This window comes from Eretmochelys imbricata, chromosome 2 (genome assembly GCF_965152235.1).
Source record: "Eretmochelys imbricata isolate rEreImb1 chromosome 2, rEreImb1.hap1, whole genome shotgun sequence".
In the NCBI taxonomy this organism is placed as follows: Eukaryota; Metazoa; Chordata; order Testudines; family Cheloniidae; genus Eretmochelys; species Eretmochelys imbricata.
In genome coordinates, this window is record NC_135573.1 from 62,603,400 (window position 1) to 62,747,578 (window position 144,179).

Consider the following 144,179-nt stretch of genomic DNA (forward strand, 5'->3'; position numbering starts at 1 on the left):
CATTAACCCACAATCTGGGTCTCCCCACCCAGGGGAACCCCCAACCCTATAACCCCACCTTGCCTCAGTGACTACTGCCAGTCACCATCTAGCCCCCCGCTCACTGGGGCAGACTGCAGTCGCTAAACCACTCATCATCAGCAAGTGGGGTTGGACCAGCTGCCTCTGCCTATTCCGAGGCTACCCCTCTGTAGCCCCAGTACCTTTCCTGGCCTTTAGCAAGGCCTGCGGCCTGGGGTTTTACCAGCCTGGAGCTCCCCAGCTCCCTTTTTCTTTCCCCAGCACTGCTCCACTTAAGGTATCTTGCTCTCAGGCAGCTAGCCCTTCCTACTCCAGCGCTAGAGTGGGACTCCTTTCCTTCTGGCCCACAGCCCTCTTATAAGGGCCACCTGGGCCTTGATTGAGCTGGCCACACAATCAGCTTCCCCCAGCTTTTCTTAATCCCTTTCCCTGCTGCAGCCCTCTTGAGGGCTGCTTTTAACCCTTCAGAGCTGGAGCGGGTTAACCACCCCGCTACACCCCTCCACCCCCACCTCCAAAGAATTCCAGTACATTGGTGAGGCATGATTTCCTTTTACAAAAGCCCTGTTGACTCTTCTCTCAACATATTGTGTTCATCTACATGTCTGATCATTCTGTTCTGTACTATAGTTTCAACCAGTTTGCCTAGTACTGAAGTTAGGCTTATCAACCTGTAATTGCCAGGATCGCTTCCAGAGCCTTCTTTAAAAATTGGTATTACATTAACTATTCTCCAGTCGTCCGGTACAGAGCCTGATTTAAGTGATAGGTTACATAGCTCAGTTAATAGTTCTGCAGTTTCATATTTGAGTTCCTTCAGAACTCTTGGGTGAACGATATCTGGTCCTGGTGACTTATTACTGTTTAATTTATGCATTTGTTCCAACATCTTCTCTATTGACACCTCAATCTGGGACAGTTCCTCAGATTTGTCAACTAAAAACAATGTCTGTGGTGTGGGAATTTCTCTCACATCTTCTTCAGTGAAGGCCAGTACAAAGAATTAATTTAGCTTCTCCACAATGGCCACGTCTTGCTTCAGTGCTTCTTTAGCACCTTGATGGTCCAGTGGGCTCACTGATTGTTTGGCAGGCTGATGTTCTTGAACATTTTTAATGTTAGTTTTTGTGTCTGTTGCTTGTTGCTCTGCAATTTCTTTTTTGGCCTTCCTAATTATACATTTTACATTTGACTTGTCAGAATTTATGCTCTTTTCAGTTTTCCTCAGTAGAATTTGACTTCCAATTTTTAAAGGATGTCTTTTTGTCTCTTAACCAGCTCTCTTACTCTATTGTTTAGCCATGGTTTTGGTCCTCTTACTGTTTTTTTTTATTTGAGGTATACATTTAGCTTGCACCTCTATTATGGTGTTTTTTAAACATTTCCATACAGCTTGAAGGCATTTCACTCTTGTGACTGTTTCTTTTAATTTCCATTTAACTAGCTCCTAATTTTTTGGTTAGCTCCTCTTTTTGAAGTTAAATGCTACTGTGGTGGGTTTCTTTGGTATTTTCCCCACAAGGATGTTACATTTAATTACATTATGGTTGCTATTACTGGGGGGGTTCAACTATATTTACCTCTTGGATCAAATCCTGTGTGCCACTTAGGACTAAATCAAGAGTTGCCTCTCCCCTTGTGGATTTCAGAACTAACTGCTCCAAGAAGCACTCATTAATGGTGTCTAGAACTTTTACCCAGTCAATATGGGGATAATTGAAATCCTCCCTTATTACTGAGTTTTCTGTTTTTGTAGCCTCTCTATTCTCCCTGAGCATTTCTCAGTCAGCATCACCATTCTGCTTAGGTGGTCGATAATATATTCCTACCGCTATACTCTTATTATTCAGGCATGGAATTTCTATCCATAGAGATTCCATGGTACAGTTCGATTCATTTATGATTTTTATTATATTTGACTCTGTGCTTTCTTTGACATATCATGAAAGGCCTACTCTGTCATTCCTATATATTTTGTACCCTGGTATTACCGTGTCCCATTGATTATCATCACCAAGCTTCTGTGATACCTATTATATCAATATCCTCATTTAATACCAGGTACTTAAGTTTACCCATCTTAGTATTTAGACTTCTAGCATTTGCATACAAGCACTTCTAAAATTTGTCAATATTTAGTTGTCTGCCTTCATGTGATGCAATTGAATGGGACTCTTTTTCATTTGACTGTTTCTCTTCAGTTCCTACTGTACTTTATTGACTTCTATCCTCTCCTCTAGAATAGAGAATCCCCTTTAATAAATCCTCCCCTAAATGATGTCTCTGTCCAAACCCTGTGCTCCTCCTTACCTATTGGCTTTCCCCCAGCCCTTAGTTTAAAAATTGAACTTTTTAATTTTATACGCCAGCAATCTGGTTCCATTTTGGTTTAGATGGAGCCCATCCTTTCTGTATAGGCTCTTCCCAGTTCTTAATAAACCTAAATCCTGTCTCCGAACACCATCATTTGATCCACACATTGAGACCCTGCAGTTCTGGCTGTCTAACTAGTTATGTTTCCCCATCACCGGCACCGTGGAGTTGGAGGTATCCCCATCTCCAAGTGCTGGGAATGGGACTGCATCCACATCCCTCTGTCACTGCATCCCTCCACGTCCTGTCCCACCCCACGCCCCCCGTCCCCCTCACTGCATCCCAACAAAAGTTTCCTATCCCATCCTGCCCCACACGCATTACCCATCCCAGCCCTGTACCCCTTACAGCACTATCCCACCCATCCTCTCCACCTCCCAGAGTTGCCACCCCCATGTCCCTCATCCCCCACACTCCTGCACCCCATTCACCTCCATACACTGCTGCACTCCCATTATGTCCTTATACACCCTGGTGCCTCCCACATCCTCATGCGTCTGTAGCCTTCCGCCTCCCCCTGCATCCCCATCCACCCCACATACCCCCCCCTGCCCTCTCCTCTCTCCTTCACTGCCCCCTCTTATCTTCACCCTGCTCTCATCCTTGGCCTCTTTCCCTTCCTAGCTGGGTGATTTAGGCAGCCCCTGGAAAAGTGTATGAAAAAGTGTCTCTGTGTAGACAAGTGTGTGCATGCATTCATTGTATGTGTGTAAGAGACTGTGGTCTTTGTGTAGGGAGGTGCATGTATTGCCACATGTGTGTATACCTGTGTGAATAAAATTTGCAGCCTAACTCTTTGACTTTTATTCCTTTTTCTGGCTTGCGCACAAAAAAATTGATGACATAAAATGTGTGTGTGCATTTCATAACAAGTTCTTAAAAGAGAAGGGAACTCTAAAACAAATGTATTATTTCTTAAAAAGTGAATGTTGTTGACTAGTAATTGCAGAAGAGTCAATGTGTCCTACATTTCTCCCCACCTTTGTCTAGATACATTATAAACTCTTTGTTGCAGAGTCTCTCTGTTTATGTGTATGTCCAGCACCTACCACCCTGGAACCCTGATCTTAGTTGGGGTCTCCAGGCACTAAACAACAATTGTAATAATAAATAATGTTGAAGTATATGTGTTAGTGCATGCTAGATGTTTACACATGAGTACACGTAAGTATGAATACAGGTGTGGGAGTCAGTTTCTACAGATTTATTTATATAGGTATCTGGACAGATGTGCATTTCTGTGATTGTGCTCTATGGATTTGTATTTGGGCTTCGGGAGTGGGCCTTTAATGGACCCATTGTAGCTGTGATAATGTGTGGTCCAAACAGAGGGAGGGGAGATTGAGTGAGCGGGGGGTCGGAGCCTTGAGAAGGGGCGGGGGTGTTTGGTTTTCTGGAATTAGAAAGTTGACAACCCTATTCTGAAGGCATGCCAGGATCCCAATAGATAATATGAAATAATATTATCTGAGGGATTATGTTAGAAAACAAATAGCAAAACTGTCACATACTGCAATAAGGCCAAACATCATAGAACTCCAATGCTGGGCTCTGTCACCTAGCAGTTGAGTTCCAAAGAGAGAGCAGTGAGGGATATACAGTACTTTGTGGCGTGATGTGAATGTTAGTGAAATGAAAAGGAAAGCCACATGCCAGGAAATACTGCAACCCCTATTGCATTTTGTATAAGCAATTTTCCAGTCTGTTGTCTTCTGTCAAATGCGATGTTCTGAAACATTTAAATATAATAAATATTACTGTTGAGTTATATTTGGAGTTGTGTGAAATTTCCATAATGAAACTCCCAGTCAGACAAAACTTGCTTGTTTTCAGGTTTGTATACAATCTCATACTTAGTCCTGGTTTGCCAAACAGGTCATTTTGGTTCATGAACTTGTCAGTGAAACTGAGCTGAGTTCCAAACAAAGCTGATGATGACTTCAGGTGGAAAAAACACCCAACTCCTGTGATTTTGCAGGTATGCCATCCAAAATCAGGCAAAATTGAGTGGTTTGGGTGAGTTTCAATTTGAATTTGTGGATTTCTTTGAACCTGAAAATTAAACTGAAAATTATGTGAATATATGCAGGTGGAAACAGGAATAAAGGTCCCACAAACTCCCATGCATGGAAGTCACTAAGTTTTGCACAGATCTGCCTATACAGTATATTATAGGTGGATTACTTATTAAATGAGGAATGTTATCAATAAAATGAATCTCAACAGCCAGTGCAGACTGTTATGACACTGAGAGTAAGCAGGTGAAATAAATGTGTAAATGTGCATCAGAGTCAACTTATAGCAGCAGGTAGAGAATGCACTGTAGCATTCACACAGAATAATCAGTGCCAACCCTGACTACCGCGAGGAGCCTCCAGTGAAACATTTACATTCAGTCTTCATCCATCCAATGACCTCTGAAGTCAGCGGACAGACTCCCCGTGGATTGGGTCCTATATGAGTAGAGTGAATAAACCATTTAGTGGATTTATGCATCCCCCAGTTTCCCTCAGGGTGTATCAGTGGTATCCTGAGTGCTAGATTTTTGCATCTGGATCTTCTAGTTAGTTGATAGGTATGTAACATCTCATAGAACCAGGCAGCTGTCTATTGGCTACACATCCTGAGGAGGGTCATGAGTGGAATAACTTACACTCAAATATTGTGTTTCTGATACTTCCAGTTGACTTTGTGGGATATGAATAACTGGTGCATAGGAACCTCTGACGTGTGGTCAAACTAGGCCCCATTTTGAGGATCCTTGGGCACAGATGAGTTACACATGCACATCTATCCCCACCGTTTGTAGGCTGGCTGATTGCCAGCAGGGAAACTGTTTACCATGTAGGTTGCAGAGATTCCCACCAGTGCACATTATTCTACTTTTCCATGATATTATAGTTCAGGTGTAGGGTGGGATCAAACCATAAGTAAATTGCAGATGTGTTGGTAACAGTGATTACTGCTTTATGACTTTATTTCCATGTTTTATTTTTAGAATGCTTTTAAAATACTGTCATTTCTTGTAAAGATATATTAAGTTTTGGATTTTAAAAAAAGGAAACCAAAAAAGAAAATATATTAGTGAAAAAATGCACAGATTTGGTAATAACAGTAGTCGTCTAGTTGTGAAGGTTATGTTATAAAATAAGAGCATACACAGTTTATAAGCCATTGTATTATTTTTCCCAGTAGGAACCTTCTTTTGTTCTGGTAAAAGTTAACCTTGTTTGAAAATATATTGGGAAGGGGAGCAGAAACCTCTGTTCTCCAGAGGGTTGAATTCTGTTGTGAGAGATGATAGACAAAGCTGGCATCCTCTTTTACAAGATATGTAAAGCCTGTCTCCAGACATTGTGACATTGCTACAGACAGAGTTTGTCATCCATAAATTTACAGCTTATTCCCGTCTATTCATAAATTGACTAAAATTTTTTTGAAAGAAAAAAATATATATAGGTGTATAAAATACCCACTTACAGGTTGTGTTCTATTTAGCCCTTGATTGAAACGTATTGCTCCTCGGTATCTTTTAGTAATGAAAATTATAATATGGAACAGAGAGTAGAATGAAATTATCATGGCTAGAAGGCATTTACTCAGTGGTGGCAGCCACATAAACCTGGGCCCCGAGAATGATGATGATACATTAGGTTCTGCATGCCCGATATTATTGCTGTACATTATGTATGTTTCATTTATACTATTTCGCACACACCAGCAACGCTGACAGATAGGGAATTACTCTCTGCGCCAATGAACACTTATCAGCACTGCCGCTGTTTATTGCTGGAATGAAGTGCGCTCGTCAGTCAAGGTCACTTGTTTGTGTGTCCTTTTTAATAGTTCTTTCACAGTTGTTGAACTTTGCCTCCAGTTCTTATGGCAGGGTTTCTGGAGGTTATTTTACTACATAATGTGTTGCTTGTGTTATCAAAGTCACTTGTATTTATCACTTTAATTGATAAACAACCACGTTGCAGGAAGCAGAACTGAAGATGTGAAAAAGCATATTTTGCTAGTCAGCTGATCCCAGCAGGTATTCAGTAATGAATGACCTCAAGAAGAAGCATTCAATGGTAACCTTTTTAGATTGTGATATGCCGCAGTATAACCTAGTGAAATTTCTCGTTATAAAGATAAACCTTAATTTAATGGTGGTGGATACCAACACAATTTTCAAACTGTCATAGGGTTAACATTTGTGCTCTAGAGCAGAATATTTGCCATTTCTGAATGGGGCTTTTTTTGGTTTCCATCCTTAGTATGTTTATATGATAGACAAACCCACTTTATTTGACTTCAAATCAATAATGTTTGCTTTCTGGCTGTTAACTGTAAGAAACCCTCACAAAAACCTCATTATTCTGGGAAAGGGTATCATTTTTGTGCTACTTCAGCGATCCTTTTCTAAAATGAACATTTTGTTCTTTTGAATAAAAGTAGTATCAAAGCCGTTGTGGCAAACCTCTAATTTAATCAGTTACAAGGGAAAAGAAAATTCTCAAGCTTTTTTTTTCCAATGGAGCTTTACTAGAAAAAAACAGAATAACCTTTAGGATATAATAATTTATCCAGTCAAGATAACTGCAGCTATTTCCTTAAGCCTATAATCAGCCTGAGTTTGTGTGTTGTGAGATTTATACTGCAGTTGCTTATTACCAAAGAAACAGTTAAAAAGGATTTATGTAGTGCATGTTATGTGTGTGTCTAGAATTTTTGTATATTTGTTTAACTTCTCTGCTCTGGTATCTCTTTAGTCCTTTTTAGCAGAGGGCATTATTTTGAAGTGGAGACCGAACATGCACCTACAATTAAATGCAAATTTTATTCAGGCATTAAAGCAGAATCACATTCATTCATTAAACCAAACAATGCTTTTATTTAGAAAAATATATCAGCACATGGTAGCACCACATGCTGCTTATAAATAACTATGGTGATCTGGTTGTGCAAAAGTATATAATTTCATTATTAAAGGATTTAAACTACTGACAAGGTTCATGGTGTCCATGAATGTTTCAGCTAATTTGATTACATCCATAGAAAAAGAATTTCACTTACATTGGAGGCAGTGGGTCTCATTTCTTATGGTGCAGTTCTAATGCATTATGATCCTGAGCTCACTCTTGAAGGTGCTGACTTTGCTGGATGGGTTTAATATTTCTGATGAATGGATGCAGATTTGAGCAAATCGGTTAATTTCTGAATCTAGCTTACTGAGCTTCCCCATTTTCAAACCACTTCCTTTTCTTAGTTCTTAGTTACCAGTGTTACAAAGAAAGGGTTTTGATCTCATGTAGACAGCATAGCATTAATTACCCTGACACTAATTAAACTGCATCAAACAAATACCACCGTGTTCCTCAGGGGGACAACAGAAGGCAGTTTAAAATAATTACTGGAGCTTCATGCATGTGTGAAGTTTTCATTACTCTTAGGACCAAGCAAAAGAGATTTGATATCATTAAAATACCCCCCTCCCCCCGTTAGTGTTTGCAAAAAATTACTAAAATTTCCTTAGAGCGTATTGATGTCTGAATAGTAGTGATTTCAATTCTTGCAAATAGTAACTTTTCTTTAAAAATTGTAAGTCTGTGAAACAGGAACAGGTGTTCCAGTCCACATTCTGGTATGATTATGTATTAGCTTATGTTTGTCAGACCATTTCATTAACCACCCACTGCTATCACATATACATATACTTTGTTCTTTCTGAACCATGAAATGAAATGCATATATCTTCACTAATGCTTGCTATCAATGTAAATGAGAAAAGGAGGCTTATTACCAATCACTGCTGCTGTGAAGCACACACCTCTGTACAGTTACAGGTAATAAACATATTTTTGTAAGTAGGAAGCAAGATATATTGAGTTCTGCCTACAATAAGAAACAAAGATCCTTTCTACCATACTTCAGTGTTAATGGATTGTAATTCCCATGCATATTTACACATTCAACAGGACATCCTAAAGCATGTTTCTAATCTCTGAACCAGAAGGTGTTTAGTCCTTTTCATGCTCATTTATATCTTGCAAATGTTTTGACACTAACGCAACTTTTCTGGCCAACAGTTAATGGACCAGTTTCTCAGATGAAAATTAGAGCATATTTGCGCCATTGAGCAAGTGCTGATTTCTGGACCAGTGGCCACTATTGCCAGGGTCTACAGCCTGCAGCATCAGCTTTATGGTCTCTTTTAAGTAGTGGGTGTCAGAGTGGACTAGTGCAAAGAAGCCAAACATTGGCAAAAAAAAGATGGCTTCAGGGAAAATAAACAGGAAAACCTGGATCTACCAGAATTTATAAAATATATCAATACCATGTTTTGTTATTGTATATTTTGTTATGAGTGAAACATTGTTTTTACACCCCAAGATATTTTAAGTTTCCTAAAACTGCGTAAGCTACATAATTTATTTTACGAGGTTACTTATCATGTTTATTTCTGTGATATCTTCATAGTCTCAACAAACTGGCTTAGAGTTTAGCACCAATTTCAATCACCTACAATGAAAGGTATTCACGATAGAAAGCAGGGGGTCATTTCTAGATGTATACAGGTCATATTTTTCTATGTAGGTGAATTTTAGTAAATAATATGTAACATGTATGCAAAGCCATATATCATACGCCATTTATTTTACATCTTATTTGGAGTAACAATTTCGAAGAATTGTCCATACTGTTTCCAGTGTTGTCGTTGTTTGTTTTATTTTGTTTTTCAGTTACAATAATGCCTGATATTACTAAACTAGTCCAGAAATTTAGCTTTGAATTAGTATTGTGCAATTGACACACTAAGCAGAGATGGATCAAAACTGATTGTAAAGGAAATACAAAATTAATCCAGTTGTAGGGATTCTGCAAGTTCAACTAATATGCAGAGAAGAGTACTTTTATTCCTTTTGGAGCCAGATGGTTGGTCCTATTTTAAGCTGATAGAAACTTCATACATTTATTTTGGATGTCATTGGTTTTAACTGCCAGACAGTATCTACTGATAGAACTTTCCTTATTCCTAGATTATTTAAAGTGTATTTTTGGCACATTTGGAAGATCATACTGTACACCAACTTAATTTTTCCTTACACTTAGCTCATACTTGAAAAAATGTTTATATAATAATAAAAAATTCCAAACTCTCTAAAATGAACAGTTCTTTTTTTCCTTCTTGTGACATGATGTTGACAGAAGTCGCTTTGATGTAGTTTAGAGTCATGAATTTTCTATCTGTTCTGTTTTTCCTGGGGCTCCATCTATTCAGACATCCTGAACTGTCATTTTGCAACACTTTGTGAAGTGCTTGACAGATAGTGGTTTTGACAAGTGTTGGACATCAGCAGCAATTCAGAATAAGCAGTGTATATTTCTCCAGGTAAAGTGACAAAACGTCTAAAAGCGTAAGAAGAACTGTACAGTCTTCAATCACATTTAATGTTACAAAACAAGACTTTTTCTGCTTTCTGTATTTGTTCTAGCATTATGTAGTAGTTCATACTTGAATATCCATCAGAATTTTAGTTTCTGAATGCTTTTCCGTCTATATATCTTAATAAAGGATTTTTTTTACTGCAGCAAAAACTGAAAAGACTTGATGACACAGAGCTATCATCCAGAAATGTACAGTACAACTATTTTCATGTAATCATAATTTCTAGTGCCTTTCAGGAAAAGTGTTTGTTTGATTTAAGCAATGTGTATGTGATCAATTATCCTTGATTTTTAAAATGATATTTAATGTCACCAACTGATCATGCTAAAAGTATAATTTAGGGAAACCTCCATTGCTGGTAGATACCTACTGACTCGTCATTCTGTTTGCTACTGCATTTATCAATTTCTTTTCTAATCATAATCTGTGTTATGTCACATATATGCGCTATTAGAATCTATATTTACATTGTGTAGTATATTGAAAATGTAAAATATTTTGTATAATTATTTTGCATCTGTATTCACTCAAGAAACAGCTGTTGAAAGTTGAGGGGGATGCAAAATGGCACAGCCTGAAGATGTTCTTGTTCATTCAGCTAACTCCCTTTTGATGTGATACCTACTGGCAGGGTTGTGTGGTGAATTCAACTTCTTTGACAGCCATCAGCCCCACTGACCAGTAGTTTCAGGTTTTGTAGTTAGGGGAGAGATGAGAAAAAATATTTCCATAATTTAGATTTTTTTCAGCTGCTGGATCGAAAGCTCCTGCCAACAACTATCTAAATCAACACCATACCAACATGTTCTGTAGTCCGAAGGTCACTCAAACATCTGGCCCCACAGTCTTGTTCTTTAAGGTTTGTCACTGGGCAGCATCTGTTTATAGATTCTTTCTCAACCTCCCTTTGATCACTTTGACAGCAAAAAGAAGTTTCTATCACCCTTGATGTGTTAAGATAAAAATATCAGAAACATGGACCATTGTAAAACTGGTGTGATTTCATAGAATGTTATATCTGAACTTTTAGTTTCCCAACTTGTACATTTTTCTTGTCTGAGTAAGATAGTACTCTCTGCTGGTGAGATTAAAAAAAAATATATATATTGTCAAAGCTGATAAGTGCAGTGGGGATGTGAAAATGACTAAGCTAAGCAGGTCTTGCCCAGTTGAGCTTTGTCAGCATTTAAAAAAAAAAGTTTGGAAAGTGAGCAGATCATGCATGTTCAGCCTTTGTTTATTTTCAGTACCATGTTATCTAACTCTCTCTGTGTCTCTCTCATAACTGCATAAAGAGATACCAGGACTTCCTGATGGTTTGTTTCTGCTGTGACATATTTAGCCATTTCTCTTATTATGTATAAAGTGGAAATTGCACCACTGAAAGTTTATATATATCCTTTAGTAACTTCTGTAGACTTACCATGGGATCTACTGCCTGAAATGAATCAGGAATATTACCACTCCTTGTTTTAAAGCTCTTTTTAGTGTGAATAGGCCAGAATCAAAACCCTGCATGTGTACATCCCTGACCAGTGCCTTAATGGTACAATGTGTCACTGAATCTCAGAATTTATCAGATTTCTCAAAGTTCTTGTGGGCTAGACTACCATGAAAGCACACAACCAAAGTGGAGTGGTGAGAAGCTGCACTATCCCAGGTGTATTTCAGAGGCACAGTTGTATGGTCTTAGATCTCAGTGAGGACCACTGCCTTTTACTTGTTGAAAAAATGTGGTTTAGAACTAATCAAGTTACAGTATCAATGTGAAAAATCGCATAATGAATTTAGCACTACTTTTTTGTTATGCGTGTTTGGGGTTTATGAAAGGAGCTGAATTAACAGCTCCAGAGAAACCTTTTACTTATCCACAATGTAGGTACTGCATGGGCATCAGCCACTCACATTTCTTCATCTGCAAGCTAAGACTTGATTCCTTGGCCCCTCTTCTGGGACTGTTCACAAGGTTGCCAATTCTGGTGGTGGTTTTATGATATGAACACTCCTGTCCAGTAGGAGCTGGACTGATACCACCAACTCACTGCACATAGGCAGTTGAACAGCCAGTTGATGGCAAACACCTTTGACCATTATTATTGTCCTTAACTGGGTTTGACCCACTGAATAGATATTGAAGAGTATATTCAGCCACTGAGCTATCCAATTCCATCCATTAATGCTTTAACAATGTACTGTGATGTGTAGCTACAATATACCCAGAGGTGGTAGGTGTATTCTACACATGGAATCAGAATGCAAACAGGTTAAGATAGACCAGTCAGGTTTGGCTTAATTAGTTCCTCTTGAGCTGCTTGCACTACACTTTGCATGTCAAAAGCATTTTGACTGTGTTTATTTTTCGTTAATATCGGTGTTATAGTACAGGGCTTTTAATTTTAATAGTTAAGTCTTAGACTGGGAATTATTGTTGTTATAGCAGCACCTACTGACCTCAACCAGGGATTGAGGCCATATAGCAAGGATCGGCAACCTTCGGCACGCGGCCCATCAGGGTAATCCACTGGAGGGTCACGAGACATTTTGTTTATGTGGACCGTCCACAAGCATGGCCCCCTGCAGCTCCCAGTGGCTGAGAACGGAGAACCGTGGCTACCGAGAGCTGTGGGGGGCCATGCCTGCAGACAGTCCACATGAACAAAATGTCTCACGGCTCGCCAGTGGATTACCCTGATGGGCCGCGTGCCAAAGGTTGCTGACCCCTGCCCTATTGCGTTACGTATTTTACACACACATAACAAAAAAAAGTTTCCTGCCCCAGAGACATCACATTTTAAGTATACAATGACACAACAGGTGAATACTAAAAACAAATAGGCAGAGCACAAATTAACAATCAGATTATTGTGACTAGCATAATTAGCAGTTGTCACAGTGCACCAGCAGTGTAGACTTCACCTAGTGTGGAGGTGAGTTTTTAAGCAGGGACTTAAAAGAAGATAATGTAGTGGCTTTGCAGAGCTCCTCCCCTACAAAAGGTAGGGGGACATGGAAGAGGGTACAAATGGACTAAAAGGGTAATAAAGGTTGGTACTGTTGGCAGCATGGTGTCAGGAGTTGAAAGCTCAGTAGTCTGTAAGGGACGAAAGGTGCAGCGGGGCTAAGCCATAAAGAACGTTAGAAGTGAAAACAAGTAGGTTGTGCTTGATGGAAAAGGGGAAGCCAGTGGAGGGATACAGAAAAGGGCTGAAGGGTCAGAGTGAAGAACCCAGAAGATGATCTTTGCTGTAGCATTTTCAGTGGACTTAAGGGGGCCAAGATGACATTTGCCAGTGCCATACAGGAGGAGGATTCAGTAGTCAAGAAGTGAGGTACTGAGGTGAGTTTTGGCTGTGTGGACAGAGAGGAAAGGCCAGATTTCAGAGACATTGTGCAGGAAGATGTGGTAACATTTAGATACCACCTAGATGTATGGGTCTACAAAGAAGGCCATGTCCAAAGTGACACCTAAATTACAAGCCATATAGAGCAGCATTTCTCAAACTGTGGGTCGGGACCCCAAAGTGGGTCGCGACTCCATTTTAATGGGGTCGCCAGGGCTGCCATTAGACTTGCTAGGGCTGAAGCTCAAGCCCCCACCATCCAAGGCCAAATCCCAAGCCCCATCGCCTGTAGCCGAAGCCCAAGGGCTTTATCCCTGGGTGGTGAGGCTCAAGTTACAGCCCCCTCCCCACACACCTGGGGCTGAAGCCTTTGGACTTTGATTTCCCCCACCCCACCCCCCAAGCCTGGGGTGGCGGGGCTCGAGTGGGCTCAGGCTTCGGTCCACCCTCCTCGGGTCGTATAGTAATTTTTGTTGCCAGAAGGGGGTCACGGTGCAATAAAGCTTGAGAACCCCTGATATAGACGATGGTGGTGGTGGTGTCCTCCAGTGACTTGGAAAGAAAAAAGGGACTGAGGGGAATTAATCTGCACTTGTTCTAGATGTCCAGTGTGTCCATTAAATGTATTTTAAAATATTCTAATTAGAATTTATGCCCAATATTTTAATAAAAATATATTTTTATTCTTATAAAATTGAATGGTTTATGATATGCATGATCACTGTTGCACTGCACCTCCACTCCTCTATCCCATCTTGTTTTCTTTCTTCTATTCTTCCTCCATAATTTCTCACCGCTATTTAAATTGCATTTGACACTATCTGTACTCATTGTGCTGCTGCTCTAACCCTCCCTGTTCACTCCTCTTTCTTTTTTCCTCTCTCATTCAGTGCTGGTTTTCGGGCGTCTCTCTTTTCCCCTCTTGTACCTTCTCATTGCTGAATAGTGGCATAGAGACAGCCAATCGTGTTTCCCCTCAGTTAATTTGTATGTTGCAGAGCTATTGGTTGAATCAGCAAATGAATCAGTAGGGGGAGTAGGCAACATAGAAAGGCAAAGAAGCAGCTAGATAAGACATTTTAAAGACACTATTTTTAAAAAACTTATTTTTTGAAAATAGATCTTGTAGCACATCTATTATTGAAACACAGGATGGAAACTTTAGTCAGAAAACCTTTTACTGCTGTAGGCCGGAATTTCAGTTCTGCTTTGAGTGCTTGTTCATGTCCATTCCAATCAGGTGTGTGAGCGTGCATGTGCACAGTAGCCAGAAGATATTTCCCCTGGCAGCATCCATGGGGTCGGCCTGGGTGCCCCTTGGAGTCAAGCCTTCATGGCGGCCAATAAAGGTCCCTGCCAACCCGCAACCCCCTCAGTTCCTTCTTACCGGCAGTGACGGTAGTTAGAACTTCCCCTTGCTCTTGCTTCAGCAAGCAGCTTAGCAGTACTTTCAGTTTTCGCTGTAGTTAGTTAGTTATAGTTGGTTAGTATAGCATAGTTAGCTCACTTATGAGTTTCAGTTACGGGGGGTTCCCCTCTTATTTGTCACCGGGGCATGCCGCAATATCCAGGCTTCAAGACCTGCCAGGACTGCACAAAGCACATGCCTAAAAGTGACCCCACACCTCCTGTTTATGGTGTTTGGGTGAGGGTCACCAAAAGGACTGCTGCAAGATCTGTCAGGAATTCCAACTGAGAAATCTTTAAGAGAGGGGGCAGTGGGTTAAAATCCTCCTCATGAGACTCTGAGGCTCAGGGTGGGGCTATGTCGAGTCCTGCCCAAGTGAGGCAGTCGAGTCCGGGCCCGTTGCGCTCTCTGAACCCTTTGGAGCACCTCCTGCTCCCATCCACCCAGGCGGCACAAGAACTGCCGAGACTCACAGTGCCATTCTTGCCCCCCAGGTAGGAGGATATGTCAGCACCGCAGGCTCCATCCCAGCACCCTGTTCAATCAAAGGGAAAGCTGGCGATGAGGTCAGGCCAATCCCCGTCACCTCAGCACCCGCTGATGCCAGTTCCTCCATCCAGGGAGCACAGTCAGTCCTCAGGCTCCCAACACTCTATGTTATGAGATGCACCACCGGCCTGGTCCCACTATTCTGAAACATCAGAGTCTGACTCATACCACTCTGACTATAGCAGGAGCAGAAGGTCCAAGGCACCATAGGAGGTCCTGCCTGCTGCAGTGGCCCTCACAATGGCAGAACTTGGCCCAGTGGCCCTTTTGGACTCTGTGGGCTGTCCATCAAGGCCAGGGTTGGAGCCAAGGATCCTACTCTGGGAGCTGCATCAGTGGCGTCTGCAATGTTTGTTCTGCCATGACCAGTGACTGAGCCATTACCTCCGGGATCAACAGCACAGCCGGCAGCCACAGCACTGACATCAGCACTGACCGTGGCACCACCCTTAACAACGCCTTTGGCACCGGAGGTGTCAGGGGCTCAGACTGCTGCTACAGTGCCGGCTGCGTCCAGGCACTGCTCCAGACTAGGGACCGAGCGGCTAGGCAGCAGTTCTGCAGAAAAGGACCTGGGGGTTACAGTGGACGAGAAGGTGTATGAGAGTCAGCAGTGTGCCCTTGTTGCCAAGAAGGCCAATGGCATTTTGTTCTGTATAAGTAGGAGCATCGCCAGCAGATCGAGGGATGTGATCATTCCCCTCTATTCAACATTAGTGAGGCCTCATCTGGAGTACTGTGTCCAGTTTTGGGCCCCACACTACAAGAAGGATGTGGAAAAATTGGAAAGAGTCCAGCGGAGGGCAACAAAAATAATTAGGGAGCTGGAGCACATGATTTATGAGGAGAGGCTGAGGGAACTGGGATTATTTAGTCTGCAGAAGAGACGAATGAGGGGGGATTTGATAGCTGCTTTCGACTACCTGAGAGGGGGTTCCAAAGAGGATGGATCTAGACTGTTCTCAGTGGTACCAGATGACAGAACAAGGAGTAATGGTCTCAAGTTGCAGTGGGGGAGGTTTAGGTTGGATATTAGGAAAAACTTTTTCATTAGGAGGGTGGTGAAGCACTGGAATGTGTTACCGAGGGAGGTGGTGGAATCTCCTTCCTTAGAGATTTTCAAGGTCAGGCTTAACAAAGCCCTGGTGGGATGTTTTAGTTGGGGTTGGTCCTGCTTTGAGCAGGGGGTGGGACTAGATGACCTCCTGAGGCCCCTTCCAACCCTGATAGTCTGTGATTCTATGATGGCATCGGCACCAGCACTGGCACCGACTTTGTCATCGACACTGGCTGCGACGGTGTCGATAAAGACCCCGGCGCAGATGCTACACTAGGTGTCTACAGCGGCACCGGCAAGGGACCTGACGTTGGCATCAATACCCACGCCCTTCACGGCACCAGGACCAGGCCCACGACCACAGTTCCCCCAGGGTTATGAGATCCCTCAGGTGGGGATGGTAGAGAGCAACCACCTCCTATGGTGGCCTCCTCCTCCTCCTTTTCACCAGATGAGGTGCTGGCAGGCACTTTCGTAGCCCCAGCTCTGGCAGAATCCAGGGTGTTGCAGGAGTTGCTGCGCCGGGTCACCCAGGATCTGGGCATTAAGGCGGAGGAAGTGGTACATGATGCACCTATGGTCGACATCCTGGCCCCCTCAGGCCCTTCCTGTATTGCCTTACCATTTATAAAGACAATTACAGATATGACTAAGACCCTGTGGCAGACCCTGACCTCGCTGCCACCCACCGCCAAGTGAAACGAGCGCCAGTACTTTGTGCCCTCCAGAGGTTATTCTCATCCCCACCCTGACTCTCTGGACACTGCTAACCAGTGGGAGAGGCAAAGCTTTCAGGGCCCTTCCCAGAAGAATAGGGACACTAAAAAACTAGAGTTATTCGGGCAAAACGTGTACTCAACAGGGGGACTACAACTCCGAATATCTAACAAGCAGGCCATCATCAACAGGTACTCTTACAATACCTACTTGGCGATGGCTAAATTCACGGAGTTGCTCTCCTCAGACTCCTGTTCTGAATTTTCGGCTTTGGTTGAGGAGGGGAGACTGATCTCCTGGGTGTCCCTGCAGGCGGCACTTGACGGGGCAGATGCTGCCACCACGGTTATGGTTACAGGAGTAGCCATGAGAAGAGGCTCATGGGTCCAGGTTTCTGGTCTCCCCTATGAGGTCCAGCAGACCATACAAGACCTGCCTTTTGAGGGTCTCTGGTCTCAGGTAGATCTGGCTCTCCACATCAACATCAGAGAGCTGAGAGCAGTGCGCCTTGCGTGTCAGATCTTCCGAGCATACTTAAAGGAACAATGTGCATCACTTTTGACGAACAACACCACGGCAGTGTTCTATATCCTATATCCCCATATCTATAGGGAGTGCAAGCTTCCCAGTGCCAGGAAGCCCCCAGGCTGTGGGACTTCTGTGTGGAACATTCAATACACCTACAAGCGTCGTACTTCTCCGGAGTACAGAACGAGCTGGTGGATGACCTCAGATGTCTGCATGTCCACTTGCCAGTTTTTAACTGCACATTTTTTCCTCTGCTGTCTCACGTAATTCAGCAAGCTTTTAAGCTCTATGTGGTATATTAAACAACTCAGTTCCAGACAACTTCCTTCATTGTGTCCTGCTGCAGTCAGGCTTTTTGGGCCACCTTGGCACTCTTCTCTTGATTTCTGCCTAGCTTACTGCTTCTTTAATGTCTCTTTTCAAGACTCCATCTGCTGATATCTTCTATGGTTTTGTTCTCAATCTCTTCCCTTTTCTTGCTCTCTTTTTTTCTTTCAGTGAAGATTTCTTATAGCTTCAGCTGCCACAACTATGCCAATGATTGCCAGATTTACTTCTTTATTTCCGTTTAGTCTTGCCTTTTTAGCTGCCTCTCTGGTACCTTTTCTTGGGTGTCTTTGTACTATCTCAATCTTAATCCCTTCAAAATTGAATTTCTCACCTTTTCTCCTGATCCCTCCTCCCTTTTCCTTTCTCTTTCTTTATTAATAGCTCTATCCTTCTTGCTTCCTTGGTCCATAATCTTAGAGATCAGTGTGTGGGAGGAAGATCAAAGATTACACTAAATCCTGTTCTATAGTCTGCCCTCATTAAACCCTGTCACCAGTTCTTCTTTGATATCTCCAAAATTTGCCTTTTTCCTCATTGTCTCCTGTGCTGAAATTCTTGCCTGCACTTTGGTCATCTCTTTTGGGTAACATTCCACACAAAGATGGACTACAAGCCGTCAGGAACACTATCCCCGATAATGTCACGGCTAACCTGGTGGCTGAACTTTGTGACTTTGTCCTTACCCATAACTATTTCACATTTGGGGACAATGTATACCTTCAGATCAGCGGCACTGCTATGGGTACCCGCATGGCCCCACAATATGCCAACATTTTTATGGCTGATTTAGAACAACGCTTCCTCAGCTCTCGTCCCCTAAAGCCCCTACTCTACTTGCGCTATATTGATGACATCTTCATCATCTGGACCCATGGAAAAGAAGCCCTTGAGGAATTCCACCATGATTTCAACAATTTCCATCCCACCATCAACCTCAGCCTGGTCCAGTCCACACAAGAGATCCACTTCCTGGACACTACAGTGCTAATAAACAATGGGCACATAAACACCACCCTATACCGGAAACCTACTGACCGCTATTCCTACCTGCATGCCTCCAGCTTTCACCCTGACCACACCACACGATCCATCGTCTACAGCCAAGCTCTGCGATACAACCGCATTTGCTCCAACCCCTCAGACAGAGACAAACACCTACAAGATCTCTGTCAAGCTTTCTTACAACTACAATACCCACCTGCGGAAGTAAAGAAACAGATTGATAGGGCCAGAAGAGTTCCCAGAAGTTACCTACTACAGGACAGGCCTAACAAAGAAAATAACAGAACGCCACTAGCCGTCACCTTCAGCCCCCAACTAAAACCCCTCCAACGCATTATTAAGGATCTACAACCTATCCTAAAGGATGACCCAACACTCTCACAAATCTTGGGAGACAGGCCAGTCCTTGCCTACAGACAGCCCCGCAACCTGAAGCAAATACTCACCAACAACCACATACCACACAACAGAACCACTAACCCAGGAACTTATCCTTGCAACAAAGCCCGTTGCCAATTGTGCCCACATATCTATTCAGGGGACACCATCACAGGGCCTAATAACATCAGCCACACTATCAGAGGCTCGTTCACCTGCACATCCACCAATGTGATTTATGCCATCATGTGCCAGCAATGCCCCTCTGCCATGTACATTGGTCAAACTGGACAGTCTCTACGTAAAAGAATAAATGGACACAAATCAGATGTCAAGAATTATAACATTCATAAACCAGTCGGAGAACACTTCAATCTCTCTGGTCACGCAATCACAGACATGAAGGTCGCTATCTTACAACAAAAAAACTTCAAATCCAGACTCCAGCGAGAAACTGCTGAATTGGAATTCATTTGCAAATTGGATACTATTAATTTAGGCTTAAATAGAGACTGGGAGTGGCTAAGTCATTATGCAAGGTAGCTTATTTCCTCTTGTTTTTTCCTACCCCCCCCCCGCCCCCCAGATGTTCTGGTTTAACTTGGATTTAAACTTGGAGAGTGGTCAGTTTGGACGAGCTATTACCAGCAGGAGAGTGAGTCTGTGTGTGTATGGGGGTGGTTTTTGGAGGGGGGTGAGGGAGTGAGAGAACCTGGATTTGTGCAGGAAATGGCCTAACTTCATTATCATGCACATTGTGTAAAGAGTTGTCACTTTGGATGGGCTATCACCAGCAGGAGAGTGAATTTGTGTGGGGGGGTGGAGGGTGAGAAAACCTGGATTTGTGCTGGAAATGGCCTAACCTGACGATTACTTTAGATAAGCTATTACCAGCAGGACAGTGGGGTGGGAGGAGGTATTGTTTCATATTCTCTGTGTATATATAAAGTCTGCTGCAGTTTCCACGGTATACATCTGATGAAGTGAGCTGTAGCTCACGAAAGCTCATGCTCCAATAAATTGGTTAGTCTCTAAGGTGCCACAAGTACTCCTTTTCTTTTTGCGAATACAGACTAACACGGCTGTTACTCTGAAACCTGTCTTTTGGGTATGGTAACCTTCACCTATCTGGTTTCATCTCCTCTCAACTCTCTCTCAGAGCCCCACCAGGCCTCTCCAAAATGCCACTGATAAATTTGTCTCCCTCCACTTCAGAGAGAGAGAGAAGCACACACACAGGCACGTCCCATCTCCCTCCACATAAAATTAAAGCTTCTTGTCCTCTCATCTATAAGACTAAATAATTGTCTCTTCACGTAAATCTCTTCTGTAATTTCTCCCTACAAATCCTTCTCATCCCTATGTTCTTCCCAAACCTCATTGCTTCCTTCCTTTTCCTTCTTCCATTCTCAGTTTCATGCCATCTGCTCCCCTCTACATATGTAATGGTCTCCGTCTCCTCACTTATATTGCCTGGTGATTGGCTAGGCATCACTGCAGAGGGAACTCCTGCAGAAATTGTAGTTGAATCAAAATCTTAGCTACAATTAGATTCAGCCAGAAATGCTGCTGGGGCTTTGGTGAAGTGCATGCTTGATAAGCACCCCCCACAACTCTTTAAAAGAATAGAGCCAAGTGTTGCTAGCTCTGAGGAGGAATTGGTGGGATTATGGCTACCCACTTTGTGAGGGCTAGTGGCAATGGTAATGCTCACCAACTATATCGAGATGGCCTCTGAATGGGAACAAGAAGGTTGGAGGCCTGCATCGTCTTCATGTCCACTTGGCTACCTCTGCAGGACTAACCATAAACTGGCAGTTTTTTATGTATAAAATCATGAGTTGTATAGAGAAAGTAAATAAGAAAGTGTTATTTACCCTTTCTCATAATACAAGAACGAGGGGCCACCACATGAAATTAATAGGTAGCAGGTTTAAAACAAACACAAGAAAGTATTTTTTCATGCAACGCACTGTCAACCTCTGGAACTCCTTGTCAGAGGGTGTTGTGAAGGCCAATATTATAACGGGGTTCAAAAGGGAGCTAGATAGATTCATGGAAGATAGGTCCATCAATGGCTATTAGCCAGGATGGGCAGGAATGGTGTCCCTAGCCTCTGTTTGCCAGAAGCTGGAATTGGATGACAGGGCATGGATCACTTGATGATAATGGTCTGTTCATTCCCTTTGGGGCATCTGCCATTGGCCACTGTCAGAGGACAGGATACTGGGCTTTTTGGACCTTTAGTCTGACCCCAGTATGGCCGTTCTTATGTACATTCACAATATTAACTGTTCACATTTGTGGTCTTTGAGGTAAAGCAATAACATCTGGCCTCCTAGAACATCAGCTGGCTCTTTATAACAAGGTACTGCTATTGCTGGGACTCTGAGTTGAGAAACCCCTTACAACAAATCTTTGACAGACTGTAGGACAGAGTTGAATTGACGATCATTGCTCTTTTTCAATGATGAAACATCTCACAGATGATCTTTTAGGATGAAGAGCCTGTTCAGAAGCGGGTTGGGATATTTTATGCAAATAAAATGACTGGACTGAATGTTGTATAAAATGGCATGTCTCTGGTTATTGAGGCTGCAAGTATTCTGTCACGTTCCTCATATAAAAAACCAACCCTGTAAACATTGGTGCCACATGTAGTTAAAAACGAGGTAATCTCAGCAATTTCTATTTGCTTTCTTAATTGTATTGCCAAATTTCTTAGTTTTTAAACATTTGCCTTTGATTCACAGAAGAGTGTTGTATTGTTTCTAAAAGCACCTTTTAAACTAATTATGTGAATATTACAACCAGCTAAACTAATTGGCGGAAAGTTGGTACCTTCAGACATTATTTCCCACACGTTAGACTGAAATTAATGAAAGTATTCTTTTCATCATTACAATCAAGGAAGTGACACGTCTTACAAAGTTTCTGAGGTTGAGATTTCCCAAGCAGTCTTGGAGATAATGAACACAAATTCTTCCATAGAAATTAATGGAAAATATATGTCTAAAATCTCCTAGACTGCATTTAAAGTTTGAGCTTTAGATTTTAGGTTTTCATTTTAAATTTTATTTTATATAGATTTTGTGACATGAATGATCCCAAATGAATTTTTAGCTAAAATAAATACATGTGCCTGTTGGTGAGTCCTTGCTGAAGATGTTCTTAAATAAGCCTACAGAAATTGGAATGAGAGATTAACATCACTCTGCTCATGTCTTTCATACTCACTCCTATAGATTTAGTACAATACCAATATGTTGTGCAACTTCAAATTGAACAATGTATCGAATAGGATTTTTATTAGTAGTAGACATATTTTTTGGATTTAGCATTATTTCAAAAAACAATTTTAACTGAGGAAATAATTAACATAATACACAAATAATTAATGTTAAAATGCAGCTTTACAAGCAAATAAATACAGAATATTGTTGCTAGTAATTGTAGAAATTGTACTCTGAATTACCTTAAGATGTAATCCTGTATATTCATGTGAAGAACTGTAAATTCTAACCAATTAAATATATGGCTATAATTTAGCTAAGGCATGTTACTAATGTTACAGATGGCAGTAGAAACTCAGAATTAAATGACTCATTTACTGTTCAGTTAGACTTCTCTGTGTTTATAATACAAAGAGAAAATAAACGTTTAAAATTGCATCATTTTAATGTAAAAATGATAATGTGCAAGGAGAAAGTTCATTGTACACATGACGTAGAGAGAGGGGTTCACTCTAGAGAAAATTGTGGGAGCTGAATTAACTCTGTGTGTGATAATGTGTATGCATCTCTGTCTAGTGTGCATATGCACATGATAGTATGCACATTCAAAAATAAAAGATTATAAAATAATCAGAAGCAAATTGAAGTATAATTAGAAGAGGAAAAGAAAAATGAGCTACATTTCACGTAAAAATGAAGATATTTTCAAATATATTTGTGATAGACGTTAAAGGGGAAAAAGCTGTGCCTAAAATATAGATGTGGAAGAGTACTAATCTAGCCCATATGGGTTTAAGTTTTGTTCATCAATGTAGTATCTGAGCACCGTCCACTAGTGCATTAAGGGTCCTTGGGCTGGCCCCATTGTAATAAGATGGCCTTGGTTCCCGTACCAGTCACCAGCAGAGTGGCATGAGCCTGGAGTTGGGGCCAAAGATTCTTGAGAGTATATTGGACTGTTTTATGTTGGACTTTTTGTTAACCCAGTGTCCTCCCAATCGAGCCCTGGCTGAGGGGCCAAGTTACGGGAAGAGCAACCACCACAGTGACAGAGTGACCACCAGCAAGGGGCACCAGACTGAAAGACAGCTGTTATGCCATGCCTGGCCCCGAGAAGGTACTCCTGCAGTGGGTGAACCCACGCCCACACAGATTAGCTTCACTTTATTATAGAATTCCAGTGTGCCAGAGGAATCATAGAATCATAGAATATCAGGGTTGGAAGGGACCTCAGGAGGTCATCTAGTCCAACCCCCTGCTCAAAAGCAGGACCCATCCCCAATTAAATCATCCCAGCCAGGGCTTTGTCAAGCCTGACCTTAAAAACTTCTAAGGAAGGAGATTCCACCACCTCCCTAGGCAACGCATTCCAGTGTTTCACCACCTTCCTAGTGAAAAAGTTTTTCCTAATATCCAACCTAAACCTCCCCCACTGCAACTTGAGACCATTACTCCTTGTCCTGTCCTCTTCCACCACTGAGAATAGTCTAGAACCATCCTCTCTGGAACCACCTCTCAGGTAGTTGAAAGCAGCCTTCAGATCCCCCCTCATTCTTCTCTTCCGCAGACTAAACAATCCCAGTTCCCTCAGCCTCTCCTCATAAGTCATGTGTTCCAGACCCCTAATCATTTTTGTTGCCCTTCGCTGGACTCTTTCAATTTATCCACATCCTTCTTGTAGTGTGGGGCCCAAAACTGGACACAGTACTCCAGATGAGGCCTCACCAATGTTGAATAGAGGGGGACGATCACGTCCCTCGATCTGCTCGCTATGCCCCTACTTATACATCCCAAAATGCCATTGGCCTTCTTGGCAACAGGGGCACGCTGCTGACTCATAGCCAGCTTCTCGTCCACTGTCACCCCTAGGTCCTTTTCCGCAGAACTGCTGCCTAGCCATTCGGTCCTTAGTCTGTAGCTGTGCATTGGGTTCTTCCGTCCTAAGTGCAGGACCCTGCACTTATCCTTATTGAACCTCATCAGATTTCTTTTGGCCCAATCCTCCAATTTGTCTAGGTCCCTCTGTATCCTATCCCTGCCCTCCAGCGTATCTACCACTCCTCCCAGTTTAGTATCATCCGCAAATTTGCTGGGAGTGCAATCCACACCATCCTCCAGATCATTTATGAAGATATTGAACAAAAGCGGCCCCAGGACCGACCCCTGGGGCACTCCACTTGACACCGGCTGCCAACTAGGAGTGGAGTTGTTGACCATAGTCTTCATCTCAGAGCGTTAGGCCATCTTTTAGATATCTCAGGTCCAGGCCATTGAGTGTCTTGAAGATAATGACTTGATATTTCATGGGAAGCCAGTGAAGGGAGCATAGGACAGGTTTCATTTGTTAGCAGTATCCCATATTTGCGAGATGTGCTGCTGTTGCAGCAGCATGGTACATAAGTACAAGGCAGTATAAAGAAATGGCAGATTTATTACTCAGCTGCTTTTCTATTTGAGGCTTGAATTTCATTTTTAATAGGCTTTTCTGTGATGCTCATCACCATAGTATTGGAGCATCTTGCCTACATTAATTAATTTGCTGTCACCACAGCTCTGTGAGGTAGGAAAGTATGTTGTTGGTAGTTTTGTTTTATCGTAGTGGCATTAGTAATAGTTGTTGTAAATACTGGGCAGTTTGAAATAGCTATCTAACTTAAAGTTCTTTTGGAGGAAAAACTGGGGCCTTGCCTCTTTCGGGCTCATTTGTTTTTCTAGAGACCACTGGCAATGCTGAAACTAAGCAAGAATCTCTCTATATTTTAATCACATGTAATTGCACTTCAGAATGATGCCTTAAGCCCTGATCCTGCATAAGATTCCACTTACTCTTACATCTCTTCCAATGGGACTCCACACAGCTGTTTTCCTTTTGAAGGGTTGAGGTCTTTAGTCTTCCAAATCTACCAATGGATTTGATTTAGAAAAATATTTAAAACAGCAGTGGATCAACAAATGAAACTAATTGACAAGACAGTGAATGAATACTACTGCTTTCTTATAAACTATAAACATAGGATCATAGAATCATAGAATATCAGGGTTGAAAGGGACCTCAGAAGGTCATCTAGTCCAACCCCCTGCTCAAAGCAGGACCAATCCCCAACTAAAACATCCCAGCCAGAGCTTTGTCAAGCCTGACCTTGAAAACCTCTAAGGAAGGAGATTCCTCCATCTCCTTAGATAACCCATTCCAGTGCTTCACCACCCTCCTAATGAAAAAGTTTTTCCTAATATCCAACCTAAACCTCCCCCACTGCAACTTGAGACCATTACTCCTTGTTCTGTCATCTGGTACCACTGAGAACAGTCTAGATCCATCCTCTTTGGAACGCCCCTTCAGGCAGTTGAAAGCAGCTATCAAATTTCCTCTCATTCTTGATGGTAGAGTCTGTTTCACAACAACTTAATAGACTTCAAGTGTGGGAAACTGACCTTGAATATAATCCCTTGGAATAATTAATTCTGTTTTTTTATAGGAATGAAAGATAATAAGGCACCAAGGAGTAAAGTTGTCAGAGTATAGCACTACAGTCTGGAACTTAAGCCTGCAGAACACTGGAAATGACAATCTGGCTGTCGCCTGGGTTTTGTTTTGATTTTTTAAATCCAACTGGCTATCTGAATTTTTGGCTTCCGCTATTTCTTCTAATTTGTTACCGATGGCCTCAGCATAGCACTTTTCCTGCCAAAATAGTTTGTGCCATTAGCAATTGTTTTAATGGTTCTTGTATTTTGCAGTACAATGGAAGTCAACAAAATACTAGATAAAGGAAAATGAGTAAATATAATATATTTAGACTTTCTAAAATCTTTAATATAATCCTGCCCAAAAGGCTGTTAAGGGGACTCAATAGTCACTGGGTGAAAGGTGATGTTCTTATGTCATGCAGAAGAAACTATTTATGAGATGGAAACCAATGAGGATTCAAAAGGATTTTTTTAAAGAAATTATTAAACATTTACACAAATAATAAGAACATTGTCCATAGCTACACTAGCTAGGGTACAAGTTAGCAACAGCTATCAAAGAGCAAATTGAAAATGGAGTACTAATGCAGTCCAGAAAGGCACTCTTTCTTTCATCATTTATACTGTCCTCTTGAGGCATTGTCTTTTCTAATCAGGTACTTATGTGACATCTCCCCCCATCATTCATCAGAGATTGTGAGTGTAACCTATGCTAATGAAGTGTGGCTCTTTGTTCTTTTCTAATGGCAGTAGACCACATATGAAGGTGTATGAATCTCTTACTGCCTTGGAGCAATTAGATCTGCAGCCAGATCCTAACTGTTCAACACACAATTGCTGGACTTCAATGAAGCTATGACAGTTTACACCAGCTAGCATCTGGCCCAAGTCCATTAGCTCCAAGGCAGTAGCAGACTCATGCTTTTTCAGTCCAGAGGTCCAGATTCACTTCTTGCGCATGACTTATCCAGGGGCATTGCTAAAAGTGGTGGCCTGAATGAGGATTTAACTCAGCCTCTCTGAAACAAAAAGCATGAGTTTCTACTGTTTGAACTAGTGGACCTGCAAGAGCAAACTCACAGTCCTCAGTTGGTGGCCTAACAGCTAGGCAAAAACAAAGCCACACTTTATTCACATGGGTTATTATGAACACTTAGTAAAAATCTCTATTAAACTTTTTTATCTCAATTAAAAAATACAATTGAGAGAGTTACATGTGATTACCTTCTCCCTACAAACATATTTACAGCCTAGTTAGTATGATAAGAGATTCCTAAACCTACCCAAAGTACAAAACAAAACCTGAAACATAAAAATACATCTTTTTAAATGTAGGCCCTGATCCTGACAATACTTACTTGTATGCTTAATTGTTTGCAGGAGTCCGGGCCTTAAATTGCACAGTACGTACATGTGTTTCTAGAATGTTAAAGACCATGTAAGTGCGCTGCATTATTTAATACCACTGAACACCCTTTCTAATTTTCTTAATACTGTGAGTCATTCAGCTTCTGGGCATTAGTCAGCTTGTTACATAGATGATTTCCTTCATAATTATGGACAATTTTGTTGCCTTGCTTTTCTCTTTTCCTTGGCAAACACTAGTACTTCACCAGTACTAATGAAGTTGCCTGTTGCTATTACAAGTTTAGCAAGCTTAGGCTGCAGTTTCATTTCTTACTGCCATGCATTCAGTTATGATATGCAGTCCATTAATTAGTTCACTAAAATAAGCTACTTATCCATGTAGTTACTGGGCCGGATCCATAGCAGTGCTGCACTCTTGCTGTTTGAAGTTGCATTGACTTTACTGTGAGTGGAGGGGATGTGTGTGCATATGTAGATAATTTTTCCCCTTTCTATTACAGCAGGAGGAGGCATATTCTTTCTAGATATTTCACTCCATATTTCTGAAAATGTTTGCTGAATTTGAGACTAAATTTAGGAATTGTCGTGACTTTTGGTCTCATTTATTTCTCATTTGAAGTTGTAGATAAGCATTCTGTGGGTCTTCTGGCTGGCATGTAAGGGATGGAAGTTATATATACAATTCTTCTGAATCATCAAGCAGCCATACACAATAATAGTTCATTTGTAAGTAGAAAAATATAAAGCTAATGTTTTTTGGGTATTTGAGCTTTAACCTCTCTAGATGAACAGGCCAATGTATTTCACATAATAGTTCCATCTTGACTTTTCCTTCAGATCTAATTTGTATTGCATCGGGATCATAGTGATGTTATGTATATTGTGGCAATTTTTATTTTCAAAATGAAACTGCTCCCAGATTCAAGAGGTCTGGTTTTACAATTTAAAAACAAAATAAAATCATTACAGACATACACTTCTTGTTTCCAAATCCGCTAGCTACCCCTGAAAGCTGTCACTGTCGCTCAGAGGGGTAGGAGGAAGAGCACTGTCAGCACTGAGTAACAGAGATAGTAAAAAGGAAATGGAAATAAAATACTCTTGAAAAGAGATACGTTGGTTAAGCTGAACAAAAACAAATTGCAAAAGGGAAAATAAAATGAAAGGTTAAGGCAAGAAACGATCTAATCAAACAGCAGTCAGAGAAGGTGGCATGTGAGCTACCGACAAGACAAATAATGTGAGGCCAGAAGAAAGATAGGGGAAACTTCTTCATTACAGTAGTCAGGAGACTGAATTATGTAGTTGGTGACCGACCCACAATCTCAGTTTCTCAACTACGGTGAGGAAAAAAAACAGCACACCTACATAGAGAGACGTGAAAAGATGGCTTTAAGCCAACTTTATGTTCCCCCCAGTCCTGGATCAGCTGTGTGCCAGCCCAGACCCTCAGTATAACTTAGAACAGCCTGAAGGTTGCTCTAAGTCCTGCTGGCTGTCTATGTCCCTAAGTGCCTGTTACAGCAGCCAGGACTTGCTGGGGCATATCGAAGGGTTGGCCATACCTCTTTTCCCTTGGCCATGTCCTTTAAACCAGCCAGAGGAAATGGGAGGTTGGGAATGGCATAGGAGTTACTATGGTGACTGTGTCACTGCGGGAGGCCCCGATCTTTTAAGTAAAATCCCCATAGTTGGCTTGCCAGCTTTTGGTGCTAGACAATCTAGCCCCAAATTCAGAGACAATATTTTACAAAGGTCAAAGATTCTGTGACTATGCAATGGCTGCCATTTTGGCCCACGATTTTGCTATGATTTTGAAGGTTTCATTCACAGTTCAGCTTCTCTAAGGCTTCCTTGAGAGTTCTTAGGCTTATATATGTAATTAGCATTTCTCTGATAATCTGAGTGCTGTAATGATAAGAGTGAAACCATCCCATCTAGTCTTATATCCCTTGAAGCTCTGTGAACGCTTGTACCTTGTGGTCCATTTAGTCTATCCTGTTAGTATAACAATTTGAGGTTGATGTTATAACTGGCCCAGATCCTCAGCTAGTGTAAATTGTCTTGGCTCCATTTACATTAATGCAGTAATAGTGATTAATACCAGTTGAGGATATGTTGTTGTAGTAGTAGTACATTCTAGAACTGGTTAAAATAGGAATTTCCATCCTGAAACAAATTCTGATACCTTGAAATTTTGTTTTTGTCCCAAATGGGAACCAAAAGTTGAAAAGTTGTTTGTTTTTGCAGGACAGAAAGTTCTTCAAGGAGCGTCCCTGTGGGTGCTCCACTTTAGGTGTCTTGGCACCCTGCGCCTGTAATCGGAGGTTTGTAATAGCAGTGCCCTGGTTGGCTGCGCATGTCTGGCAACCATCTCGCGCCACTCCAAATGGCTACCTAGCATGCGCAGCCAACTGCCTCCGGTTCCTTCTCTACCGCCCTCGGCTTAAGTCGGAGAATTAGCAGCGTCCCTTGAAATCCATAGATAGTTCGTATTCCTTCTTTTTTCCTTTATCCTCTCAATCTTAGTTAACTTCAGTTAACAGTCTTAATTTCTTCCATGTTTTTAAAAAAGATTGTGTACATTTCCCCCACCCTTTGCCACAACCCTGCGGGCCTCTGTCAATGACAACTGATTAAAAACGGGCTACCCCGTTTTTCTCCAGAGCTGGCCCTTCCTCAGGCATGCCTGGTTCCCCTGGATTTAGACGCTGCCTGACCTACAGGCTCTCAATACCATTTCAGACGGCCACACTCAATGCGTCCACTATCTGGGAAAGACCCATATTCCCCAAAAGTGTCCTCATAAAAAAACAACTACCAGGACACTGGAGGCCAGGGACCTCCAACTTAAGATACTAATGATGGAGAAATCCCTCAGGCCAGCCTCCGGAACCCAGAGTCCAGGATGCCTCCTAGCCACCGGTCGCCAGCAGCAGTCTCAGACAAGGGCTCCACTACCAAGACCGCTTCTAAGGACCATGTCCCTAAAAAGGTGACCAAACACTGGTCTCAGTCATTGCCACAGCGAGATCCACCTAAAAGAAAGCGAAAAATCTGCCCCAGTACCAACGGCACTGAGAGCCTCGGACTGGCAGGCACCGGGAACGTCCAGTACCGAGACTTCCCGAGGAGCCGAGGACCCGTCACGGGCAGGCTCTCAGTCAGCTGCGCGATCTAAAGCCAAGCTCCCTAACTTTGCACCAACCATGCCGAAAAACGTCCTGGCACTGACTAGTGTAATGGCACCACCTGCTGCACATACACAACTCAGCAAGACCTCGGCACCGACCATTCTGACTCTTTCTTCTCAAACTGTGCTGCCATGCCCAGCACTGAGCTTCCTGGTACAGCAACTTTTCACCAGACAGGCAGACCTAGCAGTCTCTTCTATGCCAGGGACCCCCTTATTCGGTACTGACAGATACCCCAGCGAGGTCCGGACCAAGCCGGATCATCACCCCAGGGGCTTCAGCGCCACCTCTCCGCAGTGATGATGAGGAGGACAACCCAGGACTGTATACCCCTCACCACTTCTCTCCTAAAGCTGGACCCTCATATCACCAGCCACTGGAAGACATGTGAGCCTGGCAGCCACAATCCTGGCTGCCACCTCCTATGGCCCTCCCACCCAACTGGCAATACTGGGACCCGTAGGCCATCTATAGGGCACAGAACATTAGACCACCGAGCCCACCAGTCTCCAGAGCACCCCGCTGTCCCTTGCCAATGAACCCAGCACCTCCAGAGGCCCAGGATGAGGAGATTGAAGAGCAGGAGGAGGCTCCTGAAGGAGACATCTTGCCGCCTACACACATTTCATTTTTGTCTCCAGATGAAACAGTCATGCCACCACCACACACATCGGGGGATGACTTCAAGTCCTGTCAGGACCTTTTAAGAGGGTAGAGGACTCCCTCGACATCTCCTTCTCTGAGCTCCCTGAGACCCAACATAAGCTCACTGACATTCTCCAGGCATCCCCATCAGCAAAAATAGCACTGACTATTAATGCTGCCATAATGGACTCTGCGAAAGCCATCTGGCAGACACCAACCCTTGGCCCCTCCTTCCTGCAAAAGGTTGGACAAAAAATATTATGTGCCAGCAAAAGGGGCTGAATTTCTCTTTACCCACCACACTCCTAGTTCACTGGTCATGGAGGCAGTAAATCAGAGGGGCAAACAGCAACAGTCTAGATCCATCCCTTACAACAAGAACTGGAAGAGGCGAGACCTCTTTGGGTGCAAAGCCTATTCTTTCGCCACCTTGCAATTCCACATCACAAATTACTCTGTACTACTCGCAAAATATACACACAACCTCTTTTCTACAATGTCATCTTTTATTGAACATCTCCCAGAGGACAGGAGAGAAGCATGTAAGTCCAACATTTCCGAAGGCGCTCTCATCACAAGGACATCCCTGCAAGCCTTTCTCGATTCCACGGACACAGCAGCATGCTCCAACATGACCTACGTGGTCATGCATCAGGCATCTTGTTTCCACCTATCGGGATTCCCGAGGTAGGTACAGTCTACAGTTAATGACCTACCCTTTGAGTGTCAGAAACTGTTTGCCGAATCCACCAATGTGTCCTTGCATACTTTAAAGGACTCCCAGGTCACCTTAAAGATTCTCAGTATCTATGTCCCTGGAAACAAAACCTGCCCTGCTTTTTCTTACAACCCAAAATTCCGGGCTGCACCATACTCCCAGCCCCAAAGACATTATACCCAATGCCGCAAAGAGAGGCAGATGGGACGAAGGCAGAATCAAGACCAGCCTTCCACCTCCAGACAATCATTTTGAAGATCTGGTCGAGGGCCCAAGACCTCTACACTCTCTAATTCTGGATCTCTAATAAGAATCACCCTATTACCCAGTCTGGAACAATATCACCGCAGACAGATGGGTCCTGGAAATTATCCAGGAGGGTTACGCCGTCCCATTTATTTCTATCCCAGCTACCCACTGCCCTTCCCCGTCCCTCTTCAGGGACCCCTCTCACGAGCCCCTGTTACAAGAGGAAATATACCACCTCCTGCAATTAGGGGCTGTGGAATCAGTACCAGTTCAACAAAGTGGAAGAGGATTTTATTCCCATTATTTCCTCGCTCAGAAAAAAAACGTTGGATGGAGACCCATCCTGGATTTATACAAACTCAACAAGTTTGTGAGAACTCAGCGATTCAAAATGGTGACCTATTAATGATAATTCCAGCATTAGAGAATGGAGATAGGCCCTTGTTCCTTGACCTATAAGATGATTACTTTCATGTCACCATTCACCTAGCGCTCAGAAGATTCTTGCGCTTCACCCTAAGATATCAACATTACAAATACAAAGTGCTACCCTTTTGCTACCCTTTGGACTGTAAACCCAATGGTCTTTTCCATGGTCTTCACTGTTGCTGCAGCTCAGCTTTGCAGACTATGGGTCATGATTTTTCCATACATGGATGACTGCCTATTTAAGCGCACCGACACAGCAGGCAGCACTAGAAGCCACACCAACCACAATGGCCCTCTTTACAAACCTTGGACTTAAAATAAATCTTCAGAAGTCCACTTTGGTCCCTGTCCAACAGTTGGAATTTATAGGGGCCTATCTTGACTGCCTCAAAGCAACAGCAAGGTTACCCCAACAGCGCTTCCTCAGCTTAACCACTCTGATTACTACAGTCACGGACAGCCCACAAACATCTGCCAGGACGTGCCTATGACTGTTGGGACACATGGCTGCTACAACTTTCATCGTCAAACATTCCAGACTACATATGAGATGCCTACAAGCTTGGCTTCATACCTGCTATATACACACAAGCACTCCTTCACCAGGTGGCTCACCATGTCCCGCAAGGTAAAGGATTCTCTCGAGTGGTGGATGCACCCACAAAACGTCTGCTCAGGTGTCCCTTTCCAACACAAAGCTCCTTCAGTTACAATCACCACAGATGTCTCCCTTGGTGACACCCTCCTCATGAAATGGGAGGCGCCGCTAATATATGCATTCCCTCCAATTCCACTTCTAAGTTGGGTTATACACAGGATCAGGCAAGACAAGACCAGGGTCATTCTCATTGCAGTTACATGGCCCAGATAAACATGGTTCCCATACCTGAGACTGGTGGCAGTGAAACCACCTTGAACCTTCCCTTTGATTCCTGTGTCAGGAGGTGAGGTATTAGTCACACCAATCTAGCCCTTCTCCATCTCAAGGCCTGGTTTCTCCATGGCTAACAGGTATTGACAAAGACTATTCCGATGAAGTTAAAGACATACTCTGGAACAGCCGCAGACTAAGCACATGAAAAACATATACACAGAAGTGGACATGATTTCACACCCGGTGCGAGGCTAACCATATTTCTCCACAATCAGCCCCACTGCCCAGGGTCCTCGAATATATACTGGGTCTTAAAAAATCGGGGCTATCCAACAGGTCCATCAGAGTACACCTTGCTGCAATCACCTGGTTACATGATAATGTGGATGGAGCCACTATCTTCGCTCATCCAATGACTAAGCATTTTCTAAACAGCACGATGAATACCTACCCAACCCTAAAAGAACCTACGCCATGTGGGACCTTAACCTCGTCCTCCGTAGCCTCATGGGGAAACCATTTGAACCCTTAGTGACTTGTTCTTTGCTACATCTATCGATGAAAGTGGCCTTCCTCATCACCATCACATCAGCAAGAAGTGTAGGAGAGCTAGGTGCCTTAATGACACCCCCCCCTTATAACACATTCTATAAAGACAAAGTGATCCTACGGCCACACCCCAAAGTCATACCCACGGTAGCCTCGCCCTTGCATCTAAATCAGCTGATATACTTACCTGTGTTTTTCCTGAAGCCACATGCCAACAACAGGGAGACTTCTCTTCACACACTTGACATCCACAGAGCACTAGCCCTTTACCTAGAAAGAACAAAAACATTTAGAGAATTGTCTAGTGTCTTTCTCCATTAACAGAACAATTGAAGGGTCAGACCATCTCTAAAAAGAGAGTATCTAAATGGATATTGTGCTGTATTCGTTTGTGTTACCAGCAGAACAACCTTCCTGCTCCACCAGGAGTTCGCAGACACTCCATCAGAGCATTATCAACATCAATAGCATTTCTCAATAACATACTGTCATAAATATAAAGGGAAGAGTAACCACCTTTAAATCTCTCCTGGTCAGAGGCAAAACCCTTTCACTTGTAGAGGGCTAAGAAGCTAAAGTAACCTCGCTGGCACCTGACCAAAATGATCAATGAGGAAACAAGATACTTTCAAAGCTGGGGGCGGGGAACAAAGGGTCTGTCTGTCTGTGTGATGCTTTTGCCGGGAACAGATCAGGAATGCAGCTCAGAACTCTTGTAAAAAGTGAGTAAGTAATCTAGCTAGAAATGTGTTAGATTTCCTTTTGTTCAATGGCTGGTAAAATAGGCTGTGCTGAATGGAATGTATATTCCTTGTTTTTGTGTCTTTTTGTAACTTAAGGTTTTGCCTAGAGGGATTCTCTATGTTTTGAATCTGATTACCCTGTAATCAGTAAGGTATGATATTTACCATCCTGATTTTACAGAGGTGATTCTTTTACTTTTTCTTTAATTAAAAGTCTTCTTTTAAGAACCTGATTGCTTTTTCATTGTTCTTAAGATCCAAGGGTTTGGGTCTGTGTTCACCTGTATAAATTGGTGAGGATTTTTATCAAGCCTTCCCCAGGAAAGGAGGTGTAGGGCTTGGGGGGATATTTTGGGGGGAAGACGTCTCCAAGTGGGCTCTTTCCCTGTTCTTTGTTTAACACACTTGGTGGTGGCAGCATAGGGTCCAAGGACAAGGCAAAGTTTGTACCTTGGGGAAGTTTTTAACCTAAGCTGGTAAGAAAAAGCTTAGGGGGTCTTTCATGCAGGTCCCCACATCTGTACCCTAAAGTTCAGAGTGGGGAAGGAACCTTGACACATACCTATCACAGACATTTGCAAAGCAGCTACCTGGGCCTCTGCCCACACTTTTACTAAACACTACACTCTCAAGCAACAATCAGCTACAGACGCACAGTTTGGATTCTCAGTGCTAGCCACTGTCAATAAACCAACTCCGAAGTCCCCCCTTCACTGCGGGGTACTGCTCCATAGTCACCTAAAGTGGAGCATCCACAGGGACGCTCCTTGAAGAAGAAGAGAAGGTTACTCACCCTGTGCAGTAACTGAGGTTCTTCGAGATGGTTGTCCCTGTGGATGCTCCACTACCCCCCCCACCACCCCTTTCCCGTCTACTTCAGAATTTCACGCTATCCTCTGGGGTAGAGAAGGAACTGAGGGTCGGTTGGCTTCGCATGCTAGGTAGCCACTCGGAGCGGTCAACCAGGTCACTGCTACTACAAATCTCTGATTACAGGTCGCAGGGCGCCAAGACACCCAAAGTGGAGCACCCACAGGGACAACCATCTCGAAGAACCTCAGTTATTGCACAGGGTGAGTAACCTTCTCTTCTGAAAAAATCAGATTTGGAATTTTCAAAGGAAAATATTCCAACATACCTGAAAGGAAATGATTAGTTGTGGCTTGTTTTGACATAAATCTTTGTCTCCCGGAGCTGCCCTGGTGCTCCATGGACATTGTCTTTTGGGTGTTTTGTGCCACCAATGTCCTCTGTCAGCCAGGCTCTCCAGCCACACTACTATATTATTTAGGCACAGTGCTGAATTAAAGAATTTTGTGGGCCTGTGCACTATGGCAGTTGGGGTCCCCCCACCTTCATTGCCCCGGGGGGTTCCTGCCCCTGTGGAGGGTGAACCAAACCCACACTCACTCCACAGTGGCTCCTGTCCCACAGGGCTGACCATGATCTCTGCTCTGCCCAGTTGGCTCTCACCACAGCATGCAGGCAGGCCTCCCCCCCGCCCCAACAAGGCCCTGTTTCTCTCCTGACCCTAGATGTGTACGTGTTTCTCCCCGCCAAGTGCACATTGGTTAATCCAGGCTTGCATATGCATAATTTATATGGTTTAGAGTAAGATCTAACACATTCTCCAAAACAAGGAACATGTATTCTGCCACATCATTCCCTTCCTCCCATCCATCACCAAACTAGCTAACCTTAAGAAAAAATGTCATAGAATGCTATAAAGGACTAAATTCCAGGTGATTCTAAAACGTGCAGTTAGAGAAGAGCCTGGACAAAAATTTGCATCTTAAATAGTATCCATAGAATGTCTTGGGTTCAAATGTCTGTCCAGCCAGAGTGAATTCCAGAGGCCCTGCTACTTCCCCTGGCTCTCATGAGCTTCACTTTTGGGGAAGTCAACTAAAGTATTCTATGATGTAGCATAGAAGTAGTGGTGGTGTCTTGGATAACAGGGATATAGACCATTTAGGGGTTTGTATGTAGCAAACAGCGTCTGGAATTCCACCTTGGAAATGAAATGGCACCCAATGCAAAGGATAGAGCACAGGTATAATACACTTTTCCAGACCTACATAAAAGGTGAACAGCTACATTCTCCACCAACTGATTCTTTGTGCAATCCAGGATAGCGTGCAAGTCTAGGTGGCTCTAACAGACCTCCAGGCAATCATAAGAAGGCCCACATCAGAGAGGAAAAGACACAATCTCTTAGTCAAAGATGAAAGAAAATATTTCTTGCCACTGTTGCTATATGGGAATGAGGGGGCATGGATAAATTTTCAGAGAGCCACAATGAAAAACTAAATATTCCCGCAGCTCCCATTGACTGGGAACAGCGAACCGCGGCCACCGGGAGCTGCGGGGGGGCTGTGCCTGTGGATGGTCAACGTCAGCAAAATGTCTCGCGGCCCACAATCAGATTACCCTGATGGGCTGCAGGTTGCCCACCACTGCTTTTAACCATTGAGACTGACACTGTTTTTTGTGGTAGTGAAGTTTAAAGCCTGACGACTGAGTGTCTAAAAATTGGACGTCATCTAATGCTGTTGAAGTTGGCTTGCCACCATCTTGTCCATGACGTTTTTAGTTAGAACAGGGTCTAGAGCATCGATGTGAACAAGTAAGAGTCTCCTAGGATGAACCGTTATTGCAAGTCCTCACTGTTGGGATTGCTGAGGAACCCTTACTTCAGGAGGAGATGGTGATCAGATCACAGGAGAGGCACGTTCATTAAATCCTCCTTAATATCTCAGCCAGTGCTGAAATCATATCCAGGGTGTGTTCATCTGCATACCAGAGTCTATTAAGCGGATATCTTTGATTAAATAGTGTAGAGAGGGACTCATGTCCTTACATGCAAGTATTTTGAGGTATTCAGCAGCTTAGTTTTTTCCCTGAGGATTTATTGTTCAGTGGATGCCATCTACTTGTTTGAGATTGTTTATGATCTGACACTCTCCTCATATATTTCAGTCAGACATATTAGAGATTATTCTTGCATTGTTTGTTTTCGATACTAGGAACTAATATTTCATGTATTATCTTCCTTTAACTCATTATATATGTACATGTGCCTTTTTTTATGAACAGTGTAAGCCTGTTTCAATTTATCCATGATATATTTTATCTTGGGTTTTTCAGTTAAAATTCCCATGTTTTTGTTTTAGCATAACAATAGTGGTGTTTATTGCCTTTTACGTTAGAACAAAAGCACTTGGATGTCAGTTGATAGATTGACATAACTAGCTTTCTCTCTTAATTAGAAGAGAATAAAACTGTGTAGGGATGTCAATAAAATGACAGATGTATCATTAACAGGAGGTTACATTGCATCAGTACTGTGCAAATGCTTGGAATAGAAATGTTAGCAATTGCTACTAATATCTTTACATTCTGATTTCCATTTTGTAGTGTACTTTTTTAAATTAAAAAAATGATAAAACTAAAGGTACACAGTATAACATATGAAAAGAATAGTTGTTAGTACCAGAGAACTCCAACATTATGAAGACAAGCTTATATGTGAAGTATTTTTAATGAGTTGGAAGGTATAAAAACTACGGCTATCAAGCGATTAAAAAGATTAATTGCAATTAATTGGGCTGTTTAAATAAATGGTATTGTATTATTGTTTAATATTTTTGGATGTTTTCTACATTTTCAAATATATTGATTTCAATTACAACACAGAATGCAAGTGTATAGTGCTCACTTTACATTTATTTTTAATACAAATATTTGCACTGTAAAAAACAAAAGAAATACTATTTTTCAGTTTACCTAATACAAATACTGTAGTGCAGTCTCTGTATCATGAAAATTGAACTTATAAATGTAGAATTATATACAAAAAATAACTTCATTGTTTTATTTTTGAATGTAAAACTTTAAGGCCTACAAGTCCACTCAGTCCTACTTCTTGTTCAGCCAATCGCTCAGACAAACAAGTTTTTTTACATTTGCAGGAGATAATGCTGCCTGCTTCTTGTTTACAGTGTCACCTGAAAGTGAGAACAGGCATTTGCATGGAATTGTTGTAGCAAGATATTTACGTGCCAGATGCACTAAAGATTCATATGTCCCTTCATGCTTCAACCATCATTCCAGAGGACATGCGTCCATGCTGATGACGGATTCTGCTCTTCTTAAACCTTGGGTCGAGTGCTGCAGCTATCTTTAGAAATCTGATATAGGAACCTTCTTTGTGTTTTGTCAGATCTGTAGTGAAAGTGTTCTTAAATCAAACAACATATGCTGGGTTGTCATACGAGAATACCATAACACAAAATTTATGGCAGAATGTGGGTAAAACCATGGAGCAGGAGACATACAATTCTCCTCCAAGGAGTTCAGTCACAAATTTAATTAACACATTTTTTTTAACAAGCATCATCAGCATGGAAGCATGTCCTCTGGAATGGTGGTCAAAGCATGAAGAGGCATATGAATGTTTAGCATATCTGGCACATAAATACCTTGCAATGCCGGCTACAAAAGTGCCATGCGAATGCCTGTTCTCCCTTTCAGGTGACACTGTAAACAAGAAGTTGGCAGCATTATCTCCCATAAATGTAAACAAACTTGTTTCTCTTAGCGATTGGCTGAACAAGAAGTAGGACTGAATGGACTTGTAGGCTCTAAAGTTTTACATTGTTTTGTTATGGAGTGCAGTTATGTAACAAAAAAAAAATCTACATTTGTAAGTTGCACTTTCACAATAAAAATATTGCACGACAGTACTTGTATGAGGTGAATTGAAAAATACTATTTCTTTTGTTTGTCATTTTTACAGTGCAAATATTTGTAATAAAAAGTAATATAAAGTGAGCACTGTACACTTTGTATTCTGTGTTGTAATAGAAATCAATATATTTGAAACCATAGAAAAACATCCAAAAATATTTTATAAATTTCAATTGGTATTTCATTGTTTAACAGTGTGATTAAAACTGCGATTAATTGTAATTAATTTTTAATCACGATTAATTTTTTTGAGTTAATCGTGCAAGTTAACTGTGATTAATTGACAGCCCTCGTAAAAGCCCATTATTCAAGATGTTTTTTCTCAATAAATCCTCAACATATAGATTGCACCAGCAAGCTGAGAACTTGGGTGCATCCACACCTTTGTACAAATGCAATATCAGTAATTGTGTAAATATCAAGATTTGTGTGCATAAAAATATGATTTGTAAATTAAGAGCAATGACCACACGGCACCTTTAAGCAGGGGTGAGGGGATTTGGCTGGCTGGTCGAATGAAGGGATCAGTGTTTTATGGCTGGGGAGGGGAAAGAAAGAGGTCAAACTGCTGTAAAAGGGGCAAGGGGTGACACTGCCTCATCCCCTGGATTTAAAAGGGGCAGCCCGTGTGGTGAAGCCCCCTTTCACGTGGAGCAGGCTGAGGCAGCACCTACCCTCCCTCCCCTTTAGGTGGTGAAATACCAGGTTTGGTCAAGACCTGCTGTGGGCCTTGCGCTAGCCACCCCTTTTTAGGGGTTTTGGGAAGGAATTTTTCCTTTACCACCAGATCAACCTAGGTGGATTTGGGATTTTTTTCACTTTCCCCACAGCAGGGTTGGGGAGGGCTTTGTTGATGTGTGGCATGAAGGGTGGTAGGCTGTATATCACAACTCATTATGTAAGTGTGGGGCGGATGTCCAGTGCAGGTACTTCATAGGGAAGGTTTACAGTGACCAGATGGCTTGGTAAAGGACTTTAACAGGAAGTGTTGGTTAAAGGAACAGAACAGGTGGGGGCAGGGGTTGGGGACTCCTATGATTGGTACAGCTGGGAGCCATCCTCCCCTTTCTTATAGCCCACCTTAACCCTCCTACAGGAGGGAAGCATGAATGTTAAGGGCCCAACAATGAGTTGGCTGGGGGGACCTGAATTTAAAAGGGGGGGGGCTAGTGGAAGTCCCCCAGGAAGTTATTGAATGAACATGGGGTTACCTGTACTGTATACTTTTATTTGCCAGGTAGTCCCAGACATCTAATAATAAAGTTGTGGCCTGATTAAAACCATATGAAATGTCTCCTGTCCTTTCAGTATAGCCGAACAATATAACCCACATGTTTATCTTGTCAGTACAACTTGGACACCCTGGGAGAAATCTTGGCCCCATTAAAGTGATTTGTAAACTGCCATTGACTCCAATGGGGCCAGGATTTCATCCTAAATTTTGAAAAATTCTCCATCAATATGTAGTATTGTTGGTATCTATCCTTTTGTCATGAATAAAATAAGTGGCATCTGCAATACATAGCACTTTTCGTCATCAAGGTACTTTCGAACCTGACAAAATTACCATGAGCTAGGTAAATATCGTTATTTGCATTATACAAATGATGAAATGGAGATGAAGAGAATTTAAATGCGCAAGAAGTCAGTGGTAGGACTTGAAAGAGAACCCAGGAGTCCTGGATCCCAGTCTCTTGCTCCTGCTTTATCCACTAGGGAACACTTCCTTTTCATTAAAGCCAATACTACTGTTATCTCAACAGTGGAAATGCTTAGGGGTTAACATTTTTATCATTATTATTATTTGATTTATAATGAAACTTTCACAAACTTAACACTTTTTAGTGGATTTCAAATTCTACATATAGACATCACTTCATCTACCTCTGGCATTCAGCCACTTATCATATGGAACATGGCAGCCACCTTAATGGTGCCCAGAGGAGCTGATTGAAAAATGTTGACTTTTTTCATTAAAATTTCAAATGTTCAGCCATATCAGTGCCCAGCAGCTTTAAACAATATGTTAGGGACAGGAAATAGAGGCTACTTTGCCCACTTAAAATGACGGAGGTAGACAAAATGTAATTACGAGATTTGGATCCGAGACAGAAAGTTTGCATTAGGAAATAGATCTGGTGTTTGAACGTGGTGTTCCATGTGATCCCAATATGGAGAGGCCCAACCTGCCTGCCCCTTTTCACCAGTGTCTAGCACTGTACTGCACTGTAGTCATTTACACTTGTGCAAAGTGAGCATGCAAATGCTACCTGCTCAAAATAGTAACGTTTTACACTCTGCATATGTGTAAACCACCTCACAAAGGAGTGAAGAATTAGGCCCAGGAAACTGACATCTAAATCTGAACTTCCCTAAAGTTTGGGTGGTTTGGATCTGCAGTTCAGTTTTAAACCAACTCTGGGATTTACCCAAGTTGGAATTATCAACTTGTTGAAAAATACCATAAAATATTTTAATTAACCTAAGACAATTATTTGACCATTCAGGAACACATATTTTACTCTAAGTTACTAATTTGTTCATTAAACAGTGTTCAAATTGGTCCTTTAAGGTTTGTGGATTTTTAAAAAGAATTTCTAGTTGTAGTCCCAAAACTAATGCACAATTAAATTTGTAAAATATTTCACCTTTCTATTAATGGAGGGTGAATGTATTTTTTTAACTTGATTAACAGTATCCTTTAGCTCCAGTTTTAGGATACGTTCCAGAGCATAAACATAATTAGCTCAGACAAATCTAAGACATAGAGGAGTTTCATTTGAATTTAACCCGTTTGCCTTTGTTTAGAATAGGGCCTATACTTAAGGACCTGAAAAAGGCAGACATAGACCAGCTAAAGGAATATATTTTCCAATTATCAAACCTATTTTTTTTTGGAAATACATTGAAGTTCTTTTAAATTAATACCTGTTAAGGGCCAAAGCATGACATTTAGGCACTGGCCTGAGTAGAGGACAAAGCATATCACACCACCCCAAGGGGAACAGTGTACTTCACTGCTCAGAGATGTGCCCTTCTGAGACATCATCTTTCCCAAGGTGTCTGCGCAGGCTGTACTGTCCTTTAGGACTGGTGCAGCGTGTTCCACAAATCAACTCAAGGAGAAAGGATGGACAAGTTCTCCTCAGCCAGTTTGGGACTCTATGTGCCTGTGTGGATGAGGGAAGGAAGCAGTGTCTGTGATCACCAAGTGTAAAGATTGCAAATATCACAGGCTGTAGTATTGCATGGGAATTTCCCATTGGAATGACTTTCCTGTGGAAAATTCACTTTCCATGGGAAAATTTCAACTTTGCCAGAAATTTAGATTTTGTGTTAGAAAATCATTCCCAGCTCCATGGTTTCCCCCTCTCCCTGGCAGATTGATGGAGAACCTGCATGTCCTGGCTCCCGGGCACTCTACCAGTTGCCTCCCAGGTTTCTTGAGTTGCCCATCTCCCCAAAATGTTGTTTTGACTTTTTCTAACTGAAATTTCAGAAATCCCATTGTGCAGGAAATTTTGCAATTTCCATTTGTGTTTTGGAATGGCCTTTTTTTAATTTTGGAATTTCATGCAGAAAGGAAATTCCAGTTTCTAGCCAGCGATACTGAGAAGTATTGGTAAGAGACTGGTTTTCAGCCTTGCACACCAGACCAGGGTTAGGGTTTGGGTTACAAAGGTGGTTGTTAAGCACCTCGCTTCCACCTGCCTTTAACATGAGGAAGCCTTGTGCATACCTGAACATAGATCAGCCCTCAACTCCACCAGCCATGGGCAACACATGGGCTCCCTTCTAGGCCTACACAGGACGCTCTCTCTTTCTACAGTCACACTCCAATCCCCGAGCCCTCTGAGCACTTCCCTGGAGTATCCAGCCCATTTCACCCTCAGTATTGACAGACTTGCTGCTCCCAAAGAAGCAATACACCCCAACTCACCAGTTACACCTCAGATCACCGCTCCGCTTAACACACAGCCCTTAAAAATATTTATAGTGAAAACAAATAAGAGTTTATTTAACAGAATACAGTAACTCCTCCCTTCAAGTTGTGCCAGTTAACGTTGTTTCATTGTTACGTTGCTGATCAATTAGGGAGGGGAACTTGCTTGTTTAAAGTTGTGCAGTGCTCCCTGATAATGTTGTTTGGCAACCTCCTGCTTTGTCCACTGCTTGAGGAAGAGCAGCCTGTTGCAGCTAGCTGGTGGGAGCTTGGAACCAGGGTGGACCGGCAGCCCCCCAGCAGCTCCCTGCTCCCCTAAGTTCCCTGTGCAGCAGCCACTCAGCAAGCTACCAGTTGCCGGCAGTTCAGCTGTCCCTCCCCTGCACTGCCATGTGCTGCTCCTGCCCTCTGCCTTGGAGCTGCTCTTGGGAGCCTCCTGCTTGCTGCGAAGGGGAGGGGGGAAGAGAGGGGCTAATGTCAGGGTGTCCCCCTCCCCCCTACTCCTGCCCCCTGTTTACCTCTTCTCCATATAGAGCAGGGTGGGGACAGGACAGAGCTCAGGACAGAGAGAGCTTGCTGGCCACAGCTGCTGTCTCAACTTCCTGATTTTTTTAAAGGCAATGTGCTTAGAATGGGGTCAGCATACTTAAAGGGGCAATGCACATCTCTCTCTCCCACACACAGGGTGTGTGTCTCTGTCTCTGTCTGCCATGCTGTCTCCCCTCCCTCCATTCGTGCTGCCTTGTAGAGTGTGAGGCTACATTAACAACAATGTGTTAACCCTTGAGGGCTCAGCCAAATGCTAGTTCATCATTTAGCAGTAAGGCATTCCCCCGGAAATATTCCACCCTCTGACTTCACCACCTCAACCAAGCTTCACAATCATCATTGCTGTGTACAGTATTATATGTTTTTTGTCTGGTGAAAAAAATGTCCCTGGAACCTAACCTCCCCTATTTACGTTAATTCTTATGGGGAAATTGGATTCACTTAACATCGTTTTGCTTAAAGTTGCATTTTTCAGGACCATAACCACAACATTATGCGAGGAGTTACTGTATAGAGATTTGAGTGATAGCAAGTAGAAGTATTGGAAACAAATGGTTACATATAACATGAAGTCATAAAACAGTTTAGAGACTAGACTTAATGAACAGGATACTCATGTCTCAGTAAGTGTTGCTCACAAGTGCTTTCCTAACAGGCAGGCTGTGATACCTTTTTCATGGGACAAGACACACTGTCAGCTTGTCTCCTTGGTGAAGAATAAAGTCTTGTCCCCTCTCCTCTTTTTGTATGTAGTTACAGAATATTGTCTCTTGCCCCAAGAGATCCCCTCTTCAGAGACATATCTTGGGCATCCTTTTTGTTTGTAAGTTTTCAGGCTCACACCTGGCGCAGACAGCCTGTCTCCATGGATGTTCATTGTTCAGGGGCTTGCTTTGACTCGGGTGACAAGCTTCACTTGTCTCTTGCACCAACAGAAGTTGGTCCAATAAAAGATATTACCTCACCCACCTTGTCTCTAAGCTTTACTTCAACAGTTTTGGAACCTAATATTTTACATATCTCTTAAACTATTTCCCATACAGACATCTTGTAACAATTAGGATCATCTGTGAACTACTTTTTCTTGGTAGGGACCTCACATGCTTCCCTTTGGACTATTATGGATATATCTGACCCAGGGAATACCTGTAAAACTTTGTGCATCCGCTGTGCCTTCTGCCATTTGGCATCAACATGTTCCTGGGTCACACATAGGTCTTTGTATGGACGCTCTAAGGGAGAGGTGCCACCATTAACACATCCTACATGAGAACCAGTCACAAACGGGCCCTACATAGATAAATACATTTTCTAAGTGGCCTTAATTGATTGGTCTGCAATCTACTTCAGTATTTTGTTAAGATAGAGATTGGATTTGGGAAATCAAAATTTGAACTGTCAGGCAGAAAGGCTGGCCTGGACTTTTTTAAACCTTATTATTATATATGTGTGTGTTGTGTTGCTGGTGGAGGATGTTATTTTTGGTGCTTTCCAGGGTTCACTGAGTGTATTTGGTTGGTTGATTTTATCCTGTGCAATAGGGAATAAAAAACCTGAGTAGGTGTGTGTTTGTGCTGGACAGCATTTGCTTCCTTATTCTTTCAAATTGTGTTTCTGTCTCTTTCCCGTAACAGAGCAGAAAGGGCTGTTTTAACCCAGGGAAATACCTCTACTGCTTAACTCCCACCAATTAGAGCCTCAGTGTTTAAATTGCTCTGCTAAGTCTCTGGCCTGACAGAAGTAGTGGCGAGTTTAGCCTTTTGACCATTGCAAACTTTGAGTTCTATTTGTTTGTCTCCTTAAAAGACATAAATAGCTTGGTTATATTTGATTGAAAAAAGAACAGGAGGACTTGTGGCACCTTAGAGACTAACAAACTTATTTGAGCATAAGCTTTCGTGAGCTACAGCTCACTTCATCAGATGCATTCAGTGGAAAATACAGTGGGGAGATTTATATACATAGAGAACATGAAACAATGGGTGTCACCATACACACTGTAAGGAGAGTGATCACTTAAGGTGAGCTATTACCAGCAGGAGAGCGGGGGGGAGGGGAGGAGAGGAGAAACCTTTTGTAGTGATAATCAAGGTGGGCCATTTCCAGCAGTTGACAAGAACGTCTGAGGAACAGTGGGGGGGGGGGAGGAGGATAAACATGGGGAAATAGTTTTACTTTGTGTAATGACCCATCCACTCCCAGTCTCTATTCAAGCCTAAGTTAGTTGTATCCAGTTTGCAAGTTAATTCCAATTCAGCTGATTGACAGAGCTAGAAGAGTTCCCAGAAGTCACCTACTACAGGACAGGCCCAACAAAGAAAATAACAGAACACCATTAGCCATCACCTTTAGCCCCCAACTGAAACCTCTCTAGCACATCATCAAGGCTCTACAACCTATCCTGAAGGACGACCCAGTATGTTGGCATACTGTGGGGCAATGCGGGTACCCAGAGCAGTGCCGCTGATTTGAAGGTATACATTGTCCCCAAATGTGAAATAGTTATGGGTGAGGACAAAGTCACAAAGTTCAGCCACCAGGTTTGCTGTGACATTATCGGGGATACTGTTCCTGACGGCTTGTAGTCCATCTTTGTGTGGAATGTTGGTGTAGAGGGCTTCTACATCCATAGTGGCCAGGATGGTGTTTTCAGGAAGATCACCAATGGATTGTAGTTTTCTCAGGAAGTCAGTGGTGTCTCGAAGATAGCTGGGAGTGCTGGTAGCATAGGGCCTGAGGAGGGAGTCTACATAGTCAGACAATCCTGCTATCAGGTTGCCAATGCCTGAGATAATGGGGCGTCCAGGATTTCCAGGTTTATGGATCTTGGGTAGCAGATAGAATGCCCCAGGTCGGGGATCCAGGGGTGCGTCTGTGCGGAATTGTTCTTGTGCTTTTTCAGGGAGTTTCTTGAGCAAATGGCATAGTTTCTTTTGGTAACCCTCAGTGGGATCAGAGGGTAATGGCTTGTAGAAAGCCTAGCAGCCTCTTGTTCATATTCCGACCTATTCATGATGACGACAGCACCTCCTTTGTCAGCCTTTTTGATTATGATGTCAGAGTTGTTTCTGAGACTGTGGATGGCAGTGTGTTCTGCACGGCTGAGGTTATGGGGCAAGTGATGCTGCTTTTCCACAATTTCGCCCGTGCACGTCGGCGGAAGCACTCTATGTAGAAGTCCAGTCTGTTGTCTCGACCTTCAGGAGGAGTCCACCCAGAATGTTGGCCCCAAAGCATGCCAACATTTTTATGGCTGACTTAGAACAACGCTTCCTCAGCTCTCATCCCCTAATGCCCCTACTCTACTTGCACTACACTGATGACATCTTCATCATCTGGACCCATGGAAAAGAAGCCCTTGAGGAATTCCACCATGATTTCAACAATTTCCATGCCACCATCTACCTCAGCCTGGACCAGTCCACACAAGAGATCCACTTCCTGGACACAGTGGTGCTAATAAGCTATGGTCACATAAACACCACCCTATACCGGAAACCTACTGACCGGTATTCCTACCTACATGCCTCCAGCTTTCATCCAGACCACACGATCCATTGTCTACAGCCAAGCTCTATGATCCAACCACATTTGCTCCAACCCCTCAGACAGAGACAAACACCTACAAGATCTCTATCAAACATTCTTACAACTACAGTACCCACCTGCTGAGGTGAAGAAACAGATTGACAGAGCCCGAAGAGTATCCAGAAGTCACCTACTACAGGACAGGCCCAACAAAGAAAATAACAGAAACCACTAGCCATCTCCTTCAGCCCCCAACTAAAACCTCTCCAACGTATCATCAAGGATCTACAGCCTATTCTGAAGGACGACCCATCACTCTCACAGATCTTGGGAGACAGGCCAGTCCTTGCTTACAGACAGCCTCCCAACCTGAAGCAAATACTCACCAGCAACCACATACCACGCAACAGAACCACTAACCCAGGAACCTATCCTTGCAACAAAGCCCGTTGCCAACTGTGTCCACATATCTAATCAGGGGACACCATCATAGGGCCTAATCACATCAGCCACACTATCAGAGGCTCGTTCATCTGCACATCTACCAATGTGATATATGCCATCCTGTGCCAGCAATGCCCCTCTGCCATGTACATTGGTCAGACTGGACAGTCTCTACATAAAAGAATAAATGGACCCAAATCAGACATCAAGAATTATAACATCCAAAAACCAGTTGGAGAACACTTCAATCTCTTTGGTCACTTGATTACAGATCTAAAAGTTGCATTTCTTCAGCTAAAAAACTTCAAAAACAGACTCTAATGAGAGACTGCTGAACTGGAATTAATTTATAAAGTGGATACAATTAACTTAGGCTTGAATAGAGACTGGGAGTGGATGTGTCATTACACAAAGTAAAACTATTTCCCCATGTTTATTCCCCCCCCCCCCCCCCGCACTGTTCCTCAGACGTTCTTGTCAACTGCTGGAAATGGCCCACCTTGATTATCACTACAAAAGGTTTCTCTACCCCCCCTCCCCCCCACCGCTCTCCTGCTGGTAATAGCTCACCTTAAGTGATCACTCTCCTTACAGTGTGTATGGTAACACCCATTGTTTCATGTTCTCTGTGTATATAAATCTCCCCACTGTATTTTCCACTGAATGCATCCGATGAAATGAGCTGTAGCTCACGAAAGCTTATGCTCAAATAAATTTGTTAGTCTCTAAGGTGCCACAAGCACTCCTTTTTTTTTGCGAATACAGACTAACATGGCTGCTACTCTGAAACCTGTCATTATGTTTAGTTGAAGACCATTGAAAAAGTGACTCAAAATTAATAAATATAAATGTTGTTCATTTGCAGTGCTATTGGGCTAGAGATGTAAGGGCAGATCATCAGATGGTGTAGATTGTCATGCTTCCACTGATTTCAACTAAAGATTCATCCCATAGAAATCAAAGTTGCCTGTGGTACTTCACTTTGGCACTGGTATGCAAACAACATAGTGTTAAGGCAGGGTGCTGAGAATAAATCAGAGGAAATCGTATTACAGGCCTAACTGGCACCAGTTTCCTCCATGGTGTCTGGGTCAGGAAAGCAATTAACAGTCATCTCTATATTTGTTTTATATGTATTCTGTTCCTCATCATTTTTACTTAGATTTCCTATAGTGAACTGAGTTTCTGAGTCCGAAAAGCTGCTAATTTTGCATGCTTGTACAGCCAAACCACATTACCAGTGTAAAATCAATCTCCTAATAGACTCAAAGCCTCATAAGCAAATTTTCCCCTTAATCAGAAAGAGCCTGAGGGTCCAGCAAGGGTCAGGAGGCGGAGGCAAGGTTGTAACAGGTCAGCAACAGGGCTAGAGCAAGCTCAGAGTAGGGCAAGAACAAGACTGGAACAGGGCTCAAGCAATGCTGGGGCAGGAACTGTGTAGGCCGGGTGTTTCAAGAGCCTGATACACCGCGAGGCTTCAGGACGATTCCTGACCTGATCGTCCTGTTGCACAGACTGATCTGCAGCTGTGGCAGGGTTGGAGAAATAGGTCATCTGACCTATTGTCTGCTCCAGGATAGGCTGCTGCCACAAGGCTGAAGGGTAAGTCACTGCAGGCTCTGTGGCAAGGATAAGTTAGTGCAGCTGGGCTCTTGCTGCATGCTTGAGTGGTGGCTCACCACAGCTTTGTTGGAAGGGCACCTTTTGAGGGTTTGGGGATGGGCAGGTGTTGGCCGTCCCACTATTAAAAGCCCTCTCCTGTAGCATAAGAGGGGGGCCACTGGACCCAGGCGTCAACTAATCACAGGGGACAACAGATGAAAAATAGGGATGAGAGTGAAGGTGACGGGGATAAAATCAGGGATCCAGAGGGGGAAGACGGGGACACTGAGAAGCCCGGACAGCGCGCACTGCTCCTCGAAGGTGTCCAGGAAGGCAGTGGACACAGCCCAGAAGATCTCTTCCCAGAGACGTGACTTGAGGAAGGATCAGAAATAAGCCCCATAGTCACAGACCACCCTCCTTCCTCCAGTCTAGGTTCCTCCTGCTGTTATGGTAGATGGCCTCTGCTGGAGAGTCAGCTGGGCAAGCAGCCATGGTTTGGCTGTGGGTTTACCTCACAGATATTAGCTTTTTTGCAATTGCATCAGATAGTTGACTTATATGTAATTTGTGATCTACTATAAACTCCAGGTCTTCTTCATCAGGGCTTCCACCTAGCCAGTTATTCCCTGTTCTGTAGTTGTACATTTGATTTTTCCTTCCTAAATTAAGTACTTTGCTCTTGTCCTTGTTGAAATTTCATCTTGTTGATATCAGATCAATTCTCTGATTTGTCAAGGTCCTTTTGAATTCTAATTCTGTCATCCAAAGTGCTTACAACCCCTCCCAGCTTGCTGTCATCTGCAAATTTTATAAGCATACTCTCCACTCCAATGGGACTTTGTCAAAAACCTTACTAAAATGTACACTCACCTGGAGTTGCATTAATGTCAGTTGGATTCACTTTGCAAAATCAGGGCTATAATGACCAGAAATACATTCACAGAAAACAATAACTTGAGATGTATTTAATGAGTTACTTAAAATTTTAATATTGCCAAGAATTACTGTTTTGAGGCTCATTTAGGCTGCAGCATTTTAAGGACTGTGAATCTGATTCCAAGACCATTGACTTCAATAGGTTTTAGATCAAATCCAGTGTTTGCTTGAGTCTGAACAGTTTTTTTTTTCCTCTGTGCTTTTATGAAATAACTTTACATTTTGAACACAAATGGAGATTTTGGGCTGACTTCTTTGATTTTGGTTGGTTGGTTCGGTTTTTGGTTTGTTTGTTTGTCTCCAGCTACGTAACAGCATACTAACAAACAATCTTCTGAAGTCTTCCAGGGATTGATTCTTGGACCTTTGCTTCTGCTTTATATGATATCATTGGTTTATGCTACCCAGCGACATAATGTATATGCTGGGAACATTTATCTTTACATTTCCATTACCAAAACTTTTCTAATTAAGTTACTGTATTATCTCATTTATCATCCATAAAATCTTACACTAAATTAGTCTTGATTTTTATGAACAAATATTCCTACTCCACGGAGTGTGTGCAACATTTTACAGGGTTGGGCCATCAACAGCACTAAAGCTAAATTCTTATGTAGTATTTAATATCACTCAAATTTGATTTTTGCTACAGTCTAATCTACCCTTGCCAGCTGTTATGGAACTTTTTGTAAACTCTGCAGAATCATTATGGGTATCTTCAGCTATCAATGAGGCTAAGCCAAGAGGTTTTTGGCAGTGCTATGTTGTTGTTTTTTTTAAAGCTGCCAAAATGACTTTCCCATGGTGCTGTTTGCCTGGAAGGTCAGGTACCACCAAACAGGTGGATAATGTCCTACCTGGGCATTCCAAATACAGAATTTGAAAGAGTCAACTCATGGACAGTTTCCACAGCTCACTCATGGACAATGTGAAAGAGAAAGAAGGGTGAAGTGTGGGATTATATGGATAACGTTATTTCTCTCTACCCAGCTGGTTATATAATACCTGAGGAGTTCTTAAAGGAGAGAGAGATGGTGTTTTGGGAGCTTACGGTTGGATTGCTGGGTCCTGAAGTTTCCTTCGTATTTTGGAATTACCTGTTGGGTTATTAGCAAAGAAAAGTAATCTGTGGAGAAAATGAGTAAGGAAGCTATTATGATGAATTCCTCCACCAATTAATACTTCTGCAACTTACAAAGTACTGGGGGAAAGATTCTCAACTGGTGTAACTCCATTTCAGTCAATAGAGCTATATCAATTTACTCCCACAGAGGATCTGGCCCTGTATGTACAATGTCAAATTCTTTCTTAGCTAGCAGTGACTGAATCAGGAGTACCAATGACTATAATTTCTAAGTGCTATTAGGTAGATACATCTACTAGGGCTGTTAGAGAAATTTCCATTAAAACTGTTTGTTTTTCAACAGAAAATTGAGGCAAAACCATTTTTTCCAGAAAGATTCTGCTTTCCATGGGAAATTTTGTCTTGGTGTCAAAAAAAACCCCAAAAATGCTTTAGCTGAAAATTTTCAGTTTTTGACGAAATGTCCAATATTTTCCATGGAAAATTTCAATGAAATGGATTTTTTTTTTCGTTTTGTCAACATTTTCCACTGAAGAAAGAAACATTTTTCCAACCAACTCTGTAATCTACTGCTATAAAATTTTCTTTGAGCGTATATAAACCATCCTCCATTTCGTGAACCATAAGGGTCTGTTCACTTCTCATTCCTGTGTCTGCTTATTGACTCTTGGATTGAAATGGGTATTGTACTTGTTATATAGCTAAGGCTAAGATTTTGTCATGGATATTTTTAGTAAAAGTCCTGGACAGGTCATGGGCAATAAACAAAAATTCACAGAAGCCTGTGACCTTATGTAGCCTTATGTATACCTAGAGTTTTAGAATTCCCTGGAGTTGCATTCCTTTGTCTAGTATCAAGAGGGAGTGCAGAGCAGAGACAGACACATCACTCAAGTGTTCCGGTAAACGAGATGAAGACTGTAAGTGCTAGAAACACCACATGCTAGATGCAGACCTCTGCCAGTACTGGGGACAGCTGAGGATTTCATTTTTCTTTTCACGTGTGTGGGGTTTTTTTAAAGTGCAATTAGTGCTAATGGAAGCAGGAAAGTTGACGACGGTGAAAAATGAAATCCCTACATCTAGACACCCAAGTACAGAATAGGCAGAAACAGTGCAACCTTCCACAAACTGCCTTATCATTATGCCTCAACCTGTTCTGGAGGGAAGACATCTATGGATGAGAAAGTTGAGTGGTTGCCATATCTGACCACTAAGAAATGAACTGTTGCAATCATTTCACTTCACATAAGCCATATAATCATTAGACAGAAACAACATGTGGTTATCACCACCCTAGGATGTATGTGAGCTGATGATTCAAAGTAAAGGTTGCTGTGACAGGGCAACTTCCTGAAATATCTTGGGGAGACCATATTGTATTAAGTGTCTGATATGCTAATGTAACATTGTGGGCCAGGGATGTACTTCGTATGAGGAAAGTTACCACAGCTCCTCCAGCAATTTGTAAGAGAATGATTAAAGCAAATCACTCGAGTTATAACATCTCCAGAGAGGTACTACCTCCAGAGGAGGCTTGCATATTCTGTTTCAAACTGGATTCTCTGGAGATCAACATACAAAGAAAGGACTTTTGGATAAATGGCCTGCATTTAAACTGACTCGGGACCTTCATACTGGTTCCTGATCTAAAGACTGATGTGAACTTGTAACCACAGGGAAAACCCAGTTGAGGGATTTGAAGGACTGACACCTAGCAGAACCCTAGGGTGGAGTTAGGGGTGACCTCTGCTAAGCTTTTTAGCATGTGTGCAGGTTCTTTTATTGTTTTATATGCTTTCTCAGTGATGCTTTTACCTTCAAAATAAAGGTGCTTGCTTAGAAAGAGCTCTGTGGTAACTTGTAACTGCTGGCAATACACTGGTTATAGCCCTCTGAGAGAAAACAAAGCACAGACGCTGGCCTTTTAGGCAGACTGGCTTGCTGGGAACAATACGGTATGGATTACGAAGCTTTACAGCCTTAAAGCCCCCAGTCAGAAGTGAGTGAGATGTTGGTCTCCTACCAGGAGAGGTGATGGCTGGGAGCTGGAAGCTTTTAAGTGAGTGCCCTCAAGGGACCACAGAGGAGGAAATACAGGTGCAGTTACCCTGAAACTGTGATAGTTGCATATTCCCATACTAGTTTCTCAGGGAATCATTTTTAATACAGTATCGGTTTAGCATGGGAAATTCATGGCTACAGGAAATTGTCAAGGTAAATAATTTAATAGGATATTTTAAAGGAATGGATAATTTTATGAGCATTAAGAACATTTGTGTTTTTGCATGCTATATCAGTGTTATAAAAAGAATCAAAACTCATGCTTCAGAGCAAAGTCTTATCTTTATGCATCTTGTATTTATACCAGTCACTTCAGGTAGCAAGTATCCTGAGTGCCTATGGGAGTCAAATGTTTGTCATGGTGCAATTGGACACGTGCATTACAGGTTGGCTTGGGGTTTAGCTGTTGTTGTTGTTAGTTTTGCCTTTTTCTAAAACCTCAAGTATCATCCCTAGTTAGAATAAGGTTACCAAACTAGATGTACCAGATATCTGTTACAGCACGGCAATTCTTTCTGTAATTTCTTATGTGAAATAAAGCCATCACTGGAAGTCAGAAAAATAACTGCTGGTGTTATAGACACTTTTGAGAAGTTTGAACAAATAATTAGAAGAAAATAATATTCTCTCTATCCATTTACATATAGAGCACCTAACACTATGGTATCCAGACATGAATATGGTAGGATTCTATAACTACTAAATCAAAAGAGGAGTCAGTTAAAATACATCGACTTGCTAGCCTCACACTGTCCTAAATGTCCTGTGTTCTCTTTTTCCTAATGCAATAAGACACTACAGGCACCACATTTCTGGGGATTACCTTTCTAGGGGATGAAGCCTGTGGCCTCATTCTTCACATCTCAGTCAAAGTGTTCATAGGCCCCCAGAAACACACTGCCTGTCATGTCTTGTTGTTTAAATATTATGATAGAACCTATGAATAACCAAAAACTGTGTTGACGTGTTCATAATAGCTTTTGTTCTACATCTGTACCGATACATTGCCTTTTCTAAAAATTCAGCATAGCTTGCTTTTTACTTTGTGGTTACATTTAATACTTTGATGAGAAGTACTAGAGCAGGGAATTAACTTCTCCACCAAGAAATCAAATCAAGCTTGAAATCAGTAGCTTTAAATTTTTGGCAATGATGTTTTGTAAAGTGAAAAGGTCCTTCTTCATGACAAGCAATATTTATTAGACCTTTATCAGCAACTTCAATGAAAGTTGGTTGGAAGTATTCAGCTGAATCACTGGTATCCGGCAGAATGACACTTTCATGTGGGGCTTTTTCAGTTGTTCTTTGTGCAACAAAGTTTGTGCTAACACCAGATGCCAATCGCACACCACCAGTGGATTTGCAAGATTATAGGACAGGAAAAAAGATGAAGGTTAAATACAGGGCACAATAGAGATTACTTATGGTAATGAATTGTATAATTTTTCTAGACAGATCTGGATTAATGTTTATCCCAGGCAAGAGATTACTATATGTCTGATTCTGGTTGTAAACACATATTATTAAACAGAAGGTTTATGTTCATGAAATACAACTATGAGTGTTAACGCACTTATGATTTATTATGTGCAAAGAGAAAAATTAACCTGTTCATCTGCTATACCAATAGATACACTATGGCTTTTGCATAAATTGGAGATGAATTATAGGCATCTGCTGTCTTTTAGAAAACAAATAACTCCTGAAATGGCAAAATTCTTCTCTCAGTTATAGCCAGACTACCCTGTAGACTTTGATGAAGTTACACCAGTGTAACTAAAAAAAGAATAGCCTTAAATATTTTTATATGGGGGAAAAAATAGCTTTTGTACTGCAGATATCTACTGGCAATATATAATAATGATACTTGCGAACTTTGGGATCTTTTTTTCTTTTTCAGTGAAAAAACAGTATGTTTACATCCACAGAATATAATGAACGGTGTCCCAAATTTGATTTCCCAAATTATTCAGTTATATTAACCGCCAAAAAAAAAAAGTATTTTGAGGACTTGGCACTTTCAATTTTTAAAAAATTAATTTGTATTTTTATTGATATTTAGCTGTACTTCACATCATTTGCTTTTCAAGTCCACTGTCGTCCTCTGTTTTAGAGACTCTCTGCTGGTGAGCATGACTGTGACATAGGTGTGATCTTCATATTTTTAAAATAATATGTTGTCTTAGTAGTTAAATAATCACAGCTCATTCAGTGATTTGATTTTTGGGTGACCAAAGGGGAAAAAACTCTTAAAAGACAATCAATCAACAAATTCCAAAACTTTGCTCCTTGCATTGAATAGATGCAATAAAAATCTTGTAACCTGGTAATGGGGAACAGTGTTGGCTTTCAGATGATAAAAAATGCAGTTTTTATAATCTGTGTTTGCTATTTACAAACAGTATATGATAGCTAAATGCCTTTGCATAATGCTGTTTTAAATTTCCTCTCCATTTAATAATTGTTGATAGTACTAATAGCATGGTTTTCACTGCCCATCTTAACTAGTCTGTCGAATTATAGGTTACAAGATAAATGTGTTTCTGATGTTTTATTTTTTAAACCCCACTTTCATATATGAGAAACTTGACTTGCCTGATTAGTGTCATTGACTTCAGTGAGACTACTCAGGTGAGTAAAGTTACCCAAGGACATAAGCAGAATGAGCCCTTAAAGCTGTAATAGGACTGTTGAAAAGGCCTGAGAATACTATAAATTACAAATTATGTTGACTGAATTAAACCATTATAACAGTTAGGCTAGATCTGACTTGCCTTGTGCACTGTAACACAGAAATCACATCAATGCTAGTAAGTAGCTCTGATATCTTGAATACAAACTTGGTTTTACTGATGAACTGCAAACTAAACAGTTCAGATTTGAATTTTTTGTTTTGTTTTTTTAAAAAGTCAGAGCAATATTTTTATTCTCTCAATGCTAAGAAGAAAATACTTAAAAAACATTTTTATTTCTTATATACGTATATTAACAGCCCATTTGGGACAACCTAACTTTGGCTTTTGTAATATTTTGTAAAGGCTGCAAAAAGTGAATTATGAATTAGGAGTTGAAAGAAATAATTAAACAAATATTAAATGTTTCTAGAGGCTTGTATTATGGCTCTTTCAAATAGTTTAAAACCAACCTATCATTTCTAGTCAATGTGTACTGTCAGATATATACCTGAAATCTTTATTACAGATGAGAATGGCTTAGGAAGCCCAAATCAGGTGTATTATACTGCTTAAAAGTTTGTGCAGCGAAGCATTATATTTTGGGAGCTTATAAAATATATATATATAGTGTTCTCTATTCCCTTTGCTATATGTCAGCAGACATCTATAAGTCATTAAGGTGACCTCCATCTTCCTAAGAGAAGTAAAGGTAAAAATGAAGACACATTTCTGTTATCAGTCTACTATGGGTCATAAGTTGAACTAACGTTATATTTTCCTTTGAAATACGCATAGCCTTGACATGGTGTTTAACAGTGTTAAGCTTATTGCTGCTGAGCTAAACATGTCTGAAGCAAACGATGACCCTCACGTCTTTGTGATAGCAAAATGTCTCCCTGATGTGATCCCACAGACTTGGAGCATTAAGTTAATTTTCCCCTGGATTTCTGAGCAGCATCTTTTTTACCCCGCGGAAACCTTGTGAGGAATACAGCTTTTGACCGACTGACAGAGCATGGAGGGTGAAATTAGATGCATTAAATTAAAATATGACAAAAAGCCTATCTAAATATTTGTCACAATGTTACTTGTGCGGTGTGGTGTCCACCCCAGGAAGTGAAAGCAGGCTATTGCTGGGACTTAATAACCTGGAAAAAAAAATTGGTAAACCATCCAGATTCCTTACAAGCTTTGAGAGGATAATTGAGGGTATGGTGTAAGATGTCATAGTTCCAGGTTTGGTGAGCCCTCTGTCTAATCTCAGATTAGTTCTTTTCCTGTTTTCATTTTAAATAGAATTAACCATTACAAAGTTTTCTTTGGTCCATGGCCATTTTTGTGCCACTTGAACAAATAATGCTGGTACTGGCCACTAGAGGTTGTATGATACGTTTGTTGGTTAAGTAAAGTATAAAAGAGAAATACCCCGTGCGCGCGCACACCGAAAAAGTCATAATATCCAATGCATATTTTTAGGCTACAAAAAATATTTTCAAATTGTAGTACAGCACTTGTGAAAGGAAAAAAAATATTATCCCAAGCTATTATATATATAATTATTAGAAAAATGAGTGTGTTCCGTTAGTATAAAATGTAGGAAGAGATCAAGTCATATGGCTTATTTCATTCATATGCATTCATCAAAACGAGGTTTTAATTTTTTTAAAGAGCTAAATATTGATATGGCACAAGTATGTGGTTTTTTTTAATTTCTGTTATAACAGTTTATGGAAAAATAGGAGACTATGATTGGGTTAACGCCGCTACACAAAAATCCATGCTGTGTGTGACAGTAGTAAAGCTTGTGATCCCTTGATCTTTGATGAGATTCAAGCTAGTAAATATCTTGTGATTAATCAGAATGGGTTGTTCTGCATGTAGTGTAAGTCACCTTCACAGATGGGTTGTAGAATCAGTTGTTCGTGAATATTTGTTTTAATCCTTTCTAAAACAGACTTGCTTTTTGTGCTCAAGTCATATTCAAGTAAATGTCAGTACTAAGGGAGGAAACTTGCTGTTATGAATAGGATGGTAGGTCAGCATTAAAAAAGGAAAAAACTAGTAACTTAAAATGTCACTCTACTATTGTTAAAATATAAGCGATACACAGTGTATGCTTCTCATAAGTTGGCATATATAATTATATGGAAAAGCAGTTATAAACCATTCACATAAATGTCTATCTTACAGGTAGAAGAAGAACTGTAGAGAGACACATACTAAAAACTGTGTTAAGAATTTGGTCATTATTATTCTGATTTTTAAAAATGCTTAGTTAGAATTATAGCATTTTGGGGTATAGGTAGAGTGTAAAAAATCTATACGGCTACCCTTTTCTATGGTCTGTCAGCCTCCTAATTACTTAAATCCATCATAATTGCCTTCTGATATAGTTTACATTGACATGCAAAATACTGTGTGAGAGAGCTTTTGCTATGACACTTTCATTACCACATATCTAAGGATTTTCTATAGAATGTAGATTTCCATAGATCATATATAACGTTATGAGATTGATAGGAAGACATTGTGCTGTGTAGTAAAAGCACCTCAATTTCTGTCTTATTTCTCATAATCGCTACAGTAAGCCTTTTGTGCACAGAGGTGTGATTAGATTTAACCTGCCAACATATATGAAGAACTTTCTCTACAATACATTTTATATTGAGAGTATATATATATATATATATATATATATATATATAGTGCATGTAATCAAGTGTATATGAGTTGCTATCATGCCAAAGTTAATACCCTTTTCTCTAATGTTTTTAACAGGAGGACCGGAGAACCCCCATTAATAAATGGTTGGATTCCTTTCATTGGGAAGGCCTTAACTTTTAGGAAAGATGTTTTCAAATTCTTGGTATCTCAGCAACGAAAATTCGGAGATGTTTTCACTGTATACGTTGTTGGTGAGAAGCATTTTACTATTTCTCTTGACTTTTGTGTCAATTAAATTAATTATTAACATTTTTATATTTTATTTATTGAAAAGCCTTTATCTGTACTTGTTACAGTTCTAAGTTTTAGCGCCATATGACCAATGAAAATTACTTTGGAAATGAAATATTTTAATGTGTATTATATATAATCACAACTATAATTGTGTGTGTGTATACATACACACATACACACACACACAGTGTGAGTTAGTATATGCACACATGTTATGCCAGCACATATAATATAGGTAGATAGAATATTTACTATAGATTGTGTTTTCTATAGAAGTGAGAACTAATGTAATCTTAACACTGCATAGGAAAACATTAGATCAAATTTAGAAAACACTCATAAAAAATTGTACAGAATATATTTTTTACCCACTTCTACATCTGGGTTGACATGAGCACTAGGAAGTGAGTGATACATTGACTCATTGATACAATCAGGATTAGAACATGGAAATTTCCTGCCTAACCATACGTCCTGACAATAGCATAATAATAGAGTCTGAGATAATGATCTGAAATACAGTAACTTCAGCACTTTATATTTTCTTAATTTTATGCCTAATCTTGCACTGGTTTACATTCAAAAAAATCACCTTGATTTCATTTGTAAACTTTGGGATATAGGAATGTAGGATGGCCCCTAATGCTTTCTTTATATCTTTTAAAATGTGTAGGTAGATAGGCTCAGTTATTTAATGGGTCTTTTTCTTCTCTAACTTTTGTGATCCTAGTTCAAATTAACAGTTTTACAGTAGCATGAATTAACACTGGTATAGTGGAGGCACTCTCATTTTTTCTACCATTCCCATATTTTTAGGGAGTTTCAGAACAAAATGTGAACTTAATGAAGTCTGCTCTATAATGTCCCAGCAGCAGGGAAAGGTTTTATTTTTAGATATTTAAATTTTTAAATAAAAAACCAAACCATTTTTCAACCAGTTTCAAGTTATCAGTTTACAAACAGGATGCTCATCTTTGAAACTCTTTCTCCGTGTAACCAAAAATTGCTTAATTTTTAGATGTGCAATTTTACAAGCTGCAAGTTTTGTTATCTTAATTCATTCCTTTGCTGTTTTGAAACTTAAAAGAAGTTCTTTCATTTATAAAGTGACTACAGCACATGCACAGAAACTACTTTTGGTAAAATACAGTCTTTACTATTGTTCATATACTTTCATAGTCTATAAAATATTGGCTCCTTCTGAATGCAAATTAATAATAATAATAACTCAAAGCAAGACAGCCCTAATGAATATACTAATAAAATTGGGTAGAGTTACACTTCAGAACTTGTGTGTCAATGGAACATTTCTTTCTCTCTCCCTTTTTCATATTTTAATATAAGAAAAGGGTTAGTGATTTAATTTGTTAAAGTAATTTGTGACTGAGACTTACATTAACAAATCCCATCTCAGTGTGATGGTAAAAATTCTGCCTTTAATCCATTTTCTCATCCCTAAATATTGTACAGAGGGATTCATTGATTAATGCAATATGTGTTTAAAATAGTGAAGCAAATAGAGTGAGTTACACAACTAAATTTGTCCTTACTTTGGAATATCCCGAGTTTTGTGAATTTATGTTACATCCGTGATATTACTTTAACGTCACTTTCTATAATTCTATATTGAAAACATTGAATTCTAAGCGTTCACTAAAGAAAAATAGTAGCAAACCCTCTTGTTTGTTTTTGCTTTGTTTCGTCTGGTTTGGTTCTTTTATTTAAAGCTTAGTTAGTACTTCATATCATAACCTTAGATACCAAGACACACTGGATTTCATGATGTTTTAGTGATTTGACAAAGATGATGTTTGTGTGTGCAGCAAACAGAACTTCCCCTGTTTTATATGTACTATCATTACTTTACCCCCTTGGTGGGTGAATAAAGGTCTTGTCAAAAAATTCTATCAATATATATTGTTCTAATTATCAATTCTCAAAGTAGTTCATTTGGAAAATGTGGAACGATGCTTGGAGTTTCTGGCATTGCCCCGTACCGGTAATGCGATTTCACTGATTGTACTTTCCCATGTGATGAGCAAATGATTGTCATTCCGAAAAGTCGCAAGGGACATGGATGTCATCTTAATAAAGAAATTAAAAAGCACATCTTTCTCTGAGAAACAATGTAAATTCCTGACCTGTCGCAGAAAATAGTTCTCTAATTGGTTTTGTGTGGTGGTGCAGCAGAATCGTTTTCCCCAAACGTCATACCGGCGAAGCACTACTGTACATCATTGTCAACAGTTCAGCAAAATCTTCCTAATAAGAGGACGATTACGTAAATGTGATAGTCTTTTTTTTTTAAAAGAGTTGTTTCTATATGATAGTACTTCTAAACCCAACCGTTTTACTTGATAAGGATCAAGAACAAATAGACAGCCAGCTAGGTAAGAACTTGAAGACCCTTGAAAAGTCTTTCAGTTGTTTTTCATGATAAGACTTTTTGTTTACTTTTACTGATATGTGATTAGGAACCATACTGGATGTTGTAGTAGTATATTTTTGACTAACCAATCTCAATTTTAAAGAAGATAATCTACATCTTATAGATATTATACTAAGTACGTTTAGCTTCTTCAAAAGCGCTCCTAGTACATTTTAAAAAATTTATATACATATATACCATTAAAAACTTTTCAATCCAAAAATAGAAGAAAAGTAATTTATCTTACCTATTTAAGCACTGAAGTCCGTTGCAAACATTATTTTAATAACTTACATCATTATTTATCATATGAAGTGCTTGTCATTCATAATTAGCATTAAAAAGGGCCCAGAGTGCATTATTATAATAATTTCTTAACTATCATACAAATACTGATTTATGTGCTAGGATTCACCAACAGTTGACAATTTTCATATCTTCTACATCAGTCTTTTGTTCTGAGGAGACTGTGTAAGCTGAACGGAGATATCTTAGACATTCTCAGTAGTGGCTGTAATAAAAGCTGAAGGATTGGGAAGAGAATAACAGACATGTCCACAGACGGATAAGGAGTCTGAAGGCTTTTACAGGAACAAGTTAAATATTCAGCTATTTTTACTTGTTTTTATGCTATTAAATAGAAGAGTTTACTCAGTTTACTAAGCTAGGAGGAATTTGCGCATAACTTTCCTGTACAGACACGTCTTCTCAAATGGTTGTGAAAAAGGATTTTAGTGTCCACAGACATTGCTGAACAGCTACAAAGGACTTTTAAATTGTTACAGTGGATTCTGTATAAATGGATTTAATATTTAAAGCCACTACTTGGAGAGCTCGTGATCTGTTATCCTGCACTTTTTAGCAGATTTGGGAATTGGCTCCTACAGCTAGTCAGATGGAAGCTGTGGTGAGCACCAAAATTTTGGTTTCTTTGTTGATGGCATGGGTTCACTTGTGAGAGGTAGCTCCTGAGGGTAACTGAAGTGGGAGGGCATTTGGGGGCCTATTAAAGTGCTGAATAATGACTCAAAAATGTAGGAAGACCTGCATTTGTTAGTGCCTGTTACAACCAGTATGTGGACACTACTCTGTAGAAGGGAAAACAGAGCCCAATGTGGGAAATAAAATGATGTAATTTTTTTATAAAAAAAGAGAGCGAGAGATGCTTAATTAGCCCATGCAAAAAAAAAGTTTATAATCCTAATATTATTTACAACTTAGTTGAAATCAGTGAAGTTTGTTGATTGGTTTTAGATCCCAAAATGCTGCTGAGGGGTTCTATGTAGATAGAGGAGATATTTTTACATTATTATACCAGATAATTGACAATATGTTACAGACACAAAGTGGGTGAGGTAATATCTTTTTACAGAAGTTGGTCCAGTTTAAGATATTACTTCACCCACTTTGTGTCTTGAATATCCTGGGACCAACACAGCCACAACACTGTACACAAATATGAATACACTGTTAAACAGGTATAGCTATGTAGTTCTTCTATTTGCAAGTAGGACAGAAATCACTAAAGGTTCCAGTTGCTAGTAACACTTCAACCGTTTTATAACCGCAACTAGTGACCTATAGGTTTTGGTCTTTATTGGAGGTACCTTAACAATTTGCACATTTTTTAAAAAAACCAGCAATTTTTGCCTTCTCTATGTGTGGGTTAAACATCCCTCATTAGAATTTTGTAAATACGGTAACAGAGTTCTTGTGTCATATATTTCTATACTTTGTTGACTTTTTGGCAGTGACGTGGCCTGGAAGCTGAATTTGACTTCTCAAAAAATGAATTATATTTTGGCACTTTTTTATCAGCTGGAAAATAAAACTAATAGAAATGTTCATCTGTGGCACACCCTTAATCATAGAAAATTCTGAGTGAAGTCTTTTCTTTATAAAAGTTTGTAATTACACTAACATTGAATAAACATTGTTTTAAGATTATTTATTAAAATGATGTTGTTTACTTGAAGAATCATTTGCTTAGAATCATGTTGCTTATTTTAAAAAAAATATCAGAATTGATGTGCATTTGTTAAATGTCTGATTAAAGATCACAAAGAAACTTGTATTTTGCATGTGATATAAGCAGATGGTGCACAGATGGTTTAAATTAATATTAATTAAAAAATCTTAACTTAAAATTGTTTACCCTGTAAACTCAAAGTTGGAAAGCTAGCTACCTTCTTTAGGGTTAATAGCGCTCCAGTATACTTATTAAAAATCACACCAAAGGTTTTTATTTTCAGCCCTTGATCAGAAAGATGATGGCCTCAGTAAAGGGCCTTGAAGAGAAAAGGTATAAGAGCTGGAGTGGGGAGAGTGCTGAAGGTTGGCAACACTCAGATCTCCAACAAAGATCTTGGGTATCCTGGAGTTACAAGGTTAAAGAAGCGCTTATTCTGAGTTTGAAAATACATTCATGTCCTGCAGTCTAGTAAGGGAGACCTCTTATCTAGTGACTTGAGCACGGTCAGGAAACCTCAGTTCTGCTCCTGACACTGCCACTAGCCTGCCATAATTATTTTTAGAAAAAGAAAGGTAGTAACTCTAAGACCCCAATGCCGCATTGTTTAATTAGTGAATTACATTATAGTAAAACAAACAAAGAGTAACTTAAAAACACTCAAAAGTGTTTCTTTGACAAAGACCTTGGATGGAATTCTGCGTTGATATGTGTTTTGTGCAACCCCATTGATTTCAACAGGAATGTAGAAATCCAATATGTACTCATAATTACCACACCATGGTATATGTATCCACAGTCAGAACAGGAAATAACTATGGAATCTCACATACCACTATATGTTACCGAGGGGTAATTGCTGACTTTTCAATAGTGGCTACTTTATGTACGCAGAGCCAAATTCTGTCCTCAGTTACACATGTGCAGCTCCCATTAAAGTCAAAAGGAGTTTTACCCATTTAGCAGGGCAGAATTAGGCCTCAAATCTTGGAAGGATTGTTCCTTTTCTTCTTTTATAGTGTGGATATTTCACTGAATATATGTACATTATAATGAGTACCTTTTTTTTCTAATGTATGCACAAGTTAAGACTCACAAACCTTTACTGTAAATTTAAACTTAGCATGGGCCCAGCTATAGTAAATTCAGAATTAATTTATTTTGGGGGCATTATTTCTTTTGATACCTGACAAATGACCAGCAGTTTGAATTACTCTTCACTAGTAATTGACCTTGGGGAAAGAAGCTACAAAATTAACCCTAAAACCATCTCACACAGAAAAATAAATGGAATATTTTTAAAGGAAGTAAAAATGATGTGAATTCTCTCTCCTAATGTTGCTATCAATTCAGCACTATCTCTTTTGATTACGAATGTAAGAAAGGGTGATACAGTATGTTGTTAGTGCATTCTGATACGATAATAATGGGTTCTCTTTCTTTGGGATTAGTTTAAAATCAAGATAGGATAGCATACTCTCCAAAATACTTTTCCATTGTTTTAAAACGATGGTATATTGCACAGCAAACTATTTTTTAAAATAAACCACAACGTTATAATTTGTTGATACTATAATAAAGCTGCATCATCCTGTTAAATTTTAAAAAGTCAGGAAAACGTGAAGAAGAAAACAAGACTGAAAAAGTATTTTACTTGTCATGTTTTCTTTGGGCAATGGGAAACCTCACGGGCCCTGATCCTACAATGCACCTTCATGTAGATGGTCCCCTGTGCTCATTCATGGTAACCCCCATTGATTTCAGTGGGCTTTATAGAATCATAGAAATGTAGGTTATCTAGTTCAGAAGCCATCTAGTTCAGCCTACTACACTGAGGCAGGACCAAGTGTATGCTGGAAGGTGTGCAGCGCTCATTGTAAAATTGTAGCCTTGGTTGTTAGGACTAACCTGGTCCACCTAATTTAATCTCTTCTGCTTGAAGAAAAGCAGCATGCTGATATGTTAGCATATTTTTCACTTCACCCCCCTCAAGCTATTGATATATTGCCCTTTCAGATGGAACTATTTGTTCACTTTTTGCCATTAAAAGATATCTAAAGATGTATAGTTTTCAAAGTGCTTTTGAAAAGCATAATAAAGCTATATTGTATTTTTCATGAGTTATGCCAATTTAGTAAATGATTCAGATGACTGCAAAGTACCATGATTATGTCGCCCTCTACTGTTCAAACAATAGTTCGTTCTACGCTTGACCTCCCTCATTTTAGTCTACTACAAAAATAAAGTCTCTGACTTTTTAAAAAAACAATTGTAATCTCTCTCTCTCTCTCTCTCTCTTTCTCTTTTTTACAAGTAACCTTTGAGGCTTTCTGTGTGCTTATCACTTGAAACACTGGGGGGAATGGCTTAAGTTAACATTGAATATTAGTAGTAGTAGTAGGATCACAAAAGTACTTATCTGTATATGTGGTTCTTTTTCTTCTGTTCAGGTAGATATATTACCTTTATCATGGACCCATTCCAGTATGTTTATGTGATCAGAAATAGCAAGCAACTTGAATTTTATGAATTTGCTGATAAAATGGCATCAAGAACTTTTGGCTATCCCTCTTTGTCAAATTTCCCAAAACTAAACGAAAATCTGCATCGAATATACCAATACCTGCAAGGCAAGCCTTTGGACATAATTTCTGACCACATGATGAAAAATCTCCAGCATATATTTGAATGGAAATGCTCACAAGCAACAGATTGGAAAACAGAAAAAATGTACAAGTTCTGCAGCTTTCTAATGTTTGAAGCCAGTTTTATAACACTATATGGAAGAGATCCTGCTGCAGATGGCCACAATGTTATTAGTGAAATCAGAGACAAATTTACCAAGTTTGATGCCAACTTTCCCTATTTAGTTGCAAACATACCAATTGAGTTGCTAGGAGTTACCAAGAAGGTTCGGCAGGAGCTTATACATCATTTTTTACTTCGGAACATGGCAAAATGGATGGGAGGGTCAGAAGTGATCCAAGCCAGAAAAGATATATTCGAGAAATATGAGCTGCTCCAAGATTATGACAAAGCAGGTAGGAAACTTATGAATGATTGCTTGTCTAAAATAAAATAATTTACTATAGACCTTTCAAATAAAAAGGCAAAATGGCGACCTTGAAATTTTTTATGTTCTTTCTAATTGGCTAATGATAAAATATTTTACTCTGAAACAACCATCTATGATAATTGATTTTTTTTTTTTTTTTGGCTGAGGTGGTAAAACAAGATACTTAATGGTGATAATGAGAGAGATTATAACTGAGCTGCATTTACTTCCCTTCTCTTCTCCCCCCACCCCCATTACATTTCAAACTATTCTCATTAAGCAGAAAATTAGACTTCAGAAGCCTATTGGTCCTCATTAGCATTCACTGATCCTTGGCTGGGTCTGTGTCCTAACATCTTTTAATTAGCACACTGCAAATCTAATCAGTGTAATAAACGCTATTAATCTTCCTTTTCACTTATTTTCTCCCAGCACATCATCTTGCCTTCCTGTGGGCCTCTGTGGGAAACACGATTCCAGCTACATTCTGGGCCATGTATTATCTTCTGTGGCACCCAGAAGCTCTTGCAGTGGTGCGTGACGAAATTGACCATTTGCTGCAGTCAACGGGTCAAAAGAAAGGGCCTGGATATTGCATCCACCTCACCAGAGAACAACTGGACAGCCTGGTCTACCTAGGTAATTTATTTTTATCTGTTGTGAAGAAAAGAGGGTATCTTTCTGCAAACTCACTTTATCACTCATTTCTGTTTACTGAGAAGGTGGAGGACACAGCTGCTTAATTGACATAATAACACCCATTTACATCAATTATAAATTATGTAGTTTATAGCTGTAGATACTCTCATTGCATGTAAACATTAAAGCCTAGGTAATTAACTATGCAAAGTATGCAAAAGGCTAAATCGATGCTTTGCAATTATTTGAAAAAAGTTTATTTGCCTATTAAGTTGTTTGATTCTGAGCATCTGCCGAAGTGCTAATGCATTTCGGATACTTCTGTAGTGTTTTGCCAAGAAAGGCCCTTTCCTGAACTGAATAAAAGTAGTTAGTAAAATCAATTTGTGCTCAAAATGTAGTTTACTATTTCCAAAACCAAATTTATCTTTAGATATTAAAAAAAGCTTGTTTTGTTTTGTGGCTGCCTCAGATGTGTGACTCCTAACCAAACACAAGCAGACACATCTTTGCAAATGAGAACCAATATTTTTAGTAATAAAAATGAATAAAACCTTGAAACAATATGGAGAGTCTTAAGGGATAGGCAAGAAATTAGTGTCTTCTAGGTCACTGATTCAAATGTGAACCATGTTAGTAGACATAGAAGGTTGTTTCCACCCAGTGACTGGACTGGCCTTTGTAATGAGTTGATGGTCTCTGTTCATTTCCTAATGCACAAACACCTACATCACAAAAGCTAATGGGTTTGACTTTCAGAGGGACAAATGGCAGTCAGGCACCTAACTCTTAGGCCACTGAAAATGTCTACCATATCCTTTGACATAATGCTCCATTGTCACCAATTGGTTATAGCATGGACAACCACTGAAGGAGAACATAGAGACTGAAGTTTCATTGAAGTTAATGGAACCACTTCTGTGCTTGAAATTGAGCATGTGCTTAACTGCCCTACTGGATCAGGGCCTGAATTGCTTTTGCACCCCTTGAAGAGATCCCTTCAGGTTAGTGTTGAGACACAATAGGCAGAACAAGATGGGAAGAGTTTTCATTCTTTTCCCACACTGTACTTGTTTTGCAAATAATAGAAGCCTCTATTCTCCAGGACTGTCTTATCTGGCAAGTGTCACAAACCTTACATTCGCTTCTTAAAACTGAGTTGATTATCATAGAACAAATGTAAAACTGAGTTTGTTTTTTCCCCACCTTTTTGGTACAGACTGATACTCTCATCATACTGTATATCAACTTAGAAAGTTGGCTTCATTATAGAGTCGCTGAAGTCTCGTGGTGAAGATTTACTTTTATAAATTGATAAAGAACATTTGAATGTCCATGAACCACATGACTTTTCCAAGCATGTAATGTATGTTGTTTGGGAACATGAGTAGAGCTACTTCATATCAAGGTTAGTAGGTGCATGGAAAAAGTTACCAGGGAAAGAAGGAGAAATTTTAAATGAGGTCAAAAGACAACTTATTGTGTGTTTGGAAGAGGAAACTGGGTGGTATGGTGAAAAAACAGGAAGACTGGATGAAGGAAAAGGAAAAGCATGTTGGGCCAGACAGGCTTATCCTGAACTTAAAATGTATGTCCTAATTGTATGGTTAGCTTTTTAGAAATTAAACAGTTTCATAAAATAACTGTTTCATCATTTGCACCCAGTGCCATTAAGTATCAAACCAATTTAAGTACCTCACTAAAACCATTTGATGCAAAATGTCTGAAGAACAGTTCAAAAACATTAAATATATCATCCAAACTGATGTTCCTTGAAACCTTACGGTACCTTAGTACCAGTCAATGTATATGTTTGGGTGGAAGTGAGGGCATCAGATTCCAACTCGGTCATTTTTGTAACAAGTTTGATAAATTTTCTGATCAGATGAAGCTGAATGTCCTATGAACAGAAGACAGCTTTCAGTTCTTCTTTCACTTTAGTCATAAAAGAACAGATACAGTCCCACAAAACAACAATAAAAAAAGAGAAAAATCCACATACAGCTAGGTGCATTAAATAAATGCTTTAATGAAAAGTGACTCTAGGCTAATAATACATATGGGAGGAATGTGGGGCTGATCCAGTATTGCTTGCACACCCAAAATTCCCAGCTGCTACACTGACAGTTTTGAGTACATAAATAAAGCAGGATCAAGCCCCATCTGTACATTTAGAGCATTCTAACCATAGCATCTGAGAACAAGCTTTTCCCTTTTCATCTCACCCTTTAACCCAGTGCATACAGAATTGGGAATTCATCCCTCTGTTCCAACATGAGTAAGAGAGACCAGGTGGGATTCTTGTATGTGTATCACCTTGTCATCTTGCGCTTGTTATTCTTTTCCTGTTCTAAATGTTCTGATTCCTGCACCCGTTTTGTCTTACTGTAGCTATAAGGATCTTTGATTCCTCATAGTCTGGAGAAGCATTGTCAAGGTCTGTCAAAAGAAACATCATCTTTGTTGTGGTCAAATTTTCTTGTCTAGGGAACAGTATGGCTTGACTGACTGCTGAATCCATCATTTAGATGTCTATAAAAACTAGGACCTGTCTCCAAATCAAAAGCCTTCCCCCCCCAGGTATTTCTGGAACAGCACAATTTCCTTTTTGTCCTGACTTCTCCAGGAACCAGAATGTGCTTATTTGTATGTGCAGAGTAATTATGTCATTATGACTCACAATGGAGCTCTAATATAGTAAACAATACACAGTAATGGTATTTAGTACACATTTTGTTCCAGCTATATTTTCCTTATTTAGTTTATTTTATAATTTTTACATTAATTCACATTGTGAAGTATTCTTGCCCCAGGACATTGCTGAATTCCAGATATTTGTTTCTAAAAGACAACTGCTTGAAAAATACTTGTATGTATATGAAAAGGTAGAAAAATTTAAAGTAGCTTAATACAGAGCCATGGCTGCAATGCAAGTGTTAAGCATGAAAAAAAGAGATTTGAAAAAATAAATATATTCCCTAGCGTGTGCTGGTCAGTACTGCTCAGTTCTTAGTAAGCCACAGATATACTTGTTTCAGACATTATCATTTATGTTGGCACACTGTATTGCATGATGTAAATTATCACCAAAAATATTTGCATACTCAATAGCTATTTTTCTATAATACACTCTAATAATTATAGTGCCCTATTACTTGCTAACTGTTAGTATAAAATTAACAATCCATTATGCACAATAAGTTTTATAAAACATTTACAGATAGAGATCATGTTTAATTAAAATTAACTTGCATATGAAAGCCAAATGCACTAATGATTCGCAATGACCTTTTATTACCTGCAGTCCCTTGTTTTGGCTGGATGATTGACAGCTTGCTGTTTGGCTACCATGTTGTATTTCAGCTGACAAGACTTTTCATTTTAACTCAATTTGCCTGCCTATCACAAGCTGGTGGCAGGCCAGGCTCAAGTCACCCAGCTTTGCCTCAGCAGCTTGCTCTATTTCTCATTAGTACGCATTTATTCAGTGGAAATTGGAAGACAAATGCTTGAAGGCATGTGAACTAAGTATAGCAAATTAGGTTTAAAGACTGAATATTTATAAGTATATTGAAACAGTTTTTTTAAAAAAAAATCTAGAATGAATTGAGAGCTGAGTGCTAGCTTTGGTATAAGAGAAATGAAGACAGAAGTGGGAGGGTTCTAAGAATAACAATACTATGAGATGTCTCTCTCTTTATAGAAAATATGTAAAATCGCTCTGACAACACCTTATCAACTAACAGCCTGGCTTCCCCTTTATGTAGCACTTGTACAATGAAGTTTAGCATCTCATGTGTATAAGAAGGGGAAAAAATGAGGGTCATGTTCATTTGCTGCTTGGTTATCCCTTGGTATGCTTTAAATTGCCTTGTTTGTTCAGCACCAGCACAGAAACAGATGTTGCTCTACCGTGCTGGATAATTTACTGTACCTCATGGTGCAAAATGGAAGGCCTCCCAAGCTACCCAGCTGGTCTGTCAGTAGCACTGGCTGGTGTCTGCTGAACTATGACAACTGCAAGTAAAGGCTGCAGTTTTATTGTGCAGTTGTCATTCTTCTCAATGTATAGCCCCGGCATTCATACGGGATTGTGGAAGGCTGAGTGTCTATTTTTTCATGTTAGACTGCAAACCCATCTAAGCTCCATTCTCCTTTGATGATCATAATGTGACTCATTACTTTTGTCATCTAATGATTATCGGCATGATCGCTCAGAGCTAGAGCCAAGCTCGCCTTCCACACATAACTGGTACTGGAAGGTAAAACAGATTTGTCATTTACGATCTGACCGCTAAGCCACACTTTGTGCTCCATTATTGTGATTAACTTCTGCATAAGATATGCTTGCCCAATTGTCATTTGTGATACTGCAATGGGCACAGACTGCCATGCTTCCTGGGAGAATGTCAGCCAATAGGATGTGACCGTGTAGCTCATGATGTTAAATGTAAACCTGCTATTTCACAGCAGCAGGTCCATAATTATTTTGCTTTTCTTCTCCTCCTCCGTATTTGATTTCTTGGGTGAACAGTGTTGCTGCATATGTCAGCTACCATTTTCAAATTGTAGACTAAAATGGTGTTATCAGTTTCATTTTTCCAAGGATGGAGACAGCACAAGAGTGGAGGCTGGACCTTTTCTTTGTACCATGTAAAGTTTTGTTGCCAGAGCACTGCCAGTTGAAATCTATCGTGTCAGGTGCCTTGTGGCTATCCGCAGTAGAGGCCATATTCTGGAACCAGAGTTCTTTTCTGGCTTCGTCACCAACAAGCCGATTTGACTCTGCCTGATTATAGTAACGAAGGCAGTCCAAAAGAATATGCACAGACTCACTGTGCGTCACATTGAATCACAGCGCTGGCCACACAAAGCTGACCGCAGCCTCATTTCTTTAGACAAATGCACGCTTAAGGAAAAACCTCCTGCGAGAAAGCATCCAAGGCCACTTTATTTGCTATGCACGCTACACCAGATTTAATTTTTAGTGAAAGAACGTTTGTTATTATCTTTTTCAGATGTATCTATGCTGTGTAGCTACTGTCTGTAATAAACTAACCTTTGGGTGCTGGGATTATGGTGCCATGCTAAACACTTAGAGGAGGTTTATTTTATAATACAGAACATTAATACAGTCATAAATGTATTATCATATGAAACTGAAACGCTATTTTAGGCTATTTTTCACACTGATGATTAGAAGGAATCAAGTCGCATATTACAGCACCCATACATGCTGGTGTATAAATAGTCAGTTTTGATTACAAAGTGAGAGATGCAGCCCTAGACAGGAGCTACATGCTGATATGCATGCTATCAGAATGATTTATGCAAATTATGCATATTATTCCCAAAGGAATTCCTCCTCAAACTGCCAGGATAAATTGCCGGAAATTAGCCATAAAATCTGTCGTGCTAGGAGCCAAAGGTGAAGGCCACTGGGAAAGCAAGGACATTCAGCTTCTGGAGCCTTCCAGGATATGATGATGTTAGAAATCTTGTTTGCCGTAATACTGAGAAGAATGTTTTTTCTCATGATTCAATAAAAGTATTTTCTCTTTTAAAATTGCCAGGCAAATTGTTTACATTCACTCTGAAAATAATCGAAATCATAATTTGGCAGCATATCTTGTTGGATATTAAAAAAAAACCCTCAAAATACCTCAAAATTACTACATTATTAACAAGTTAAATGATTTTTTTCACAGTTCTTCTATTACAACCAACAGCTTTTGAAAGGCAGGCTAAATAGTCTTTTCAGTGCTTTGACTGGTATTTGCTCCAAAGTATATGTAAATGCATAACTCATTCATCTCTTTCGATTGTGTTGTTTTCAGCATGATGCCTGAATAATGGCTTTCCACCCAAAATTCACTACTGCCTAAAGCCAACAAGATTCCTCAGAACCATCAGTGAGAATTACATCTAAAGGTTCAGAATTGCAGCTTTTCCCCCAACCCCTCCGGGATAGTTTATTACCTCCTCGTAGCGTTAAGCTTGGTCGGGGTTTTTTTTAGCCTGCCCTACTGAACTTGTACTGATCCAGCAGCTGTAGCCATGTATAACTTCCAATCATCTTCCATATTTTAATGCTTTTCCCCCCTCTTTGTTTAAATGCAGAGAGCGCTTTAAACGAGAGTTTACGAATGTGCTCATCTTCCATGAACATTCGGATCAGCCAAGAGGATTATATTCTCAAGCTTGGAGGAAATCAGGAAGTCGGTTTGAGGAAAGGAGACTGGATAGCTCTTTATCCTCAAATTTTGCACATGGACCCTGAGATCTATGAAGATCCTGAGGTAAAACATTCAGCTGGTGCTACTCATCATACTTCGGGCACATTGCAGCAGCCGTGCTTTTTGTGATAGTTTTTTACTGCTGTTCCTTCTTGTGGAACAAATCTTCCTACTTTCAGATGTATTTTCTAGCGCCCTGTAGGTCAAAGGATTCATGGCCTGAAGAGAGAAATATGGTGATGAGACTGACTGCTACTGCTTTCAAAGAAATTGACAATTGCACATTGACTACCATAAACTTTAGGTTAAATGTGGGTTTTGTTTGGCAGTGGATCATTTGATACCCAAGAAGGGCTGAATAATAGAAGGTGCTTTAGATAGCAAATAATGTGGACCATTTAGCTAAGTGCCCCCAAAGCATCATTGACTCTCCAAAGCCCTGTAATAGCAGTGTCTTACTTGAGCCATATGCTTTTTCACCTCTCTTCATAGGGATTCACCCCTTTTTGGTCAATTATTTTGATGTTGTGAACTTGAGATTGTAAAGCTGTTGCTCTGCGGTGAAGCTCTGAGGGTAATTGTGTCATCTCCTTATATTTTTTTCTGAAGCTAGAGTTAATGAATATCAAAGACTGGAAATTAATCCACCCTGGCTCAGCCTTAATATGACTTCAGAAGTTCACCACCTGCATGCAAATTGAATAGTCATACTCTTGCATAGATTTTACTGAGGGAAGGATTGTTGTTGCTAGTCCGGTGTGCTGTATAGGAAGTGAGATTTTACAAAGCGAGACCAGTCAATGCCAACTGCATCTTACAGAGGTGGCAGTTTATAACTAAATTATTTCTCCTCACCTACCCCTCATTTTCTAAGGCAAGTGGTTGTTTATCGATCCTTCTCCTTTAAACACTTGTTAAGACAGTTGCAGATATATTCCAAATCATAGTTCAGCTTCAGAAGGGAAATTAGATTTGTTTACATATTTTTAGAAGATGATCGCTTGGATAAAACACACAACCAGTTTTAGAAGCGCTGCTTTCAGAAGTTTTGCTTCTCGCAGAATTTAAGAATAAAAAAATGTTTATTAGGTTGCAGGAAAAGAGCCAGATTCTGATGTCCTTATTCACATTGAATAGTATTGTACTCTACAAGTAGTCCTATTGAAGTAAATGGGACTAGTTTTGAAGTGTAAGGTGCGACTCAACATAATTGAGGATGTTGGAAGGCTGGCCAGAAGAAGAAATTAGAAATGGAAGTACTGCTATAGATATGAACACGATATCTCATGTCTTAGTAAAAACCAACTATCTGTCCATATACAAAAAAGGAAAACTCTATGTATAAAATTAGTAGTTGAGCACTTTTTGAAGTCTCCCTTACTAAATAATTGTCAGAATGTGATACCATGTTTCCATAGATAGAGTATATTTTCTCAATATCAAATCTGCTCAGCTTTCACAGTATCACTTTAGTTTATGTACTTTATCATTTTGATGGCAAATGAGTTATCAGTACGTTGCAGAGTACATTGATTTCAACACAGAGACCCTCTCAAAAAGGGGGAAAATAACTTCTGTTGTGTTCTTGAATTTGTTTTGTGCACATCTGTTGAATGAGATGCAGACTGGATTTTATGAAAGAGCAGTCTTGGGATTGTCATATATTTGGGGAATATAATGGGTGAGGAAAGTTTTCTGGGAAAACAGGTAGCTTAGTGGATTAGTTCAGTATTAACAATTCACCTCTGCAGACTTTTATCTTAAATTCAGGCCGTTGATGAAATTAACATCTTATGGTTAGGTATCATATTACATAACTTTAACCATGTGTTGGTGACCTCTTTCTCCACTCCTCAAAGCCTAAGTAAATGAGCAGCAATATTAAGTCAGGTTTCTGTAATGTAGTCAAGTGACCCTATAATTCCTACATAAATGAGCCTAAGCTTCAGTAAATGATCGTGTGTAAATTCTGAACAATGGAAAATCAATATAGGAAATCCCATATAGTAACTTCCCAAACTGAGCCATATATCTTCTGTGATAAAAATGGATTTAAATTCAGACACATAAATTTGGTCAGTTTCCATGATGATTTAAATAAATGCTATAAAGTTTCATAGACCGTCAGCTGGAATTTTACCTCTTGTTTCCACTTCTCAATTTTTAGTTTTTTGTTTTTTTGTGGGGGGTTTTCTTCCTCCTCATGAAGAAAAAAATCGTACCCTATAAAAATGTCTTTCTTAAAAATGCAGCTCCTTGCTGGAAAACCCAACAAAAGCCAGTCCAAATTTCTGGGGACTGTGGATATCAGTACACATGTCACACCATTGTTTGCTCTCCTTGTTGGCTCCATTCTTGTTGTGTTAATAAGTTTCCTGTTTTCCTCAGTCCCTCAGACAACAAGTTTCTTGTCCAAGTTTCAGTCTTCAGCCTTCTCGCTAAGAAGGCATAGGGCTGGCACAGCACAGGACACCTCAATCTGTGATCCCAGCAAATCCAGAATCCTGTTTGTTGTGTTATCCAGTTGAGTTAAATGCTAAGGATAGTACAGCTCATGTTTCAGAGGGCTAATAGTTACTCCTGATCATTGGGACTTGCATTTAAAATGTGATACTTTTAGAGAAGAATCATATTTTGGGCTTTCAGTATTCACAGTATTACTTGAAATTGAAGTAACTTATAAGAAAAGTAGCACAGTTCTTTCTGAGTGGGATTTTCAAAGGGACTTCAGGGAGTTGATTTTTCATTGGAAGTTGAGCACCTAACTCCCTTAAGCCCCTTTGAAAATTCAAGCCACCTCCTGCCTTTTTTAAAAAATTATCTCCCAGTCTTCAGCATGTGAAGTCACATATCCTCCAGTATTGTATGTACTTGTTACCACTATGAAATGCTAGTCAGATCTTCTCATGGACCAGCCCAATACACCTCCACTGCTTGCTTCTCAAGATAGTGTACAGACAGCCAGGAGGCCCTGCTGATCACAGTTTAAGAACCTCTAATCTGATAGGAAGAACAGGGTTCTGGTAGTCAGAAGTCTAGGTTTCTCTACCATTGTTTCTTACTGATGTTCAAGAGCATTATGGAAACTGAGTCATTTTATTTTTCCATAGGACATGTATAGAACAGGCAATCAGAAAATGTACAGTATTATTATGTTAGTATTTTTATTAAAATTAATATATTGCAGTGTCTTTGGTCTTTCTGGCAAAGAGCTAATCAATCCACTTTTTCCTCCATGGTATGGCTTGACCAGGAACCTGCCTGGTAAACTTTCTATGACTTTTTTTTACTATCAGCTGATATGGTTTCTGTCTGAATTGCTTGTTCAAGTCTAACTTTCAAAAGCTTGCACTGTAGCAGATGTATGCTAACTGGCCAAGTGCTAATGAGTGACCATAAGCAGAAAGTGTTTTGTTATTTTCATTCAAAGCATACGTGACTATTTTTAAGAGGTTTAATTCACCATGGACTGAGCTAAGATTGCCACATCTCCTTCATTCACAAACTCAAGTTAGCCCTTAACAATGACCCTGATACTAAAGGTCTTCAGAAAGGTGTTAAATTTATGGGACCTAAGATACTAGCTAAATTTATTGGAGTAAATTCTAGAGTACTTACTCTAGAAAAACACTTCCTGCTATGTTCACTTATTAACATGTGGCCTGCTTTGCACGCATCTTCCATAGCAAGCTATTGAAAGTCAGGTGTGAACAAGTGAGACAGATGGAAACTATCTTCAACTGACAAGAACACTGATCGTAAGTTATCAGGGCTAGTTCCTGAACAATCCACACCATGAGAGGGAAGGTGGGAGTTGCAGTAGATCAATTTTCTCCTTCCAGAAAGAGCAAAACCGTTGTACCAATGGGATTTTGCCAAATTTTTCAAATTAGTAGTAGTAGTAATGTATGTAGCCTCCTGGATGTATAGGATGCTTCACAAACAGAAACTGTGCTCTTCCTGAGTGTCATTGTCCCTGCCTCAAAATGCCCATAATTAGAACAGAAGAAGGCTTTTCCTGCACTGGTTTGGACATAAATAGTCCCCTCTCTCTTCCGGTCACCTGGTGAGAATGGGTCCCCATGCTGATCAGCTATGAAGCTGCCATAGCAACTAACACACTCTCTAGCCCTTAAAGGGGCAGCACACCTTTCCCAACAACCCAGACAGTAGCCCCTGCCACTTAATGTGCAGTGAGGTCATTTGAAGATAGATAAAACTCAATTTAAGTGAACAGACTAAAAGGAGGAAGCTGTCAATTCCTTGTCTTAGCTCTTAACTTACATCAGGGTTTTAGAAGCACCCTCTGCACCCTCTTGCAAATGAAACCACTCATGTAACTGCTCTGTTAATTTTCACCGTCTCTCTTTTATTTTCAGGTGTATAAGTTTGATCGTTATATAGAGAATGGCAAGAAGAAAACCACCTTCTACAAGGGGGGAAGAAAGCTGAAATACTTTCTGATGCCTTTTGGCTCTGGAATCAGCATGTGTCCTGGCAGGTTCTTTGCAATGAATGAAATGAAGCTGTTTCTGGTTTTATTCCTGGCTTACTTTGACGTAGAACTAGTGGAAAAGAAGCCCATAGGGCTTGACAACAGTCGTATGGGCCTTGGTATCCTCTTGCCAGACTCTGATATTGCCTTTCGTTACAAGATAAAGTCTTTTTAGAAAAGCCAACTGCCTATTGCAGACTTCCCACTATTCTCACTTTTTTTGCTGTTTCCTGGCTGTGTATTTGCTTTTTCCTGTTCTGCTTTCATCTCTCTCCTTCTTGTGTATGTTTAAGTAAAGAGAGAGTAATGCTAAATGTCTTAGGGCTGGAGGATCACCTCCACAGACACGAGAGCAGGAGTGCCTGGAAATTGATAAGGGGGCATGGAAGAAAGCAACAACTCTGAGACATTCACCCTGCACAATACCCTGAGCCAATAGAAGTCATTAGTTGCCATTCCACACTACACTTTCTCTGCTGAGGGGGAAATATCGTAATCGGGGTGGCCGGTGGCTGCATGCCTTTGTAACCCACATTAACTCAATGTGGGCCTCTGTCCTCCTCTAGTGGCTGGACCACATGAGAGATTTTTGTCCCCTCTGCTGCCCTGGTGCTCAAATATTTGGTCCTTTAACTCAGTTCATAGAGGCTCAGCCTTTTAGATCTAAAGGTCTCGGGTTCAATCCACAGACAGTTGACCCATCTGGATGTGTCATTACACTTGCTCAAGGAAACCTGCTGCCCAAGGATAAAAGGGACCTGGAGAGCAGTGTGGTGCAGAAAGGGGACTTTTTTTATTCCCACCATTCCCAAGCACCTTTCCCTTCAGCAAAGCATTCACTAGAAACCACACAAAATCTGTCTTGCTGGTTTTCTGGGCCCACTTTCCTCTCTGATGGATTTTACTCTGGGAGGGTCCAGTGTGACCTTTGATGACCCCCAAAATTTATGATTTACAGTGAGTGTTCCATTGGCCCCTCTTCCATCTAGGCATCCTTGCACTACAGAAAAGCCTTGGAGAAAAATACTAGTGTTTTTGTTTAGAAGACCGACTTCAGTGAAGTGCTGGATTGGGCTCCTGGGAGCCCTTGCTTAAATTATACTGCCAAATGGAAAGGAGAGTGAATTGCTATCAATGGAGCTAACTTTTTTTTTTAATTCCCATGGAGAGTATCTCCTCAGATCCTTCTCATCTCTCCCCATCCCCCCCAAAAAAAGGTAAAGTAACCTGCACCCCATTTCAAATCACACTGTTCTACACTATCAGTGTATTCGGTATATTTTTCAGGAACAAAAATATAAACAATTCCATCAAATGCATTTACTGGTAAATTGTTCACCTAGTGGTGCTGCCCCTGTCTTGGTTATAACTATTTTCATGTAAACAGAAAAACGAATGAAGTGGTCCTACTGCCATCCCCTCCCTGAGAAATCCAACCTCTGGTAAATGGGGTTTATCACAGGCTAATGGGGATATGATTTGTAGGAGTATTTTGTTATTGTCCTGGCAGCATTTCACTGGCTTAGGAGTACTTTTTGAAATTCAACAGTTTGTTACTTATGCAACACGAATCAGTAATCTGAATCTACTACTGTTATAGGGCCTGATTCAAACTCTATTAAAGTCAGTGGGAAGTTTTTGTTGACTTTAATAGGGTTTGAATCAAGCCCATACTGTCTACTGATTTATCTGAGCCACAACACTACATTATTTCACATTTAATGTGAGCCTGTTTAAAATGACACCATCATCTTAAAAATGAGACTTCAGCCTACTAGCATTACCAGTAATATTTTGGATTGTTACAATTGAAATAGATTAGAGAAGAAAACAGAATTGTTTGGCTTGTTTACTTTGTGCGTTTGACAGCACTTTGTATTTGCCAGTTTCTCCTGTTGTCTTTCACACACACAAAAAAGAAGACATTTTTCAAACTCTAGAAAAATATGATTGCAAAACCACAAAAATTGGTATGGGAATTCCAGGACAAAAGTAACACCTAAAACTACTTTTAACTGGTTTTTAAAAAGATGACTAATTTTCAAGTTGATGGTGTCATTTAATCTGTGTTTAGAACTAGAATATTATACCTACAAACTGTGAAGTGGTCTGTATCACTGGCTCCTGTTTGAGATAACTTCCCCTACCTCCACATTCCTGATGGTTCAAAAGACAGTTAAAGTGCTAGGAATTTGAGTAAAACTCTGTGTGACTAAGACAATTTTAGAAATCTAAAAGCGGGATTTATTTACAGAGAGGTGACTTCTAATGAATGCCATTTTTCCCTAGTCTTTTACATATTTCAAAGCTGTGGCCTAAATAATGTTGTGCTACTTAAAGAATATTGCTAATTGTACAAGAAGCTAACAACTTCAGCCTCACGCATATCCTACAGCCTCTGGAAATTGTTCCCACATCAATTACACACAGTTTCTTACTGATTCTACATTCCTCCTTAATATACCTCCTCTGGGCCCAAATCTGAGCCTGCTTTTTGCCCTTAGCCTTTATGTGGTAACCCCATACAACCGTAGAAATGAGCTGTGGACTGATCTTAGGGAGAGCTGAGCTAGTTGTAAGTGGGACCCCAGGGTTCTGCTTCATAAATAAGCTCCTCATTCCTCAGTACTCATGCACATTGTAGGCCCCTCATTTCCCTTTTTTCTCTCCCAAGCTGGAGACAGGGCCAGAAAGCCAGAGGTCACTTCACGTGAGCAGTGCCTGCCCTGAGGATGTGTTCCACCATACAATTATCATTTATAGAAGTTAGACTGGAAAGAGGTTGGAGAGCCATGCCAGCACATAAATACTAGTTTAGGGAACCAACCTCTGCTCAGTCCCATGCCGGATTTGCATTGGTCTCTGTAGTTGCAAAGCTAATTTACTGCTGGGCTGTTTTAGCTACATGGATGTGAGCAGAGACACAACTTGTCCCATAAACATTCATAGACACTCTCCTGAGTTGTAATGAGTGACTCATGTGGAGTCAAAGAACACAAAAGGAATTGTGGGAAGTTATCTCAGTGTTTTTGGAAAAAGTCATTTAGAACTAAATTCCCAAGCGTTCATTCATTTTTAGTGCCTCCTTTTTAAGTGCCCTAAATTGACAGCACCCAAGGCTTAGTGTTCAGAGGTGCTGAGCACCCACAACTTCACTTGACCTCCATGGAAGCTGTAGATGCTCTGAAAAATAGGCCGAAGATGTCTCCCTCCAATTGAGCACCAAAGCTAGTGGACATTTTTTTTAAAAGTAAGCCTTAATTTCCTATGCCTCGGTCTTCCTCATCTTTAAAATGGGGGAAATCTTTCTTTGCTTTGCAAAGCACTTAAAGACCTATGGATGAAAAGCATTATGTAAATACTAAGAACTAGTATTATTTTGTTGTTTATGCCTGAGGCCATTTAATTATTCATGTAAACTATATCCCCAAAATCAGCATCACTAGAAAGACTTTCAAAGATTGGCACATCTAAGCTCCCAGGCCTCTGGGAAGAAAATTGTTTTTGTGAGATATATTGAATGAACATTTTCTCTTCATATATAATATCAATACTACCTATGGTATTGGAGTATACTTATATTAAATGGGCTTTGCAGTTGATTAAATGCCTTAAGTTTGCTTCAACATTTAATCAACTGCAAAAGCTGTTTATTGCTTGTATACTCCAGCTCAATAGAATAAAATTTATTTTTATATACAGCCTTTCATATTCAGGTTAGTTACTAGTGTAGTGACTCTGTAGGCAAACATCGCAGCTATTCTATATTCAGCCGTTGCTCACAATCCTCTTGGACGTAAGAACCTGTTTTATTGAGAGAGAGAAAATGCTGACATCATTACCATGTTGACTATAGACATTATTGCTTAAATGTAAGCTGTGAAATGTCTCATGCCACAATTATGATAAATCTTTCGTTGGCATTCCATTTTGAAACAAATGTGAAGCAACTGTGAAAATAAAAGTAGGTATTTGTTTTAAACCTAAGACCTTCTTTGACTCATACTGTGCTTTTAGGATTTTGAATTAGAGTATAACTCGCTGTAGCATAATTTAATAGGACATACTTGGACAGTGCCAAAAGTGAATGAAAAACATTACTAGTTTCAGATTAATCACTGATCAGTAGGTATAAATATCTATTCAGAAATAAAACAAGTATGTACAAACAAGCAAATAAAAATCTAGCTGTATCTTAAAGCATCAGGTCACAAGAAAGAAGTTGAGGCACAGCCCTGCAAGGTGCTGAGCACCCTCTCCATATTTACCCACTTTAATAGGAGTATAGGGTGTTCTGCATCTCACAGGATTGAACACTTGATTTGAGGTAAAATTGGCCTTAGCTTTTGCTAAATAACCAAACCTAAACCAGGCAGCGAGAGTCCCTGCTGAACAGACTCAGATCTACCCAGGCTGTATCGAGAATCTAGTCGCCTAACACTGGATATCCAGAGCTGGCATCCCCTAGTAAGATCCCATCCTCGGACTTTCTACCCATGCCTAGCAATGGCGCAACCTAGTATTGTGGCCTTCTCATAAGAGTGCCTCACATACTCCAATCCACTGCAAAGAGCAAACCTCATCTTGCACATGTTAGTAGGGTCAAGCCCTGCTAAGAAGTATGTGTGAGAGTTGAGGAGATGGGGCATTTCATCTGGCTGCTCCTCTGGATCCTGCTTTATTAGAAAGACTGACTGGACATAACCCCCAGGAAACTGGGTCATATTGACCATGGCCAGTCCAATTATATGTCTGCATAAGTGACAGCCACTGGATCAGACAGAATCTGAGGGCAGTAAGCCTGCCCAGAACAGACCATTTGGGTTCAGAGTGGGTGAGTGAAAGCTTAGGACCCACATTCCCCCCGTGAACCATGTCAGTCCACAGTCTTTGGGCTTGAAGTGGACACACCCACATGATTAACTCCGACATGTTCTAGTTGGCTTTAGCCAGTCCTGAGGCCACCCAGGAATGCTAGAGTTTCATGATTGCTGCATGGGACAGGGAGCAGCGCAAGCCTGTAATCCCATCAAATGTTTCTGGTGAGAACCTAAACCATAAAACCAGACCTTGAGTAGCGTTCAGTGTCACCAGAGCCCTAAGATGGAAATCTGGTCATATATGTACAGACTGTTTCATTGCGTACAATGTGGAATTGCCATGAATCCTTCTTTTAAAAAGTCATGGTTTTTTGCTCTTTTTTACCCTGTTCATTACCTCCCTGAAAGGCCTTGCAATGTCATGACCATCCCTCCCACAGACCTAGTAGGGGTGGATAGGACTCCTTACGTATGTCAGGCCGGGAGGTATTCAGGTGCCACTCCAGCCACTGGAATCGCAATGTTGCTCCCCTTTGTGGTAGAAAGGTGCACTGCCCAATCCTTTTAAAAAGTGAAACTGCTGATCAAGAACACCCTGCCCATGGTTGTGCCAGCTGCCAAAACTCACTCTCCCATGCCCCAGCAGTTCATCTTTTTAAATATAAAATTAAAGTTCAGTTCCAGTGCAGCGACTTGTGGGAGCTGCTGGAAGACTCCGTCTGACTTTTAAAGTTAACATTTTTTTAACAAGTGAACTCCTCATGAACCAATGTGAACACTAAAAGGTGAGCCTTATTGTTATGTATGGGTAGTATGTGCTCTTTCCTGTTCGGTACTTAGCAACCTTGTAAGCAATTGTACAGTCCTGTTTGAAAGGATTAGAATGCTTCCCTGTATGATTATATGAGTAGTTATGTGTAATTGTTTGCAAATTAGATTTGGCTACGTTGCCATGTCTCTAGCAATGTGCTTTAATGTACTAAAAACCACATAAGAAATGTGCATTAGTTTACTTTTTTAAGCCATATTGTATTACACTACTCTCAGAATTGTTATTTTTTTATGAGTAATCACTGATCTTTGTACTTCATTTGTAGGGGTAGAAATAATATTTTATTTCATTATTACTGAATATTTGGATGTTTAAAAGATTGTCAATTGGTCTTAATTCCGTAAACTGACATGTTGTAAATAGATGCACAAAGTTCAGATTCTCCTTTAATAGTTAATGTCCATCATTAAGGCTTTTAGACTGAATAAGGTACATCTGTGAATTTCTGAGCAAGAAAAGTGAAACTTCATGTACTTTACTAATCTGACCTTTTATGTGAATTTTATATTTCAAAAGATACAATAAAATTGAATGTATCTATTCACATATTGAATGACTTTCCTTGTCCGTCCCTCCCCCCTCACACCTGAACATACATACATTGATGCAATACCACAGATATTGCTTTCATTTAAAAAAAACCTGACTTATGTAGAGTATGGCATTCTGTTACTTGACCATGAAAGATATTTTTAAAGAGAAAAAAGGTGAGTCTGTGTTAAATTATGATAATCACTGTGCATTTGTTAAAATACTCAGTCCATTTAATCTTGCCCGTCTTAAACCGGTCCTGAAGAGAGAGTAAAGGAAGGAGATATTTCTGTAATGCTTATGGCAAACTTGAAAGGTAGTGTGAGCGGGTGCAACTCCGCCATTAGAGTCATTTCCAAATGTGGCCCTCAGTCTTTGATTCCTATCTACCTCTGAGTACAGCAAAATGCATAACAAACCATATAAAATGTTCCAACCTCAAAAGGTCATTAATAAAAATTTTTTAAAAATGAAATGTGGCTGTTGATGTACACCTGGCAAAATACGCCCTTGTACTCGGAAACTTAGCTTTTCTAAGAATCACTTGCAGTTGCTGGAATTCTTCAGTTAGCTCTCTGATATGCAAGTCAAACATTGATGAGGACATTGTCTTTTGATTCTTAATCCATAGATATTTTTAACAGGCGTAAAAGTGTGGGTTTTTGGAGACTTATTTAGCAGAAAGCAGACTTGCATAGCTTTGCTGTATTTCAGAAATAAGTCTGCATAACATAATGTTTTCAAAACAATTACCTAGCTTTGTGAAGAAAAAAGGCAATAGTGGTTGGGATTTTAATAAATGAACATTTTTGAGTGAAGTGTCCTTGCTGTTCTAGAAGCTAGCTGTGTGAGTGGAAAAACTAGTTGTAGATTGTACTGTATTTTATCTAATATTGGTCTTGACACTAAATGCTCTCTTAAAGTTATTTAAATTGTGTGCAATACTTTAAAATTACTCGGCACATCACTTTTACTCATAATATATGCTCAATTCAGATTAATGAAGTTATTTTTAACTGTGACAACAGAGAAACTTAAGGTTAAGAAGAAATTGAATGTAACTGAAATATTTTTCTGCTAGTTATTTTATTTGGCTAAATTTATATTTATAAGGACTATAGAGTGACAACTCAAGAAAATAGTAGAATTACAACATTTTTAGGTAAAAGTATCACTTCTAGAAAAGTTGGATTCTTTAAAGAAATGTATATATTCACATATAAAGTGCAATGAACAAGTAGCAAGAAACTTTCATTGCATCTATAGAAGCATTCACCATACAACTGCATATTTTTCATTTGCAAGGGCTGAATTAAAATTAAATGTTGGATGCAATGTGATCTTTATCAGTTAATCATAAACAGTTCTATGTATTAAATTGCTTTTGCTATGCAGCATGTTTCACTGTATTCTCGACTATGTACGTGATTATTTATAATAGTAGAAATACACTTGCCTTCAAACATTACTGTACAACAAAATAAAAAGTTCAAACAAATTTAAGTTTCACCTATACTGCCAAACTATTCCTGTGAAAGTTTAATAGATGTTTTAATAATGATTTGCTGGAATTTTTATTAAAGTTGACCTAAATTGTTCACAGTACGTTATTTTCTTACCAAAACAGTAATGATTGAGAATACAGCAGAGCTGAGAAAGTACAAGTTAAGAGACACAGTAAGTAAATATACACTGTAAGACATAGCAATGATTTATTTTTGATCAGTTCATCCCACTTACTGCATCTCTCCTCAGATAGTTTAGTTGTTAACCTCATACTGTCAGGATGTCTTTCCACTTCTGTTTTCCTGTTTTGTGGGCCATTTAATTCACTATTCAGTATGTAAATATTTTTCACTGGCCATCTAAAATTGAAATATTTACAGCAATGAAACTAGAGTCTCAAAAAAGAGGGAAATTTGTAACTATAACTCACAGGTCAGGATATTAAAGACTTGTACATGAAAAGTGGATGGACATTGATTGAGCAATAGATTAGAAGATTATCCTATGAAGAGGAATTCTGTTTGTGAAATGCAGAAACACTAATTGCCTCCTGATGTGGCTCGGTTTTGCAAGAGAACACCTTTTTATTTTTAATGTAGCAACACACTTTAAAAAATCACTCTAAGAACATGGCTATATGTCCAAGAACACCACTAAATTTAATTGAGGTTTTTAAATGATACAATTTAGTATTAAACTTTGTGTTATCTGATTAGATTTTAAGGCAGCAAGACGGATAGTACTTTGCACTTATTTCCTTTGTGGGCTATGACTTAATACTTCCTCAAATTAAAATATTACACACCTCCAATGACTTTTTAGTCATCTGACCTCAGAATGAGAGAGAGACCAGACAGTCCTAAAAACACCACCTTCTTCAGTAACTGTTTGAGTGGAATAAAAGAAATGGGGTTTCCTAATTAGCTAGTCTGTTAGCATATGTCCCGACTGAATTCCTGGACCTAAATATGTATATTGATATAAAAGAGAAGAGCAGTTAGCCATAAAAAGAGATATTTGAATATTGGAAAACGTTGGCAAATGATAAAGATTTGTAAAAATCCATGGTGAACTTTCTTCTGAAACTTCTTAGAAGAAATAATAGCTGCTTTGGATAACCACTGATACCTTTCTAAGGTGTGATGAAGAGGTTAATTTAGGGTTGGCTAGCAGTTTGAGTGTCATTAACGTTTCAGTTGTGCCCCTAGCAGAAATGTATTTTTCTTTTCTATTTTAATCTGTGACAATTATATAAGGAAATGGTGGTTTATCTACAATGCATCATTTTGCTATAGCTTTCAAATCAGTCACAGATCATAGTTCTTACAGGTGCAGATATGAATTTACAAATACAGCAGTCAAATGTTTGAAATATACATTTATTTCATGTTGTATTACACGTCTCTGAATCGGGTTGAGAGGACAAGGGCGAGTACGGGCTCTGGGAAACGTTTAACGCATGCAAAGTCTGCGTGAAGATAGCCCGTGCAAATTAAAGCAAACCCCTTAGAAAGCATTTCTATTAGCATGTTGAAATGGAGCTGATCTAGCCATTATTCTGTAAAGCCAAGGGGCTGGGCTGTAGCTCACAAGCTTTTGCTCACCGAACGTATTGCAGTGTTTCTTCAGCAACAGCACTGACTAACTAACCTTAGTTTCCGAGTTACCCCTCAGTGTAAAGGAAAAGCCAAATCAAGCAACTGCGTACTTCAACTTGACTGCAGCGTGAAGCGATAGTACCTGATCTGCTTAACCCTTGCTACTCCTGACTGAACGATTATCAGTATTTTCTATGGGAAGGGACAACCCATTATTAAACTCTGGTGAACTTTGCTAGACTCGAGCCCACTCGGGTCTCTCGGAAGGAGCGCAGAAGGGTCAGGACAGGTGAAGATTCAGGGGAAGGAAATAAACATTCTCCCTCGAGCTTCTGCCCCTGTCTTGCCTGGCACGGCTGGAGCGTTCAGGGAAGAAAGAAGTACCACGAAATAACCTTCCCTTCTGTCTACACCAACAAGCCAAACTCCAGGAAGTGCCGGAGCTGGAAATCCACCTGCCCCAGGAGAGCGAGAGCACTAAGGGGAAAATCCCAGTGGGGCATTTCCAGCTGCCTGATTGGAGAGAAGGAGGAGCAATGACGAGCCTCCGGGAGCGCAAAACCCAGGACAATTAGAGGCACTGCACAAGGAAAGCGGACTGCAATGGGTGGCAGTCTCCGTGTAGACAGTGCATCTAAAGAATCCGTACTCCAGATTGAAAGGCGAAGCAGCAGCTTCGCTTCTCCATGGCAATCTGTTAAACTAATGTTTATGTAAAACGGGCGATCTTGTTTTAGAAAGGGGAACAAAAGTCAGACGACCCAGGCCCTGTCAATTAACCCGGCACTGCAACGGAGCCCGGAGCCGACTCCCTTTAAAGTTGTGTACCTGTCAGGCAATGACTCGCTCCGCCATCTGATTACAAGCCCAGTTTAAATCGCCCCTGAGGGTATTAGCAATGGGCGAAATCACAGTTCTAAAGGATCCTGCGATGGCATACGCACGAGTGGCTCATTTATTTTACCAACAACCCACTTAAAAAAAAAGTGTTAATTGCTGCAAACTTTCCTAGCACGTGGGTAATTTACTTTGACGGCTGCATTTTAATTAAAAGCAAACTTATTTATGTTTCTGATGTTTATATTGCGCAGTTTAATTACGTTTAGAGGCAGCACCGCATTCCCCCCCATCCTAAATCACATTTTCATTAAAGGTTTGAATAAGAAAACTCACTTGACCACTATTCATTATCTCTTCCCCTCCGTGCGCACAAGTTCACTTACCCATTCATTTAGTCACTTACTCATTCCAGCAGATCCGCTGCGACTGCTGCCAGCAGGGCTGTGCACACTCATCATTATTTGTCAAAGTCTCCAAAGTGTATTATCCCTTTTTCCAGCGGTAATTAGTTACCATAGCATCTAATACGTAAATGTGCCCAGTGCACACCATTAACAGTTAAACGAAGGATTCAATTTAACACATGATTATATCTTTCATAAGTCATTACATTAGGAAAGTCAATGTCACTCACGCTGGGACAGGGGCAGGATTAGAACTGGGGAAAGGGGGTGGGGGGGAGTCTGTCTTGGCACCCGGAGCGGAGGGGTGGTTTTGGAGAAGGCTGGTTGAACGGGCTCGGTGTGGCGGGGTGTTGGAAGTGGAACAAAAGCTCTTCCAGGGGCTGGTCAGTTCTGCTGAAGGGGGGAAATCCCCCCGCCCCAGGAGCCCGCACACTGCTCGTCTGACAGAGACCATGGGTAAGCCCGGGCGGGCGACAGTGTAGGCGCCGGTTCCCTGTCAGTTCCCAGCGACGCTGCTGCTTACAGGGGAATAGGCAAGAGGTGTTAAAAGCGGCACCGGCTCGGAAACTGTCACAGGCTCGACAAAAATAAAGTCAGATCAGTCACCCGCCCTGACAGGAGGCGATGGCCGGGATTGAGACTTGTTTTCTGAGCCATCTCCGCGGATCCTCTCTGCTAACTCTTTCTGGCGCAAACCAAGCTTATAAAAGCAGCTGGGGGCGAAGGGTGGGGGTGGGTCTTGGAGGATTGCTTTGCAAAAAATACAACGTTAATTGAAACCACTAGGAAGGCACCTACGTGCACACAGCTAGGGAACGGTAGCGACATTGGTGGCTCAGAACTAGCTTTGCTCTCGACTGCCAGCTCGGGCGTTTAAATGTCAAATTTCAGACAACTTAAGCTTCCTGAGTGAATGCCTGGGAAGAACCGCTCCTAGGGGAGTGGGGCTGTCGTAGCAAGCCGCTGTTCTCTAGCAAACTTTTGGTCACTCGTCAGCAGGTTAAGGCACTTCCAAAGAATGTCACAGATCACAGGAAATAGCGCCCAGTCAGGTACAGCTCTGGAGAGAGCTCTGATCAGGGCAGGCTGTTTAACAGTGCTGAGCAGCTGGTTTCCAGCCTAGGAGGGGATGCGTTTGAACTAAAGTAGAGGAACGAGCCAGGCTTGTTTTAAAAATTGGCCCCACCCTTTGATTCATAAAGACTCGCCCTCCCCCCGCCTTCACCTTGCCTTCCATAGCAAAGATCATCATAGCATTGCCACACGGAATTATTGAAACCCCTGGGATCTTCCTTTCCCACTCCATAATTTGTTACGCGGTACTCATTCTAGCAAGAATTGAGAAGGCAGCCGCACCTAGGAGAGGGATATTTCAAGGAAGGCGCCTTTGTCATGAGAAATATGAAGCAGCAACTCTTGCAGCAAACGTGTCCTGAGATGTTAATATGCGCGCACACAGACACACACAAGTCAGCCGGGTGGCTGTGGTTAATTCCTAATCAGAATGATGGACAGCAGAGACAGAACAATACAAACTGATGGCTGTGTTGCTGATCACTTTACCCCTTGATTAAAGACACCCAATTATGGCGCAGAACAGTGTCGTAATTATGTTCCTTAATCACATCCAGGAGGTTTAATTGCCTTAACGATGTGTTTCATTAAATGAATTTAGGTATTATAGTCGACAGTTTTCATACACAGTTGTTTTCAAATTAACATAATATTAGACATCGTCATGGAAATTGTTTTAATAATCATAATTAGACGCACCCAGGCTTTGTCTAGTAAATGCTGAGAGACGGCTCTGCTTGCGCCTGGGGGCCGAGCTGCCCACCCTGGCTGGGCTGCCTTCCCACAGCTTCGTGGCACTTTACAGTTATGGTTCCTGAAAAGTTACAGGTTCTGATTAATCTCTTTGATGGCAAGTGGAGCGGAAATATGTATCCCTTTCTACCACGCTGGCTGCCATTTAGGGCTCTCAGAAGCTGAGACTACCCAGAGCCAGCAAATAGGGCATACTGCATGCAGCGGGCACATACACACAACCCCGACCGACCCCACCAAGGAAACCTGGCGGTGGGTCTGGGCTTCACGGAGGGAGGAACTGTAGTGCCTCCCTCTCGGGACCCCACCGCCCCTGAGCCGGCACACGTGTAAATGCTCACACTCCAGATCAACGCGGGTAAAAGTCACTTCAGCACTTGGGTTTGTTTATATTTATAATCGAGCCTGACTGCTCTTCGGGTGCGAAAAGCGAGGGGCTTTTGGACTGTGGCCTCGAGCTCCCAGGGCGTTCAAGGAACAGCAAAGAGGACCTAAAAACGTTTTGTGTGTGTGTCCCCTCCCCTCCCCAGGAATTGCAGACCGTTACTCATGTTAACACTGCCATATGTGGGAACATACCAAAACCCTAACAGCTTGCATCTTTTCAGCATTAACTCTTCTCCCACCCCCCAGACTGAGGTTTCATCTCCAGGCTGGAAGTGTGAAGAAAGCCTTCAATCGTCCTACAAGCAAACTTGGGGGCTCTTCTCTCTCTTCCTCTGTCTCTCACTACTGCTTTCATTTCTCTTTCTTGCAACGAGTCAAACCCCTGTCAATTAAACAGGTGAATGATAACAATGGATCCGTGTCAAGAACTTGAATGCCACAGTCCCTGAGCGATGCTATTTTTATATGCTTGGCACCCAGGCAAAGCCAGAGAGAAAGGGGATATTTCAAACCCCCTCTCCCCCCCCCCCCCCCGTTACTGGTACAAAGCACAGCATAATAATAAAAAGTTTGTTGAAAATATTTTAATAAAGATTCTTTCCGACATAGATACACATACAAACGATCGTACATTGCTGTCATAATCTGATTGACCTATTTAATATATATCATTCTTTACACATCCATGACCTGCCAACAGATCCATGACGGCTCCTCTTTCGCCATCCAACCTGACAGTCCGAATTTGTATTATCTGCAAGTAGTGGAAAGGAGCAGGACTCGTTTTTGAAGGTGGGGGGGGGGGGGGAGAATTGATTTACAAATGGCAGAGAGACAGCTACCCAGCCATGCAAACTCAGACTGAAAGCTCACTTTGGGTAAATAGCCACTTTTTGCTCTTCTCCTTATTTTATTTTGCTTTAGATTTAAAAAAAAAAAAATCACACGTTCTGTAAATCAGCCCAAAGTATTTCAATTTAAATAATCATCCACAGTCAGGTTAATTTACATACATATTGAGAGCAATTAAACTATACCTTTGGGGAACACACACACACACACACACAAACAAAAAACCAAAAACAAAACCAGCGTCTGGGAACACATGAGCTTAGCAAGTGTTTTTTTCCCCCTCATAGGAGCTATTGCTTTGATGCCTTGTAAAAGTAAATCGCTATTACCCTTTATAATGCAAAGAATCCCCCTTTTAAAAAGTCAGTTAATTGAGAATTAAGAATACACCTTTCCTGTGATTTTTGGACTGAAGCAATTTATTAAAGCTCAATTGAAATACAGGGATGATGCAACTTAAAATCCAGACGACCTTTCATCAACCTAAGCAGCTCCGATACAGCAATAGTTCTGCGTATACCTTGTTGGCAAATAAACGTTTTAAACACTTGGCACACAGTTTAAGTTAATCCATAAAACAGAATTTTAGAAGCATTTTAAAAAAAAACTGCACATAAGACCCGTGACCTAAACACATGATAAATATTGTTGGCGTGGAAGGGTCCTTGAAAGAAGAACAAATAAATATCATGTCTTGTTTATACATCATTGCAACGTGGAAAGAAACAAGGTGCACATAAATATTTGTTTTAAAAATGCAACACTTTCAGCCACACGGAGTAGGGTGTTTCTCGCTCGCTCGCTCTTTAAATCACTCTCGCCAAAACTTCGCGCATTTTCACAGGATCAAAGTTCAGAGACAATAAAAAATACAAGTCAGTCTTTCATAGCAACGGTTCAGGCTCTTGGTTTCGTTTAAACAAGAAGTCTGCGTTTCAAGTTTGTTTGGCGCCTGGCTCAGCATCAAAAAAATTGGTTGCAAGTGCCCCTTCTGATTTGTCTGAATGGCCGTGCAGCTGGAGCCCCCGCCACCGCACCCCAGCCAGCCAGCCACCCACCCCCTGGCCTCAGCTCGCTGGGGCAGAGTTCTCGAGCCCCAGTCAGCGGGATTGAAATACATCAGCTGGGGAGGGGGGCTTCCTTTTTCCTCCCCCAGCTGCTATTTCTCAGCCTCTCTTTGTGTCCACACACACACACACACACACACACACAATTGCGATTTTTTACTTCGCTGAGGTCTTGGTTGCGATCAAGTCACCACTTCCACGAGGAAAGCCCCCAAGCCCACCCCCGGCCCTTTCCAAAAAAGAAAAGAAAAACCTTAAGCCTAATAACCACGAGAAACGGAGGATTTAGCCCAAGTCCTTGCCCAGAGTCGCCCCCTCCCCCCCCCCCCGCACCCACCCCTGCCAGCTCCTTGCCCTGCCCGGGTGGAAGCGCCTGGCGGGGGCTTTAAGGCTTCTCCGTGCACTGTTTGCAGAGGCTGGAGGAGACGCTGTTGAAAATGGCACATTTCTCCGGGCAGGAGCTGGCAGGGGGCAGGCCGGCGCTGAAGGGGTAGCCGGCCGCCTGCTCGTAGGCACCGAGGGCTGGGTGCAAGGCGGCTGCCGCGGCCGCCGCCGCCGCCGCCGAGCTGGGCAGGGAGGCGGCCGAGATGGCCTGGCCCTGGTTGAGATAAGCCACCAGGCGCCGCATCTCCTCCAGAGCCTGCGCCTGCATGAGGATGTAGTTCTTGGCCAGCAGCAGCGTGGCGATCTTGGAGAGCTTCCGCACCGAGGGGCTGTGCGCGTAGGGGATCACCGCCCGCAGCTCGTCCAGCGCGTCGTTCAGGTCGTGCATCCGCCGCCGCTCGCGGGCGTTGATGTTGAGCCGCAGCGCCTTCTGCTCCTTCGACTTCTTGCTCCCGCCCAGGCCGTGGCTGTTGGAGCAGCCGCCCTCGGCCGCCTTCAGGCCCCCCCCGGCGCCCCCCGCCCCGGGCGAGGCGGCCCGCGGGTCTCCCCCGCGCAGCACCAGCTCGCAGCGCCCGTCGCTGTCGTCGTCGGGGCTCTGCTCGCCGCCGCTGCTCTCCGCCACCGAGCTGCGGCTGGTGCTCTCGCCGTACTTGCCGCACACCGAGCCGGCCGGCAGCGAGAGGGGGTCGCCGGCCCCCAGCGCCGCCCCGGGCTGCAGCAGCCCCTCCGCCTCGCCGGGCTCGAAGCAGCTGAGGGGCGAGGGCTGGCGCTCGCGCGGGTGGCTCAGGTCGAGCCCCGGGGGCGCGCGGAAGGCGGCCTCCATCCTGGTGGCCGAGGCGCCGAGAGTCTTGTGGAACAAGTCCTCCTCCGCGGCCAGGCTCAGCGCCCGCTCCATGCTGCCCGCCCTGCGCCGGCTCCTCCGCGCCGCCTTCTCCGCTGGCCGCGAGCTCTCACCAGGGGATGCGCCCGGGCATTGTGAGCTGCGAGCAGCCCCCTCGTCCGCCGTTTATCTTGCTTGGCTTCACCTTCAAGAGATTTCCGGCCCCAGCAGCCGGGGGAGTCTTTTACATCATTAGCTCGGCGAGTAGGTTATTATGAGGAAGACTCGCCTGTTGGGACAGAGCTCTCTACCCAATCAGGTTAACGCTTTAATTAATAGGATTAAAGCGGTGACAAACAAGCCCAGGCGCTAGCTGGCCCTGAGTCTGAAGAGTTTCATTTCCCAGGTCTGAAGACAGGCAGCAGCTAGAGCTTTATAAAAGGCGCCCGCTCCATTATTCTCCCTGCCATCTGTAGACACAGCTTCGCGCATATGTTTGCAAGACGTTGTGTCCTGTTAGGGACCCAACGACTGCCTTTAGCTTGGCATGTGTGGCGCCTTTCACTCGTCAGTGAGCACACTAACCGCCCTGCTTAGAGCCCGGGCTGTTCTTCGCCTCCTTCAGCAAATGACAGAGCTGCACTGCCAGGGGCCCACTGGAGCGCCTTCCTCCGAGCGCGGCCAGCCGACTTCTGCCGACTTTACCAAGAGAGAGTCACGCCACCCCTGTTTACACGAACGTAGCTCTCCCTGTGGAAAGGGATGGCGTGGAATAGCAAACGCCAGGCTGCTCCCTGCTGACTCGCCAGAAAGGTTCACCTGGGCTTCGGACACGACGATCCTTTTTCTCCCTTTCAAAACAAATTGAGGACAAACTGCAAGGCGCTGCTTTTGTCCCCTCCCCCAGCCAAACTTTACAGGTTTCCACTCGCAGGTTTGCTACGTAGTGGTAATTACCCCCCGCGCGTCAATAAAAATGAAAGCATCAGCTTTACAGTACAACTAAGCTGAGGGCAAATAATAGGAATTAAGGACCAACTTTTCTAGCGATCAGTTCTTCAAAGGTTCCTTCCTTGCAATAAGGATACTTTACAAGGACGGTCCTGCCTAACTCAGAAATGGGTGGGAGTTTGCGCCTCTGAATGTATCAGATCAACTTGAGATCATGTAATTCATTAATGTCAGCCCTCACGTATTTATATTTCCTGGGCTTCAGCTACAACTCCTCACCTTAAGGCCCACTTTCCTTACAGTCAGGTTCTCACACTAAAGTGCGAACACAAGTATTTGTCTAAAATGTGTCCTGCGGATCCTCTAATAATAGAGACAAGCAGCCTTTTCTCCTTTTATTGTAATCGCACTGAGAGCACATGGTATTTAGTGGCGGGTTTTCATTCTTATGACATCAGTAAAAACAATATTTCCCAACACCTCCAGTGCATCATTCGTATGTGGCAGAATTACTGAAGGCTATGAAATTTCTGGTTTCTCTGGTTTCATTAAAAACCTTTTAATTGTGTCTTTCCGAGATGGCCCCAGGTGTTGGACTCTTTTCATTACATTTTGCTCTAATGTGATGAAATTCTAATTCTCTCCTTACCATATGGTTAAATTTGCCCACTGAGAATTAGTTGAAAAAGGAGAAATAATCTATTAATCTCTGTAATAGATTCACAAATGAGGTTCGCCACAGAACCTGGTTTTGAATGGTAATATCAGAACAGTTGGGTGCCTTGTTTCAGGAAAGAAAGGACCAGGCTACAACAACAGAGACGTAAAGAATTCACCTGTAAAGACTAAAAAGAAGCCAAGCTGCAGATTTTCAAAGTAATTGACTGAGATTTCATCTAGCCAGGACATGGCTACAATACAGCCTTCAGTCACCTTGTGTCTTTATATTTAAAATGAACAAACAAACCCAGTCCCCCACCCCATTCAGCCTCCTCCTCCCCCCAGCCCCCAGTCGAGCATCTAGCTTGTGCAAACGTCCCTGGTTGAAACCAAAAGTGCACATTCAAATCTACAGTTTCTTTCTTATAGATAACTTCTGTTAACCTCTATCATTATTAATCCAAAATGACCCATTATTTCCCAGATCTGAGGAAGAGCTCAGTGTAAACTCGAAAGCTTCTCTCCCTCACCAACAGAAGTTGTTCCATTAAAAGATATTACATCATCCACCTTGTCTCTCTGTTAATTCAGAGGCATTTTAGGTTTATTGTTTTCAAGTTAGCAACTTCATTTTCACTGGGATCATAAACAAAGAGCTTGATAATTACAATAGGTTTTTATCTGTTTAATATCAACTTGAAAAACTCATTTGATCACTTAAGGATGACGAATACTATTATTATAATTTGATGGTTTAAGGAGAACATTTTACTGCTCCCAGTTTGTTTCGTCGGAGAGAGGCTTTCTGCGAAATCTCTCTGGTTGATATATGGCTTCATTAATCCTGCCTTTCTCTTTTGCTTGAAACTTTTCGGGTGGTGTATTCATCTGCTCTGCAAGCAGTTTGGGAGCTGAAAGACTGCATGGCTCTGATGTTGCTACAGTGCTAAAAACATTTCATCATCATTAGAGTCCTGAGCACAAAACTAGGGCATGGTTATCGGAGTGATTAATGCTTTGTCACGCTTTGGACAGGTGCAACTAGCATAAGGTCACGTTATAAACAATGATATTTCATAAACCTAGTTTTGTAATTTCCGAGTGGGCCATAGCTGTCGTCCATTTTCTGCCATCATCCGGGGTGTCAGTGTTTACCTGACTAAACACAATATCTAATCTAATCTATCTATCTATCTATCTTCCTTTGTTTTCTTTTCTTTCTCTGTCTGCCTGCTTGCATCTCTCTCTCTGATTTGTATCAACCACCTTTCTGTTCATTCACTCCTGATCTGCCAAACTTAAGTGTTCAAACAGTCTATCAAGCTTCAACTTATATTTACTACCCTCCCCCCAACCCTCCCCAAAAGCCCCCCACCTTCTTCCAGTCTCATTTGGTGTGAACCATCCTGGATCAAACTCCTCTGGGCTCCCTGAAGAAGGTGGCTGTTTAATAGTCACCAATAACTTTGGTTTGGAAGCAGGCAGAAGAATTTATAGAAGCTTTAAATGCGGGGCTTATAAAAAATATCCGAGGAATGGTCTTTGAGGTTTATGCACTCGTAAACTTTTGCTGATTGCTTCTGGGAAGTTGTCAGGCATTTAACACTGCATTTATCTTACGGTGCAACGAAAACACATCTGCTCAGTGTCTCGTTACCTGGTTTAATTGTGACACAGCCCTATGTCACTGACTAGACTTTCAGCTCTTTCATTATGTCGGTAGCAAGCAGCCGGGAGCTGAGGTGAAGAAGGGAAGGCGACGAAACGCCCTAACAAATCAAACAACTTCGCCGTTATGCCCAAGAAGCATAAACTGCGGGTGAACTTTCCTAGGCTGCGGGGCGGTGCTTCAATTTGCAAGCTTGGTGAGCAGGGAAGTTTGAGAGAATTATGCCCATTTCAGGAAAGCAGGATCGTGCTTTCGACGAGTTTATTTCTCTGAAGTTTGGCTGTGAGCACAGCGTCCCTGCAAGGCAGCTTGCCCCAAATATTAAGCTGTACCCTTTAATGAACCATCTACCAGCGCGAAAATAAAAAATACTTCAAATGATAATGGCCTCCGAGATCACACATTAGAGTCAACACAATTTATTACTGAAAAGGTGAACACAGATTTTTTTGTTTTGTTTTTTAGGTGCACTGGAGTATGAAACTAGCTAGATCTACACCTAATGATCAATTTCTAAAGCCCTGGGTCCTAAATTTCAAGCGTGGGTGAGGGGATTAGAAAACCCTTCCAGTAAACAGGTCGCCGAGTAGCGCATAAAGTTGTGTATTCCGTTTGCTATAAAACTCTCAAGAAAGGCAGAATCTCCCATTTATGTCTAGATATACCCAGAAGTTTAATGATAGCGAGGCATAGTTTATAAAAATTAAGACAGTTTCATTGCAGCCGGGGGGAATACTGTAACTCCCTAGAGCTTTGAAATGCTTTGGAAATAGTCAGCATTTCACTGATACCAGAAGAATAACTCTCTGATCAACTAATATTAACATGAGATTCGAGTTTACTCCTCTCTGACCGTACTAAAGACTTCATCAGTGTGTCCCCACATGTGGCTACATGCATTTGACACCGAACCTAAATGACAGCAAAGCCAAATATCAAGTTTAAATATTTTGCTATAACCCCCCTATGTACAGTATTTCTTTATTTCCCCTCCCCCCCCCCACACTGTTTCTTCCATTCTCGAGATGCTTGTAGATTCGTCGGAGCAATATCTTGCTAAACATTTTATTGACTCCTAGACAACCATCAGTCCAGTTCGGAATAAAAGAACTATTTTCACAACGTTACCAGGTTGCATCAGCTTCTCCTACAAATTCGCCTAGAAGTGAGTGTGTGTGTGTGTGTGTCTCAAAATTACACTGCTGTACCTGAACGTGTGGCCCTTGACAAATCCTGGTGTGTCTCAACAACTGGGGAAAGATCGTTTTTTTAAAAAGAGCGCAGAGAGTAAACAATCCTTACAAAATCACACCCTGGGAAATGTCCCCACGTGCTTGGTAGCTTACACTGAAATACATTGGACAAAAATTGGGCCCTGCAATCCCCCAAAAGAATTTCATGTGCTTTATGGGACATGCTTATGGCTTTAATTGCTTACAAACGCCCCAAAACCCAGAGAGTAATTATTTTAAGTTAAGAAAAAGAATAGACTTGGAGTTTTGTTGCTCGGGAAAAAGTTCTATTCTGTGATTCAAATCTACCGCTAATGCTTACCTCGATTTCCCCCACCCAGAACTAAGCAAATAACTCCTTTCGATGAAGTGAGCTGTAGCTCAGGAAAGCTCATGCTCAAATAAATTGGTTAGACTCTAAGGTGCCACAAGTACTCCTTTTCTTTTTGTAATTAAAACGATACAACTAGCTGTTCATTTAGCAGTTTCAAAGAGCAACAGGAGGGTTAAAAAAAGCCCGATAGGATTCCCAGTCAGGATGAGAATCCCTTTTGAAAGTCAGGAATCATGCCGCACCAGCTAAGACTTTGAAAAGTGTTTTTAAAGCACCTTAGGTATTCGAAGCTTACGCGCCTGTTGTTGAGAAAGAGGGCAAAAGGATCAAAAGGGACTTCTTAAAGAGCTGATAACGCGTATGTATTTCTGTGGAGCATCCCCTACAGTAAATCCCTACAGGATAACAACAAGGAGTCCGGTGGCACCTTAAAGACTAACAGATTTATTTGAGCATAAGCTTTGGTGGGTAAAAAACCCACTTCTTCAGATGCATTCCCTACAGGATGGGATTTGTGGTCGGGTACAGCTACCCATTCATTACTACTGTAACTTTTGGAGCAGGTTTGCTGTTAGTTATACTGCAAATGCGAATCCAAAGGGACATTTCTCCCTACAATTAGTTTTTCAGGCGAAGACGGTCAGAAAACCGCGCTGAGTAAGAAACTGTGGATGTAATTTAGCGATCAATTCCATTGTGATCAATAAAAGCAAAGAACATTTTTTTAGTGTGCTTGACACTTAACCTTTACAATAGAAATACCTAACCTCCTTTACTTGTGCACTAACAGTTATCCAGACGGGAGGGCTGGGAATCAACTTCCCTACATTTTGGACAGAAAGAAAACCTGTGGGATCAAGTGAAAACACTAGTGTAATGTGATGGCATTTTTTTTAAAATGCACTGTACTTAATACTTCATTATCGCAGATTAGATGTAGGGAGGAAATATTCTGTGTCCTTTGTTCGCTGAATAGCAATTTCATGTATAGCAGTTGGTCTGGTTTGACTCACATCGCAGTCCATTCCCCTCATAAAGTTATGGGATGCTACAGTTTTTCTTTCATTGCTGTTTAAATTTTAAAAGAAACTCTGACGAAGAACGACACAGTCTACTAAGGTGTTTGACTCGGCGATTTAAAATCCACAGCACCATCTCCTGGCAAATGGGAGAATAGTTTAATAGTAATTCCTTTGGGAGTGTTCCATAAGAAATTCACGAAGTTGAAATAAAGATAACCAGTCCTGACCTCCAGCTACGGAAAATTTAGTTCTGGAACTTCTTTCTACAGCAGCATTCTAAGAAGATTTTTCGTTGGTATGGCTAATGGCAACATTATTCCCTCTGTTTCACATATAAAACTGAAGTCTGTTGGATAAATGGATATTACTGGAAGATAGACACAAGCCTTTCCAGAGGTTTTGCATAAATATATGTATATATAGGCACTCCACTCAATATATGTATCTGAAATATACACTGGATGGAGAAAAATGATGATCTTGCTTTTGTGACAACATTCAAACCCCTTATATGTGTTGCAACAAACCTGTCCAGCCTTTAGGCTGAGATTTTCAAGTGAGCCTAAAAGAATTAGTTGCCAGATCCCACTGAAATTCAATAAACTTCATTGTCCTCTTGAGTCATTAAAGATATGGCCACCTTCAGTCATGTGATGCATATTCAGTAGTTTATTAGTGAGAACTTGGTACCACTTTTTCCAAAACACAATTAAAAAAAAAAAAAAGATAGCAAAGACCCTGTTTAATCCATCTAATCGGCTCTCCTGTACTGTTTGTTCCCTGGACTATGTACTCCCCTGCTTTGTTCAGTCCATCTTTCAATGACTGCTGATTGAACTTTCATTAGCAGACTGTTCCACTGTGTAATTGAACTCACCGTTAGGATATTTTTCCTGATATTCAGCCTAAATTGTGCTTTGCCTCATTCCATCCACTTGCCCCTGCCTTACTTATAGCCCCTTCAAGACTCAGGACAATTAACTCCTCAGTCTCCTTCTTGTCTGCTCTGTTTATATACCTGTGGGGCAGATCCTCAGTTGGTGTAAATTGGCATAGCTCCATTGACATCAATAGACAATGACAATTTATACCATTTGATAATTTGCCCCACAGTCTATTTGCAGACTTAATCCCACTCTCTGTATTCTGACTGGACTCTTACTGAGGTGAAATGGCAAACTGCCAGCATAAGAAATGAGGGATTGGGCCTTTATAGTCTTTGTGTGGCCAAGCTACACATATTTAGTTCTTTTAATATTTCATTGCAAGTCAACTCATTTAGCCCCTTAATATTTTTTCTTCTGCTCTTGAGCTCTCTCCAGTTTGTCAACGTATTCCTGGTATTGAGGAATACCTCTATAAGCAGTATCCTAAGTGCCTTCTCATCTGTGTTGTACAGAGAGAGGGGCATCTATCCCTTCTCCGTCTCTATGTTAGAAGCCGAAAAACCATACTGGATTTTTTTTTGGTCTCTGTATAGCACTGCAATCTCCTATCTAATTTTCCTGCAACTCATACATCCCTATGTGTACGTAGACATCCATGTACAATACATCTACTGTACTCTCTTCAGCCACCATTTTGCAATTATATAAAAAAATGTGCTCATGTGCAGCATGTTGGCCTCTTTATAAATCTATGCTGGTAACTGGCTGTGATTCCACTCTCCCTTAGGTGCTTAGAGATTTTTTTTCCCTTTCAATACTATTTCCACTATATTACTACAGACTGAAGTTAGACTTACCAGATGGTATGTGACAAGATCATTCTTTCTCTTACTTCCCCACCCTCCCTTTTTTAAAAGACCAGTAATGCTGCCTTCTTTCTAAATCTTTCAGACCTCCCCAGGTCTCTGTGAATATTTAAAAATAATTGTGTGTGGTTAAGTAAGTTCATTAAATAATTCCCTTTACACCTCAGAATGCTCATCATCCAGACTGGCTCAGTTTCCTGTATTACTTTGTTCCCAATATCTTCTTACCTACTTTCTGTCAACAATTGTAATAACCATCATGTTTCTATTCCTAATTGTTTTTACCTCCTTTCTTTATTTTTCTAGAAAATGCAATACAGTAGTTCTGCTATTTTGGAATCATAATTAATTTCATTACCCTCCTCATAGACTAATAGGTCTATTTTTGCTCTAGTAATTCTCCCCTCCTCCTTATATTACATATAATTAAAAGTTGATTTAAAATATATCTTAAATAGCAAAGCCAGTCACTGTATTGAAAAATATACAAATGAATCCTAGGGACTCAGTTATACGCTATAAATAAGGCAATTTTATATGTTTAATAACTTCCCGTGAGCATAAAATGTAAAAAAGTGTGTTGAAGAAATATAGTTCTCTAAGAGACACACTCCATATATTTAATAGAGAAGATATAGTTCTGTGTTTTAAGGTGAATTAAAATTCTAGATCATTTCCCCCTTATATCACCACAACCACAATGCTAAGTAACAAAAAGAACAATGAATTTTCCTTGGATTACTTTACTAAATTCATACTTTAATCTTTTGGTAGATGTTGTTTTTCAACCATACTCAGATGTCTGATTGTCAGCTTTATATCTCAGGAAGTATTCCCAGCAATTCCGGTACAGTAAAGTATCTATCTCTAGGAAGTCTCTGTGCACTATATAACTTTTATAGTTATTATAAAAAATAATTTATTGAAAAAACTTAAACCTTTTCCAACTCAACTGACTTTTGATTTAAATGTGTGCGCTCCTGGTTATGGTAATCAGTTGTGCTGGATGCTTTTTTCAGAATTACGTTTGCTGTTTATATCACACAAAGTTTAGATGATGTTAGAGTAACATCCTTTGAAAGGTAGCATGTCCACGGAAACAGAGAAACCTTAACCTGTGTTTCACTGTTACATTGACTGCAATTGCACTTAATACAAGGCATAGGAACTTTTCCCTGCTTTATGTCATATTTTTTCTTTTGTGTGTTATTTCAATTTGCCTTCACTGTAGTATAAAGACTGGAACCCAGCAAACCTGGCTACATATAGACTGGACCTGATTAAATATCCCATGATTTGTAATGGGGAGATAACATAATTTATGTGACATTATATAGTCTTTTTTTTCTTCTCTGTTATAACTTTTTATTTTATTATTTTTACATACACCATATGCCATATGGACCTGTTTCAACGAGGGGTGAAATGATGGTGTTAATCCTTATTGTCTTCAAACATATCATAAGACCTTTACATTATAGCAGAGTTCACAGCCAAGAGGAAAGCACCTTGTAACAGTGCCCAGCCCTTATTAATACTGCACTGCTATGTTATGTTCTTTTTGAGCCAAACTATTGGGCTGTGGTTTGAACTTGTGCCATACTCCAGAGTGTTGCCAGCTAAGGCCTACAGCTGGTTCCGGATGGCCAGAGCCCTGGTGATGGAAATTAAAAGATGCCACACTCTCCCCCTCCCTCTGTAGGAAGCATAGTGAGGCACAAAGAGATGGAGAAGAAATATTGCCATGCTGAGGTGATCTCTAGATGCTGGAATATTATATCTAGGTCTAATTTAGAGCAGCCTTTGGATTGCTCTAAGTTGTAATGGAGGCTGAACTGAGCCCCAGGATCAAAGGGACCACAAAGTCAGTGTACTGCCCACAGCCTTATCCCTCTCTTGGGTCTTGCAGCAAGTGCAGCATGGATGGACCTGATGATTGGGACTAAATAATGTATGTGAAAAAATGCAACACCTGATTTTCCGTAGAAACATTCATATTTTTCGATTTGTTGTCAAGTGTTTGTCTAACAAAGACACAGTTCCTTCCCTCCCCTCAGCAAACTGAATTTCAGTTACCAAATACCTTTTGCACAACTTCCTTTCTGAGAATGAGAAACAGTGAGTAGAAAATGCCTGAGGGCTGACAAAAGCATTTAACATTCCATAGTTCTTAACCAGGCTGTCACAGAGACTTACCGATGCCCTCCTTGAAATATTTATTTGACTGTTCCTGTAGAAGAATGCCAGAGGGGTGGGGCTGGGTGGAATCACAGACAGAATCCACCACAGTGACAGGAATCATTTAAAGTTCAAGGTAGCACTAACATCTAAATTTATTTATTTCTAACTCATGGGGTTTTATTTTTTGGCTTCCTTCCCCTGTCAAATTTGGACAATAGATTTCTTGGCTGGGTTTGAGGTATGTAAACTAGGTTTAAAACAAACAGTGCTGCTTGAGGCAAGGTTGGATATTGTACTCTTCTGGCTTAAAACTATGTGTAGGAGGTAGTATTTAAATTATGACCTGTATGACACTGATGCCTGGGTAGAGAGCCTCTTTCCATCCCTACTCCCCTAAATACACACATCTGCATAGCAGCAGGACAGGATTTAGGAGAAGAAGGGGCTGGCTAATATATTTATGAGTATGCAATAGCCTATTGTGCCCCACAGGTCTCAAACCTGGGTCTGTAGGGTTCCTGGGGGTTATCACACGCCAACCCTCCACCCAACAGCTTACTAGTATTAGTTAGAACTAGCAGACCTTGAAGCCCGCTCGGATAGACGGTTCCACTCCTCAGCCCCAATTGGTGGAACACTGGTGCTCCTGATTGGCCCTCTCCCCTATTTAAGCCAGAAGGACGAACAGGACGTCATCTGTACAGCTGGGCTCCATCATGCTTTGCGCTGCTCACCCAGTGCTACCTGCTCCTGTCTCTTGACCTCATGGCTTACTGACTCAGCCTGGTATCTCACTCTTGGTTCTAGATCTCCTGATTTTGAACATTGGCTGGTGTGGGGGCCTGGCCTCCTGCCCTGTGCTACCTACTAGGCCTAGCTGCCTATGTCCTGGCCTTGACACAGCCTTAAAGGAGTATATTTAGGATCCAGCCCTTGCAGTCCTAATTTTTTAAGTGCAGAGACTCTGCCCGTGTTGGTGTGGCCTTGCATGTATGGTGTGGGTCAGGTCACACTGTGAGAAGGAGGCTATTTTACTCTATAAAATGGCATCCTCCATGTGGCATGACCTCACACATACAGTGCCAGAACGCCATTCTGGCGTGTTCTGGCCCCACTACACTAGCTAGAGCCTATGCATTAGATGAGATGTATGCTACTTCTTTCCAAGGGCCAGAACTCCCTGCTGTCTCCCCGTTTCTAAGGGTCCCATCATCACAGAATCTGAGCAGCTGGGTCTGGATCCACAAAGGGATGTAGGCATTGCAATGCTTAACTTTTAGGTACCTTGAAAATCTCTGGAATCCACAAACTCTGGGTTAGGCACCAGGGCTCCTATACAGGCACCTGAAAATAGGATTCACAAAAGCCAGCATGGTAGGCAGGGGTAGGGTGGTAATCTAGCCAATAGCAGATGCCAGTGAGAGGGGTGTGTCCTAAGCTCCACCCCCACCCCAGCCCAGCCCTGCCGCCCAAGTTCATCACCTAACTCTGGCCTGGAAGAAGGCACCAATCTCTGCTTTGGTGCCACAGCAAGGAACCCTCTCTTGGAGTCATGGAGTCATGCATCTAAGCTGCTTCTTGCAAGAACAGCAGTCGTGCATATCTGAGTCCACACAAAACAGCTGAGGGTGGTCTCCCTTATATCCTTGAGCCCAGTGGTTGGAGCACTCACCTAGGATGGGGGAGACCCCCTTTCAATTCTCCCCTCCACCTGTTGTGGAGAAGGGATTTGAAGAGGCATTTCCCACCTCTCAGGTGAGTGCCCTAACTCACTGGACAATATAGTCACGCACTCTGTCACTGGCCTAATGCATATTTAATTATTTATGCAAAGTGGAATGGCTTCAACAGTAGACATTCCCACATCAGAATAGCCCACAGGTTAGGGCCCTCAGCTGAGAAGTGGGAAACCCCTCTCCAAATCTCATCTCCTCATGCAAAGATGAGAATTGAACCAGCATCCCCACAGCCTGAGGGAACTCCCTAACTGCTGGGCTAACATTTAGCAGGGAGGCCTGCTCCTCTTTGGTGAGGAGTTTGGTATGTTCAGAGCAGGCCTACCTGTTTAGGCCCCACAGGCGAGACAGGCATTTATTTCCCTGTCTATCTTCACCTGCCTTGAGGCTTAAGTGTGAGACAAGCATCTTGACATGTGCCCTGAGGCAGAAATGTAGATACCTAAGGGAATTTTACAGCAAACTTTTAGGTGCCTAGTGAGTTTAGGTATGTAAAGGGTTAGGTGGCAGCTGAGCGTGGCTATTGTAGATTGCAGTGGTGCTAAATCCCTTTGTACATCTGGGCCTTATAGGCTTTCCGTTGACTTCAATCGTAGTTGGATTGGGTCTAAATGAACAGCAGTATGTTACACTCCAACTGCTAGCAGAATAGCTCTGGTAAGCATTGTTTAGCTGACCGTTAATCTTCTGTCATTTAGCCCAACCCTAGTGAGTAAGGGCAGGTTTCCCCTCTGTCACTGCATATCATTTGCAGCACTGTGGATATTGGCATTGTTAATCACCATGTGTCAAATTTACTATAGGGGACAGTCACTGCACTCAACTAAGTTGCACCCACTTATGCCAATGGGAAATACTGGACCCACGTTTAAAGAGAAACCCAACATTATTCTGGTAGTATAAAACTAGGAGCAGTGAGAATTATGAACCCCTAACACGTTATTATATTAATGCTGTTGATGCTGATTCTCTGATAAAGATAACTGACAGAATCAGGGCAAATTTGCTCCACAGCTGCTGTGGACAGAGCAAATTCATTTAAGTTTAACCAACCACTCCTATCAGAAAACTTGGCACACATGATGGTGCTTATACCCTTTGTGCCAGATTCGGATCCCAATTACACTGGTGTAATTCAAGTGTATCTCGAGGGTCATGTTGCTGTAAATGAGATCAGAATCCATTTCTGAAACTTTATTTCCTGCATTTGGTTGATCTGTCCTGTCCCACTCTGTGGCTTGCTGAGGGAGGATTCCTCTCTCTTTAACTCCCACAGAGCTGAGTTACTCTGGCTCGGTACCCGGGGCAAGATTTGGGTCATAGTATGGAGAACTACAATGAACAGGGAAATTACATTGAACAATACACCAAATCCCTGTGTAGCAGCAAATAGATAAAAAGAAAAGGAGTACTTGTGGCACCTTAGAGACTAACCAATTTATTTGAGCATGAGCTTTCGTGAGCTACAGCTCACTTCATCAGATGCATACCGTGGAAACTGCAGCAGACTTTATATATACACAGAGAATATGAAACAATACCTCCTCCCACCCCACTGTCCTGCTGGTAATAGCTTATCTAAAGTAATCGTCAGGTTAGGCCATTTCCACCACAAATCCAGGTTTTCTCACCCTCCACCCCCCCACACAAATTCACTCTCCTGCTGGTGATAGCCCATCCAAAGTGACAACTCTTTACACAATGTGCATGATAATGAAGTTAGGCCATTTCCTGCACAAATCCAGGTTCTCTCACTCCCTCACCCCCCTCCAAAAACCCACCCCCATACTCACACAGACTCACTCTCCTGCTGGTAATAGCTCATCCAAACTCTATTACCAGCAGGAGAGTGAGTCTGTGTGAGTATGGGGGTGGGTTTTTGGAGGGGGGTGAGGGAGTGAGAGAACCTGGATTTGTGCAGGAAATGGCCTAACTTCATTATCATGCACATTGTGTAAAGAGTTGTCACTTTGGATGGGCTATCACCAGCAGGAGAGTGAATTTGTGTGGGGGGGTGGAGGGTGAGAAAACCTGGATTTGTGGTGGAAATGGCCTAACCTGACGATTACTTTAGATAAGCTATTACCAGCAGGACAGTGGGGTGGGAGGAGGTATTGTTTCATATTCTCTGTGTATATATAAAGTCTGCTGCAGTTTCCACGGTATGCATCTGATGAAGTGAGCTGTAGCTCACGAAAGCTCATGCTCAAATAAATTGGTTAGTCTCTAAGGTGCCACAAGTACTCCTTTTCTTTTTGCGAATACAGACTAACACGGCTGTTACTCTGAAACCAGCAAATAGATAGCTCATCATCCTTCAGCAAGCAGCTATTACAGAACAAGCCCCACACAGATTTAGGGTTGTGTGGCAGTCACAGAAAGAAGATGAGCTTGAAGACCACTCCAGAGTAAACAGGTCAAGCAGAGCCTGACCCACACCCAAACATGCCTGGACTGTCTCAATTACAATTGAGAGAGGGGACTTGGTTACAACGTGGTTGCTTCCTGAAATCGTTACAAGGTAGGATTTTCCAAAATGCTCAGCTTTGGATTACCAGTGCTCCCGTTGGAGTTGGTGGGAGCAGAGTTAGGCCTGTGGGGGAACTTTTGAAAGTCCCACCCATAATACTCTTCCAATTTGTATTGTAGATGTGACTTGAAGCGTGTTCTGTACCTAGGCTAATATCTTGGCCGCTCACATTGCCAGAGCAGATTCTTGATAAAGGACCCATGGCTCACCATACTGTACACTGAATGACACTGGACACCTCTTGTCCCAGAAAACCACTACCCCTAGGTAATGGTCTCTGAGATTTTACTGTGGTGTTTGGGTTGAGCTAAATGTGTTTACACATATGAGGCACTAGTGTTTCACCAGCCATTGCGGGAAGTACTTTGCTCCTGTCTTCTTTGAGACATGCCTTTGCCCAAGCTCCTTATTGCTCTTTCTTCTACAACCTCCTCCGTATGTGTGGGTACACACATTATGCCATGCAGCCTGTGTATGATTCAACCCCTATAATTTTGCATGTGTGTACACACACATGTGCTGCATTTACACACCTCTGCCAGTTTTGGGGGGCTTTCTGTGTCTACATGTGTAACTGCTGGCATATGGCCAAAGTTTCAAAAGGAGGGTGCTATGGGAACACTCGCTTGCATGTGTGTGTTGTGCCTGAGAAAACCTGCATGTGCACATTATACCTATGAAAATCTGGACTGACACATGAAATCTGCATTGCTAATTAAATAACTGCCATTTATAGGTTCACAGATTTTTAAGGTCAGAAGAGGACCATTATGATAATCTGGTCTGACCTCCTGCATAACACAAACCTTAGAATTTCATCCAGTGATTCCGGAAGCAAGCCCAGAGCTTCTGGTTGAGCTAGAGCATATCTTATAGAAACACACACACACACACACTTGATTTAAAGGGTCCAACTGATGGAGAATCCACCACAGTCCTCAGTAACTTGTTCCAATGGTTAATTGCCATCACTTAAAATCGTGCCTTACTTCTAATCTGAATTTGTCTAGCTTCAGCCACTGGAACTTGTTATACCTTTGTCTGCTAGATTAAATAGCTCTCTACTGTCAGAAAACTTTTCACCATGTAGGTATTTATAGATGATAATAACTGTAACCTTTTCTTGGATAAGCTAGAGTGAGCCCACAGTAAGGCAGGTATTTCAGATCTTGAATTATTATTGTAACTATTTTCGGAACCCTTTCCAATTTGTTAACATCCATTTTAGGGTACAGATGCCAGAACTGGACACCATATTCCGGTAATGCTCCCATTAATACCATATACAGTGGTAATTTCCCCCTCCCTACTTCTACTCTATATTACCCTGCAATACATTCAAGAATCATGCTAGTTCCATTAAGATATGTCTACACTTAGGCAGCGTGGAGAGGACGGACACTGCCTGCCCAGCTAGCCCCGGTATAAACTGCAGTGTAGATGGTGAGGCACAGCTTAGGTGAGTAGAGTAGTTAAGAGTGCCCTACAAGCCTGAACATGGCTCTCCACATGCCCTAGCAGTGCCTCCCCATGTCTACACTGCTATTGTTAGCAGTATAGTGTCCCACTGCCAGACCTTTCCCCACCAGAATGAAAGACTCTGGCAAGGGGGAGACAGAAGGGAAAGGCCCCAGCAGCAGGGAAAGATTCTGGCAGGTCACCTTGCCTTTCACGGCTGTATATGCAAGAAGAAAAGGAGGACTTGTGGCACCTTAGAGACTAACAAATTTATTTGAGCATGAGCTTTCATGAGCTACAGCTCACTTCATCAGATGCATTCAGTGGAAAATACAGTGGGGAGATTTATATACACAGAGAACATGAAACAATGTGCCACAAGCCCTCCTTTTCTTTTTGTGAATACAGACTAACACGGCTGCTACTCTGAAAACTGCTGTATATGGTTACACACTGACAAGTGTGGACAGGAGCTACTTTCAGTGTGGCATGTAGCTACATGTGTAATGGCTGTACTCCACATCACACAGTAAGTGTAGACATAGGCTATAACCTTAGTCACTGCATCCACTGGGAGCCCAAGTTCACTTTCTTATTCACCATAACCCCTCAGTATAGGCAGCTGGTAAAAATATTCTTTGGTGGGGCTGAGTAAAGCCCACTCCGTGTGTGTGTCAGGCTCCATTCTCTGGTGTGCATATTGGGGAGGGAGATGTGTGTGTGGGGGTCATTTTCCCTATCCCAGCCCAGTGCAGAGGGGAGGTCATACGGGTGGTGTTGGAGAGTGAGCCCTTCCAGCACTCGAGATGCAACGTGGGCTGGGCCCCTGAGTCTGAGGAGCTGTCCCAGCTGCAGAGGGAGGAGGGGGTCTGTGCTGGGAGGGCTCCCCTCACTGGGATGGTGGCTTTCTGTCAGATAGGGGTAGTTACCAGGCTCCCAGTTCTGTGGGGAAGGGCTCTCTAGTTGCATGGACTGGACAGGTGGCCCCCTCTGTGTGTGTGTGGGAGGAGCCTGTTCTCTGGGGGGTTGGGAGGGAGCAGGCCTCACTCTCCAGTCTGTGTGGGGGTTGGGGTTGCTGTCTCTGTCCTGGCCTGGTGCAGAGGGACAGCAGTGGGGTAGGGCCCAGCCCATTGGCACTCACCCCTCACAGACTTGGAGTAGCCTGCTACAGTGCTGAGCGCAGGCAAGGTCCCGCCCCTGCAATGGACACCCCACCCCCTTCATGGTTGTGGCACTGCCAGATGTGGGGCTTTGCCTGCTAAGCTGGGCAAGCACATGGGCAGTGGAGTGGCTCAGAAAATGACAAAGCAGAGATAGATTTGGGGGGACTGAGCCCTACCTTCCCGCTGCCTACTGTTCTGTACTTTTCTGAGTCATTGCTTTCCAAAATACAATCCCTCCCCTATAAGGGAGACCTACCATGTAGTCCCAGTGAAAGCAAGCTCTGGAGTTGCAGGGCGAGTGCGATTGCCTGATTTTTCACTGCTTTGGTCGGTATATGGGGGTTTGCGCACACATATATTGGGGGCGGGGGTGCACTCACCATGCCATTCTTTGAAAATCTGGCCTCTAGGGTCTGAACTCTTCTTTTGAACCAGCTTTGGAAAACATAGATTTGACTGGCTTTCAAATGTTGGGAGTGGGGATTAAAGTCAATAGAGGACTGGGCAGGGTGGGCACTGAAGAAGGAAGGAGTGCCAGCTTTATGTCCCTTTACTTTGATGCTCTAGAAGCTTGTCTATAGGTACTCCATGGGGATGAAGCTTGGTGAGTGAGGAGGGAACATCCTAAGAGCAGGAAGGGTGTAATTCTACTATGGAACAATAGGGCCAGCTGTCTCCACAGCATTTCACCCCCAACCACACTGGGATTCCTAGCATTAACTTTCACCAGTTCCTTATGGCCCTATGAACATCCCTTCCTCAAGGGGGAATCTAAAGTAGCATTGGTTGGGGACACCATGCTGCCATTGGGTGGCAAATCAGAAAGGACTTGGTGGGGGCTGAAGCCTATGAAGCACTTAAATTCTCAAAACTGGGGCTAAGGTCCTGATCAAATGCCCATTCAAATCAATAAGTGTCTTTCCACAGACGGCAGTGGGCGTTGCGTCAGGCTTTGAATGGGATTAAGTGGTGATAGCCTTTGTGCTAACTCTCTGCAAATGGGTGAATTTCACCTACAATTCCAGTGGCAGAAATGGGAAAGAGAGAAAATGTTTCTGCTTTTGAATACCAAAATGAAAGACCATTTTTTAAAACTTGAAATTAAATAAAATCAACACTTCAATTAATTAAAAAATCTGGAAACTTCTGTGAAAAAAATGGAATGAAACAGCATTTTGGTTTTGGTTGAAATGTTGCATGGAAAATACTTGCCATTTCTTGACCAGCCCCACTGTACGGTATTTGCTTTTGCAAATCCAGAAATTGCACATGTACCTACCTGTATATGCAAACGCCTATTTGCATAGACCACTCCCAGCACGTGAATGCAGGTGCATGTGCACTAACCCTCCGTGATATGAAATTGGCCACTGTTTAAAAAAAAATTTTGACTTAAATTAGCACTTTTTTAGCAGTCTCAGGAGAGAGTCAAAGGAATGTACAGTTACTGGGACTGCATTGCTCAAGAGGTGGGGCTTCCTGGGCAATTCTAAGCTACCTTGTATGAGGGTGCCCACCAATGGGGTCAGTTTTTTGTAATGCAAATCAGGTGACCATAGCAAGGAAATACAGCTTATCTCTTACCAGCCCTCCTCTGCATCATATTATTACACAGAGGGTAAGAAAACTTACATTGTCAGTGCCCGTGCTGTAGATGTACGTGAATAAACAGACTTTCCCTCTTCAAAACAGACAACCTCTTATTTTTTAAAAGCACTAAATTCACTTGCGATATAAATTATTTATTTTAAAATATTAGAAACTAAAATAAAAACTGGAATGTATATTCACCAGAGAAGGGTCATTCTGGTGTCTCTGAGAGATAAGAATTTTATAACCACACATAAATGATTATAAACCCTGCTATGTTTAAAAAAACAATCAATGAGGTGTTATCTTAAACTGCCATGAAATTCAAAGTGAGGTCAGACCTTTCATCCTCATTTCTGACCATTGTTTTTTTGTCGGCAACTTAAGAGTCCTGGATTTGATAGGTTTGATTTCTGTACCTTGTAGTTCCTTTTTTGGAAATGAACAGTTGACAATCTAGTTTATATGCAGCATGCATAGCACATAAGTAGTGTTCAAATTAAATTCTGCACCAGCTGTACATAGCCAATATATGTGGTTTGCAAATGTCGCTGACTGCAAATGGTGCATATTTTGATTTTCAGTTGATATTTAAAACTGTGAATTAGCTTTTTAATATATATTGTTTTGCTTTCAATTGCTTCATTATATTTATATTAAACAAAATAAATACAACTGTCTGATAATTACAACCTGGGTTTCTACAGCTTAGGTAAAGGTTAGCTTCAGAGTAGATGTTCTGAAAGCTCAGCTTCTCAGAAGCATTCCTCTCCATATTATATTTGAACATGAAGTTTTAAAATTACAATTAGAAGCACAGCTAAAGCCATTTCATTACTGCATACTATTCCCAGGTAACTAGAAACCGCCCAATCTTGCTCTTATTAAAGTCTAATGGAAAACTCACAGTGAGTTCAATGTGCCTTTAACACAATAAGGTTTGGTAGTCAAGTGTTAGCTTTTTCAGTAACATTCACACTGCATGGCATTTATTTAAGATCAACTAAAACTCCCAGAAACCTCATTCACTATCTGATGAGCCGAGTGTAAAATCTGGGAGGACGTTTCATACGTGGGCTGTATTTAGTTTTTCCAGTGTTCTGGTCAGGGATATAGAAGGGAGCCATCTAGAAAAAGCACATATGATCAGATAGCACCAGTATAGCGTAGCATTGTGTACTGTTGCTTTGGCATTTTTCTCTACCCAGCTTCTTGATACTACAAGCAAAGAGGGTTGGTTTGCTTTTGCTTATTTTTTTGAGGTAGCCTGTGGACCCAGTTAGCTCCTGCGTTAAGTGCATAGAAGGTTGGTGGGGACTTATTCATCTGTTTGATTTTCCTGGTTTTCTTTCACCTATACATTTCTAGTATTAATTGTTGGGGAAATTTACTTTGGTTATATTAAAACATTGTCCTTTCTGATGCAAAACTCCCATTGGCTTCAGAGGGAGTCATACGCCTGAATTTACAGGACTGGTGTATTTTTTCATCAACGTGCCAATGTTGCTGCTCCCATTACCATTAAGGGGAGTTGCATCGGGGCCTCAAAGTTAAGATTAGACCCATCAATATTTACTATTTACACAGTGAATGTTTGTTTTTTAAATTTTCTCACTGAGGTTGGGAAATGGGCCTCTCTCACTAGCAGTCACACAAATGGTGTCACTTGCCCAGTAAAACAGTGGCAGTCAGGTGAAGACTTAAACATTTCAGGAGTGATTGAAAGGATATCCAATTTCAATATAATTTACCAGTTACAAATTGTATGTTATAAAATCCCTCCTTAAAACACACTGCTGTCACCAAAGCTTTTCAACCACAACCAACACTAGAGATTAAAAAATAAGAAGATAAGTGCATTACCAAGAGGTGGGTCTCACTCTCACCCTGGTGTCTGAACTTTTTGGTCTCTTTTTTGAAGACTGATCCTGATTGGTGGTGGTTCTCCTAAAGCTCCCACTGATGGGAGCTCCTTCACTATTCTCTTTAATAGAAATCTCTCCGATACACTATATATAATACTGACACTATTTCAAAGAAGAGGGTTGTAAAGAAAAGTGACAATAATACAATACCCTCCAACAACTGTGAAAATGTATGCAGGGCTCAGGGACTTTCATAGTTTACTCTTGACAATCTTAAAGGCACAGAAAGAGAGGAGCTCCCAAGGAATGCTATGCTTCAGTGTTTTATCTTCTAGGGATTTCATTTTAAGACAAAAATTATTTCTTTGGTTTCTGTTTCTTTTAGTCAGTGTTTTGATTGAACATTTCTAATCATAGACATGTGACTTATTAAAAAACACATCAACAGCCCTCCTTAAAAATACTATGAAGAAATAAGGACCCCCCACCCTCACCCAAAAAACCAAACCACCCAAACCCAAAACCCCCACTATCAAGCTAGAGATGGATTCAAGATCAAGGACATGTTCAATTACATTGAAAGGTGACAAATTCAAAATAGTTAAAAGGAAATATATTTGCACACATTGTGGAATTAGATAGCACTCATTGCCACAGGATGCCACAGAAATATAGCAAGATATAAAGAGGGGGTGGATGTTTAGATGACTAACAAGAATGTTAATGCTAACAAAAATAGATAAGACTTCATATTGCTGGTTTTAAATCAATCTCTAAATAGTAGGATTAGGATGAGGCCTTCATTGGGATCAGATTAGCCCACATTTTCCTACTGTGAGGTTCTTGCAGCTTTCTTTGACGCTTCTGGTGCTGGCCACTGTCAGATTGTGTACCAGACTAAATGGATCAGGGGTCGGCTCCAGGATGGCAATTCCTGTGTTCCTAAATCACAAGTGTAACCCAGTGCTAAGTGTGTGTTACACGTGTCACCCCCACCCCCCATGCCAAACCACAGAGCATATGGGCTGTTACAGCTCCCATCTACTGAGCCTTAGCTCCATAACTGGAGCTGTAGCAACTCATGCTTTAACTCTGGAGGTCCCCAGCTCAGTCACTGGTGTGTGGGCGAAGAGGGCAGCGGTCACACAAAGACTGAATCCAACCTTTCCCAAAGTTCAGGGTTGTTTGCTTGTAGGATTTTGGTTCAAGATCATCACAGCTCTAAACATCTTGGCCAAATTCATGACTATTGAAGTCAGTGGATTTACACCAAGAATTAGTTTAGCCCCAGGAGACCAAATTTCTATCTTAAAATTAATCTGAATCCTCACAGTAGAAAGATGTTTTGAAGCTTAGACAAACAGCAGTGGCTGGTACTGTTCTTATTCTGGTCTTTCCCACAATAAACAAACACATAGTTTTAGTATTATAGTAGCAATATTCAGCACTCCTATAAAATCTTCCCTGCATGCATTTCAAAGTGCTTCACAAACATTAATTGATTAAATCTCACAATACCCCTCTGAGGTAGATCGGAAAGATTTATTACCCCATGTTAAAGATGAAGAAGTTTACTATGTCCAGCAGCTGTTATTCACCACTTGGCTGGTTTGTTAAGCACCTTTCTAGGGTTCATTCCCCAGACAGACAAAACTCCCACTGACATTTTGGCTGATTTAAGCTCAATCTACTTTAAATTTTTAAATTTATTGGAAACAAAATTTAAGCCACCCTTACGTGTGTAGCAGTCCTACAAGATCTCTGGCCAGCACAACAGACATGAAGGAATATTAAATTGGGGCTGGTAAGAAAATGGCTTCATGCTGCATTAGTCTAATTTTTTCATTTTAAATGGAGATAGAAACTCTGAAATACAAAAGGTGCAATGAACAGAAGGGTTATTTGGTATGGATTCTTGGTACATTATTATTTTTATTATTATTTATTTGTATTATTGTAGCACCCAGGAGTCTCAGTCATGGACCAGGACCCCATCGTGGTAGGCACTGCACAAACATAGAACCAAAAGAACATGCCTGCCCCCCAAGGCTTACAGTTTAAGTGTAAGACAAGAGACAACAGATGGATCGAGACAGACAGAGGCGTCCAGGGAAACAATGGGACATACTGATCCGAATGATGGACAGTGGTCTCTGAATAACAGCAGTCTAACCATTGTCAAGTTTTTTTGTCGGCCTAACAACAAAGGAGAGTTTTGAAGAGGGGTTTGAAGGTAGGTAATGAGGTAGCTTTGTGGATGTTTACAGGGAGCACCTCTCAAGCGTGTGGGGCAGCATGGGAGAAAGCACAAAGGTGTTTGGTTGAAAATGTAACAAGTGGGCAGTGGAGGTATATGTGTTTCCTGATCTAAGGCTATTTCTACACTAGCTCTTGTGTCAGTAACACTTTTGTCGGCGGGATGTGAAAAAACCACCCCCCCGACCCACATAAGTTTCACTGACAAAGGAGCCGGTGTGGACAGCACTGTGTCACCGGCAGACGCTCTCCTGCCGACATAGCTACTGCTGCTTGTTAGGGATGGTTTAATTATGCTGGCAGGAGAGCTCTCTACTGTCGGCATAGAACAGCTACCTGGGAGACCTTACAGTGGCACAGCTATAGCGGTACAGTTGTGCCACTCTAAGGTCTGTAGTGTAGACATAGCCCAACTCGGGTGCTGTAATTTATGATGTATGCGAAAAACCTGACTTCTACACATTTGATTTTTTTCCATACTGGAGCATAAATTGCTGTGATAAGCGCAGTGAAGCTTAGAGACTGTGGAAGGGGAAAGCCCCATATTCTTTGTTTGCTAACATACTAGGAAGTTTCTAAGGCAGCAAATGGTTGATTAACAGGAAAAGGGAAAAAAACAATAACTGTCTGCCTCCAAAAGATGAAACTGATGCAGCTGAAACACAAAGCCAAATTCTCACCTCTATACAGGTTAAAGTAGTAAGAATGTGGCAGAACTGTCTGCCAAATCCACGGGTATTCCACAGATATGGAAACAATGATAGGCAGCGGTCCAGTCTTCTCAATCTGTGTACTGTCACTGTGCAGTGAGAGTTTATGCCAATCCGCCATGTGGAGCCACTGAAGGGCATCCTTCCCGGCACTTGCCCACACCTGAAACCAACTGGAGCTGCTGAGAGAATGCTTCTGGCCCTGCCAGTGACGTCCCGCCGTGTCCCGTGAGCCAGCTCTCTTCAGCCACTGACACAGTCTCCACAGAGTCGGCCTTTCACATCTCCTTTATGGATCGTCTCAGATTTTATCTCCACTCTGAACTGTAATATATGGTGCCTGGGGTTTGGGACCATTTCTGTGCTTATGCAAAGTCTGCATGTGCAGGCGTCCGGCAGTGGACAGAAAACATTTAGAGGAGTGAAAAAAATGTAGATCTGGTGCTCTTGTGCCTCTTCTAGTCTCCAAGGCTTCCCCTTGGGAATCTCTGAAGTCGCAAGTCAAACTGATTGCTGATTTGAATCAGCTGAGTGCTGATTCCACTGAAATTAATGAGAAAACTTCCTTCCCTTGAAGATGATTGGTGCAGGAGGGGAGCCAAGTGCACCGTCTACATGAACTGCAAATGATGAGACATAAACAAAAGCATAGGCAGTTCCCTGCACGTGGTTCCAGATATGTTCTGGGGTAGGATTTTGGCTTCTTCTGGTCAAGGGTAGTAGTGAATTTCACAGATGAGGGCCCTTCATTTAGAAGGCCCTGCCCTAGTCCCTCTGAATTTCACTCCAGACACCTCCAGCATCAGTGTCCTTTCTGATTGCAGCTGCATAAAAGAGAGTTGCTTTGTGAGATTGGTAGACGCTTCCCTGCTAAGAGTGCTAAACGAAAGGATCAGGACCTTGAAACTGATTTGGAAATGGATGGGGAGCCAGAATAGGATATAAAGCAACTGCATAATTTGCTCCCATCACTCTGCCATATCTAGATAGCAGGATACTGCATGTTAAATGTGTCTGATTCTATTTTCATTTTGGTGAAATCAAATTGAAATCAATAGACTAATTAATGCTTGTGTAAAACTGGAGCAAGGGAGAAGAGAATCAGGTCCAATACCATTTACATTGTATTGTGGTTTTCCTCTGAGTGGCACTGGTGATAGTAAATTGTGGTCCCTAAATATAATCAGAAAGTTTAAAAAAGAAATAGGGTTTTTTTTCCATTAAGTATGTGATAAAGTAAGTGGTTTTATAACTGATTTTATTACTTAAAGTTCAAACATTATTTTTACTAGTCTTTGTCTGGTATAAATTAAGATGAAAGAAGTTGGGCAAGGGGAAACTAGAGTACTGCAGGATGCTTCAGGGATCACGTCTTTAAGGGTTATTAAGCACAATTTGTTTTTGTCAGAGTCCAATTTATCTATGTTTTAGCAAATCCCAGGAATTTGAGTTCTGACATCTTGTATATCCTTATTAATTATTCATTCTCGAGAGTCTGTACTTGTTTGACCTTAAAGATGATGGGCTATTTACCTCACAGAAGATCCCGCTATATTCTTCACATTTCAAAGGAGTAGACTTTCCTTCTCTCAAAAAGAAAAGAAGAGGTTGAGGTCCACTCACGGCGTAAGAGAGAGCTGAACATAAGCTGGGCCGGGCTGATGGTTTTAGTATAGGCTGGAACCTTTTAGCATTCTTGAAAGTCGTCATTTCAGGATTCTGCAGATATTCTGAAGGATGCTGCAGTTCTAGGGAGAATTTAGGGATAAGGGCCACATTCTGTCCCATTTACATTAGCTGAAATTCACGCTATGCAGAGGGCCAGCACAGGATCTGTGCATCGCTTATGTCCTACTTTAGTCCTCCGAAATGGGGCCTAAGGGGGACATAAAGTGGTGCATGGGGATGAGGAGAATTGTTTGCACAGGGTATGAATTTCAGCCAGTGAGGATAGAGGGGTAGAATCTAGCCCTCAGATTATGCTGAGTCCTTACTGAAGCAAACTCCCATTAAACTCAATGTGATGTGAGTTTGCCTCCCTAAAAACTATGGACTTGAGAATGTGGCCCTCAGACTGAAATATTCCATTTCCCATTTAAAATAACAATTTGAAACTGGCCAGAGCGTTATTTATAAAAGAAAAGCTACCTGCAGTTTATGTGGTGGTGGTGAGGAAAAGTAAAGCAGCTTCCAAATCTCCCTCCTCTATTCTGGCCTCAGATATGCACACACAGCCCTCACTGACTTCTACAGTCCATGGATCAGAATTCCAGCTGGTATAAATCAGCACAAGTCCACTGAAGTCAATGGAGCTATGTCAAATTACACCAGGTCAGACTCTCACTCCATCAGCTGGAGGTCACGTAAGTGGTCTGCCTCAGATACAGAACTGTGACTTCTGTTGTCTTCATTCAGAAGTACAGTGACTTTTACAATGAACACTCCAAGCCCATTCTAATGGGAGTCAGAACTGCTTTCAATATAACAGGACTCCTGAAGGTAACTGAGAAACTGCATAGAACAAGAAGGGAGTCCGGTGAATGACCTGGAAGAATGTGCATGAGTTGTTCTCTCTCTTTCCCAGGCAAATCATTTGACTTTAAATCTGAAAGTTTTTAAACAGTGAGTAATTCAAGGTTTCAGATGGAAAAGGTTGTGTTTGCAGCCTGCAGTACTAGTCTGTTTGAGAGAAGAAGGAAAAGGGTCTACCAAGCATGGCAGCTTACATACAATGGTGTGGCACTTGGCTAAGGAATGGTGAACAATGGAGTGGTGAAGGCTCCCATGAGATCCAATTTGGTGCCTGCTACCAAGAACTAGTTGAGACTGCCATTGGACTCTAGACCAGGGAGTCAGGAGAGGACCCAGCCTCACCCAGGGGTGAAGCCTCACTTAGGGGAGGGACCCATTTTGTTTAAGCTGGCCAATGTTCACAGTGCTGCAGCACACATCTCTGGATTGATCTTCAGCGTGCCCTTTGCCTGCGAAAGTGCTAGGGATGGAGCTGGGGGTTGGGAAGAGTTGTAAGTGTTGGGAGGTGGGGAACTTGTTGATTTGTTAATGTTAAGTACTTTTTAGTTAACCCTAACCCTCTCCTTTCCCAGATCCTATTTCCCTGCTCCCAGTAAAGTCCCCCTTGGTTATATTGTAATTTTTGGGTGTGTCATTTCTGTGCTGGGGTTTGAGTTGATGTACTTTATTGTCAGTGCTTCTATTTCAAGCACTGCTGGGAATTTTTCACCCCATTTGGGAAATTTTTAGCGCTAGGTTGGGAAAAGTTGGCACCATGATATAGAAGCACTGCTTATTGTTTTTTGTGGATTGGGTTTTATACTCCTTGCCAACAGTTGCAGCACTCTTCATTTTCCCAAGGGACAGCACCCCTTGTGTCCCAGGCACAGTGAGGAGTCACCTTGGGTGGAGGCACCAGTTGTCACAAAAAAGAACCTGGGACCTAATCCATCCAAGGAATGGGGGAGAAGCTACTTCAAGTAACAAGCACCAGGAAGGAGACTTGAGTCACACCTGGGGGAGGGGCTCTGTAGCCTGTAAAGACAAAGAGAGATGAAAAGAGGGGCAATGGGATACAAGCAATATGGTCAGGATGTTTGGATTGTGTCTTGTTGGTTCCATTAAAAAAAGTTGCATAGGAGCTATACCTTACTGCCCCTTTAGTTAGCCATGGCTGGTTTCTGTTTTGTTCTATTAACTTTTATTCTGTCGTTTTTATTTTTAGCTGTCTCTTAGTCTTCATCTATTATTCTTTTAACAAATGAACAGTTGTCTGCTTTCTATGTTAATTATTAAACCTTTGTAAAGTCTGTCTTCCTGGCTGTCCATGAACCCCAGCCAGCCTGCCTGCCATGGTAGATGTGCCCTCCTTCCATCCTACTTCTCCAAGCCGAGATTCAGGCTTAGTGTGGGGGACCAACAAACAGAATAAACAAAGAACATCCAATCAGATGGGCCCCGTGTTAGGGAAAGACGTTGTATTTTAGTGGCATCTGTTCACCCTTACAAGTCCACAGACCCTGTCCCAAAGAGCTTACAGCCTAAGCTACTGGTCCTGCAGAGACTTATCCATGTGTTTAACTTTACACATTATAAATAGTCCCATGAGAGGCAACTGCTTTTTGCCCCGCACTGAGCCCCACTGTAGTCAGTGGGGCCTTCCGCAGGCAAAGGCCCACCTACATGAATCAGGATTGGTGCCTAAGAAAATATGACTCATTATTACTATCCCTTTTTGTGAAATTAAAAAAACCCACATCAAATCTTAATGGTCTCCCATGAAAAACATTAAGTTTTTAAACCACAGCTGGTGATTGGAGACTACTGCTTGATTGGCAACAAGTGTTATAGAAATGGAATATTAAATAAATATATGAACAGTAACCTGTCATGTTGGCCTGGTCAAATACTGAGCTGTTGTAAGGCTCCTCAACTGCCCTTGGGTCTCCTAGGAGCCAGAATGCTGCTGCTGAGCTAGGCTGTAGCCAACCCAGCTTTCACTGACTGACAAGTTCCTTACCCTACTGGGGAGTAATTTCCCTGCTTTGGCTGAGGCTGCATAGACAGGGTGTGGTTTGTAGGCAAGGTAGAGGCAGCTCACCTGGAGCAGCTGCTAGCTTTGTTGAGAGGAACAGAGTGTCCTTGCAGTGCTTCTGTATGTCATCAGGAAGCAGGTGTTTGCTGTGGGGGGAGAGAAACTGAAAGGTGAGTTAGTTTGTATTGCTCCACCTTAGCTGCTCTTCATTGTTCTCTGGTTCCTGTCTGTGCCCTGGGAGGTCCCATGTGAGTATGTGCATTGCTCATAGTTAATGTGATGATTCTCTGATTTATTCATTCCTGAGTTCTGTGTTTTCTTGTATTATTTTAGTAGCTACATCTATCCATATCTCTAAGCACCTGAGTTATGCTCTGTCAGTTCCATGAATTCTTCAAAATACAATCTCTTTGCAGGGACAGCTAACTTCTACAAGTCCAAGCTTCTCTGATTTGTTTAGTCTGTTTCTATGCACTTAACAAAGACCCATTCCTTGTACACCTCAAACTCCCATTTATGCCAAGCTGACTCGGGCTTAGCGGGAGACAGCAGGTGAAACCAGGGCATCCAGCCCTACTGTGCTGGGTAGTGTGGAAGGGTTGCTCTAATGTTAATTCTTCCTTCCAGTGGGGTCCCATGGAAGCACCTCTTTCAAATTTGACTCAGCTACAGGTTCTAAAGGTCTGCTCCTGGAGGCTACTGATACCTTTACATATACAGGTAAGTGAGAATTTGACTTGGTATTGAGTGCATTTGGGTTTAATGACAGGTTTCAGAGTAGCAGCCATGTTAGTCTGTATCCGCAAAAAGAAAAGGAGGACTTGTGGCACCTTAGAGACTAACAAATTTAGTTGAGCATAAGCTTTCGTGAGCTATAGCACACTTCATCGGATGCATATTGAGAATCACTGGCTTATAGTCCCTTGGCACTGTAGGTGGCGGGTGCAGCTTGGCTTTAAGTCGTAATGCTGCTCTGCATTGTGGTTTCTGACCAACCTGGAACGTGGTTTGGAGGAATTGCAGAAGTGGGTAGATTTAAATCAAGATGCAACAAGACTCACACCTCAACTGTTCTTAGACTTGTGCTTTCCCCCACTCGGCACTGTTGCTGTGAAATGTTATTTTTAGGTGTGTGTGTGTGTGTAGGGGGCAACTATTGAAGGGTTTATTTATTTATTTTTAAAGTGTAGCAGGATGAATCAATGGATGGAGAACAGGACTGAGAGTTGGGTTGCCTGGATTTCTATTGCTTGCTTGCTTGCTTCTTGCTTGCACAGTGGGGATAATGATTCCTAACTACTTTTGGTAAAAAGAAAAGGAGTCCTTGTGGCACCTTAGAGACTAACCAATTTATTTGAGCATGAGCTTTCGTGAGCTACAGCTCACTTCATCAGATGCATACCGTGGAAACTGCAGCAGACTTTATATATACACAGAGAATATGAAACAATACCTCCTCCCACCCCACTGTCCTGCTGGTAATAGCTTATCTAAAGTGAGCAACAGGTTAGGCCATTTCCAGCACAAATCCAGGTTTTCTCACCCTCCACCCCCCCACACAAATTCACTCTCCTGCTGGTGATAGCCCATCCAAAGTGACAACTCTTTACACAATGTGCATGATAATGAAGTTAGGCCATTTCCTGCACAAATCCAGGTTCTCTCACTCCCTCACCCCCCTCCAAAAACCCACCCCCAGACACACACAGACTCACTCTCCTGCTGGTAATAGCTCATCCAAACTGACCACTCTCCAAGTTTAAAACCAAGTTAAACCAGAACATCTGGGGGGGGGGGGGTAGGAAAAAACAAGAGGAAATAGGCTACCTTGCATAATGACTTAGCCACTCCCAGTCTCTATTTAAGCCTAAATTAATAGTATCCAATTTGCAAATGAATTCCAATTCAGCAGTTTCTCGCTGGAGTCTGGATTTGAAGTTTCTTTGTTTTAAGATAGCGACCTTCATGTCTGTGATTGCGTGACCAGAGAGATTGAAGTGTTCTCCGACTGGTTTATGAATGTTATAATTCTTGACATCTGATTTGTGTCCATTTATTCTTTTACGTAGAGACTGTCCAGTTTGACCAATGTACATGGCAGAGGGGCATTGCTGGCACATGATGGCATAAATCACATTGGTGGATGTGCAGGTGAACGAGCCTCTGATAGTGTGGCTGATGTTATTAGGCCCTGTGATGGTGTCCCCTGAATAGATATGTGGGCACAATTGCCAAATAAATGGACACAAATCAGATGTCAAGAATTATAACATTCATAAACCAGTCGGAGAACACTTCAATCTCTCTGGTCACGCAATCACAGACATGAAGGTCGCTATCTTAAAACAAAGAAACTTCAAATCCAGACTCCAGCGAGAAACTGCTGAATTGGAATTCATTTGCAAATTGGATACTATTAATTTAGGCTTAAATAGAGACTGGGAGTGGCTAAGTCATTATGCAAGGTAGCCTATTTCCTCTTGTTTTTTCCTACCCCCCACCCCCCAGATGTTCTGGTTTAACTTGGTTTTAAACTTGGAGAGTGGTCAGTTTGGATGAGCTATTACCAGCAGGAGAGTGAGTCTGTGTGTGTATGGGGGTGGGTTTTTGGAGGGGGGTGAGGGAGTGAGAGAACCTGGATTTGTGCAGGAAATGGCCTAACTTCATTATCATGCACATTGTGTAAAGAGTTGTCACTTTGGATGGGCTATCACCAGCAGGAGAGTGAATTTGTGTGGGGGGGTGGAGGGTGAGAAAACCTGGATTTGTGCTAACCTGTTGCTCACTTTAGATAAGCTATTACCAGCAGGACAGTGGGGTGGGAGGAGGTATTGTTTCATATTCTCTGTGTATATATAAAGTCTGCTGCAGTTTCCACGGTATGCATCTGATGAAGTGAGCTGTAGCTCACGAAAGCTCATGCTCAAATAAATTGATTAGTCTCTAAGGTGCCACAAGGACTCCTTTTCTTTTTGCGAATACAGACTAACACGGCTGTTACTCTGAAACCTACTTTTGGTAAAGTGATCTGAGATCTTCTTATATATCACTTTTGATCAAACTAAGTCTATATTGCTATTTTTGTACCTCCCCACAAAGCCTGGCTTAGTATTGGCAATCTTTAGTATTAAGCCATGAGACAAGTCCTAAAATATCATGAGATTGGCTTGAAATTTTTTTATAATAAGCTCTGGGTTCTGTTTTTGAACCATTAGGCCCATGATTTCAGTCTCCACAACTATAAGGGCTAAAAAATTATTTAACACTCCCCCCTCCCCCCCCCCGAAGTTCTCATGTGATAACATGATTCCAAGAGCTGGGGCTTTAAGAAAAACACCAAATCTTACAGGAGTCAGGGTAAAGCTGTGAGAGTTGACAACACTGCTGGCTAATATGTTTCTTTAATTCTTAGAAATTCCAGAAATAAAAGTATAGTTGCATATTAGTGTTTTATAAATGACATTAATCTGAAAGAAAGCTTTGTCACAAACTTGAATATCATTGACATAACATAAAAGGACTCAATAATGTTCTTAAGAATGCTTCATGCTGGGTGGTGCAAGATGTGTGAGGTCTGACAAAGATTAAATAGTCCCACTTTAAACTCTTAATTATTTATCAGTAATAAATTATGAAATAAAATGGTGACATCATGATTCTAAATGGGAAACATTTCCATGTGGCCTTTTTTAAGTCGGTATTTTTCAAACTGCAGTTTGTGGAGAACTTTATGTTGGGTTGTGGAGAGTTTTCTGGTCACTAGAACTGGTCAAAAAATAAGTAAGGTTTTTGTGAAAATTCTGAAACTTTGCAGGTTTTGTTGTGAAGTGTGAGAAATGGGCCCAGTTTTCTTTTAATGACTGTTTGATTCATGCTTTTTTCAAAAATTGTGATTTTTCTTTTTCATGAAAAATTTTGAGGGTTGACAATTTCAAAAAGAACCCAGCAACAACAAAACAAAAACAATTTTTGAAAGGCCATTTTTTGACCAAAAATCTCCAAACTTCTTCTTGGAAATTTTTGACCAGCTCTACCTGTCACATATTATCTTTTCTTGTTTCCAGCTGCAACATTGCCTTAAAGAGAGTTAAGAACACATGACTCCTTTCCTAGCGTTACTCTGCAATGTACATAAATTGCTGTAGTTTCTACACATGTATAGTTATGTATCACATGTGAGTCAGTATTCCATGCAATTGCAAATGGAAAAAGAAATATTCCATGGAAAAAAATTCCCTTTAAGGTGTTGATCACACTGTGGAAATGTTTGACTCTCTACACAAGTTTTTTTTACAACTTTCATTTAATTCTTCACAACTGTAGTTAATTATTCTTCCCAGTTTGGCTATAGTCTAATACACAGAATAAATGACTCATCCAAGACCACAGACAGAATTGGTGACAGTCAGCATTATTACTCTGTAATACCTGGCTCCCAGTCTTGTACTTCAACCTCTGAACTATATCAGTCTTACCAGTTTTGCTTGTACTAGTGTTTATTGTGGGGAAAGTTTTTGTAACAAAGCACCAGGAGATAAGAGGGATCTCTACAGAAGAGCTACGTGATCTGACTAAACCATTAAATAGTACTGTTCTGTCATCTCCTGTGAGATGTGAGACAAGGCAGGTGAGATAATATCTTTTACTGGACCAACTTCTGCTGGTGAGAGGAACAAGCTTCTGAGCTACAGAGAGCTCGTCTTCAGGTCTGTGTAGCTCAGAAGCTTGTTCCTCTCACCAACAGAAGTTGGTCCAGTAAAAGATATTACCCCACCCGCCTCTCTAATATCCTGGGACCAACATGGCTACAACAACACTGCATATATCTTAAGTGTTGTTTCCTTCTAAGTTCTAGTCTTTGTTTCTAATTTTTCTTTTTGTTGAAGTGAATCAATAAGCTTTTTTGTTTTAACTGTAGGGGACATGCTGCAACATGGCTTCCACTAGGAACAAAAGTTCATTTTGACAAAAATGCTCAAGTCATTAGGATTTGGATAGAGAAATAAACAAGCATAGTGGAAACGGATGAAATTTTCTCGCAAAGAGCACTTGTCTGCAGCTTTCTGCTGCTGCCGTCCCAGCTTGGGACTGGACTAATGGTGCCTGCTTTTCTTCCACCCTCTGTCTCTGCACCCTCTTGCACAAGAGGCCAAACTGATCTCTTTAGAAATGGATCCTATTGCTTCTTCCTTGTTCAGCCACTGGTCCAATATGTTAACAATTGGCAAACTTGCAAATAGTATCAAAGTGTCGTCTTCCCCACCACACACACACACAAGTGATACAGTAATTTTTATGTCACATCCCCACTGCCCTCCTAACCAAATGACTTGGCTTTAACCCAGATACTACGCTCATTTGCAGTGATGTGTCTGTGTGCACAGTCATAGGCAACTATTTGTTTAGGGATGGCGTTAAAAAATAAAATAGCTGTTGAATATCGCTTCAGTGAGTAGTTTTGTCTGATAACGAAATTTGTCCATTTTTAATAAAGTGAGAAGAACTTCTGTTTCAAACTGTTCCTTTTATTAATGCAATTGCTAATTATTTGGGGACAGGGGCTACTTCTCTTCTCTCTCTCTTCCCCCCTCTCACCCGAAGACCCCAGTTGGCTAGGCTTATAGTGTGGAATAAGAATTTTAAGAGAGATTGCTGTAATGAAAGTGAGAGTTACACTTATTAAATTGTAATGGTTGTAGGAACTGGGTGACTCAGGGGTTAAATAATGGAACATTTCATTTCTCTGTTGCCAATGAAAGCCAGTTCATGTGAGATGTCGAGAGTGCACTACCATCAGAATGGTGATTTGGCCTTTGTGCGGTGAGTTGTTGGTGTTAGTTTAATTCCCAGTGGACTAGTGTCCACATCACTGTTAGCTCCCTTCTTGCCTGTCTTGGAAGCAAGGACTGAATGGAAGTATCAGTTGAGCAGCCTCTTTGCCTTAAATGGGTTTGAGAGACACTTGAAGGGCAGTATGAGGAAGGCTTGACTGTATCTGTTCACTGGATAAATACATGGCTTCACAGTCTCGATAGCTGTCAACTGGGAACCTTTCCCAGCACTAAAATTAACATTTTTAATTTAATTAAAAATGTTAATAAAACTCTGGTTCAGGAGGCAGAACTGATTCATGTTAAACATATTCTTAAGCCACTATTGAGGTTTTAAAGCCTATTAAAATCAGTGAATTATTTTCTTCGTTCTTTTTTTGTTTTAAGGATGATGGTGTGTGTATATATTGGAGGCAGAGCTGTTGGAATCCCAGCTAAGGGCCCAGTCCTGCAGCCCTTTCTTGGGCAAGTAGTCCCATTGAAATTGGTGACACATTTTGCTTGAGTTAGTATTATTCAGTTGAGTAAGAGTTGCAGGGCTGTGAGAATTTGAAGGAAACTTCTTTACTTTTATATCTATCTCCCATATTTGAAATGAAAATGGCATTTCTGGCTAAATTATGGAAAATCAACCCCTTTTTCTGTTTCACCATTTAAAACACTGGTCCATGCTCTACTCATCTACTCTCTGGCATTCCCAAGAGACACATGACCCCTCTCCAGACCATCCAAAATGCACTTTCTAAAATGTTCTTCCCTGATCATCACTGTAACCCTGTTATTCTTCCTCTCCTTCCATCCCCACTGTGTCCCTCCCCTGGCTACATATCACCTAGTGCTTCATTAATGTGTTTTGGGCACAACCTGTGTGTTGCTCAACACTTTCTCCCCCTCAACTGTGGTCAATTCAATGGGAGCTGAGTACTGCCCATACTTCACCACATTATGAAGAGACTTTTCTGTGCAGGTGTTGAGCAAATATTGTGTGCTCTGGCTCTCTGAACTTTCAACATTCTCCAGGACTGAGCCCGATGTTCCTATTGAAACTTACCTAAAATCAATATTTAAGTGAAAAGCTTTTCCCACTGAAATGCTTATGTATCAGTTTTTGCCTGTTACAATTCACTTCATGAAAATGGGAGCCTCTCTAATAAGTTTCAGCTTTTTAATATTAATATTCAAAAAAGAGCAAATCCTGTTTGTGTTTGAGGCAAATCAAACATAATGATCTGGATACAAACTAAACCAAAAAAAAATTCCCTAAAGCAATTTCTTTTGCTTTAAAATTTTAGTCCTTAAATTTATAATTGGCCCACTAATGCTCTGAGGTGATATTGGGGAAAAAAATGTTCAATGACAGAAAATTTGTGTTCTTTACTCTTGAAACAGCTCCCCATCCAATAAATGGCAAATAGAAGATGTGGTGTTTAACAGAGACGGGTGCCTTGGCTCAACACTGCTGCTAGAAACAGCATGGTCAAGTGACGACCACCTCGCTGATGGTGGCCCAGAGAATGTAGTCTTGCCAACCTGATGCTGAAGCTGCAAGTCTTTAGACATGATTCTGATCTCAGTTACATTGGTGCAAAATGGAAGCTACTTGTAAAGATATGTTGGTAAGCTACATAGTAGAGGACAATAAGCCCAAATCCCACCAACAATAGCACAGCTGTGTAGCGTACCGAAAAAATGGAAGTGTGCAGTATTACCTGCTGCCACCAGAAGGCCCCTTGTAGATTTGGATCTGCTCCAAGCCTTGGAGGCTGGCGCTCACCTTGTCACTGGAAGTTCCTGTTGGGGCTGCATGTTGCAGAGGGAAGAGGTGCTGGGAATATAGAGTTATGCAGGGTTAATTGAGAACTACCTAACAGAGGCAGAGTAAAAGGCTATCTGTACATGCTCCCTGCAATTTCGAACCCTTGAAGTCCATGGGCTACAGCCAGTAGAGGGAATATAACCTTCTGTGAGGTTAATTCTGAGTATAGGTCTCTCTGCTGCTGCTTCTAGAGGGGGTTTCTAAGATGGAAGGAGAAGGATAGGGCTTCCATTACTGCTAGTGGTGACTGAAGGTGAGACAGGTGGGTTTTGAGCCTGGGGATGAGTTTTCTGAGACCAGAGGTGCATGAGTGATTTGGAAGGGATGTTCTGAGCATTGATGTGTCAGGGTGTAGAGCCAGGGGGAGGCGGCAGTTTTGAGCTGTTAAGAGGTTAGGCAGCAAGTGGAGTTTCTTGGCATGAAGGATAGGAGAGAATGCACGGCTGTCCGTGTGTATGCACAGTGGCGTATTAAGTAGATTGATTAGATTGTGGAACTGAGAGCTAGTGGACCTGAGTCTGACTTTGCCATTGACTTATTATATGATCCTTGGATAATTCACTTAACCTCCCTGTGCCTCTGTTTTCCCATCTGTAAAATGTGGTTGATAATACTTTTAAAAGTCCTTAGATAAAAGGTGCATAGTATTATTATACCCACACCAATATGGATTTTATTGAGATATTCCAGAAAAAAATAATTAAATAGCTAATTTGAAAGTCTTTTCATAAATCTGAATACCACTGTCATATTAAGAATGAAGTGATTTTCTGAGGATTCATCACATTAGCTGAAGAAAGATGTCTACAGTCTGATATGGGAATTAGTTTAGAGGCACAGTAATAATAAGTAATTCTGGTGTAGTTATTGAACAGAAATGTAAAGCATTTATATTTTGTATTCTCCTAATATATTTTCTCTAGAATGTGAAAAGTACATTCATGTTGTGGCTTTGGAGATATAGGTGACTCAAACACGATTTTTGTTGGTCAAAGTTGATGAGCTATGAGAATGGGATTTGTCATCGAGGAAAGTAAAAAGATTTGCCACTGTAAGAGTTATTGTCGTGAATGTAAAATGGAATAATATCAGGGACATGAATGAGATGTCCTTGGTCGGTTTCCTCTTCTTTCTCAGATTAAACAGAGTGAAGAGAAAAACACTTCCCTTTCAAAATATCTTGCATTAATTTTAGTATCACCTGTATTAAATCTACACAGTAGTTGTTAATTTTCACCTACACTTCTCCACTTGATTCTGCTATTACCAGTGTATCACAGAGCAACTCTTTTGGATTTAAGGGGAAAAGTGCAAAGCATGCCTTTCGTGAATATGCTATTTAGGAATCACATAGAAAAACAACTCTAGGATTGATTCTAAAGGAAAGATGAATTGTGATTCCAATTTCAGTGTTTAGGTATAAACCTATACATTTTAATGTGTACGTTGTGTTTCAGTCAATATGATAATGTAGAGCCATAACAATTATATAAGTAGAATTAACACATTTTGAATGGTATTTGGATGTATGGCTGTTGACCTGTATGCTGATACTTTCATTGCTGCCATACACATGCAATCTACTTATGGTTAAGGTTGCAAGGCAAGTAATTGCCAGAATGGAGTGCTAAGCAAGCAGTCCCTGTATCAAAGAATCTGACCTTGTGAAGATAATGAGACAAGGAGAATTCAGAACAGATGAAAGCCAAGAGCACCTACTTTATCTACTGACAGCCAGGGAACACCTTCATGCTCAATCAGTTCCTGCTAATGAGACAAGATGGGGCAAGATGGTAAAACAGCAGTAACGGGCAAACTTTTTTTCAGCTTAATGATCTATAACTTAGTTAGATAAAAATTGTCTTTTAAACCAGGCAGTAACATAAGTATGAACAGAGAAACACAAAGAGTGTACCTAAGATATTTTGGTTTTGTTTTGTTTTAAGAGGATTAATGGTGTAGATTCTTATGAGCAGATTATGAAGATCCATCATATTTTCTAGATTACATCTTCTGACCATGATTCTTGCTTAGGCAGTTTTTAATGTGTTTACAATGTAGCCAGTAAATTATTCAAGTCACTTTGTTTAAGAAATTTTGTCACCTACCATTTTAAAACTATCCAGGAATTATAACACGTACAGGTCAGTTTCAGGCAGTCATATCCTTATTCTTTCTATTCTATATTAAAAGTTACGGCATTCATAAAATTATATAAAAATGTTGCATTTATTCTGCAGATGGCACAGGTACATGGATTAGTGCTATTAAACCTCTGTCCACAGTGTTAAATCTGTGCCCAAAACCTCAGACTAACTGCATGTTTTGTCCAAAATGACAGCTAGTGAAGGTGACTGTAGGTGGTGGGTTGTGTTACCAGGTAGGGAAACTCCATGTCGAAGTCTTTCTTACGGCCCGTGCCTCAGAACACAGTTTATTGTTATAACAAAGAACACATCAACCAACTCACCTGAGAAATGCTGGTTACAATCCCCAGAGGCTTTTTCCTGCTTCAGTCAGCAAGGAGGAAAGAGGACACCAGCTTCCCAGAGAAGCTCCTGGACCCAGCTTCCTTTTCCCTATGTAACCCACCCAATAATGTGATAGGCAGGGACCCCCTAAACCGTTTCCAGGTTGCTGCTTTATCATATCACAGTGACCCTTGTATTGGTCTTCAGAGCCAACACCCAAATAACACTTCAGAGCCAACAGGCAGCTAATTCCTCTGGGCAAAATTCTGTTCTCTGTTTCAGTTTCTTCACCAGTGTAAGTAACCCCATAGATAAATAGATTTGAAGGGCAGAAGGAGCCACTGTAATCAAATAGCCTATCCTACGACTGAGCTAGAGCATATCTTTTTAGATATCTTTTTTTTATTTAATGACTGATTGCTAGAGCCTACATGGGCTTGGTTCTTTCTTAACTGGAGGGGGAAATGGTGGTTTCTCCCAAAAGCAACCTATTTCTGGTGCCAAAATAAAGTCACTTGCAGTAGATTTGTGCAGATCTGTGATCCACGCTCTCCTTTCTTGCATGGCTTAATGAGCAATGAAATTGGCAATGTTGATACTTATAATTGGTCATAGAGATTAACTTAACACCTTACTGAGATATATGGGCCGATCATACCTCTTGAAGCTATCATTCTAGAAAAAAAGAATTGAATTTTTTCAATTCAGCCAGTTGAAAAACTTTTGAATTTTGAAAGTTTTGGGTGGGGTTGGGGGGGAAAGTAGACAGATTTTATGAATATTTTTGGGAAAAATTAAATCCTGTTTTTTTTTTTAATCAGCTTTATTCCAGATTCACTAAACATTGCTGCATTGGTTAAAATATTCAAAGTTTTCTTTGTGTCTCTAACAGCAAGAGACTTATTTAAAATTAAAGGTGAGTGTGATGCGTTGCCCCCTTTAAGATGCCACCTGATGTGCTGAGATACCACTGAGCCCGCCTGTTCTGCCAGCATGGGCCCCCTTTTTGCATGTCTTGCTGAACCAGGCTCTTAAGTTTCCTCCAGCACGCACACAGGCAGGGCCACACCTAACCTTTCTTCTAGGGCACATTTTCCTATGCATTCTAGAGTGAGTTCTGTTTTTTGCTTAACTGCGACTTCCTGGCATCCAGCAACCTGGACAGACTCCCTACCATCAGGCAAAACACTTCCATCCCCTGAGAGGATAGCCACCGCACAGGAGCTGGTTTTAGCCACCCGCCCCCTTTGGTAGCAAACTGCTTTGCAGGGCTGTAGAGGAATTAAAAAGACACTCTCTCCCATTTCCTCAGCAGTTTCTGTAGCTTTGCTCCTTCCCCCTGGGGCTTCAGCACAAGATTCCTTCTTGTAGCTGAGAGACCCCATGGACAACCCTAGCCACATTAAAAAAGTCATTCCCCAGAAGAATTTGTGTTCTGAGGGACAGCTGCCACAGTCAACTCAGCTTGCAAATCCCCAGCTTCCATGTGCACTTTAGCCAAAGGCACAAAGATTTTGTGACCCCCTACTAACAAAAGCTCTGCCATCTGTCCTGGCAGTATGTCTTTCTCCTGAACTAGGTCTCTCCTGACCACAGAAACTTCTGCACCAGTATCTCTCCAGGCAGGGAGCTCCTTGCCATTTATTCTGACAGCCTTCATGTGCTTACTGCCTGGTTGTGCGGTGGCAACTTTACAAATCCTGTGTGATATATGGCAACTGCCTGAGGTGCCTCTGTTCTTTGGGTAGAAGCATTTCCATGAGTTGTCTGCTGCCTGTTCCCACTCAGCACAGGGCATTTATTCCTCAGGTGCTCAGTGGAATTACAATAATAGCACCTTCTGGGCTCTTCTGCTTTTACAGGAGATTTGAGATGAGAACTGGAGGAGTGAACTTGGGGAGGTGAGTGTCCTGGCTCCCATCCACCCTTCTCCTTCTCCGGGGTAAAACAGGGACCTTGCTTCCTGCCAAAATTTAACTCCTCTGCCAGTGATTTATTCCTAGTAGGTTCTTGGGATTGGTCAAATTTATCTGCAAAAGCTGCAAGTTTATCAACTGTTTCCACCTCTTTATCCCATAAACACTGTTTTACATCATCATTAGACATATTCAGGAACTGTTCCTGAGCAACCAAATCACACATTCCTTCAAAGCTTGTAATACCTTTCCTCCTCACCTACTTATCCAGTAAATCTCTCATTTGGTTCACATAAGCCACAATACTTAACCCAGCCCCATGCTTAAGGCTTCTAAAATTTACGCTGTAAGTTTCAGGTGTAATATGAAACTGTTTAAAAAACAAGTCCTTAAATTTACCATAATTGGAAGCATCATCCATTGGCATCTTACTGAATATGTCCAGAGCTTTCCCAGTCAATTTTGCAACCAATGTGGCCATTTTAGGATCGTCAGGAATCGCATGAAGCATGTACAGCCTCCCAAAGGTGATGAAGTATTCAGCAATGTCCCCAGATTCGCTATATGGTGGACAAAACTGCTCCCACTTGTGGATTTTTGGACAGGTGGGGCCTCCTGGTGTGGGGTTTTGGTTCCACTTCCCTATTAAGGCCAGTTCATGTTGTCTCACTTTTTCTCTCTTCTCCATTTCTTTGGCTTGTAGCTTCAGAGAAGCTTTTTGCCTGGCTGCTTCTTCTTTGGTTTGTAGCTCCATAGTTTACTTCTGGGCTTCCGTGGCTCTCTCATGGGCTGCTTTTTGTCTGGCTTCTTCTGCTTTCTGTTCTTTTGTCTGCAGTTGTCTTAACTCCACCTGTCTCTGGTGCATTTTTTCATTTTCCTCTATCTGCAACCTGTAGAGCTCCAACTTCTTGGTAGCTTCACTTTCACTCATTTTCCTACTTTTCTTGTCCCTATTTTCCTTGCCCAGAATAAGCAAACAGAAAATGACAAATGAGTAACCATTCTGTTTTCTAGCCAACCCACTTAAAACACACTCAAAATCACCACCAGTGTCTAAGGGCAGTAAGCTGTGCACATTATCCTGCTCGACTATGCCACTGTGACTGATGTCTCTTTTAAGATGCAACCTGATGTGCTGAGATACCACTGAGCCTGCTTGTTCTGCCAGCATGGGCACCCTTTTTACGTGTCTTGCTGAGCCAGGCCATTAAGCCTCCTCCAGCAAGCACACAGATAGGGCCACACTCAACTGCAGAATGACACAGACACTGAGATCAGCTCTGGGAAGACTCAGCTTAAGGGACTTGTCCCAGCACTCAGGTGTCCACCTCCCTTGGAGTGCAGACCCAAAGATATATTATGAAATCTGCCTCCTTCCTCAAGGTGGAGGAAGGTATGGACAGCCCCTAAACACCCCCCCGCCCCATTATGATTTGCGCAAACTGGGTTATATCATAAACAAGAAATACATTTATTAAGTATAAAAGGTAGATGTTAAGTAGTTAAAGGGGTACCAAACAGAACAAAGCAGATTACTGAGCAAATAAAACAAAACACACAAACTAAGTTTGATTCACTAAAGAAACAGGTTACAAAATGTAATTTATCACCCTAAATGTTGAATTAGGCAGGGTGCAGAGTTTCTGTAGCTCAGAGTTCCTGCTATTTCTTCTTACAAACTGGACCCCTGTCTCAGTCTGGACTCTCCCCTGCCTTTCCCTTCAGGTTAGTTCCTTTGTCCCTTCAGGTTCTTTCAGCAGTCCTTCTTGGGTAGGTCATGGAAGAGAGAGTCCTCTTTTGCCTTCCTCCTCACCCTTAAATAAGATTTACATAAAGTGGGAATCCCTTGTTTCCCAAACTTGACCCCCCCTTTCCTTTTAGTGGAAAGTTACATGAAGTCCAAGATAACGTTTAGTGTCAGGTGACAAGACCACCTGACCTAGTAGTGTCACAAAAAGAAAAGGAGTACTTGTGGCACCTTAGAGACTAACAAATTTATTTGAGCATAAGCTTTTGTGAGCTACAGCTCACTTCATCGGGATGCATTCAGTGGAAAATACAGTGAGGAGATTTATATACACAGAGAACATGAAACAATGGGTGTTACCATACACACTGTAAGGAGAATGATCACTTAAGATGAGCTAATACCAGCAGGAGAGCAGGGGGGTGGGAGAAGAAAACCTTTTGTAGTGATAATCAAGGTGGGCCATTTCCAGCAGTTGACCAGAATGTCTGAGGAACAGTGGGGGGGAGGGGGGAATAAACATGGGGAAATAGTTTTACCTTGTGTAATGACCCATCCACTCCCAGTCTCTATTCACGCCTAAGTTAATTGTATCCAGTTTGCAAATTAAATCCAATTCAGCAGTCTCTTGTATTTGCTTCAGGTTGGGGGGCTGTTTGTAAGCAAGGACTGGCCTGTCCCCCAAGATCTGTGATAGTGACGGGTCATCCTTCAGGATAGGTTGTAGATCCTTGATGATGCATTGGAGAGGTTTTAGTTGGGGGCTGAAGGTGATGGCTAGTGGCGTTCTGTTATTTTCTTTGTTGGGCCTGTCCTGTAGTAGGTGACTTCTGGGTACTCTTTTGGCTCTGTCAATCTGTTTCTTCACTTCAGCAGGTGAGTATTGTAGTTGTAAGAATGCTTGATAGAGATCTTGTAGGTGTTTGTCTCTGTCTGAGGGGTTGGAGCAAATGTGGTTGGATCATAGAGCTTGGCTGTAGACAATGGATCGTGTGGTCTGGATGAAAGCTGGAGGCATGTAGGTAGGAATACCGGTCAGTAGGTTTCCGGTATAGGGTGGTGTTTATGTGACCATAGCTTATTAGCACCACTGTGTCCAGGAAGTGGATCTCTTGTGTGGACTGGTCCAGGCTGAGGTTGATGGTGGGATGGAAATTGTTGAAATCATGGTGGAATTCCTCAAGGGCTTCTTTTCCATGGGTCCAGATGATGAAGATGTCATTAAAGTAGCACGAGTAGGGGCATTAGGGGACGAGAGTTGAGGAAGCGTTGTTCTAAGTAAAAAATGTTGGCATACTGTGGGGCCATGCGGGTACCCATAGCAGTGCCACTGATTTGAAGGTATACAAATAGTTATCGGTGAGGACAAAGTCACAAAGTTCAGCCACCAGGTTTGCCGTGACGTTATCAGGGATACTCAAATACTCACCAGCAACCACACAACAGAACCACTAACCAAGAACCTATCCTTGCAACAAAGCCCGTTGCCAACTGTGTCCACATTCCTATTCAGGGGACACCATCATAGGGCCTAATCACATCAGCCACACTATCAGAGGCTCATTCACCTGCACATCCACCAATGTGATATATGCCATCATGTACCAGCAATGCCCCTCTGCCATGTACATTTGTCAAACTGGACAGTCTCTACGTAAAAGAATAAATGGACACAAATCAGACGTCAAGAATTATAACATTCAAAAACCAGTCGGAGAACACTTCAATCTCTCTGGTCACGCAATCACAGACCTAAAAGTTGCAATTCTTCAACAAAAAAAACTTCAAAAACAGACTCCAACGAGAGACTGCTGAATTGGAATTAATTTGCAAACTGGATACAATTAATTTAGGCTTCAATAGAGACTGGGAGTGGATGGGTCATTACACAAAGTAAAACTATTCCCCCCCCTCCACCCCCCACTGTTCCTCAGGCGTTCTTGTCAACTGCTGGAAATGGCCCACCTTGATTATCACTACAAAAGGTTCCCCTGCTCTCCTGCTGGTATTAGCTAATCTTAAGTGATCACTCTCCTTACAGTGTGTATGGTAACACCCATTGTTTCATGTTCTCTGTGTATATAAATCTCCCCACTGTATTTTCCACTGAATGCATCCGATGAAGTGAGCTATAGCTCACGAAAGCTTATGCTCAAATAAATTTGTTAGTCTCTAAGGTGCCACAAGTACTCCTTTTCTTTTTGCGAATACAGACTAACATGGCTGCTACTCTGAAAATAGTGTCACAGTTACCTCCCAGGACGCCTCCCAGGAGGGAGAGAGATGGGTATCTTCACATCAGATTTGATGGCCTGTCGTCTGGTGAGTGTCTTCCCAAAACACACCCAATTATAATTGTTACATAATCCATATTTCTAACTTTAGATACAGAAATTATACATGCATACCGATTGGATAATCACATTCAGTAAATCATCTCAGTTATGTCCTATCCATATCATAAGCATATTTTCATAAAGAATATGGAGTGTAATGTCATAGTGAGATTCTGGAGAACAATATGACTGTTAGAGAAAGGTGCTGGTACACCATACTGCATAATAATGGCCCAGTGTGATTCCTGTTTACAGATTATAAGCAAGTCTCCTCTTAAAGTTTGGTTTGACAAACGAAACAGATTGCACTCCCTAAGTCTCATTATAAGGCATGCTTTTCAGACCGTGAATTGTTCTTGTAGTTTTTTTCCAAATCTTCTGCAGTTTTTGGCATATTTTCTGAAGTGCAGACCCCAGAACTGGTTACAGTATTCCTGTAATGGTCTCCTCAATGCCATATACCTAGGTGTTATCACCTCCTTACTCCTATATGTTATTTTGCATTTACTCATCCAAGCATTATGTTAGGTGTGTGTATGGGGTTTTTTTTGCCACAGCATTGAACTGGGAGCTCCTCTTCAGTTGGTTACATACAATGACCTTAAGTTCTTTAGGGACTTTCCTTTATGGGATACAGTCCCTCGTCCTGTAAATTCAGCCTATATTCTTTGTTCCTAGATGTATTAAAAGGGTATTGTTTAATTGTACTCCCTCTACCAGAAAATCCAGATCAGTCTGTATTAGTGACTTGCCCTCACAATATTTGCAGATGACACAAAGGTAAGTGGGGCAGTACATTGTATAAGGAATTATTTTTATATTTTCTTCCAGATTACTGATAAAAATATTGAGGAGTGTTGGTCTGAGAACTGATCCCTATTCAGTCCCCTCTTGTTGATGATTTCCCATTAACAGTTGCATTTTGAGCTCTGTCAGTTAGCCAGTGTAATATGTGTCATAATGATTTTATATCATGCTTATTTTTTAATCGGAGTTTTGTGTGATATGAAGTAAAATACCTTACAGAAGTCTAAGAATATTATGCAAGAACAGTCATTTTTATCACCCAGATTTATAATCTTGTCAAAGAATGATATTAATTTTTGTGACAAGATCTATTTTTCATGAAACCATGTTGATTTGTATTAATTATATGCCCATCCTTTAATTCTTTGTTATGCTGTTCCATGTTAGCTGTTCCGTTATTTTGCCCAGAATTGATATCAGAATAGCCAACCCCTAATTAGCTAGGTTATTGCATTAATCCTTTAAAACATTTAAGTAGTTTAAAATATTCCATTGATTTCAATAGTTACTTAGGATTTACATCAGTGTACTTGAGACCAGAATTTGATTCATTGCTTAGTCTTCCCCCAGACTCAGTAGACCTTTATGCAATAGGAAAGTAACATTTTTGGCAATGGGTAATGAAATGCGGCCTTCCTACCTTCAAATTGGGATTGAATTCTATTTAATTTGGTGAGGTAGTTTGGCTGGTGGATGGGCACTGGACTGGAAGCCAGAAGACATGGGTTCTACTCCCAGCTCTGCCATTGGCTTGCTGGGTGACCTTGAGCCAGTCACTTTAGTTCTATGGCTCAGTTTCCCCATCTGTAACATGGGGATAATGATATTTACCTAATTTGTAACACACATTGAGATACAGTGATGAAAAGAGCTATGTAAAAGGGTGGTAGTGGTATCTACACAAGCCATTAAGCCATTTCCAAACCAGGGGTGGAGTGGGGCAGGATGTGGGAGATGTACTGTTGACATGCATTGACAGCCGTGGGTTGTTTGCCTAAAACAGCATTGGTTCACATTCGGAATATTTACTTTGCAGTCATAAGGGTTGGAGAGCTGGTTGCAATTTTCTTTACTTCTGTGAAAAATTTTGGGGGAAAAACCAAAACACTTTTTTTTTTTTTAACACTATTTGGAAGTTCTGAGAAGTTTACAAATCCTCACCATGTAAATATCAGGAACAAAACAATCATTACAACAGTTATCTTTTGTTTAAAAAAGACATTTATACAGGAACATAGTCATGAGATCTTTCCAGTTAACAGGGTATTGTCTTCTTAGAGTGAGAATCATTAGGACACCTATCTTGTTTCTAGTGGTTTTATTAAATTGAGTGAAATCTCCTTATGTATATATTTAACAGACCAGCTACGTCTATCAAGTGTCAATATTTAAAAAACGAACAAACAAAAACAAAAACCCCATCACCCTGAACAAGTACGCTGTTTTTTTGCAGGTGAATGTACTTTCTGAGTACTGAATAAAAGGTGACCAAATATCTATCTATCACTCTGTCCTCTGTCTATTTTTCTAAGTATGTAATTGGTGTGTTAAGTTTTCCATAACCACAACCTCCCATATTTTTTTGAACCATTCCTCAATGGTTGGGCCATTTTTCTTTTCCCAGTGAGAGGCTGCCAACAGCTGAGCAGCTAGTAGCAGATGAGAGATGAGTTCTTCATTTCCTTTTGGGTGACCATTTCCACTAGAAAGCCCCAGGAGGATTACCAAAGGATCATTTGGTAATAAATATCCAATAATTTGTGATACGTGGTTACAGATAGCATTCCAATACTCTCTAATGACTGGACATGTCCACCATATATGCATAATATCTCCCTTTTCACGACAATTTCTCCAGCATTTACCCCCATTCATTCCATATATATTTTTGACTATGCGGTGTGGTATCATTGAAACAGTATCTAAAAGAAATTTTCTTTTATTGTGCTACAAACAGAGTTGCTGGTCTTCTTTTCCAGACCAAACCCCTCTGGGGTAATTTGTCTATCCACATCCTTTTCCCAGCATGTCCGATGTGGACACTGTTTTGTTAGGAAAGCTGTCTGAAAAGATTGAGATAAATTAGTTATGTTTTAGTTTTCTAGTTCAGGAGTTCCCAAAGGTGTGCCGTGACACAATCCTGGGTGATACGCTGGCACAGCTGCATTCTCCAGTCAAACTCTTAGTAAAACTTTAATTCCTCATGACTTGTGCAATCTAAGTAAAAGCTATATAAATATAATGTTCTGAGCTGTATATGTTGGACAGAGTATAGAAAAACACCTTATTTTATTGATTTAAAAAAAAAGCTGCAATATGTCAAGTTTAATTCTTGCAAGTACAATGATGCATTTGACTGCAAGGTAACCTAGCAACGTATGTCATTTACAACTGTAAAAAACGGCAAGCAGTATTTCAATCTGATATGGATCGATTTATTTTTTGAAAGTGAGAAGGGTGCACTGCTGGAGACGATAATGAAAGTCCAGGATCATGTACTGCTACACAAAATGAGCCAGCCACAAAAATAAAGAAACTGGTAAGAAAATACGATGACATATACTTGAAGTTTGGAGTCTCCTTTACCAGATCAGATGAGTACCTGTTGCCTCAGTGTATCATGATATAATGTATTATTATTTTTTTTTTTACAATATTTGATTCTTTTCTAATTAGTAGAGTGGGGTTGAATCTTTGCTTACACCGCACAGAAATTCAGATTTCACACTTAAAAAAACCTGAGAATGAAATATAATGTTCAAAGTTTTAAAATCAACAAATAACACAATTTTTTAAAACAATTTTATTCACATTTTTTGTGTTGTTGGTTGTTCTATTTTATACAGTGTACTTTGTGTTTTCCCTGTTTAGATGCCACATTTTTTTAAAGGGTAGTTTTACTAAAACGGTTTGGTTTCAAAGATCTTGAAGCATTTCTTTGAGTGCATATTGCTAGGGATTTCTATCATTCCAGTTGTTTACATGAAAATGAAAAGGAAACATGTACATTATTTATTTACAGTGTTATAGTTTATATGGATATCATTAACATTTTTCCTCAAGAAGTGTCAATGGTGAGTTGCAGTCCTTATTGCAGCGGCACAGGTGGGCCCCAGAGAAAAAGGTTTGGGAACCCCTGTCCTAATGGACCAGATGCCATTGCTTCTATTAAAGTTACCTTTCTGTATACAACAGGTTTTCTAGAAAGTGGAGAAACATAGTGTCTGAATTGAAAGTGCTAGTACCAGGGGAGAGTGGACCAGTTAAAGTTAGTTTTGATCTCTAAATAAATTAGAAATCTTTCTTCACTAAGAACACAAGAAAGGCCATTCTGGGTCAAACCAAAGGTCCATCCAGCCCAGTATCCTGTCTGCTGACAGTGGTTAATGCCAGGTGCCCCAGAGGGAGTGAACCTAATAGGTGATGATCTAGTGATCTCTCTCCTGCCATCCATCTCCACCGTCTGACAAACAGGGGCTTGGGACACCATTCCTTACCCAACCTGGCTAATAGTCATTAATGGACTTAACCTCCATGAATTTATCTAGTTTTCTTTTTTAAACCCTGTTATAGTCCTAACCTTCACAACCTCCCCAGGCAAGGAGCTCCACAGGTTGGCTGTGCACTGAGTGAAGAAGAACTTCCTTTTATTTGTTTTAAACCTGCTGCCCATTAATTTCATTTGGTGGCCCCTAGTTCTTATATTATAGGAACAAGTAAATAACTTTTCCTTATTCACTTTCTCCACACCACTCATGATTTTATATACCTCTATCATATTCCCCCTTAGTCTCCTTTTTTCCAAGCTGAAAAGTCCTAGCCTCTTTAATCTCTCCTCGTATGGGACCTGTTCCAACCCCCTAATCATTTTAATTGCCCTTCTCTGAACCTTTTCTAATGCCAGTACTGTATATCTTTTTTGAGATGAGGAGACCACATCTGTATGCAGTATTCAAGATGTGGGTGTATCATGGATTTATATAAGGGCAATAAGATATTCTCTGTCTTATTCTCTATCCCTTTTAAAATGATTCCTAACATCCTGTTTGCTTTTTTGACTGCCACTGCACACTGCGTGGACGTCTTCAGAGAACTATCCACGATGACTCCAAGATCTCTTTCTCTTACTGAATAGCTGTCCAATTGTGTGTATTCCTTAGCTCTCCCAATCTTTGAAGCTCTCTGATTTGTGATTTGGATTAAGATCTGGATTATTTGCAGTGGGCATCATTGGTGATGGAAAAGAACTGATCTTATCTCTTCTCTGTACGTTTGGGATAGAACTAGTCTTTGATAAAGGATGTTTGATAACGTATATTTCTAGTGAGTGTGTTGTTTTTTTTATAAATCCATGGTAGCCTAGTGATGTTTACACTGCCACAATTTTCTTCTTCAATAAAGACCCAGTGTTTGGCTGGATGAGAGTGTTCCCAATCGCTACTGCTTTGAGCTGGCTGGCTGGATAGTACCATAGAATATTTGGAACAGCTACTCCACCTGCTTAATGGGTCTGTACAAAGTAACTGGTCTCTCTCTCGATCTTTTCTTGTTCCATATAAACTCTAACGACATCCTCTGTATTCCTGCTAGGGTTTTATTTCAAAATCCTTCTGTGATTATCCCAGATAAGGAAGGTATCCTTGGCAGAATATTCATTTTGACTGCGGCTATTCTTCCCCACCAAGAGATTGCATATTTCTCCAGGTCCTTTTTCATTTGCTGAAGTAGTGGTTTGAGAATTAAATCACAGAACTCTTCTAGGGTTGTTTGAGATTTGAATTCCTGTGTATCTTATGGGTTTCAGAGTAGCAGCCATGTTAGTCTGTATTTGCAAAAAGAAAAGGAGTACTTGTGGCACCTTAGAGACTAACAAATTTATTTGAGCATAAGTTTTCGTGAGCTACAGCTCACTTCACCGGATAGAATTTGTTGTCCGTTTGTACCTGAATGTTTTCTGGATCAGTGACTTTTGTGAGTCTGGCAAATATATAGCTAACATTTCAGAATTGGCATCATTTACTTAAAATCCAGACGCTTTCCCAAAGTCCTGGATGTCTTTAGAAACTGCTTTTAGGTAAACGTTTGGTTTAGATAAAAATATTACATCCTCTGCATATAGTGCTGTTTTTCATGTGTTCCTACAAGTTTTATTTCTGTGATGGATCCATTGGTGCTTATCCTCTGTGTAGGAGACCATGGACATCCCTGGTTAGTCCCTCTATGTAATTCAAAAAGGGGAGATTTAACTCCATTAATCACACAGCTTTTTTTTGGATCATGTAAAGGACAGTTATCCATTTAAGGAACTGGGAGCCAAAGTCTATATGGTACAGGACTTGAAACAGAGGGTTCTACTAAAGTTCTGTTAAAGGTTTCCTCTGCATCTAGTGATAACAAGAGAATTGGATCTTTTTTTGAACTTGCATTATGGATGATTCCAAGTACTCTCCAAATATTATCTGACATTTGTCTATCCTTAATGAATCCAGTTTGATCTGGATTCATATAAGCCGAGAGCATAGACTGCAATCAGCTACCTAGTATTTTTGCTAAAATCTTAGTCATCATTCAACAAAGATGGGCCTTTGGGAATGGCAAAATATAAGGCCACTTCCATCTTTTGGGAGAACAACCACAGTAGCTTCCTTCATAGGTTGTGGAAGTTCCTTCCCTAACAGCATGGCATTAGGGTGACCACCCATCTTTAATTGAGTGGAACAGTCCCAAAATATACATTTCAAGTCCCGGTCCCAGGCTGA

At 41.2% G+C, this 144,179-nt stretch overlaps 2 protein-coding genes across 2 annotated transcripts; one reads left to right on the forward strand and one right to left on the reverse strand.

Annotated features, from left to right (window-relative positions):
* Positions 1 to 30,940: 30,940 nt before the first annotated feature.
* On the forward strand, positions 30,941 to 78,147 carry CYP7B1 (cytochrome P450 family 7 subfamily B member 1). Its single transcript, XM_077808683.1, has 6 exons — positions 30,941 to 31,116; positions 58,971 to 59,107; positions 65,998 to 66,588; positions 67,035 to 67,241; positions 73,362 to 73,540; positions 77,857 to 78,147. The coding sequence occupies exons 1-6, from the start codon at positions 30,941 to 30,943 to the stop codon at positions 78,145 to 78,147; spliced, it is 1,581 nt and encodes a 526-aa protein (XP_077664809.1).
* A 14,874-nt stretch (positions 78,148 to 93,021) lies between these two features.
* On the reverse strand, positions 93,022 to 93,915 carry BHLHE22 (basic helix-loop-helix family member e22). Its single transcript, XM_077808985.1, has one exon. It carries the CDS (start codon positions 93,913 to 93,915, stop codon positions 93,022 to 93,024), a length of 894 nt encoding a protein of 297 aa, XP_077665111.1.
* Between the last annotated feature and the right edge of the window lie 50,264 nt (positions 93,916 to 144,179).

What these genes read in the sequence shown, in the direction of transcription:
- CYP7B1 (XM_077808683.1), top strand. Translation starts at nt 30,941, where the DNA reads ATGAACCCAGCACCTCCAGAGGCCCAGGATGAGGAGATTGAAGAGCAG. An exon ending in CCAAGATTATGACAAAGCAG is followed by an intron (nt 66,589 to 67,034) that starts GTAGGAAACTTA and finishes ATTTTCTCCCAG; the next exon opens with CACATCATCTTGCCTTCCTG. An exon ending in GGACAGCCTGGTCTACCTAG is followed by an intron (nt 67,242 to 73,361) that starts GTAATTTATTTT and finishes GTTTAAATGCAG; the next exon opens with AGAGCGCTTTAAACGAGAGT.
- BHLHE22 (XM_077808985.1), bottom strand. Translation starts at nt 93,915, where the DNA reads ATGGAGCGGGCGCTGAGCCTGGCCGCGGAGGAGGACTTGTTCCACAAG.